This window comes from Bombina bombina, chromosome 1, assembly GCF_027579735.1.
Source record: "Bombina bombina isolate aBomBom1 chromosome 1, aBomBom1.pri, whole genome shotgun sequence".
Classification (NCBI taxonomy): domain Eukaryota; kingdom Metazoa; phylum Chordata; class Amphibia; order Anura; family Bombinatoridae; genus Bombina; species Bombina bombina.
The window spans coordinates 171631077-171775255 of record NC_069499.1 but is presented as its reverse complement, the minus strand read 5'-3'; the positions used below and the strand labels follow the sequence as shown (position 1 = coordinate 171775255).

The 144179-nt window shown below is 38.1% G+C and overlaps 1 protein-coding gene across 2 annotated transcripts; it reads left to right on the top strand.

Moving 5' to 3' along the window:
* Positions 1 to 57511: 57511 nt before the first annotated feature.
* LOC128636577 (WAP four-disulfide core domain protein 3-like) lies at positions 57512 to 115597 on the top strand. 2 transcript variants are annotated; one of them, XM_053689574.1, is made up of 9 exons: positions 57512 to 57634; positions 62404 to 62556; positions 71099 to 71251; positions 74191 to 74343; positions 81842 to 81994; positions 84635 to 84787; positions 93481 to 93633; positions 111769 to 111926; positions 115236 to 115597. In XM_053689574.1, exons 1-8 carry the CDS (start codon positions 57541 to 57543, stop codon positions 111921 to 111923), a joined length of 1167 nt encoding a protein of 388 aa, XP_053545549.1. In that variant the 5' UTR covers positions 57512 to 57540; the 3' UTR covers positions 111924 to 111926; positions 115236 to 115597. The 2 variants fall into 2 exon arrangements, with proteins under 2 accessions (XP_053545549.1, XP_053545555.1); XM_053689580.1 differs by lacking the exon at positions 111769 to 111926.
* The last annotated feature ends 28582 nt before the right edge of the window (positions 115598 to 144179 follow it).

Here is a 144179-nt window from a genome sequence, read left to right as displayed (position 1 = left end):
GATTTAACACATAGAGGCATAAGTATCAAGCTCCAATATATGTTCTATTATGTAAATCGAATTTCTACAATAACATTCGTTCTAATATTCGAATTTGAATATAAACACATTTGCCCATCCCTAATACACATTTAAGCACATAAATATACAGTATATATATATATACATATATATATAAGTGCATTGGAGCCCTTTGCAGATAAGTAGATGAAAACATGAAAAACATAATTTATGTAAGAACTTACCTGATAAATTCATTTCTTTCATATTAGCAAGAGTCCATGAGCTAGTGATGTATGGGAATATACATTCCTACCAAGAGGGGCAAAGTTTCCCAAACCTCAAAATGCCTATAAATACACCCCTCACCACACCCACAAATCAGTTTAACAAATAGCCAAGAAGTGGGGTGATAAGAAAAAAGTGTGAAAGCATAAAAAATAATGAATTGGAATAATTGTGCTTTATCCAAAAAAATCATAACCACCACAAAAAAAGGGTGGGCCTCATGGACTCTTGCTAATATGAAAGAAATTAATTTATCAGGTAAGTTCTTACATAAATTATGTTTTCTTTCATGTAATTAGCAAGAGTCCATGAGCTAGTGACGTATGGGATAATAAATACCCAAGATGTGGAACTTCCACGCAAGAGTCACTAGAGAGGGAGGGATAAAAATAAAGACAGCCAATTCCATTGAAAAAAAATCTACACCCCAAAATAAAGTTTAAATCTTATAATGAAAAAAACTGAAATTATAAGCAGAAGAATCAAACTGAAACAGCTGCCTGAAGTACTTTTCTACCAATAACTGCTTCAGAAGAAGAAAACACATCAAAATGGTAGAATTTAGTAAAAGTATGCAAAGAAGACCAAGTTGCTGCTTTGCAAATCTGATCATCCGAAGCTTCATTCCTAAACGCCCAGGAAGTAGAAACTGCTCTAGTAGAATGAGCTGTAATCCTTTGAGGCAGAGTTTTACCCGACTCGACATAAGCATGATGAATCAAGGACTTTAACCAAGACGCCAAAGAAATGGCAGAAGCCTTCTGACCTTTCCTGGAACCGGAAAAGATAACAAATAGACTAGAAGTCTTTCGGAAATCTTTAGTAGCTTCAACATAATATTTCAAAGCTCTAACTACATCCAAAGAATGCAACGATCTTTCCTTAGAATTCTTAGGATTAGGACACAATGAAGGAACCACAATTTCTCTACTAATGTTGTTAGAATTAACAACCTTAGGTAAAAATTTAAATGAAGTTCGCAACACCGCCTTATCCTGATGAAAAATCAGAAAAGGAGACTCACAAGAAAGAGCAGATAATTCAGAAACTCTTCTAGCAGAAGAGATGGCCAAAAGAAACAAAACTTTCCAAGAAAGTAATTTAATATCCAGAGAATGCATAGGTTCAAACGGAGGAGCTTGAAGAGCCCCCAGAACCACATTCAAACTCCAAGGAGGAGAAATTGACTTAATGACAGGTTTTATACGAACCAAAGTCTGTACAAAACAATGAATATCAGGAAGATTAGCAATCTTTCTGTGAAACAGCACAGAAAGAGCAGAAATTTGTCCTTTCAAAGAACTTGCAGACAAACCTTTATCCAGACCATCCTGAAGAAACTGTAAAATTCTAGGAATTCTAAAAGAATGCCAAGAAAAATGATGAGAAGAACACCAAGAAATGTAAGTCTTCCAGACTCGATAATATATCTTCCTAGACACAGATTTACGAGCCTGTAACATAGTATTAATTACGGAGTCAGAGAAACCTCTATGACTGAGAATCAAGCGTTCAATCTCCATACGTTCAAATTTAATGATTTGAGATCCTGATGGAAAAAAGGACCTTGCGATAGAAGGTCTGGTCTTAACGGAAGAGTCCACGGTTGGCAAGTAGCCATCCGAACAAGATCCGCATACCAAAACCTGTGAGGCCATGCTGGAGCCACCAGCAGTACAAACGAAAACGCTCCTTTAGAATCTTGGAGATCACTCTTGGAAGAAGAACTAGAGGCGGAAAGATATAGGCAGGATGATACTTCCAAGGAAGTGACAATGCATCCACTGCTTCCGCCTGAGGATCCCTGGATCTGGACAGATACCTGGGAAGCTTCTTTTTTAGATGAGAAGCCATCAGATCTATTTCTGGAAGACCCCAGATTTGAACCATCTGAAGAAATACCTCTGGGTGAAGAGACCATTCGCCCGGATGTAAGGTCTGGCGACTGAGATAATCTACTTCCCAATTGTCTATACCTGGGATGTGAACCGCAGAAATTAGACAGGAGCTGGATTCTGCCCATGCAAGTATTTGAGATACTTCTTTCATAGCCAGAGGACTGTGAGTCCCTCCTTGATGATTGACATATGCCACGGTTGTGACATTGTCCGTCTGAAAACAAATGAACGACTCTCTCTTCAGAAGAGGCCACGACTGAAGAGCTCTGAAAATCGCACGGAGTTCCAAAATGTTGATTGGTAATCTCGCCTCCTGAGATTCCCAAACCCCCTGCGCTGTCAGAGACCCCCATACAGCTCCCCAACCTGTCAGACTCGCATCTGTTGAGATCACAGTCCAGGTCGGAAGAACAAAAGAAGCCCCCTGAACTAAACGATGGTGGTCTGTCCAGAGAGTGTCGTACAATTGGTTTTAAAGATATTAACTGAGATATCTTCGTTTAATCCCTGCACCACTGGTTCAGCATACAGAGCTGAAGAGGTCGCATGTGAAAACGAGCAAAGGGGATTGCGTCCGATGCAGCAGTCATAAGACCTAGAATTTCCATGCATAAGGCTACCGAAGGGAATGATTGAGACTGAAGGTTTCGACAAGCTGAAACCAATTTCAGACGTCTCTTGTCCGTCAGAGACAAAGTCATGGACACTGAATCTATCTGGAAACCTAAAAAGGTTACCCTTGTCTGAGGAATCAATGAACTCTTTGGTAAATTGATCCTCCAACCATGTTCTTGAAGAAACGATACATGTCGATTCGTATGAGATTCTGCTAAATGTGAAGACTGAGCAAGTACCAAGATATCGTCCAAATAAGGAAATACCACAATACCCTGTTCTCTGATTACAGATAGAAGGGCACCGAGAACCTTTGTAAAAATCCTTGGAGCTGTTGCTAGGCCGAACGGCAGAGCCACAAACTGGTAATGCTTGTCTAGTAAAGAGAATCTCAGAAACTGAAAGTGATCTGGATGAATCGGAATATGCAGATATGCATCTTGTAAATCTATTGTGGACATATAATGCCCTTGCTGAACAAAAGGCAGAATAGTCCTTATAGTTACCATTTTGAATGTTGGTATCCTTACATGACGATTTAATATTTTTAAATAAAGAACTGGTCTGAAGGAATTCTCCTTCTTTGGTACAATGAATAGATTTGAGTAAAACCCCAGACCCTGTTCCAGAACTGGAACTGGCACAATTACTCCAGCCAACTCTAGATCTGAAACACATTTCAGAAATGCCTGAGCCTTCACTGGATTTATTGGAACGCGAGAAAGAAAAAATCTTCTTGCAGGAGGCCTTATCTTGAAACCTATTCTGTACCCTTGTGAAACAATGTTCTGAATCCAAAGACTGTGAATCGAATTGATCCAAATTTCTTTGAAAAATCGTAATCTGCCCCCTACCAGCTGAGCTGGCATGAGGGCCGCACCTTCATGTGGACTTGGGAGCTGGCTTTGGCTTTCTAAAAGGCTTGGATTTATTCCAGACTGGAGATGGTTTCCAAACAGAAACCGTTCCTTTAGGGGAAGGATCAGGCTTTTGTTCCTTATTCTGATGAAAGGAACGAAAACGATTAGCAGCCCTATATTTACCTTTGGATTTTTTATCCTGGGGTAAAAAAGTTCCTTTCCCCCCAGTAACAGTTGAAATAATAGAATCCCACTGTGAACCAAGCTATTTATTACCTTGGAAAGAAAGGGAAAGCAAAGTTGACTTAGAAGACATATCAGCATTACAAGTTTTAAGCCATAAAGCTCTTCTAGCTAAAATAGCTAAAGACATATACCTGACATCAACTCTAATGATATCAAAGATGGCATCACAAATAAAGTTATTAGCATGTTGAAGAAGTTTAACAATGCTATGAGTATTATGATCTGTCACTTGTTGTGCTAAAGCCTCCAACCAGAAAGTTGAAGCTGCAGCAACATCCGCCAAAGATATAGCAAGTCTAAGTCGATTACCTGCACATAAATAAGCTTTTCTTAGAAAGGATTAAATTTTCCTATCTAAAGGATTCTTAAAGGAAGTACTATCTGCCGTAGGAATAGTAGTACGTTTAGCAAGAGTAGAGATAGCCCCATCAACCTTAGGGATTTTGTCCCAAAACTCTAATCTGTCAGATGACACAGGATACAATTTCTTAAACATTTTAGAAGGAGTAAATGAATTGCCCAGATTATTCTATTCCCTAGAAATTACTTCAGAAATAGCATCAGGGATGGGAAAAACTTCCGGAATAACTATAGGAGGTTTAAAAACCGAATTTAAACGTTTAGATTTAGTATCAAGAGGACTAGATTCCTCTATTTCTAATGCAATTAAGACTTCTTTAAGCAAAGAACGAATAAATTCCATTTTAAATAAATATGAAGATTTATCAGTGTCAATATCTGAAACAGAATCCTCTGAACCAGAAAAATCATCATCAGAAACAGAATCAGAATGATGATGTTCATTTAAAAATTCATCTGAAATATGAGAAGTTTTAAAAGACCTTTTACGTTTAATGGAAGGAGAAATAACAGACATAGCCTTTCTAATAGATTTAGAAACAAAATCTCTTATATTAACAGGAACACCCTGAGTATTAGATGTTGATGGAACAGCAACAGGTAATGGAACATTACTAATGGAAATACTATCTGCATTAGCAAGTTTATCATGACATTCATCACAAACTACAGCCGGAGGAACAGTTACCACAAGTTTACAACAAATGCACTTAACTTTGGTAGATCCAGCATCAGGCAATGTTTTTCAGTCCTAACCAAGCCCCAAAGTTTTATGTGAATACCGTCAGCTACCTTCTCCAGCTTGATCCTGTTTGTGTAAAGGGTCTTTTCATATGCAAAAGAAGGGGGAGTGTCTTATTTGCCACTTGCAGTGACAGCTTCTAAGTAAGTTTTTAAACAGTTTTATACTGGATTTTAATATCAGTATCTGTGCATCTTATTCTTTATAGTAGTGTCTATTACATGCAGTTATATGAAAATGAGTGTATACTGTCCCTTTAAGTAAACCATGCCCTTTACAGACTATTATTACAAGTGCACTTGATATTAATAGTATTGACTTTATCTGATGTTTTCTAATGTAGTTTCAGAAACAAAGGCGGGTTCCTGCCCTCCTTTAAAACCCGGAAGTGCTGGAATATGCGTTAATAGGTGTGACCAGGACAGTGATTGCCAAGGAAATTCGAAATGTTGTAGTAATGGTTGTGGAAAAACTTGTGAAGCACCAAACTCTATTCCGCAAGGTAAAAGTTCATTTTTTTCTCTTTTGTGAGGTTTTTAAATTCAGTAATTTCAAGCTTTATAAACTGACTTATCTTGTGCTTTTAACATGACTTTGTATCCTGTTAAAGGACCACTCAATGCAGTAGAATTATATAATTAACAAGTACATAATAAAAATACAATGATTTAACACATAGAGGCATAAGTATCAAGCTCCAATATATGTTCTATTATGTAAATCGAATTTCTACAATAACATTCGTTCTAATATTCGAATTTGAATATAAACACATTTGCCCATCCCTAATACACATTTAAGCACATAAATATACAGTATATATATATATACATATATATATAAGTGCATTGGAGCCCTTTGCAGATAAGTAGATGAAAACATGAAAAACATAATTTATGTAAGAACTTACCTGATAAATTCATTTCTTTCATATTAGCAAGAGTCCATGAGCTAGTGATGTATGGGAATATACATTCCTACCAAGAGGGGCAAAGTTTCCCAAACCTCAAAATGCCTATAAATACACCCCTCACCACACCCACAAATCAGTTTAACAAATAGCCAAGAAGTGGGGTGATAAGAAAAAAGTGTGAAAGCATAAAAAATAATGAATTGGAATAATTGTGCTTTATCCAAAAAAATCATAACCACCACAAAAAAAGGGTGGGCCTCATGGACTCTTGCTAATATGAAAGAAATTAATTTATCAGGTAAGTTCTTACATAAATTATGTTTTCTTTCATGTAATTAGCAAGAGTCCATGAGCTAGTGACGTATGGGATAATAAATACCCAAGATGTGGAACTTCCACGCAAGAGTCACTAGAGAGGGAGGGATAAAAATAAAGACAGCCAATTCCATTGAAAAAAAATCTACACCCCAAAATAAAGTTTAAATCTTATAATGAAAAAAACTGAAATTATAAGCAGAAGAATCAAACTGAAACAGCTGCCTGAAGTACTTTTCTACCAATAACTGCTTCAGAAGAAGAAAACACATCAAAATGGTAGAATTTAGTAAAAGTATGCAAAGAAGACCAAGTTGCTGCTTTGCAAATCTGATCATCCGAAGCTTCATTCCTAAACGCCCAGGAAGTAGAAACTGCTCTAGTAGAATGAGCTGTAATCCTTTGAGGCAGAGTTTTACCCGACTCGACATAAGCATGATGAATCAAGGACTTTAACCAAGACGCCAAAGAAATGGCAGAAGCCTTCTGACCTTTCCTGGAACCGGAAAAGATAACAAATAGACTAGAAGTCTTTCGGAAATCTTTAGTAGCTTCAACATAATATTTCAAAGCTCTAACTACATCCAAAGAATGCAACGATCTTTCCTTAGAATTCTTAGGATTAGGACACAATGAAGGAACCACAATTTCTCTACTAATGTTGTTAGAATTAACAACCTTAGGTAAAAATTTAAATGAAGTTCGCAACACCGCCTTATCCTGATGAAAAATCAGAAAAGGAGACTCACAAGAAAGAGCAGATAATTCAGAAACTCTTCTAGCAGAAGAGATGGCCAAAAGAAACAAAACTTTCCAAGAAAGTAATTTAATATCCAGAGAATGCATAGGTTCAAACGGAGGAGCTTGAAGAGCCCCCAGAACCACATTCAAACTCCAAGGAGGAGAAATTGACTTAATGACAGGTTTTATACGAACCAAAGTCTGTACAAAACAATGAATATCAGGAAGATTAGCAATCTTTCTGTGAAACAGCACAGAAAGAGCAGAAATTTGTCCTTTCAAAGAACTTGCAGACAAACCTTTATCCAGACCATCCTGAAGAAACTGTAAAATTCTAGGAATTCTAAAAGAATGCCAAGAAAAATGATGAGAAGAACACCAAGAAATGTAAGTCTTCCAGACTCGATAATATATCTTCCTAGACACAGATTTACGAGCCTGTAACATAGTATTAATTACGGAGTCAGAGAAACCTCTATGACTGAGAATCAAGCGTTCAATCTCCATACGTTCAAATTTAATGATTTGAGATCCTGATGGAAAAAAGGACCTTGCGATAGAAGGTCTGGTCTTAACGGAAGAGTCCACGGTTGGCAAGTAGCCATCCGAACAAGATCCGCATACCAAAACCTGTGAGGCCATGCTGGAGCCACCAGCAGTACAAACGAAAACGCTCCTTTAGAATCTTGGAGATCACTCTTGGAAGAAGAACTAGAGGCGGAAAGATATAGGCAGGATGATACTTCCAAGGAAGTGACAATGCATCCACTGCTTCCGCCTGAGGATCCCTGGATCTGGACAGATACCTGGGAAGCTTCTTTTTTAGATGAGAAGCCATCAGATCTATTTCTGGAAGACCCCAGATTTGAACCATCTGAAGAAATACCTCTGGGTGAAGAGACCATTCGCCCGGATGTAAGGTCTGGCGACTGAGATAATCCACTTCCCAATTGTCTATACCTGGGATGTGAACCGCAGAAATTAGACAGGAGCTGGATTCTGCCCATGCAAGTATTTGAGATACTTCTTTCATAGCCAGAGGACTGTGAGTCCCTCCTTGATGATTGACATATGCCACGGTTGTGACATTGTCCGTCTGAAAACAAATGAACGACTCTCTCTTCAGAAGAGGCCACGACTGAAGAGCTCTGAAAATCGCACGGAGTTCCAAAATGTTGATTGGTAATCTCGCCTCCTGAGATTCCCAAACCCCCTGCGCTGTCAGAGACCCCCATACAGCTCCCCAACCTGTCAGACTCGCATCTGTTGAGATCACAGTCCAGGTCGGAAGAACAAAAGAAGCCCCCTGAACTAAACGATGGTGGTCTGTCCAGAGAGTGTCGTACAATTGGTTTTAAAGATATTAACTGAGATATCTTCGTTTAATCCCTGCACCACTGGTTCAGCATACAGAGCTGAAGAGGTCGCATGTGAAAACGAGCAAAGGGGATTGCGTCCGATGCAGCAGTCATAAGACCTAGAATTTCCATGCATAAGGCTACCGAAGGGAATGATTGAGACTGAAGGTTTCGACAAGCTGAAACCAATTTCAGACGTCTCTTGTCCGTCAGAGACAAAGTCATGGACACTGAATCTATCTGGAAACCTAAAAAGGTTACCCTTGTCTGAGGAATCAATGAACTCTTTGGTAAATTGATCCTCCAACCATGTTCTTGAAGAAACGATACATGTCGATTCGTATGAGATTCTGCTAAATGTGAAGACTGAGCAAGTACCAAGATATCGTCCAAATAAGGAAATACCACAATACCCTGTTCTCTGATTACAGATAGAAGGGCACCGAGAACCTTTGTAAAAATCCTTGGAGCTGTTGCTAGGCCGAACGGCAGAGCCACAAACTGGTAATGCTTGTCTAGAAAAGAGAATCTCAGAAACTGAAAGTGATCTGGATGAATCAGAATATGCAGATATGCATCTTGTAAATCTATTGTGGACATATAATGCCCTTGCTGAACAAAAGGCAGAATAGTCCTTATAGTTACCATTTTGAATGTTGGTATCCTTACATAACGATTCAATATTTTTAAATAAAGAACTGGTCTGAAGGAATTCTCCTTCTTTGGTACAATGAATAGATTTGAGTAAAACCCCAGACCCTGTTCCAGAACTGGAACTGGCACAATTACTCCAGCCAACTCTAGATCTGAAACACATTTCAGAAACGCCTGAGCCTTCACTGGATTTATTGGAACGCGATAAAGAAAAAATCTTCTTGCAGGAGGCCTTATCTTGAAACCTATTCTGTACCCTTGTGAAACAATGTTCTGAATCCAAAGACTGTGAATCGAATTGATCCAAATTTCTTTGAAAAATCGTAATCTGCCCCCTACCAGCTGAGCTGGCATGAGGGCCGCACCTTCATGTGGACTTGGGAGCTGGCTTTGGCTTTCTAAAAGGCTTGGATTTATTCCAGACTGGAGATGGTTTCCAAACAGAAACCGTTCCTTTAGGGGAAGGATCAGGCTTTTGTTCCTTATTCTGACGAAAGGAACGAAAACGATTAGCAGCCCTATATTTACCTTTGGATTTTTTATCCTGGGGTAAAAAAGTTCCTTTCCCCCCAGTAACAGTTGAAATAATAGAATCCCACTGTGAACCAAGCTATTTATTACCTTGGAAAGAAAGGGAAAGCAAAGTTGACCTAGAAGACATATCAGCATTCCAAGTTATAAGTCATAAAGCTCTTCTAGCTAAAATAGCTAAAGACATATACCTGACATCAACTCTAATGATATCAAAGATGGCATCACAAATAAAGTTATTAGCATGTTGAAGAAGTTTAACAATGCTATGAGTATTATGATCTGTCACTTGTTGTGCTAAAGTCTCCAACCAGAAAGTTGAAGCTGCAGCAACATCCGCCAAAGATATAGCAGGTCTAAGTAGATTACCTGAACATAAATAAGCTTTTCTTAGAAAGGATTCAATTTTCCTATCTAAAGGATTCTTAAAGGAAGTACTATCTGCCGTAGGAATAGTAGTACGTTTAGCAAGAGTAGAGATAGCCCCATCAACCTTAGGGATTTTGTCCCAAAACTCTAATCTGTCAGATGGCACAGGATACAATTTCTTAAACCTTTTAGAAGGAGTAAATGAATTGCCCAGATTATTCTATTGCCTAGAAATTACTTCAGAAATAGCATCAGGGACGGGAAAAACTTCCGGAATAACTATAGGAGGTTTAAAAACCGAATTTAAACGTTTAGATTTAGTATCACGAGGACTAGATTCCTCTATTTCTAATGCAATTAAGACTTCTTTAAGCAAAGAACAAATAAATTCCATTTTAAATAAATATGAAGATTTATCAGTGTCAATATCTGAAACAGAATCCTCTGAACCAGAAAAATCATCATCAGAAACAGAATCAGAATGATGATGTTCATTTAAAAATTCATCTGAAATATTAGAAGTTTTAAAAGACCTTTTACGTTTAATGGAAGGAGAAATAACAGACATAGCCTTTCTAATAGATTTAGAAACAAAATCTCTTATATTAACAGGAACACCCTGAGTATTAGATGTTGATGGAACAGCAACAGGTAATGGAACATTACTAATGGAAATACTATCTGCATTAGCAAGTTTATCATGACATTCATCACAAACTACAGCCGGAGGAACAGTTACCACAAGTTTACAACAAATGCACTTAACTTTGGTAGATCCAGCATCAGGCAATGATTTTCAGTCCTAACCAAGCCCCAAAGTTTTATGTGAATACCGTCAGCTACCTTCTCCAGCTTGATCCTGTTTGTGTAAAGGGTCTTTTCATATGCAAAAGAAGGGGGAGGGTGGGAGTGTCTTATTTGCCACTTGCAGTGACAGCTTCTAAGTAAGTTTTTAAACAGTTTTATACTGGATTTTAATATCAGTATCTGTGCATCTTATTCTTTATAGTAGTGTCTATTACATGCAGTTATATGAAAATGAGTGTATACTGTCCCTTTAAGTAAACCATGCCCTTTACAGACTATTATTACAAGTGCACTTGATATTAATAGTATTGACTTTATCTGATGTTTTCTAATGTAGTTTCAGAAACAAAGGCGGGTTCCTGCCCTCCTTTAAAACCCGGAAGTGCTGGAATATGCGTTAATAGGTGTGACCAGGACAGTGATTGCCAAGGAAATTTGAAATGTTGTAGTAATGGTTGTGGAAAAACTTGTGAAGCACCAAACTCTATTCCGCAAGGTAAAAGTTCTTTTTTTTTCTCTTTTGTGAGGTTTTTAAATTCAGTAATTTCAAGCTTTATAAACTGACTTATCTTGTGCTTTTAACATGACTTTGTATCCTGTTAAAGGACCACTCAATGCAGTAGAATTATATAATTAACAAGTACATAATAAAAATACAATGATTTAACACATAGGGGCATATGTATCAAGCTCCAATATATGTTCTATTATGTAAATCGAATTTCTACAATAACATTCGTTCTAATATTCGAATTTGAATATAAACACATTTGCCCATCCCTAATACACATTTAAGCACATAAATATACAGTATATATATATATATACATATATATAAGTGCATTGGAGTCCTTTGCAGTTAAGTAGATGAAAACATGAAAAACATAATTTATGTAAGAACTTACCTGATAAATTCATTTCTTTCATATTAGCAAGAGTCCATGAGCTAGTGATGTATGGGAATATACATTCCTACCAGGAGGGGCAAAGTTTCCCAAACCTCAAAATGCCTATAAATACACCCCTCACCACACCCACAAATCAGTTTAACAAATAGCCAAGAAGTGGGGTGATAAGAAAAAAGTGCGAAAGCATAAAAAATAAGGAATTGGAATAATTGTGCTTTATACAAAAAAATCATAACCACCACAAAAAAAGGGTGGGCCTCATGGACTCTTGCTAATATGAAAGAAATTAATTTATCAGGTAAGTTCTTACATAAATTATGTTTTCTTTCATGTAATTAGCAAGAGTCCATGAGCTAGTGACGTATGGGATAATAAATACCCAAGATGTGGAACTTCCATGCAAGAGTCACTAGAGAGGGAGGGATAAAAATAAAGACAGCCAATTCCGTTGAAAAAAAATGCACACCCCAAAATAAAGTTTAAATCTTATAATGAAAAAAACTGAAATTATAAGCAGAAGAATCAAACTGAAACAGCTGCCTGAAGTACTTTTCTACCAAAAACTGCTTCAGAAGAAGAAAACACATCAAAATGGTAGAATTTAGTAAAAGTATGCAAAGAAGACCAAGTTGCTGCTTTGCAAATCTGATCAACTGAAGCTTCATTCCTAAACGCCCAGGAAATAGAAACTGACCTAGTAGAATGAGCTGTAATCCTTTGAGGCAGAGTTTTACCCGACTCGACATAAGCATGATGAATCAAGGACTTTAACCAAGACGCCAAAGAAATGGCAGAAGCCTTCTGACCTTTCCTGGAACCGGAAAAGATAACAAATAGACTAGAAGTCTTTCGGAAATCTTTAGTAGCTTCAACATAATATTTCAAAGCTCTAACTACATCCAAAGAATGCAACAATCTTTCCTTAGAATTCTTAGGATTAGGACACAATGAAGGAACCACAATTTCTCTACTAATGTTGTTAGAATTAACAACCTTAGGTAAAAATTTAAATGAAGTTCGCAACACCGCCTTATCCTGATGAAAAATCAGAAAAGGAGACTCACAAGAAAGAGCAGATAATTCAGAAACTCTTCTAGCAGAAGAGATGGCCAAAAGAAACAAAACTTTCCAAGAAAGTAATTTAATATCCAGAGAATGCATAGGTTCAAACGGAGGAGCTTGAAGAGCCCCCAGAACCAAATTCAAACTCCAAGGAGGAGAAATTGACTTAATGACAGGTTTTATATGAACCAAAGCCTGTACAAAACAATGAATATAAGGAAGATTAGCAATCTTTCTGTGAAACAGCACAGAAAGAGCAGAAATTTGTCCTTTCAAAGAACTTGCAGACAAACCTTTATCCAGACCATCCTGAAGAAACTGTAAAATTCTAGGAATTCTAAAAGAATGCCAAGAAAAATGATGAGAAGAACACCAAGAAATGTAAGTCTTCCAGACTCGATAATATATCTTCCTAGACACAGATTTACGAGCCTGTAACATAGTATTAATTACGGAGTCAGAGAAACCTCTATGACTGAGAATCAAGCGTTCAATCTCCATACGTTCAAATTTAATGATTTGAGATCCTGATGGAAAAAAGACTTGCGATAGAAGGTCTGGTCTTAATGGAAGAGTCCACGGTTGGCAAGTAGCCATCCGAACAAGATCCGCATACCAAAACCTGTGAGGCCATGCTGGAGCCACCAGCAGTACAAACGAAAACGCTCCTTTAGAATCTTGGAGATCACTCTTGGAAGAAGAACTAGAGGCGGAAAGATATAGGCAGCATGATACTTCCAAGGAAGTGACAATGCATCCACTGCTTCCGCCTGAGGATCCCTGGATCTGGACAGATACCTGGGAAGCTTCTTGTTTAGATGAGAAGCCATCAGATCTATTTCTGGAAGACCCCAGATTTGAACCATCTGAAGAAATACCTCTGGGTGAAGAGACCATTCGCCCGGATGTAAGGTCTGGCGACTGAGATAATCCGCTTCCCAATTGTCTATACCTAGGATGTGAACCGCAGAAATTAGACAGGAAATTAGATGGGCTGGATTCTGCCCATGCAAGTATTCGAGATACTTCTTTCATAGCCAGAGGACTGTGAGTCCCTCCTTGATGATTGACATATGCCACGGTTGTGACATTGTCCGTCTGAAAACAAATGAACGACTCTCTCTTCAGAAGAGGCCACGACTGAAGAGCTCTGAAAATCACACGGAGTTCCAAAATGTTGATTGGTAATCTCGCCTCCTGAGATTCCCAAACCCCCTGCGCTGTCAGAGACCCCCATACAGCTCCCCAACCTGTCAGACTCGCATCTGTTGAGATCACAGTCCAGGTCGGAAGAACAAAAGAAGCCCTCTGAACTAAACGATGGTGGTCTGTCCAGAGAGTGTCGTACAATCGGTTTTAAAGATATTAACTGAGATATCTTCGTATAATCCCTGCACCACTGGTTCAGCATACAGAGCTGAAGAGGTCGCATGTGAAAACGAGCAAAGGGGATCTGCGTCCGATGCAGCAGTCATAAGACCTAGAATTTCCATGCATAAGGCTACCGAAGGGAATGATTGAGACTGAAGGTTTCGACAAGCTGAAACCAATTTCAGACGTCTCTTGTCCGTCAGAGACAAAGTCATGGACACTGAATCTATCTGGAAACCTAAAAAGGTTACCCTTGTCTGAGGAATCAATGAACTCTTTGGTAAATTGATCCTCCAACCATGTTCTTGAAGAAACGATACATGTCGATTCGTATGAGATTCTGCTAAATGTGAAGACTGAGCAAGTACCAAGATATCGTCCAAATAAGGAAATACCACAATACCCTGTTCTCTGATTACAGATAGAAGGGCACCGAGAACCTTTGTAAAAATCCTTGGAGCTGTTGCTAGGCCGAACGGCAGAGCCACAAACTGGTAATGCTTGTCTAGAAAAGAGAATCTCAGAAACTGAAAGTGATCTGGATGAATCAGAATATGCAGATATGCATCTTGTAAATCTATTGTGGACATATAATGCCCTTGCTGAACAAAAGGCAGAATAGTCCTTATAGTTACCATTTTGAATGTTGGTATCCTTACATAACGATTCAATATTTTTAAATAAAGAACTGGTCTGAAGGAATTCTCCTTCTTTGGTACAATGAATAGATTTGAGTAAAACCCCAGACCCTGTTCCAGAACTGGAACTGGCACAATTACTCCAGCCAACTCTAGATCTGAAACACATTTCAGAAACGCCTGAGCCTTCACTGGATTTATTGGAACGCGATAAAGAAAAAATCTTCTTGCAGGAGGCCTTATCTTGAAACCTATTCTGTACCCTTGTGAAACAATGTTCTGAATCCAAAGACTGTGAATCGAATTGATCCAAATTTCTTTGAAAAATCGTAATCTGCCCCCTACCAGCTGAGCTGGCATGAGGGCCGCACCTTCATGTGGACTTGGGAGCTGGCTTTGGCTTTCTAAAAGGCTTGGATTTATTCCAGACTGGAGATGGTTTCCAAACAGAAACCGTTCCTTTAGGGGAAGGATCAGGCTTTTGTTCCTTATTCTGACGAAAGGAACGAAAACGATTAGCAGCCCTATATTTACCTTTGGATTTTTTATCCTGGGGTAAAAAAGTTCCTTTCCCCCCAGTAACAGTTGAAATAATAGAATCCCACTGTGAACCAAGCTATTTATTACCTTGGAAAGAAAGGGAAAGCAAAGTTGACCTAGAAGACATATCAGCATTCCAAGTTATAAGTCATAAAGCTCTTCTAGCTAAAATAGCTAAAGACATATACCTGACATCAACTCTAATGATATCAAAGATGGCATCACAAATAAAGTTATTAGCATGTTGAAGAAGTTTAACAATGCTATGAGTATTATGATCTGTCACTTGTTGTGCTAAAGTCTCCAACCAGAAAGTTGAAGCTGCAGCAACATCCGCCAAAGATATAGCAGGTCTAAGTAGATTACCTGAACATAAATAAGCTTTTCTTAGAAAGGATTCAATTTTCCTATCTAAAGGATTCTTAAAGGAAGTACTATCTGCCGTAGGAATAGTAGTACGTTTAGCAAGAGTAGAGATAGCCCCATCAACCTTAGGGATTTTGTCCCAAAACTCTAATCTGTCAGATGGCACAGGATACAATTTCTTAAACCTTTTAGAAGGAGTAAATGAATTGCCCAGATTATTCTATTGCCTAGAAATTACTTCAGAAATAGCATCAGGGACGGGAAAAACTTCCGGAATAACTATAGGAGGTTTAAAAACCGAATTTAAACGTTTAGATTTAGTATCACGAGGACTAGATTCCTCTATTTCTAATGCAATTAAGACTTCTTTAAGCAAAGAACAAATAAATTCCATTTTAAATAAATATGAAGATTTATCAGTGTCAATATCTGAAACAGAATCCTCTGAACCAGAAAAATCATCATCAGAAACAGAATCAGAATGATGATGTTCATTTAAAAATTCATCTGAAATATTAGAAGTTTTAAAAGACCTTTTACGTTTAATGGAAGGAGAAATAACAGACATAGCCTTTCTAATAGATTTAGAAACAAAATCTCTTATATTAACAGGAACACCCTGAGTATTAGATGTTGATGGAACAGCAACAGGTAATGGAACATTACTAATGGAAATACTATCTGCATTAGCAAGTTTATCATGACATTCATCACAAACTACAGCCGGAGGAACAGTTACCACAAGTTTACAACAAATGCACTTAACTTTGGTAGATCCAGCATCAGGCAATGATTTTCAGTCCTAACCAAGCCCCAAAGTTTTATGTGAATACCGTCAGCTACCTTCTCCAGCTTGATCCTGTTTGTGTAAAGGGTCTTTTCATATGCAAAAGAAGGGGGAGGGTGGGAGTGTCTTATTTGCCACTTGCAGTGACAGCTTCTAAGTAAGTTTTTAAACAGTTTTATACTGGATTTTAATATCAGTATCTGTGCATCTTATTCTTTATAGTAGTGTCTATTACATGCAGTTATATGAAAATGAGTGTATACTGTCCCTTTAAGTAAACCATGCCCTTTACAGACTATTATTACAAGTGCACTTGATATTAATAGTATTGACTTTATCTGATGTTTTCTAATGTAGTTTCAGAAACAAAGGCGGGTTCCTGCCCTCCTTTAAAACCCGGAAGTGCTGGAATATGCGTTAATAGGTGTGACCAGGACAGTGATTGCCAAGGAAATTTGAAATGTTGTAGTAATGGTTGTGGAAAAACTTGTGAAGCACCAAACTCTATTCCGCAAGGTAAAAGTTCTTTTTTTTTTCTCTTTTGTGAGGTTTTTAAATTCAGTAATTTCAAGCTTTATAAACTGACTTATCTTGTGCTTTTAACATGACTTTGTATCCTGTTAAAGGACCACTCAATGCAGTAGAATTATATAATTAACAAGTACATAATAAAAATACAATGATTTAACACATAGGGGCATATGTATCAAGCTCCAATATATGTTCTATTATGTAAATCGAATTTCTACAATAACATTCGTTCTAATATTCGAATTTGAATATAAACACATTTGCCCATCCCTAATACACATTTAAGCACATAAATATACAGTATATATATATATATATATACATATATATAAGTGCATTGGAGTCCTTTGCAGTTAAGTAGATGAAAACATGAAAAACATAATTTATGTAAGAACTTACCTGATAAATTCATTTCTTTCATATTAGCAAGAGTCCATGAGCTAGTGATGTATGGGAATATACATTCCTACCAGGAGGGGCAAAGTTTCCCAAACCTCAAAATGCCTATAAATACACCCCTCACCACACCCACAAATCAGTTTAACAAATAGCCAAGAAGTGGGGTGATAAGAAAAAAGTGCGAAAGCATAAAAAATAAGGAATTGGAATAATTGTGCTTTATACAAAAAAATCATAACCACCACAAAAAAAGGGTGGGCCTCATGGACTCTTGCTAATATGAAAGAAATTAATTTATCAGGTAAGTTCTTACATAAATTATGTTTTCTTTCATGTAATTAGCAAGAGTCCATGAGCTAGTGACGTATGGGATAATAAATACCCAAGATGTGGAACTTCCATGCAAGAGTCACTAGAGAGGGAGGGATAAAAATAAAGACAGCCAATTCCGTTGAAAAAAATGCACACCCCAAAATAAAGTTTAAATCTTATAATGAAAAAAACTGAAATTATAAGCAGAAGAATCAAACTGAAACAGCTGCCTGAAGTACTTTTCTACCAAAAACTGCTTCAGAAGAAGAAAACACATCAAAATGGTAGAATTTAGTAAAAGTATGCAAAGAAGACCAAGTTGCTGCTTTGCAAATCTGATCAACTGAAGCTTCATTCCTAAACGCCCAGGAAATAGAAACTGACCTAGTAGAATGAGCTGTAATCCTTTGAGGCAGAGTTTTACCCGACTCGACATAAGCATGATGAATCAAGGACTTTAACCAAGACGCCAAAGAAATGGCAGAAGCCTTCTGACCTTTCCTGGAACCGGAAAAGATAACAAATAGACTAGAAGTCTTTCGGAAATCTTTAGTAGCTTCAACATAATATTTCAAAGCTCTAACTACATCCAAAGAATGCAACAATCTTTCCTTAGAATTCTTAGGATTAGGACACAATGAAGGAACCACAATTTCTCTACTAATGTTGTTAGAATTAACAACCTTAGGTAAAAATTTAAATGAAGTTCGCAACACCGCCTTATCCTGATGAAAAATCAGAAAAGGAGACTCACAAGAAAGAGCAGATAATTCAGAAACTCTTCTAGCAGAAGAGATGGCCAAAAGAAACAAAACTTTCCAAGAAAGTAATTTAATATCCAGAGAATGCATAGGTTCAAACGGAGGAGCTTGAAGAGCCCCCAGAACCAAATTCAAACTCCAAGGAGGAGAAATTGACTTAATGACAGGTTTTATATGAACCAAAGCCTGTACAAAACAATGAATATAAGGAAGATTAGCAATCTTTCTGTGAAACAGCACAGAAAGAGCAGAAATTTGTCCTTTCAAAGAACTTGCAGACAAACCTTTATCCAGACCATCCTGAAGAAACTGTAAAATTCTAGGAATTCTAAAAGAATGCCAAGAAAAATGATGAGAAGAACACCAAGAAATGTAAGTCTTCCAGACTCGATAATATATCTTCCTAGACACAGATTTACGAGCCTGTAACATAGTATTAATTACGGAGTCAGAGAAACCTCTATGACTGAGAATCAAGTGTTCAATCTCCATACGTTCAAATTTAATGATTTGAGATCCTGATGGGAAAAAATTGCGATAGAAGGTCTGGTCTTAATGGAAGAGTCCACGGTTGGCAAGTAGCCATCCGAACAAGATCCGCATACCAAAACCTGTGAGGCCATGCTGGAGCCACCAGCAGTACAAACGAAAACGCTCCTTTAGAATCTTGGAGATCACTCTTGGAAGAAGAACTAGAGGCGGAAAGATATAGGCAGCATGATACTTCCAAGGAAGTGACAATGCATCCACTGCTTCCGCCTGAGGATCCCTGGATCTGGACAGATACCTGGGAAGCTTCTTGTTTAGATGAGAAGCCATCAGATCTATTTCTGGAAGACCCCAGATTTGAACCATCTGAAGAAATACCTCTGGGTGAAGAGACCATTCGCCCGGATGTAAGGTCTGGCGACTGAGATAATCCGCTTCCCAATTGTCTATACCTAGGATGTGAACCGCAGAAATTAGACAGGAAATTAGATGGGCTGGATTCCGCCCATGCAAGTATTCGAGATACTTCTTTCATAGCCAGAGGACTGTGAGTCCCTCCTTGATGATTGACATATGCCACGGTTGTGACATTGTCCGTCTGAAAACAAATGAACGACTCTCTCTTCAGAAGAGGCCACGACTGAAGAGCTCTGAAAATCACACGGAGTTCCAAAATGTTGATTGGTAATCTCGCCTCCTGAGATTCCCAAACCCCCTGCGCTGTCAGAGACCCCCATACAGCTCCCCAACCTGTCAGACTCGCATCTGTTGAGATCACAGTCCAGGACGAAAGAACAAAAGAAGCCTCTGAACTAAACGATGGTGGTCTGTCCAGAGAGTGTCGTACAATCGGTTTTAAAGATATTAACTGAGATATCTTCGTATAATCCCTGCACCACTGGTTCAGCATACAGAGCTGAAGAGGTCGCATGTGAAAACGAGCAAAGGGGATCACGTCCGATGCAGCAGTCATAAGACCTAGAATTTCCATGCATAAGGCTACCGAAGGGAATGATTGAGACTGAAGATTTCGACAAGCTGAAACCAATTTCAGACGTCTCTTGTCCGTCAGAGACAAAGTCATGGACACTGAATCTATCTGGAAACCTAAAAAGGTTACCCTTGTCTGAGGAATCAATGAACTCTTTGGTAAATTGATCCTCCAACCATGTTCTTGAAGAAACGATACAAGTCGATTCGTATGAGATTCTGCTAAATGTGAAGACTGAGCAAGTACCAAGATATCGTCCAAATAAGGAAATACCACAATACCCTGTTCTCTGATTACAGATAGAAGGGCACCGAGAACCTTTGTAAAAATCCTTGGAGCTGTTGCTAGGCCGAACGGCAGAGCCACAAACTGGTAATGCTTGTCTAGAAAAGAGAATCTCAGAAACTGAAAGTGATCTGGATGAATCGGAATATGCAGATATGCATCTTGTAAATCTATTGTGGACATATAATGCCCTTGCTGAACAAAAGGCAGAATAGTCCTTATAGTTACCATTTTGAATGTTGGTATCCTTACATAACGATTCAATATTTTTAAATAAAGAACTGGTCTGAAGGAATTCTCCTTCTTTGGTACAATGAATAGATTTGAGTAAAACCCCAGACCCTGTTCCAGAACTGGAACTGGCACAATTACTCCAGCCAACTCTAGATCTGAAACACATTTCAGAAACGCCTGAGCCTTCACTGGATTTATTGGAACGCGAGAAAGAAAAAATCTTCTTGCAGGAGGCCTTATCTTGAAACCTATTCTGTACCCTTGTGAAACAATGTTCTGAATCCAAAGACTGTGAATCAAATTGATCCAAATTTCTTTGAAAAATCGTAATCTGCCCCCTACCAGCTGAGCTGGCATGAGGGCCGCACCTTCATGTGGACTTGGGAGCTGGCTTTGGCTTTCTAAAAGGCTTGGATTTATTCCAGACTGGAGATGGTTTCCAAACAGAAACCGTTCCTTTAGGGGAAGGATCAGGCTTTTGTTCCTTATTCTGACGAAAGGAACGAAAACGATTAGCAGCCCTATATTTACCTTTGGATTTTTAATCCTGGGGTAAAAAAGTTCCTTTCCCCCCAGTAACAGTTGAAATAATAGAATCCCACTGTGAACCAAGCTATTTATTACCTTGGAAAGAAAGGGAAAGCAAAGTTGACTTAAAAGACATATCAGCATTGCAAGTTTTAAGCCATAAAGCTCTTCTAGCTAAAATAGCTAAAGACATATACCTGACATCAACTCTAATGATATCAAAGATGGCATCACAAATAAAGTTATTAGCATGTTGAAGAAGTTTAACAATGCTATGAGTATTATGAAGCTGCAGCAACATCCGCCAAAGATATAGCAGGTCTAAGTAGATTACCTGAACATAAATAAGCTTTTCTTAGAAAGGATTCAATTTTCCTATCTAAAGGATTCTTAAAGGAAGTACTATCTGCCATAGGAATAGTAGTACGTTTAGCAAGAGTAGAGATAGCCCCATCAACCTTAGGGATTTTGTCCCAAAACTCTAATCTGTCAGATGGCACAGGATACAATTTCTTAAACCTTTTAGAAGGAGTAAATGAATTGCCCAGATTATTCTATTCCCTAGAAATTACTTCAGAAATAGCATCAGGGACGGGAAAAACTTCCGGAATAACTATAGGAGGTTTAAAAACCGAATTTAAACGTTTAGATTTAGTATCACGAGGACTAGATTCCTCTATTTCTAATGCAATTAAGACTTCTTTAAGCAAAGAACAAATAAATTCCATTTTAAATAAATATGAAGATTTATCAGTGTCAATATCTGAAACAGAATCCTCTGAACCAGAAAAATCATCATCAGAAACAGAATCAGAATGATGATGTTCATTTAAAAATTCATCTGAAATATTAGAAGTTTTAAAAGACCTTTTACGTTTAATGGAAGGAGAAATAACAGACATAGCCTTTCTAATAGATTTAGAAACAAAATCTCTTATATTAACAGGAACACCCTGAGTATTAGATGTTGATGGAACAGCAACAGGTAATGGAACATTACTAATGGAAATACTATCTGCATTAGCAAGTTTATCATGACATTCATCACAAACTACAGCCGGAGGAACAGTTACCACAAGTTTACAACAAATGCACTTAACTTTGGTAGATCCAGCATCAGGCAATGATTTTCAGTCCTAACCAAGCCCCAAAGTTTTATGTGAATACCGTCAGCTACCTTCTCCAGCTTGATCCTGTTTGTGTAAAGGGTCTTTTCATATGCAAAAGAAGGGGGAGGGTGGGAGTGTCTTATTTGCCACTTGCAGTGACAGCTTCTAAGTAAGTTTTTAAACAGTTTTATACTGGATTTTAATATCAGTATCTGTGCATCTTATTCTTTATAGTAGTGTCTATTACATGCAGTTATATGAAAATGAGTGTATACTGTCCCTTTAAGTAAACCATGCCCTTTACAGACTATTATTACAAGTGCACTTGATATTAATAGTATTGACTTTATCTGATGTTTTCTAATGTAGTTTCAGAAACAAAGGCGGGTTCCTGCCCTCCTTTAAAACCCGGAAGTGCTGGAATATGCGTTAATAGGTGTGACCAGGACAGTGATTGCCAAGGAAATTTGAAATGTTGTAGTAATGGTTGTGGAAAAACTTGTGAAGCACCAAACTCTATTCCGCAAGGTAAAAGTTCTTTTTTTTTTCTCTTTTGTGAGGTTTTTAAATTCAGTAATTTCAAGCTTTATAAACTGACTTATCTTGTGCTTTTAACATGACTTTGTATCCTGTTAAAGGACCACTCAATGCAGTAGAATTATATAATTAACAAGTACATAATAAAAATACAATGATTTAACACATAGGGGCATATGTATCAAGCTCCAATATATGTTCTATTATGTAAATCGAATTTCTACAATAACATTCGTTCTAATATTCGAATTTGAATATAAACACATTTGCCCATCCCTAATACACATTTAAGCACATAAATATACAGTATATATATATATATATATATACATATATATAAGTGCATTGGAGTCCTTTGCAGTTAAGTAGATGAAAACATGAAAAACATAATTTATGTAAGAACTTACCTGATAAATTCATTTCTTTCATATTAGCAAGAGTCCATGAGCTAGTGATGTATGGGAATATACATTCCTACCAGGAGGGGCAAAGTTTCCCAAACCTCAAAATGCCTATAAATACACCCCTCACCACACCCACAAATCAGTTTAACAAATAGCCAAGAAGTGGGGTGATAAGAAAAAAGTGCGAAAGCATAAAAAATAAGGAATTGGAATAATTGTGCTTTATACAAAAAAATCATAACCACCACAAAAAAAGGGTGGGCCTCATGGACTCTTGCTAATATGAAAGAAATTAATTTATCAGGTAAGTTCTTACATAAATTATGTTTTCTTTCATGTAATTAGCAAGAGTCCATGAGCTAGTGACGTATGGGATAATAAATACCCAAGATGTGGAACTTCCATGCAAGAGTCACTAGAGAGGGAGGGATAAAAATAAAGACAGCCAATTCCGTTGAAAAAAATGCACACCCCAAAATAAAGTTTAAATCTTATAATGAAAAAAACTGAAATTATAAGCAGAAGAATCAAACTGAAACAGCTGCCTGAAGTACTTTTCTACCAAAAACTGCTTCAGAAGAAGAAAACACATCAAAATGGTAGAATTTAGTAAAAGTATGCAAAGAAGACCAAGTTGCTGCTTTGCAAATCTGATCAACTGAAGCTTCATTCCTAAACGCCCAGGAAATAGAAACTGACCTAGTAGAATGAGCTGTAATCCTTTGAGGCAGAGTTTTACCCGACTCGACATAAGCATGATGAATCAAGGACTTTAACCAAGACGCCAAAGAAATGGCAGAAGCCTTCTGACCTTTCCTGGAACCGGAAAAGATAACAAATAGACTAGAAGTCTTTCGGAAATCTTTAGTAGCTTCAACATAATATTTCAAAGCTCTAACTACATCCAAAGAATGCAACAATCTTTCCTTAGAATTCTTAGGATTAGGACACAATGAAGGAACCACAATTTCTCTACTAATGTTGTTAGAATTAACAACCTTAGGTAAAAATTTAAATGAAGTTCGCAACACCGCCTTATCCTGATGAAAAATCAGAAAAGGAGACTCACAAGAAAGAGCAGATAATTCAGAAACTCTTCTAGCAGAAGAGATGGCCAAAAGAAACAAAACTTTCCAAGAAAGTAATTTAATATCCAGAGAATGCATAGGTTCAAACGGAGGAGCTTGAAGAGCCCCCAGAACCAAATTCAAACTCCAAGGAGGAGAAATTGACTTAATGACAGGTTTTATATGAACCAAAGCCTGTACAAAACAATGAATATAAGGAAGATTAGCAATCTTTCTGTGAAACAGCACAGAAAGAGCAGAAATTTGTCCTTTCAAAGAACTTGCAGACAAACCTTTATCCAGACCATCCTGAAGAAACTGTAAAATTCTAGGAATTCTAAAAGAATGCCAAGAAAAATGATGAGAAGAACACCAAGAAATGTAAGTCTTCCAGACTCGATAATATATCTTCCTAGACACAGATTTACGAGCCTGTAACATAGTATTAATTACGGAGTCAGAGAAACCTCTATGACTGAGAATCAAGTGTTCAATCTCCATACGTTCAAATTTAATGATTTGAGATCCTGATGGGAAAAAATTGCGATAGAAGGTCTGGTCTTAATGGAAGAGTCCACGGTTGGCAAGTAGCCATCCGAACAAGATCCGCATACCAAAACCTGTGAGGCCATGCTGGAGCCACCAGCAGTACAAACGAAAACGCTCCTTTAGAATCTTGGAGATCACTCTTGGAAGAAGAACTAGAGGCGGAAAGATATAGGCAGCATGATACTTCCAAGGAAGTGACAATGCATCCACTGCTTCCGCCTGAGGATCCCTGGATCTGGACAGATACCTGGGAAGCTTCTTGTTTAGATGAGAAGCCATCAGATCTATTTCTGGAAGACCCCAGATTTGAACCATCTGAAGAAATACCTCTGGGTGAAGAGACCATTCGCCCGGATGTAAGGTCTGGCGACTGAGATAATCCGCTTCCCAATTGTCTATACCTAGGATGTGAACCGCAGAAATTAGACAGGAAATTAGATGGGCTGGATTCCGCCCATGCAAGTATTCGAGATACTTCTTTCATAGCCAGAGGACTGTGAGTCCCTCCTTGATGATTGACATATGCCACGGTTGTGACATTGTCCGTCTGAAAACAAATGAACGACTCTCTCTTCAGAAGAGGCCACGACTGAAGAGCTCTGAAAATCACACGGAGTTCCAAAATGTTGATTGGTAATCTCGCCTCCTGAGATTCCCAAACCCCCTGCGCTGTCAGAGACCCCCATACAGCTCCCCAACCTGTCAGACTCGCATCTGTTGAGATCACAGTCCAGGACGAAAGAACAAAAGAAGCCTCTGAACTAAACGATGGTGGTCTGTCCAGAGAGTGTCGTACAATCGGTTTTAAAGATATTAACTGAGATATCTTCGTATAATCCCTGCACCACTGGTTCAGCATACAGAGCTGAAGAGGTCGCATGTGAAAACGAGCAAAGGGGATCACGTCCGATGCAGCAGTCATAAGACCTAGAATTTCCATGCATAAGGCTACCGAAGGGAATGATTGAGACTGAAGGTTTCGACAAGCTGAAACCAATTTCAGACGTCTCTTGTCCGTCAGAGACAAAGTCATGGACACTGAATCTATCTGGAAACCTAAAAAGGTTACCCTTGTCTGAGGAATCAATGAACTCTTTGGTAAATTGATCCTCCAACCATGTTCTTGAAGAAACGATACAAGTCGATTCGTATGAGATTCTGCTAAATGTGAAGACTGAGCAAGTACCAAGATATCGTCCAAATAAGGAAATACCACAATACCCTGTTCTCTGATTACAGATAGAAGGGCACCGAGAACCTTTGTAAAAATCCTTGGAGCTGTTGCTAGGCCGAACGGCAGAGCCACAAACTGGTAATGCTTGTCTAGAAAAGAGAATCTCAGAAACTGAAAGTGATCTGGATGAATCGGAATATGCAGATATGCATCTTGTAAATCTATTGTGGACATATAATGCCCTTGCTGAACAAAAGGCAGAATAGTCCTTATAGTTACCATTTTGAATGTTGGTATCCTTACATAACGATTCAATATTTTTAAATAAAGAACTGGTCTGAAGGAATTCTCCTTCTTTGGTACAATGAATAGATTTGAGTAAAACCCCAGACCCTGTTCCAGAACTGGAACTGGCACAATTACTCCAGCCAACTCTAGATCTGAAACACATTTCAGAAACGCCTGAGCCTTCACTGGATTTATTGGAACGCGAGAAAGAAAAAATCTTCTTGCAGGAGGCCTTATCTTGAAACCTATTCTGTACCCTTGTGAAACAATGTTCTGAATCCAAAGACTGTGAATCAAATTGATCCAAATTTCTTTGAAAAATCGTAATCTGCCCCCTACCAGCTGAGCTGGCATGAGGGCCGCACCTTCATGTGGACTTGGGAGCTGGCTTTGGCTTTCTAAAAGGCTTGGATTTATTCCAGACTGGAGATGGTTTCCAAACAGAAACCGTTCCTTTAGGGGAAGGATCAGGCTTTTGTTCCTTATTCTGACGAAAGGAACGAAAACGATTAGCAGCCCTATATTTACCTTTGGATTTTTTATCCTGGGGTAAAAAAGTTCCTTTCCCCCCAGTAACAGTTGAAATAATAGAATCCCACTGTGAACCAAGCAATGTATTACCTTGGAAAGAAAGGGAAAGCAAAGTTGACTTAGAAGACATATCAGCATTCCAAGTTTTAAGCCATAAAGCTCTTCTAGCTAAAATAGCTAAAGACATATACCTGGCATCAACTCTAATGATATCAAAGATGGCATCACAAATAAAGTTATTAGCATGTTGAAGAAGTTTAACAATGCTATGAGTATTATGAAGCTGCAGCAACATCCGCCAAAGATATAGCAGGTCTAAGTAGATTACCTGAACATAAATAAGCTTTTCTTAGAAAGGATTCAATTTTCCTATCTAAAGGATTCTTAAAGGAAGTACTATCTGCCGTAGGAATAGTAGTACGTTTAGCAAGAGTAGAGATAGCCCCATCAACCTTAGGGATTTTGTCCCAAAACTCTAATCTGTCAGATGGCACAGGATACAATTTCTTAAACCTTTTAGAAGGAGTAAATGAATTGCCCAGATTATTCTATTCCCTAGAAATTACTTCAGAAATAGCATCAGGGACGGGAAAAACTTCCGGAATAACTATAGGAGTTTTAAAAACCGAATTTAAACGTTTAGATTTAGTATCAAGAGGACTAGATTCCTCTATTTCTAATGCAATTAAGACTTCTTTAAGCAAAGAACAAATAAATTCCATTTTAAATAAATATGAAGATTTATCAGTGTCAATATCTGAAACAGAATCCTCTGAACCAGAAAAATCATCATCAGAAACAGAATCAGAATGATGATGTTCATTTAAAAATTCATCTGAAATATGAGAAGTTTTAAAAGACCTTTTACGTTTAATGGAAGGAGAAATAACAGACATAGCCTTTCTAATAGATTTAGAAACAAAATCTCTTATATTAACAGGAACACCCTGAGTATTAGATGTTGATGGAACAGCAACAGGTAATGGAACATTACTAATGGAAATACTATCTGCATTAGCAAGTTTATCATGACATTCATCACAAACTACAGCCGGAGGAACAGTTACCACAAGTTTACAACAAATGCACTTAACTTTGGTAGATCCAGCATCAGGCAATGATTTTCAGTCCTAACCAAGCCCCAAAGTTTTATGTGAATACCGTCAGCTACCTTCTCCAGCTTGATCCTGTTTGTGTAAAGGGTCTTTTCATATGCAAAAGAAGGGGGAGGGGGGGGGGAGTGTCTTATTTGCCACTTGCAGTGACAGCTTCTAAGTAAGTTTTTAAACAGTTTTATACTGGATTTTAATATCAGTATCTGTGCATCTTATTCTTTATAGTAGTGTCTATTACATGCAGTTATATGAAAATGAGTGTATACTGTCCCTTTAAGTAAACCATGCCCTTTACAGACTATTATTACAAGTGCACTTGATATTAATAGTATTGACTTTATCTGATGTTTTCTAATGTAGTTTCAGAAACAAAGGCGGGTTCCTGCCCTCCTTTAAAACCCGGAAGTGCTGGAATATGCGTTAATAGGTGTGACCAGGACAGTGATTGCCAAGGAAATTTGAAATGTTGTAGTAATGGTTGTGGAAAAACTTGTGAAGCACCAAACTCTATTCCGCAAGGTAAAAGTTCTTTTTTTTCTCTTTTGTGAGGTTTTTAAATTCAGTAATTTCAAGCTTTATAAACTGACTTATCTTGTGCTTTTAACATGACTTTGTATCCTGTTAAAGGACCACTCTATGCAGTAGAATTATATAATTAACAAGTACATAATAAAAATACAATGATTTAACACATAGGGGCATATGTATCAAGCTCCAATATATGTTCTATTATGTAAATCGAATTTCTACAATAACATTCGTTCTAATATTCGAATTTGAATATAAACACATTTGCCCATCCCTAATACACATTTAAGCACATAAATATACAGTATATATATATACATATATATATAAGTGCATTGGAGCCCTTTGCAGTTAAGTAGATGAAAACATGAAAAACATAATTTATGTAAGAACTTACCTGATAAATTCATTTCTTTCATATTAGCAAGAGTCCATGAGCTAGTGATGTATGGGAATATACATTCCTACCAGGAGGGGCAAAGTTTCCCAAACCTCAAAATGCCTATAAATACACCCCTCACCACACCCACAAATCAGTTTAACAAATAGCCAAGAAGTGGGGTGATAAGAAAAAAGTGTGAAAGCATAAAAAATAAGGAATTGGAATAATTGTGCTTTATACAAAAAAATCATAACCACAACAAAAAAAGGGTGGGCCTCATGGACTCTTGCTAATATGAAAGAAATTAATTTATCAGGTAAGTTCTTACATAAATTATGTTTTCTTTCATGTAATTAGCAAGAGTCCATGAGCTAGTGACGTATGGGATAATAAATACCCAAGATGTGGAACTTCCACGCAAGAGTCACTAGAGAGGGAGGGATAAAAATAAAGACAGCCAATTCCGTTGAAAAAAAATCCACACCCCAAAATAAAGTTTAAATCTTATAATGAAAAAAACTGAAATTATAAGCAGAAGAATCAAACTGAAACAGCTGCCTGAAGTACTTTTCTACCAAAAACTGCTTCAGAAGAAGAAAACACATCAAAATGGTAGAATTTAGTAAAAGTATGCAAAGAAGACCAAGTTGCTGCTTTGCAAATCTGATCAACCGAAGCTTCATTCCTAAACGCCCAGGAAGTAGAAACTGACCTAGTAGAATGAGCTGTAATCCTTTGAGGCAGAGTTTTACCCGACTCGACATAAGCATGATGAATCAAGGACTTTAACCAAGACGCCAAAGAAATGGCAGAAGCCTTCTGACCTTTCCTGGAACCGGAAAAGATAACAAATAGACTAGAAGTCTTTCAGAAATCTTTAGTAGCTTCAACATAATATTTCAAAGCTCTAACTACATCCAAAGAATGCAACGATCTTTCCTTAGAATTCTTAGGATTAGGACACAATGAAGGAACCACAATTTCTCTACTAATATTGTTAGAATTAACAACCTTAGGTAAAAATTTAAATGAAGTTCGCAACACCGCCTTATCCTGATGAAAAATCAGAAAAGGAGACTCACAAGAAAGAGCAGATAATTCAGAAACTCTTCTAGCAGAAGAGATGGCCAAAAGAAACAAAACTTTCCAAGAAAGTAATTTAATATCCAGAGAATGCATAGGTTCAAACGGAGGAGCTTGAAGAGCCCTTAGAACCAAATTCAAACTCCAAGGAGGAGAAATTGACTTAATGACAGGTTTTATACGAACCAAAGCCTGTACAAAACAATGAATATCAGGAAGATTAGCAATCTTTCTGTGAAACAGCACAGAAAGAGCAGAAATTTGTCCTTTCAAAGAACTTGCAGACAAACCTTTATCCAGACCATCCTGAAGAAACTGTAAAATTCTAGGAATTCTAAAAGAATGCCAAGAAAAATGATGAGAAGAACACCAAGAAATGTAAGTCTTCCAGACTCGATAATATATCTTCCTAGACACAGATTTACGAGCCTGTAACATAGTATTAATTACGGAGTCAGAGAAACCTCTATGACTGAGAATTAAGCGTTCAATCTCCATACGTTCAAATTTAATGATTTGAGATCCTGATGGAAAAAAGGACCTTGCGATAGAAGGTCTGGTCTTAACGGAAGAGTCCACGGTTGGCAAGTAGCCATCCGAACAAGATCCGCATACCAAAACCTGTGAGGCCATGCTGGAGCCACCAGCAGTACAAACGAAAACGCTCCTTTAGAATCTTGGAGATCACTCTTGGAAGAAGAACTATAGGCGGAAAGATATAGGCAGGATGATACTTCCAAGGAAGTGACAATGCATCCACTGCTTCCGCCTGAGGATCCCTGGATCTGGACAGATACCTGGGAAGCTTCTTGTTTAGATGAGAAGCCATCAGATCTATTTCTGGAAGACCCCAGATTTGAACCATCTGAAGAAATACCTCTGGGTGAAGAGACCATTCGCCCGGATGTAAGGTCTGGCGACTGAGATAATCCGCTTCCCAATTGTCTATACCTGGGATGTGAACCGCAGAAATTAGACAGGAGCTGGATTCCGCCCATGCAAGTATTCGAGATACTTCTTTCATAGCCAGAGGACTGTGAGTCCCTCCTTGATGATTGACATATGCGACGGTTGTGACATTGTCCGTCTGAAAACAAATGAATGACTCTCTCTTCAGAAGAGGCCACGACTGAAGAGCTCTGAAAATCGCATGGAGTTCCAAAATGTTGATTGGTAATCTCGCCTCCTGAGATTCCCAAACCCCCTGCGCTGTCAGAGACCCCCATACAGCTCCCCAACCTGTCAGACTCGCATCTGTTGAGATCACAGTCCAGGTCGGAAGAACAAAAGAAGCCCCCTGAACTAAACGATGGTGGTCTGTCCAGAGAGTGTCGTACAATCGGTTTTAAAGATATTAACTGAGATATCTTCGTATAATCCCTGCACCACTGGTTCAGCATACAGAGCTGAAAAGGTCGCATGTGAAAACGAGCAAAGGGGATCGCGTCCGATGCAGCAGTCATAAGACCTAGAATTTCCATGCATAAGGCTACCGAAGGGAATGATTGAGACTGAAGGTTTCGACAAGCTGAAACCAATTTCAGACGTCTCTTGTCCGTCAGAGACAAAGTCATGGACACTGAATCTATCTGGAAACCTAAAAAGGTTACCCTTGTCTGAGGAATCAATGAACTCTTTGGTAAATTGATCCTCCAACCACGTTCTTGAAGAAACGATACAAGTCGATTCGTATGAGATTCTGCTAAATGTGAAGACTGAGCAAGTACCAAGATATCGTCCAAATAAGGAAATACCACAATACCCTGTTCTCTGATTACAGATAGAAGGGCACCGAGAACCTTTGTAAAAATCCTTGGAGCTGTTGCTAGGCCGAACGGCAGAGCCACAAACTGGTAATGCTTGTCTAGAAAAGAGAATCTCAGAAACTGAAAGTGATCTGGATGAATCGGAATATGAAGATATGCATCTTGTAAATCTATTGTGGACATATAATGCCCTTGCTGAACAAAAGGCAGAATAGTCCTTATAGTTACCATATTGAATGTTGGTATCCTTACATAACGATTCAATATTTTTAAATAAAGAACTGGTCTGAAGGAATTCTCCTTCTTTGGTACAATGAATAGATTTGAGTAAAACCCCAGACTCTGTTCCAGAACTGGAACTGGCACAATTATTCCAGCCAACTCTAGATCTGAAACACATTTCAGAAACGCCTGAGCCTTCACTGGATTTATTGGAACGCGAGAAAGAAAAAATCTTCTTGCAGGAGGCCTTATCTTGAAACCTATTCTGTACCCTTGTGAAACAATGTTCTGAATCCAAAGACTGTGAATCGAATTGATCCAAATTTCTTTGAAAAATCGTAATCTGCCCCCTACCAGCTGAGCTGGAATGAGGGCCGCACCTTCATGTGGACTTGGGAGCTGGCTTTGGCTTTCTAAAAGGCTTGGATTTATTCCAGACTGGAGATGGTTTCCAAACAGAAACCGTTCCTTTAGGGGAAGGATCAGGCTTTTGTTCCTTATTCTGACGAAAGGAACGAAAACGATTAGCAGCCCTATATTTACCTTTGGATTTTTTATCCTGGGGTAAAAAAGTTCCTTTCCCCCCAGTAACAGTTGAAATAATAGAATCCCACTGTGAACCAAGCAATGTATTACCTTGGAAAGAAAGGGAAAGCAAAGTTGACTTAGAAGACATATCAGCATTCCAAGTTTTAAGCCATAAAGCTCTTCTAGCTAAAATAGCTAAAGACATATACCTGGCATCAACTCTAATGATATCAAAGATGGCATCACAAATAAAGTTATTAGCATGTTGAAGAAGTTTAACAATGCTATGAGTATTATGATCTGTCACTTGTTGTGCTAAAGCCTCCAACCAGAAAGTTGAAGCTGCAGCAACATCCGCCAAAGATATAGCAGGTCTAAGTAGATTACCTGAACATAAATAAGCTTTTCTTAGAAAGGATTCAATTTTCCTATCTAAAGGATTCTTAAAGGAAGTACTATCTGCCGTAGGAATAGTAGTACGTTTAGCAAGAGTAGAGATAGCCCCATCAACCTTAGGGATTTTGTCCCAAAACTCTAATCTGTCAGATGGCACAGGATACAATTTCTTAAACCTTTTAGAAGGAGTAAATGAATTGCCCAGATTATTCTATTCCCTAGAAATTACTTCAGAAATAGCATCAGGGACGGGAAAAACTTCCGGAATAACTATAGGAGGTTTAAAAACCGAATTTAAACGTTTAGATTTAGTATCAAGAGGACTAGATTCCTCTATTTCTAATGCAATTAAGACTTCTTTAAGCAAAGAACAAATAAATTCCATTTTAAATAAATATGAAGATTTATCAGTGTCAATATCTGAAACAGAATCCTCTGAACCAGAAAAATCATCATCAGAAACAGAATCAGAATGATGATGTTCATTTAAAAATTCATCTGAAATATGAGAAGTTTTAAAAGATCTTTTACGTTTACTGGAAGGAGAAATAACAGACATAGCCTTTCTAATAGATTTAGAAACAAAATCTCTTATATTAACAGGAACACCCTGAGTATTAGATGTTGATGGAACAGCAACAGGTAATGGAACATTACTAATGGAAATACTATCTGCATTAGCAAGTTTATCATGACATTCATCACAAACTACAGCCGGAGGAACAGTTACCACAAGTTTACAACAAATGCACTTAACTTTGGTAGATCCAGCATCAGGCAATGATTTTCAGTCCTAACCAAGCCCCAAAGTTTTATGTGAATACCATCAGCTACCTTCTCCAGCTTGCTCCTGTTTGTGTAAATGGTCTTTTCATATGCAAAAGAAGGGGGAGGGGGGAGTGTCTTATTTGCCACTTGCAGTGACAGCTTCTAAGTAAGTTTTTAAACAGTTTTATACTGGATTTTTATATCAGTATCTGTGCATCTTATTCTTTATAGTAGTGTCTATTACATGCAGTTATATGAAAATGAGTGTATACTGTCCCTTTAAGTAAACCATGCCCTTTACAGACTATTATTACAAGTGCACTTGATATTAATAGTATTGACTTTATCTGATGTTTTCTGATGTAGTTTCAGAAACAAAGGCGGGTTCCTGCCCTCCTTTAAAACCCGGAAGTGCTGGAATATGCGTTAATAGGTGTGACCAGGACAGTGATTGCCAAGGAAATTTGAAATGTTGTAGTAATGGTTGTGGAAAAACTTGTGAAGCACCAAACTCTATTCCGCAAGGTAAAAGTTCTTTTTTTTCTCTTTTGTGAGGTTTTTAAATTCAGTAATTTCAAGCTTTATAAACTAACTTATCTTGTGCTTTTAACATGACTTTGTATCCTGTTAAAGGACCACTCAATGCAGTAGAATTATATAATTAACAAGTACATAATAAAAATACAATGATTTAACACATAGGGGCATATGTATCAAGCTCCAATATATGTTCTATTATGTAAATCGAATTTCTACAATAACATTCGTTCTAATATTCGAATTCGAATATAAACACATTTGCCCATCCCTAATACACATTTAAGCACATAAATATACAGTATATATATATATATATATATATATAGACAACGATAAAGAACTTTGTTCCCAGGCGAGGTATTTAAAAGCACAAAAAGTCTTTATTCAATTCCACTTGTGGTAAAAGCATAAGGAGGTACCAAAACACATAAAAAGAATATTCACACGAAAGCATAGGCTAACATGTTTTGGCCTGATGCCGTAGTCGTAGCTGGAGTAATGCAAGCGTGTGAAGCATTTAAAGGGACATCTGTTCAGTGATAGGTCACATAAAAACCAATCATGAACCTTCATTTTAATTGTGTGTAATCAAACAATTAACCCGTTAGTTACCAGAAAGATACATAGAAAACATTGCACATCGTATTTACTTAGTTACAAGATGCATTCTTAAATTATAGACATTTTAGCCTGAAAGACAATTACATGAGTAATGTACATAAACTTTTAAACTTAAGTGCTATGTGATACAATGTAAATATGTATCAAATAAATTGAGTCAAAGGGAGCAATGCAAGGGAAGCAATACAATTGCTTATACATTTATATATGGTCAAACTGGGACAATTACGAGTCTATATAACTTGGTAAAATGGACAATATTCTGCATATGGAATGGAATATCACATGCATGGAAATGATAATAAAGAAATTGAAAAGGCTCAATTCCGTTTAGAGCTAAAATAAAACTTTTCCCTTATTAAAATATCCAATGCATATGTTAATATCCACCCTTAATCTCTATATGCAGCACAGTGTTCATACACACTGTTATTCTAGAAACTGATATTCATGGTTAAATGAGTGGGGATAAGCTGATAAATAAATGAAATGTAAATCAATACAAAACAACTCAAAACAACTCTTTCTTATTTAAGTTAGTATCAAAAAACAAACAATAATAATGTAAATGATAATGATAAATACTAGAATGGAGGGACGTAAGTGTAGATTTCAGCATAATAATAGTCATATGTGACTCTACGTGTATATACTGTGTGAAAATGAGTATAACACATTTTAGTATTTATATTTTAAAAATTTGTAGTTGTATTTGGTATTGACTGAAAGTGCGATCAGTCCAAAGGTGGACAAAGATATGATAAACCTGATCTATTTCCAATAGTTAATTAAGTCATATTCTGAGTTGAGGCCCTTGGGCACGCGTGTTTGCAATCTGAAGATCCAAAACATTTCACGTTTCCCCAAAGCCTCATCTCTATTACCGCCTCTTGGAGGGTGTTTAACCCATTCAATGGCTTGCCATCTTAATGTGTTATTATTTTTATTGTGTATGTTTTTGAAATGTTTCACCAAGGGTGTGGTTGCTTCACCAGTCTTAATAGAGGAAAGATGATTCCTCATCCTCGTATTGACATCTGTCGTGGTTAGACCCACGTATTGAAGGTTACATTGGATACAAGTTAGGATATAAATGACATAAGAGGATGTATAGTTGAGGCAAGACTCAATGCTAAACTCCTCTCCAGTCACTTTTGACTGAAATTTGTTTGAGAGGGTAGCAAATTCACACGGTCTACATCTGGACTTGCCACACCTGTACATCCCCCTATGCCTAAGCCAAGACCCACTTGGGGGATCAGCTGGACTGGGAAGTTCAGAGGGAGACAAGTAGTTCCCTATGGTCTTACTCTTTCTGTAGGAACAGCGTAAGCCTTGTTCCACACATTTAGTCAATTTGTTATCAGCTACTAGAAGTGCAAAATGTTTTTTCACTATTTTGCATATACTTCTATATTCTTCGCTGTATTCAGTTACAAAAGTAACCTGGTCACTGTGTGTGGACACAGATATTTTGTTTTTGGACTGTTGTAACAATGTCTGTCTATCAAGTCGGTCTACTTGTGTTTGTGCTCTCTCCAATACATGCTTAGGATAACCCCTTTGTTTTAATCTCTCTTTCATTTCAGTTCTTTGCTTTATATAAGTTTTTTCCTCGGTACAATTTCTTTTAATCCGTATAAGCTGTCCCTTAGCAACAGCAAAAGGTACATGCCTAGGGTGACAACTCTTGGCATGTAAAATTGTATTTCTGGTAATGGGTTTCCTATACAGATCACTGACTATCTGTCCATCACTTCTATGCATTAAAGTGAGATCTAAAAAATTGATACAGGTTTCATGTTTTTCAAATGTAAATTCAAGTCCCATCGAATTGTTGTTCAGACCTTGTACAAACAAATCCACAGATTCGGTTTCTCCCTGCCAAATAAATAGCAGGTCATCAATATAACGTCTGTAAAAGACGATGTTATTCTTGTAAGCATTTCTATCTCCATAGATGTGGGACAGCTCCCACCAACCCATAAAAAGGTTGGCGTAAGAGGGGGCAAATTTGGCCCCCATGGCTGTCCCACATCTCTGGAGATAGAAGCTGCCCTCGAATCTGAAAAAATTGTATGTCAAGAGAAAATATGCAACCCTCAATATAAAATCCACAAATTTTATAGAAAAGTTAGAATAACTTTTGAGGAAAAATGAGAGAGCCTGTATGCCTTGGTCATGTGGAATGGACGAGTAGAGGGCTGTAACATATGCATTGGATATTTTAATAAGGGAAAAGTTTTATTTTAGCTCTACACGGAATTGAGCCTTTTCAATTTATTTATTATCATTTCCATGCATGTGATATTCCATTCCATATGCAGAATATTGTCCATTTTACCAAGTTATATAGACTCGTAATTGTCCCAGTTTGACCATATATAAATGTATAAGCAATTGTATTGCTTCCCTTGCATTGCTCCCTTTGACTCGATTTATTTGATACATATTTACATTGTATCACATAGCACTTAAGTTTAAAAGTTTATGTACATTACTCATGTAATTGTCTTTCAGGCTAAAATGTCTATAATTTAAGAATGCATCTTGTAACTAAGTAAATACGATGTGCAATGTTTTCTATGTATCTTTCTGGTAACTAACGGGTTAATTGTTTGATTACACACAATTAAAATGAAGGTTCATGATTGGTTTTTATGTGACCTATCACTGAACAGATGTCCCTTTAAATGCTTCACACGCTTGCATTACTCCAGCTACGACTACGGCATCAGGCCGAAACATGTTAGCCTATGCTTTCGTGTGAATATTCTTTTTATGTGTTTTGGTACCTCCTTATGCTTTTACCACAAGTGGAATTGAATAAAGACTTTTTGTGCTTTTAAATACCTCGCCTGGGAACAAAGTTCTTTATCGTTGTCTAAATTTGCACCAGGATTCCCTAGTGCGAGGAGAAGCTCGCAGATTTAGCACCACCTGTTGACACGCTGGATTCAGCTATGCTGTTGCCTGGTTACGACAGCAACCAAGTCGATTGGCCGTGACAAGGTCACGTGAGAGGACACTCCTCCCGGCACCACGGCGGAACGCCGTATTCGAACAAGCAGAGAGCCAAAGGATTTCGGAGATCACGGTGGTTTTTCCAGACGCTGGAGGCACTAGGAGAGCGGTGAGTGGGCACAGCATATCGCTGTAATTGGGCACGGATTGCTCTAGGAGGTCCCACTAAGCACCGCTAGTGTCAGTAACACCGGGGATAGAGTCCGCCTCTGTTTGTTTGTTTGCATCATTGCTGTTTGATACTGCACTACCAAGTGAACTTTCACATATCACAGGAAGGAGATACATATCACGCTGAATCTTGCTTATAGTTTTACACCATTTTGTGCGGTTTATTGAACTTCTTCCCTTTGATTATTATTTCAGTGCTTCCTGGTAGCACTGCTTCAATTTAAGCTGCACCCTTTAGAGCTTCTATACAACAATACATGGAGAGTACCACTTCAGACTTTTATTCCTTGTTACCGGTCACTGAAAGGAGCAATGACTGTTTGGTTATGGACAGAGTCTTTTCAACTGATATAACTACATATTGTTTAGGGGATTTATTTGATGAAATTGAAAAATTGCTTGTGAAAGAACATAAACTTCAGTTTGATGTTTGGACACTTGATAAGTATATAAAATTGCAGATTATACCAAGAGGTTTGAGGATAAACAAATTTCCGACTTTTGAGGTTAAAGAAATAGACCTAGTGGAATCTTGGAATCTTATACTCACTGAGTGTTCTTTCAGGCTTATGCATTGGCTTATTTCTTACAAAACACAGCAGCTTGATACTATCAGAAATAAGATTGGCACACTACAACTTGAGCTTAATAACAGGAGGGATGACATTGATTTTTCCAAATTTGATGGGATATTAAGAAATACTCTATTAGAGTCTAAGAATCTTGTATTGAATTTGAAACATACAAAATATCTTAGAGATTCTGCAGATTATGAAAATAAAATAGTCTATAATTGGCATCACCAACAGAGTAATCAAAATAGGAGATTTAATCGAAGGGGGAGATCCAGGAGTAGGAGTAGAGGTAGGGGTGGCAGACAAGGGGCCTCCAATAAGGAGACAACACTTTCTGGTACTTCAGATAGTGAAGGAGAATTAGGTGAAGATATTGGTGCGTATAGCAGTGAGGATACACCTGCAACAACAAAAGGTATACTCAAAAACAAGATCCCTGAAAAACAGGTTACGATTCAGTTTCCCACACAAGATCAATACACCAATAGCCAAACAGTGAGACCGAAAGAGCAAACCACCAAGAAAGCACCCCCACATACAAACTCAGGGTCCAAATATATCAGTCACACTACTACTACACAAATTGTACCTACCACTACTAATACTAGTGTAGATCGACAAGTTTTTGAACAGGTTTTTTACAAACCAACAAAGAAAACAGGAATAGGCCAAGAGAAGCAAGAGAGATACCACGGAGGGGGAACAGGAACACAAAATACAAGTAAATAATGTTATTAATCTCTCTGCTTATAATCTATCAGAAACACAATTAAGGGTATTAAGTTATGGTTTAAACTTTGCGCCCACATGTAATTTCAATTTGTTTCACACCATGTTGGATATCAATAAACTGATACGTAACTTAACCCTTATAAAACATTTTAGTGATATTGAGCAGGGTTCTATAGGAATGACACAAAATGTGGTTACCTCTGGCATCACTCCACATCCAGTTTTGAATTTAAATTTCGAGGAGACATGTGATGTGATTGCCTTGGAGAACTTGGGGAGACAGGGAGATATTGTTGACGATAGAGATATAGTCAATAGCTTTAATGGCCTCAAGAATCCTTCTGAATTCTACCCTATTCAGAGTAGGGGGTCAATTCTTGAAACCTTCTACCATAGAGTAGAAGCAGATTTGACTAGACTTTCTGACACAATTCGATCAGGGAGTGTGGTTCAATCTAAGAGACAGAATCTCAGCAAAACCGAGAAACAAGCATTGTTAGAATTACGTGAAAACCAAGATATAGTTATTCGCTCAGCGGATAAGGGGGGGTCCGTAGTTGTTATGAGTAGAGACAAGTACATTGAAGAAGCCTATAGACAACTTCATAACACTAACAACTATGAACCCCTCACTCGAGATCCCACCAATTTATACCAAAGGGAATTAATGTCACTTTTGGATGATGGGTTGGAAGATGGGCACCTTGATCAATCTACCTATGACTATCTTTTGGTCCATAACCCAGTGGTGCCCATCTTCCACCACCTTCCAAAGGTGCACAAAACACTTACCAATGTAACAGGTCGCCCAATAGTGAGTGGGATAGGTTCCATGTTGGAACACCTATCCCAATGGCTTGATGCCATACTTAACCCCTTTGTCATATCTTTACAAAGTTATCTAAAAGACACCAAAGACTTGGTTAATTTAATTGAGACATTACATTGGGATACTAACAATGTTTGGGTCACAGTAGATGTTACAGCCCTCTACTCGTCCATTCCACATGACCAAGGCATACAGGCTCTCTCATTTTTCCTCAAAAGTTATTCTAACTTTTCTATACAATTTGTGGATTTTATATTGAGGGTTGCATATTTTCTCTTGACACACAATTTTTTCAGATTCGAGGGCAGCTTCTATCTCCAGAGATGTGGGACAGCCATGGGGGCCAAATTTGCCCCCTCTTGCGCCAACCTTTTTATGGGTTGGTGGGAGCTGTCCCACATCTATGGAGATAGAAATGCTTACAAGAATAACATCGTCTTTTACAGACATTATATTGATGACCTGCTATTTATTTGGCAGGGAGAAACCGAATCTGTGGATTTGTTTGTACAAGGTCTGAACAACAATTCGATGGGACTTGAATTTACATTTGAAAAACATGAAACCTGTATCAATTTTTTAGATCTCACTTTAATGCATAGAAGTGATGGACAGATAGTAAGTGATCTGTATAGGAAACCCATTACCAGAAATACAATTTTACATGCCAAGAGTTGTCACCCTAGGCATGTACCTTTTGCTGTTGCTAAGGGACAGCTTATACGGATTAAAAGAAATTGTACCGAGGAAAAAACTTATATAAAGCAAAGAACTGAAATGAAAGAGAGATTAAAACAAAGGGGTTATCCTAAGCATGTATTGGAGAGAGCACAAACACAAGTAGACCGACTTGATAGACAGACATTGTTACAACAGTCCAAAAACAAAATATCTGTGTCCACACACAGTGACCAGGTTACTTTTGTAACTGAATACAGCGAAGAATATAGAAGTATATGCAAAATAGTGAAAAAACATTTTGCACTTCTAGTAGCTGATAACAAATTGACTAAATGTGTGGAACAAGGCTTACGTTGTTCCTACAGAAAGAGTAAGACCATAGGGAACTACTTGTCTCCCTCTGAACTTCCCAGTCCAGCTGATCCCCCAAGTGGGTCTTGGCTTAGGCATAGGGGGATGTACAGGTGTGGCAAGTCCAGATGTAGACCGTGTGAATTTGCTACCCTCTCAAACAAATTTCAGTCAAAAGTGACTGGAGAGGAGTTTAGCATTGAGTCTTGCCTCAACTGTACATCCTCTTATGTCATTTATGTCCTAACTTGTATCCAATGTAACCTTCAATACGTGGGTCTCACCACGACAGATGTCAATACGAGGATAAGGAATCATCTTTCCTCTATTAAGACTGGTGAAGCAACCACACCCTTGGTGAAACATTTCAAAAACATACACAATAAAAATAATAACACATTAAGATGGCAAGCCATTGAATGGGTTAAACACCCTCCAAGAGGCGTTAATAGAGATGAGGCTTTGGGGAAACGCGAAATGTTTTGGATCTTCAGATTGCAAACACGCGTGCCCAAGGGCCTCAACTCAGAATATGACTTAATTAACTATTGGAAATAGATCAGGTTTATCATATCTTTGTCCACCTTTGGACTGATCACACTTTCAGTCAATACCAAATACAACTACAAATTTTTAAAATATAAATACTAAAATGTGTTATACTCATTTTCACACAGTATATACACGTAGAGTCACATATGACTATTATTATGCTGAAATCTACACTTACGTCCCTCCATTCTAGTATTTATCATTAACATTTACATTATTATTGTTTGTTTTTTGATACTAACTTAAATAAGAAAGAGTTGTTTTGAGTTGTTTTGTATTGATTTACATTTCATTTATTTATCAGCTTATCCCCACTCATTTAACCATGAATATCAGTTTCTAGAATAACAGTGTGTATGAACACTGTGCTGCATATAGAGATTAAGGGTGGATATTAACATATGCATTGGATATTTTAATAAGGGAAAAGTTTTATTTTAGCTCTACACGGAATTGAGCCTTTTCAATTTATTTATTATCATTTCCATGCATGTGATATTCCATTCCATATGCAGAATATTGTCCATTTTACCAACTTATATAGACTCGTAATTGTCCCAGTTTGACCATATATAAATGTATAAGCAATTGTATTGCTTCCCTTGCATTGCTCCCTTTGACTCGATTTATTTGATACATATTTACATTGTATCACATAGCACTTAAGTTTAAAAGTTTATGTACATTACTCATGTAATTGTCTTTCAGGCTAAAATGTCTATAATTTAAGAATGCATCTTGTAACTAAGTAAATACGATGTGCAATGTTTTCTATGTATCTTTCTGGTAACTAACGGGTTAATTGTTTGATTACACACAATTAAAATGAAGGTTCATGATTGGTTTTTATGTGACCTATCACTGAACAGATGTCCCTTTAAATGCTTCACACGCTTGCATTACTCCAGCTACGACTACGGCATCAGGCCGAAACATGTTAGCCTATGCTTTCGTGTGAATATTCTTTTTATGTGTTTTGGTACCTCCTTATGCTTTTACCACAAGTGGAATTGAATAAAGACTTTTTGTGCTTTTAAATACCTCGCCTGGGAACAAAGTTCTTTATCGTTGTCTAAATTTGCACCAGGATTCCCTAGTGCGAGGAGAAGCTCGCAGATTTAGCACCACCTGTTGACACGCTGGATTCAGCTATGCTGTTGCCTGGTTACGACAGCAACCAAGTCGATTGGCCGTGACAAGGTCACGTGAGAGGACACTCCTCCCGGCACCACGGCGGAACGCCGTATTCGAACAAGCAGAGAGCCAAAGGATTTCGGAGATCACGGTGGTTTTTCCAGACGCTGGAGGCACTAGGAGAGCGGTGAGTGGGCACAGCATATCGCTGTAATTGGGCACGGATTGCTCTAGGAGGTCCCACTAAGCACCGCTAGTGTCAGTAACACCGGGGATAGAGTCCGCCTCTGTTTGTTTGTTTGCATCATTGCTGTTTGATACTGCACTACCAAGTGAACTTTCACATATCACAGGAAGGAGATACATATCACGCTGAATCTTGCTTATAGTTTTACACCATTTTGTGCAGTTTATTGAACTTCTTCCCTTTGATTATATATATATATACATATATATATATAAGTGCATTGGAGCCCTTTGCAGTTAAGTAGATGAAAACATGAAAAACATAATTTATGTAAGAACTTACCTGATAAATTCATTTCTTTCATATTAGCAAGAGTCCATGAGCTAGTGATGTATGGGAATATACATTCCTACCAGGAGGGGAAAAGTTTCCCAAACCTCAAAATGCCTATAAATACACCCCTCACCACACCCACAAATCAGTTTAACAAATAGCCAAGAAGTGGGGTGATAAGAAAAAAGTGTGAAAGCATAAAAAATAATGAATTGGAATAATTGTGCTTTATACAAAAAAAATCATAACCACCACAAAAAAAGTGTGGGCCTCATGGACTCTTGCTAATATGAAAGAAATTAATTTATCAGGTAAGTTCTTACATAAATTATGTTTTCTTTCATGTAATTAGCAAGAGTCCATGAGCTAGTGACGTATGGGATAATAAATACCCAAGATGTGGAACTTCCACGCAAGAGTCACTAGAGAGGGAGGGATAAAAATAAAGACAGCCAAAATAAAGTTTAAATCTTATAATGAAAAAAACTGAAATTATAAGCAGAAGAATCAAACTGAAACAGCTGCCTGAAGTACTTTTCTACCAAAAACTGCTTCAGAAGAAGAAAACACATCAAAATGGTAGAATTTAGTAAAAGTATGCAAAGAAGACCAAGTTGCTGCTTTGCAAATCTGATCAACTGAAGCTTCATTCCTAAACGCCCAGGAAATAGAAACTGACCTAGTAGAATGAGCTGTAATCCTTTGAGGCAGAGTTTTACCCGACTCGACATAAGCATGATGAATCAAGGACTTTAACCAAGACGCCAAAGAAATGGCAGAAGCCTTCTGACCTTTCCTGGAACCGGAAAAGATAACAAATAGACTAGAAGTCTTTCGGAAATCTTTAGTAGCTTCAACATAATATTTCAAAGCTCTAACTACATCCAAAGAATGCAACGATCTTTCCTTAGAATTCTTAGGATTAGGACACAATGAAGGAACCACAATTTCTCTACTAATGTTGTTAGAATTAACAACCTTAGGTAAAAATTTAAATGAAGTTCGCAACACCACCTTATCCTGATGAAAAATCAGAAAAGGAGACTCACAAGAAAGAGCAGATAATTCAGAAACTCTTCTAGCAGAAGAGATGGCCAAAAGAAACAAAACTTTCCAAGAAAGTAATTTAATATCCAGAGAATGCATAGGTTCAAACGGAGGAGCTTGAAGAGCCCCCAGAACCAAATTCAAACTCCAAGGAGGAGAAATTGACTTAATGACAGGTTTTATACGAACCAAAGCCTGTACAAAACAATGAATATCAGGAAGATTAGCAATCTTTCTGTGAAACAGCACAGAAAGAGCAGAAATTTGTCCTTTCAAAGAACTTGCAGACAAACCTTTATCCAGACCATCCTGAAGAAACTGTAAAATTCTAGGAATTCTAAAAGAATGCCAAGAAAAATGATGAGAAGAACACCAAGAAATGTAAGTCTTCCAGACTTGATAATATATCTTCCTAGACACAGATTTACGAGCCTGTAACATAGTATTAATTACGGAGTCAGAGAAACCTCTATGACTGAGAATCAAGCGTTCAATCTTCATACGTTCAAATTTAGTGATTTGAGATCCTGATGGAAAAAAGGACCTTGCGATAGAAGGTCTGGTCTTAACGGAAGAGTCCACGGTTGGCAAGTAGCCATCCGAACAAGATCCACATACCAAAACCTGTGAGGCCATGCTGGAGCCACCAGCAGTACAAACGAAAACGCTCCTTTAGAATCTTGGAGATCACTCTTGGAAGAAGAACTAGAGGCGGAAAGATATAGGCAGGATGATACTTCCAAGGAAGTGACAATGCATCCACTGCTTCCGCCTGAGGATCCCTGGATCTGGACAGATACCTGGGAAGCTTCTTGTTTAGATGAGAAGCCATCAGATCTATTTCTGGAAGACCCCAGATTTGAACCATCTGAAGAAATACCTCTGGGTGAAGAGACCATTCGCCCGGATGTAAGGTCTGGCGACTGAGATAATCCGCTTCCCAATTGTCTATACCTGGGATGTGAACCGCAGAAATTAGACAGGAGCTGGATTCCGCCCATGCAAGTATTCGAGATACTTCTTTCATAGCCAGAGGACTGTGAGTCCCTCCTTGATGATTGACATATGCGACGGTTGTGACATTGTCTGTCTGAAAACAAATGAACGACTCTCTCTTCAGAAGAGGCCACGACTGAAGAGCTCTGAAAATCGCACGGAGTTCCAAAATGTTGATTGGTAATCTCGCCTCCTGAGATTCCCAAACCCTTGCGCTGTCAGAGACCCCCATACAGCTCCCCAACCTGTCAGACTCGCATCTGTTGAGATCAAAGTCCAGGTCGGAAGAACAAAATAAGCCCCCTGAACTAAACAATGGTGGTCTGTCCAGAGAGTGTCGTACAATCGGTATTAAAGATATTAACTGAGATATCTTCGTATAATCCCTACACCACTGGTTCAGCATACAGAGCTGAAGAGGTCGCATGTGAAAACGAGCAAAGGGGATCGCGTCCGATGCAGCAGTCATAAGACCTAGAATTTCCATGCATAAGGCTACCGAAGGGAATGATTGAGACTGAAGGTTTCGACAAGCTGAAACCAATTACAGACATCTCTTGTCCGTCAGAGACAAAGTCATGGACACTGAATCTATCTGGAAACCTAAAAAGGTTACCCTTGTCTGAGGAATCAATGAACTCTTTGGTAAATTGATCCTCCAACCATGTTCTTGAAGAAACGATACAAGTCGATTCGTATGAGATTCTGCTAAATGTGAAGACTGAGCAAGTACCAAGATATCGTCCAAATAAGGAAATACCACAATACCCTGTTCTCTGATTACAGATAGAAGGGCACCGAGAACCTTTGTAAAAATCCTTGGAGCTGTTGCTAGGCCGAACGGCAGAACCACAAACTGGTAATGCTTGTCTAGAAAAGAGAATCTCAGAAACTGAAAGTGATCTGGATGAATCGGAATATGCAGATATGCATCTTGTAAATCTATTGTGGACATATAATGCCCTTGCTGAACAAAAGGCAGAATAGTCCTTATAGTTACCATTTTGAATGTTGGTATCCTTACATAACGATTCAATATTTTTAAATAAAGAACTGGTCTGAAGGCATTCTCCTTCTTTGGTACAATGAATAGATTTGAATAAAACCCCAGACCCTGTTCCAGAACTGGAACTGGCACAATTACTCCAGCCAACTCTAGATCTGAAACACATTTCAGAAACGCCTGAGCCTTCACTGGATTTATTGGAACGCGAGAAAGAAAAAATCTTCTTGCAGGAGGCCTTATCTTGAAACCTATTCTGTACCCTTGTGAAACAATGTTCTGAATCCAAAGACTGTGAATCGAATTGATCCAAATTTCTTTGAGAAATCGTAATCTGCCCCCTACCAGCTGAGCTGGAATGAGGGCCGCACCTTCATGTGGACTTGGGAGCTGGCTTTGGCTTTCTAAAAGGCTTGGATTTATTCCAGACTGGAGATGGTTTCCAAACAGAAACTGTTCCTTTAGGGGAAGGATCAGGCTTTTGTTCCTTATTCTGACGAAAGGAACGAAAACGATTAGCAGCCCTATATTTACCTTTGGATTTTTTATCCTGGGGTAAAAAAGTTCCTTTCCCCCCAGTAACAGTTGAAATAATAGAATCCAACTGTGAACCAAGCAATTTATTACCTTGGAAAGAAAGGGAAAGCAAAGTTGACTTAGAAGACATATCAGCATTCCAAGTTTTAAGCCATAAAGCTCTTCTAGCTAAAATAGCTAAAGACATATACCTGACATCAACTCTAATGATATCAAAGATGGCATCACAAATAAAGTTATTAGCATGTTGAAGAATTTTAACAATGCTATGAGTATTATGATCTGTCACTTGTTGTGCTAAAGCCTCCAACCAGAAATTTGAAGCTGCAGCAACATCTGCCAAAGATATAGCAGGTCTAAGTAGATTACCTGAACATAAATAAGCTTTTCTTAGAAAGGATTACATTTTCCTATCTAAAGGATTCTTAAAGGAAGTACTATCTGCCGTAGGAATAGTAGTACGTTTAGCAAGAGTAGAGATAGCCCCATCAACCTTAGGGGTTTTGTCCCAAAACTCTAATCTGTCAGATGGCATAGGATACAATTTCTTAAACCTTTTAGAAGGAGTAAATGAATTGCCCAGATTATTCTATTCCCTAGAAATTCCTTCAGAAATAGCATCAGGGACAGGAAAAACTTCTGGAATAACTATAGGAGGTTTAAAAACCGAATTTAAACGATTAGATTTAGTATCAAGAGGACTAGATTCCTCTATTTCTAATGCAATTAAGACTTCTTTAAGCAAAGAACAAATAAATTCCATTTTAAATAAATATGAAGATTTATCAGTGTCAATATCTGAAACAGAATCCTCTGAACCAGAAAAATCATCATCAGAAACAGAATCAGAATGATGATGTTCATTTAAAAATTCATCTGAAATATGAGAAGTTTTAAAAGACCTTTTACGTTTACTGGAAGGAGAAATAACAGACATAGCCTTTCTAATAGATTTAGAAACAAAATCTCTTATATTAACAGGAACACCCTGAGTATTAGATGTTGATGGAACAGCAACAGGTAATGGAACATTACTAATGGAAATACTATCTGCATTAGCAAGTTTATCATGACATTCATCACAAACTACAGCCGGAGGAACAGTTACCACAAGTTTACAACAAATGCACTTAACTTTGGTAGATCCAGCATCAGGCAGCGTTTTTCCAGAAGTAGCTTCTGATCCAGGGTCAATCTGAGACATCTTGCAATATGTAATAGAAAAACAACATATAAAGAAAAATCTATCAAATTCCTTAAAGGGCCATAATACCCAAATGTTTAAACACTTGAAAGTGATGCAGCATAGCTGTAAAAAGCTGATTAGAAAATATCACCTGAACATCTCTATGTAAAAAAGAAAGATATTTTACCTCAAAAGTTCCTCAGTAGCCACCTCCCATTGTAAAGGATTTCTAAGCAGCATTTTAGTGTGTTTGTCCTGGGACATCTGAAGGGACTAGCATTGTGCACTCTCATATTATTTCACCACTCAGGTAAAGGAAGCTTACTATGAAATCTCATGAGAGTTAAGTCAAATCTCATGAGATCACAGTAAGAGTTCATGACCTCAGCACTGCTGATGCTGATTGGCTGCTGTTCATTTCTTCATTTTTTTTTATTTTTTTATCTGCAGCTGGGAGCAGCTGAGTATAACTTTTTACACAGAACTTACTCTGCTGAGCTGAGGAAATTGTGAGGTAAAATATCTTCCTTTTTTACATAGAGATGCTCAGGTGATATTTTCCTGTCAGCTTTTTACATTTATACTGCATCAGTTTCAAGTGATTTAGCATATGAGTATTATGTCCCTTTAAATGACAGTTTCAGGAATGGGAAAAAATGCCAATGAACAAGCTTCTAGCAACCAGAAGCAATAAACAATGAGACTCAAATAATGTGGAGACAATAATGACGCCCATATTTTTTAGCGCCAAAAAAGACTCCCACATTATTTGGCGCCTAAATGCTTTTGGCGCCAAGAATGACGCCACATCCGGTGACGCTGACATTTTTGGCGCAAAACGTCAAAAAAATGACGCAATCACAAACAACTTCCGGCGACAAGTATGACACCGGAAATGACAAAGAATTTTTTTGCGCCAAGAAAGTCCACGCCAAGAATGATGCAATAAAATGAAGCATTTTTAGCCCCCGCGAGCCTAACAGCCCACAGGAAAAAAAGTCAATTTTTAAGGTAAGAAAAAAATGAATTATTCATATGCATTATCCCAAATAATGAAACTGACTGTCTGAAAATAAGGAATATTGATCATCCTGAATCAAGGCAAATAAATGTTTAAACACATATATTTAGAACTTTATATAAAAGTGCCCAACCATAGCTTAGAGTGTCACAAAAAATAAGACTTACTTACCCCAGGACACTCATCTACATGTAGTAGAAAGCCAAACCAGTACTGAAATGAGAATCAGTAGAGGTAATGGTATATATAAGAGTATATCGTCGATCTGAAAAGGGAGGTAAGAGATGAATCTCTACGACCGATAACAGAGAACCTATGAAATAGATCCCGTAGAAGGAAACCATTGAATTCAAATAGGCAATACTCTCTTCACATCCCTCTGACATTCACTGCACACTGAGAGGAAAACCGGGCTCCAGCCTGCTGCGAAGCGCATATCAACATAGAATCTAGCACAAACTTACTTCACCACCTCCACGGGAGGCAAAGTTTGTAAAACTGATTTGTGGGTGTGGTGAGGGGTGTATTTATAGGCATTTTGAGGTTTGGGAAACTTTGCCCCTCCTGGTAGGAATGTATATCCCATACGTCACTAGCTCATGGACTCTTGCTAATTACATGAAAGAAAAGCATATTTATGCAATATTCATATTTAATAAAGTGTTATACTGTGTATTTTCTGTAAATATTTCATATTGCAATGTTCTGCACATATGGGAAAATGTTCTAAGTATTTTTAAATAGATATTCCTATAAATATCTGTATATATATATATATATATATATATATATATATATATATATATATACCTATATATAATCATGGATATATATATGAGAGTATATATATATATATATATATATATATATATATATATATATATATACAGAGAGAGAGAGAGAGAGAGAGAGAGAGAGACATAGACATTGTACCAAAATACCATCAGATATATATGTAGAAATATGTATTGATAAATAAATAGAACATTTTCTGGTATGTGAAGAACATTGAAATGTGAAATATACATGTTTTTATGTTGAGTTAGCACACATGAGAATATGCGATCGGGTTTGAGCTCCATTGACTTCTATGGGGGAATAGGTTATCACACATTCTCATGCGTTCAAGCAAAAACATTTTAATTTCAACTTGTAATTTGAGCACAACCAGACACGCACAAAAAAAAAAAAATACTTCTAGCGCAATAAGCATGCATGCGAAAGTGCTAAATAGTGCTTCTTTTGTAATCTGGCCCAAAATAGGACAAATGTATTTGAATGTGTACTAAGACATATGTATAGGTACAGTGATTGATAACTAAAATCTGGTGAAATGGAAGAAAAATTACTGAAAAATAGTAAACATCTATAGTAACAGTTGTGTCTATAATAGTGCTACCTGTTGCACAGGTACAACGAAGCCCCCAGTGCATAAGACATAGAAGAATACAGTAATTTGGAGCAGATTTTCGAGCTTTGATTAACCCTCCCACCCCTAAGCATGGCAATCAAAGGGTTAACACAGTAGTCTAGTATATAGACTCATAGCAGTCGCACACACCTATCCCCTGCTGTACCTCATATGACTCCCAATATTACATATACGTATACAGGCACTCACAAACTTGTATACCCTCATCTGATGTGCTGTAATGTAAAATAAAAAAAGTTTAAATACACTGATGCATAAAAGCCAAGGGCACCACCAAAGCCTGCGGTTTATACTCTCTGCTAAAGGAAGCACCTCCATCCCCCCACCTCATAGCCTTGTCTAGTTACTGAGATAGCTACAGAGATAATGCTCAAACAAGGATATTTCTTTCCTAAAAATATTTTTGCTTGCATGATTGAGTGTTAGCAACTTATCTGATATATATATATATATATATATATATATATATATATATATTTGTGCAAGTTCTCCTACTTAAGAAGATGAGAGAGGCCTGCAATTTTCATCATAGGTATACCTCCACTATGAGAGACAAAAAGTGGAAACAAATCCAGACAATCACATTGTCTGATTTGGAAAGAATTTATTTGCATATTATGGTGGAAAATAAGTATTTGGTCACCTACAAACAAGCAAGATTTCTGGCTCTCACAGACCTGTATCTTCTTCTTTAAGAGGCTCCTCTGTCCTCCACTCATTACCTGTATTAATGGCACCTGTTTGAACTTGTTATCAGTATAAAAGACACCTGTCCACAACCTCAAACAGTCACACTCCAAACTCCACTATGGTGAAGACCAAAGAGCTGTCGAAGGACACCAGAAACAAAATTGTAGACCTGCACCAGGCTGGGAAGACTGAATATGCTATAGGTAAGCAGCTTGGTGTGAAGAAATCAACTGTGGGAGCAATAATTAAAAAATGGAAGACATACAAGACCACTGATAATCTCCCTCTATCTGGGGCTCCATGCAAGATCTCACCCCGTGGGGTCAAAATGATCACAAGAACGGTGAGAAAACATCCCAGAACCACATGGGGGGACCTAGTGAATGACCTGCAGTGAGCTGGGACCAAAGTAACAAAGGCTACCATCAGTAACACACTACGCCGCCAGGGACTCAGATCCTGCAGTGCCAGACGTGTCCCCCTGCTTAAGCCAGTACATGTCCGGGCCCATCTGAAGTATGCTAGAGAGCATTTGGATGATCCAGAAGCGGATTGGGAAAATATCATATGGTCAGATGAAACCAAAGTAGAACTGTTTGGTAGAAACACAACTTGTCTTGTTTGGAGGAGAGAGAATGCTGAGTTGCAACCAAAGAACACCATGCCTACTGTGAAGCATGGGAGTGCAAGCCCAAAACATCACTGCTCTAGAGGAGATCTGCATGCAGGAATGGGCCAACATACCAGCAACAATGTGTGACAACCTTGTGAAGACTTACAGAAAATGTTTGACTTCTGTCATTGCCAACAAAGGATATATAAGAAAGTATTGAGATGAACTTTAGATATTGACCAAATACTTATTTTCCACCATAATACGCAAATAAATTATTTCCAAATCAAACAATGTGATTGTCTGGATTTGTTTCCACATGTTGTCTCTCATAGTTGAGGTATACCTATGATGAAAATTACAGGCCTCTCTCATCTTCTTAAGTGGGAGAACTTGCACAATTGGTGGCTGACTAAATACTTTTTTGCCCCACTGTACATATATATATAGTATGTGTATTTAATAGTTTGACATGATCACATTTTGTTCTTCTATATTTGTATTTGTTACTGGTCTCATACATGGGAAAATCAGAGGCAGTAACTGTAGAATAATGAGAAGCAAAAGCAGTTATTATCATAGCACTTTCTTTTCTTTATTTCCCTTCCCCCTTCATTACAGCATCATGTGCCACCTATAGGCTGCTTAGAGAACACCTTTTACAGAACTCATAGAAACTTCAAACAGAAAAGAATTGCGTGGTGTATATTTTTCTAATAATTTCCACAATCTAATTTCCAGTCCATTACACTCTCCCCTTCATCTTTTTGATGACTCCTGGCATCAATACTCAGTCAGTCTATCGTCTCTTAGTCAGTCATCTAACAAGTCCAGATAGGTATTGGTTGCCACCAAGGAACTGCTTTAACTACCTGGTAAGTCATTGTCCTGCCTGGGATCATGTAAATTTGCACTGTGTTAATCTGACTTTGTCTGTAAATTGGCTGACCTAAGGTGTCATACTTCAACATTTCTTTAGGCTTTGCATGTCTGTTTGATCTACTCACAGAATCTGGTTCTTCTCCATCACTGTTCTCCAGTTGCATTGCTTGTCTTACAGATAATACTTGACTTGGCATAGGCAATTCTTGTGGTTCTAGCCTAACCATTTCCTCTTCCTGAATTTGGTAGTAAGCCTCTATCCTGTCTTCCTGTTCATACACTGGTTCTAATGTTGTTGTTGTAGGATTTAACTCTTTTGCAGAAGGTCTTAATGAAGGTATATGTTCAGTTTGAGACATTTGTTGAGGTGCAAGATGGTCATTATTTACTGTAGTCGCTGGTAAGTAAGGATAGTACCATTCTTCCTCATCCAAGCATATATCGGTCTCTGTGTCTTTTCTCTTACTCATTTTTTTTTTTTTTTACTGCCACTTTTGGAATACGTTCTTCAACAGGTAAGTCATTCACTGGTAGTAAAAGATTTCTGTGCAATACTCGAATATCTTTTTAACAGTTTCAGGTTGGATCTTATAAACAGGACCATCTTTGATCCTTTCCACCACTCTGTGCACTGATTTTTCCCAGTATGGCCGAAGTTTACACGGAACTTCTCTCTCAGAGAGATTTCGTACTAACACCCGATCACCAGGTTGAAGAGGCACTCCTTTTACCTTCCTATCGTAGTACTTCTTTACTTTAGCAGATGATTTTTGGCTATTTTCGGATGCAATTTTGTAAGCTTCTGGATGCCCACTTCTGAGCAAATGTCCAATGACTTTGTGTCTTGCTTTCTTATTTTAGGTTAAGCATCAGATAAATTGGTAACCAGGGAGATCTTCCATACAGTAAACAGAATGGAGAGTATTCAGTGGCTTCATGTCTGTTACAATTATATGCATGAACCAGATGTTGAAGATGTTCTTTCCAGTCAGACTTTTTCTCTTCCTCCAGAGTGTGAAGCATCTGCAACAATATATGGTTCAGTCTTTGAACTGGATTACCCTGTGGGTGGTATGGGGTAGTCCTTAAATGAGAAATCCCTGCCAATTGTTGCAGTGTCTGAAACAGATTATTCTCGAATTCTCGTCCTTGATCATGATGTAGTTTCTCCGGATATCAAAAACGTGGTATGAAATCCTGAAAGATCTTCTCTGCCGCCATTTTCCCTGATTTATTCTTTGTTGGGTACGCTTGTGCAAAGCATGTAAAATGATCTACAAAGACGAGTATGTATTTGTACCCTCCTTTGCTCCAAGTGAAGATAATCAAAGGACACTAACTCAAAAAGTGAACTTGTGGTGATTGAACCCATAGGTGCTCATTTAGAAATGTTTTGACACTTCTGTTTGATACAGTTACACTTCTTGAGCACATATTCATCAATTTCCTTCTGCTTAAATGGCCAGTAAATTCGGTCATGTGCTAAATGGGTTACCTTTTTAGTGCCAATGTGACCATGTTATCATGAAGATTTTTACAAACGAATGGCTTCAACTTTTCTGGTAGGACTAGCTGTTTCAGATTCCCTGTGTGCCGGTACAGAATTCCTTCTTCAACTATTAGCTTGTTCCACTCATGTATCAGACACCTGGTTTCTCTGGTCATGCTTTTCTTTTCCATGTTGTTTGGGGTCCAGTTGCCTTTCTTAAGCTTGACCACTTCCTTAATACTGATATCATCTTTTTATAAAGCTCTTACATCCTCCTTAGTCTTTTGGGATACTCTCTGCCCTCTCAGTATTTCTTTTTCCACCTCACTTGCTGAGCAGAGAGTCAGTGAAGCCACCCATGGTATCTCTTCTTCCAAAATAGCTTTGCTACCTTGCCACGTAGCTGAAACAAGCTCAGATTGCACAGCATCAGTGTTATCTCTCAGGTGATCTATGAGCTTCATAGGATATCATGAAAGTGTATCTGCATCTGAATTCTGTTTACCTGGCCTGTATTTTATATCAAAGGTGAAATCAGTCAACTTGACGACCCAGTGATGACCCACATCATTTAATCTGGTGGTACTCAAGACATATGCCAGTGGATTGTTGTCTGTGTACACCGTAAATGTTGGAGGGTAGTACAGGTAATCTCTAAATTAGTCACAGTTTGCCCATTTAAGAGCTAACAACTCAAGTTTGCCAGAATGTAGGTGGTAGTTGCATTTTGCTAGAGTCAATGTTTGAGAGCCAAATCCAATAACATGATGTTTTCCACCTTGTTGTTGATAAAGTGCAGCACCTAGGCCTTCATTGGATGCATCAGTGTGCAACACAAAGGGTAAGTCGAAATCAGGGTATGCCAGGATCGGTGGATTGGTAAGCATATCAACAAAACTCGATACAACAGTTTGGTGTCTGGGTGTCCACTGGATCAGTGTTTTGGATGGCATTTGGGCTTTATTCCCACTTTTTGTCTTCTGTCTGCCTAGATTATTTTTGGTGGTTTTAGCCACAGACTCTTCCTCAGGGTTCTGCAAGAGTTCAAAAAGTGGCTAAGCAAGTCGAGAGAAATCTTGAATGAACTACCTGTAGAAGCTCAGAAACCCTAACAAAGATCTGACTTCTCCAACTGTTTTTGGTTCTTTCTTTTTCAGTTGTAATACAGCTTCAAGATCTTTCAGGTAAATTATAATGCCTTCTCCTGAAACCATCCGACCAAGGTATCAAATCTGCTGTTTGAAAAGTTCAAATTTCTTTGGTGGGAGTTTGATGCCATACTCACACATTCGACAAAGCATTTGCCTAAGATCATCAATATGCTCATGAAAAGTTTTGGCGTACCAGCAGTTCTTGTGAATTGCTGGTGAAATGCCGCCCCCTGCAGATTTGCGGCCAATCAGCTTCTATCAGGGCGTGTCAATCAACCCGATCGTAATCAATCGGGTTGATTTCTGTCTGCGGCCTCAGAGCAGGCAGATAAGTTATGGAGCAGTGGTCTTTAGACCGCTGCTTCATAACTTCTGTTTCCGGTGAGCCTGAAGGGCCATATGGATTTGATGAATTGGCCCCATAGAGTCCCCAAGAAGTGCTAAAAGCAGTCATATGTCTTGACCCCTCATCCACAAAGCCTTGATGATAAGCACTACCCTGGTCTAGGATCGAGAACTATGTAAATCCTTGTAGACTATCCAACAAATCTTGTATTTTTGGTAGTGGGTGTCTGTCTGTAATAGTCTCTCAAATTAACTTCCGAAAGTCAACACATAGCCGTAAGCTACTGTCCTTCTTTCGGACACAAACAACTGGTGATGAGTAAGCAGAGGAAGATTTCTTTATCCAACCTTGGTCAAGGAGGTTTTGGACATATTCTTTCACTCCTTGTATAGGGGTTTTGGAATTGAATTATAGCATTTCTGAACGGGAGAGTCATCTTTCAAATTTATCTACAATTTCATATCTGGGATGCATCCTAAACCTCCATCATCTTGAGCAAAGACATCTGATTCGTCATATAGCATTTGTCTGATAATCTACTGTTCTTGTGTTTATAGTTGTTCTAAATTGACAGATGGGTGCCATTTAAGGTTTTTGTTAATAGGTAACTGACTCCGTCTATCCACTGAGTTGATTTACATGAACCAAACTTTCATTCTGGTTATTTCCTTTTCCAATGCCATCAATTCGGATGAAGGGTAAGACTTCAGATAATGGAGTAATGGTAGCCAACACTGTTCTTGGAGGAAGGTAAATGTTATGTTGAGTGTGATTCAGGACAGGGATCTTCACAACTTTAGAGACACCACTTGGCACATCTACCACCGTAAGAAACAGTTCAAGGCCATCTTAGACTGGACATTCTGGAAGTGGTTCAAATGGCATGACTCCTCCTTCAGACCATGTTCTAATTCTGCATTTTATTTTGCAAAGCTCACCTCTGCCAATCTTGAGTACTTTCTTCCCCACTTTGACCACACAAATGTCAGACATTTCTTCTGAATCTGATTGACAACATTGACAATGTTGTTAGCTATTCTCTGTCTTACTTTCATAGCTTCACTACAGAATATTCAGGTCCTGAGTACTATTTGACTGGTCACTGTTTTCTCTGATCAATTCTTCAATAACGTTAAACCCAAGAAGTGGATTATCAATGCAACAGTTCCTCACCAGCATTGGCACATGAATGGCAAAGTTTCCATGTCCCTTACTTTTGAGTTCAATAAGTACTTCAATCCATCCAATAAATAGAATGTCATAGCCATTGGCAGCAATGATGTGTAGCTTGCTGTCAGAAAGTAGATCTTTTATAGGCTTTATGGAAACATCCAGAAGAAACTTTCCTAGCCATGTCTCTCCTACCATGCTGACTTGAGTTCCTGTGTCCAACAGAATTTCAACAAGAACACCATTCATCCAACATGACAGCATACATTTTCTGCCAATCAGTTGTGCTATTTGTTGTTTTGATGACTTACTTTTTGTTAGAATTTAATTTTTTGAACTGTGACTAGACACACAATTAACCTTTGCATGGGACAGATTATTTGAAGTGTTCACTGGTTGTCCAACCCTTGTTCTCTTGTTTAAGCAGCTTGATAAATATGGGCCTGTGCGTATGATTTCAGATTCAGAGAATTGCTCTTTCAAACCCTCATCAATTTGTCTACATACACTGTTGTAACTCATGTCTGAACCACAAACTGAAATGACACCACCATGCATTTTGAATTTTCTGCGTGGCAATAAAGCAGCAACATCAGTTAGTCTAACCATCCCAGATACCTGTTCTGTCATTGAGGACCCACTGCTTGCCTCTTTGTTACTGTTTGCAATGTCCATGACTGGTGTACTCTCCTTGTTGGTTTTCAGTTCATCAATTTTGTCTTTGATGATAAGTAAACAAGACATACCTTTATCTTCTAAACTTTTCAGCTGATCAATTATTATGTAGTGCACTTGATATTAATAGTATTGACTTTATCTGATGTTTTCTAATATATTTTCAGAAACAAAGGCGGGTTCCTGCCCTCCTTTAAAACCCGGAAGCGCTGGAATATGCGTTAATATGTGTGACCAGGACAGTAAATGTGAAGGAAATTTGAAATGTTGTAGTAATGGTTGTGGAAAAACCTGTCAAGCACCAAATTCTATTCCGAAAGGTAAAAGTTTTTCACAAGTTCTTTTTCCTTTTCTTTTGTGAGGTTTTTAAATTCAGAGTCATTTCAAGCTTTATAAAACTGGCTTATCTTGTGCTATTAACATGACTTTGTACCCTGTTAAAGGACATAATTAACTAATACATAATAAAAATACAATGATTTAAAGGGCCATTAAACCCACCAAATAACGTTATTTAATTCTGCACATATTGCAGAATTATATAACATTAGGTTAGCGCCATGTTTCTAAATCAAAGTATTTTCCTACAAAAATCTATTTTACAGACTGCCGCTTATGGCTCTACTGAGCGGGTCTGTTTTTTTCTAAGCGCATCGGGCACTCTGTCTAGTCACAGTTGACCCGATTGCGCCATTAAAATGAATGTGCTGGGGAATCTGTTGGCGCTCTACAAATAACCGATAATAATAATAATAATGTAGCTCGCTCCCGCTACCAGACTAGAGCGGGAGCAAGCTACATTCATTTTAATGGCGCGATCAGGCTGGATGTGACTAGACAGCGTGCCCAATACTCTTAGAAAAAAAACAGACCAGTTCAGTAGAGCCAGGAGCAGTTGTCCGTAAAATACATTTTTGTAGGAAGATATCTGTGACATACTTTGATTTAAAAACATGGCGCTAACCTAATGTTAGCTTGATAATTCGGCCCCTAACTCAAATAAGCAGTACATTTTTTCGGAAAAATATATTTTTATTCCCATTTTCTGGCCCCTTGTATCAGCCAATTACAGACTAATATATGTATACTCTGTGAGCTTGTGCACATGCTTAAGGGTCAATTTATTATTGTGCGGATGGACATGATACAATATAGCGTTTCATGTCCGCCGTATATTGATAAATGCCGACAGCATACGCTGTCGGCATTTATCAATGCATCAGCAGTTTTTGTGAACTGCTGGTGCAATACCGCCCCTTGCAGATTTGCGGCCAATCAGCCGCTAGCAGGGGGTGTCAATCAATCCAATGGTATTCGATTTGGCTGATTGCTGTCCACCACCTCAGAGGTCTTAGGACCGCTGCTTTTTAACTTCTGCTTCAGGTGGAACTGAAGTGGAGTGGGTCGGAAGCAGCATCCGCTGCTTCATAAATCGACCCCTTAGGGGCCTATCTATCAAGCTTCATATGGAGCTTGAAGCCCCCTGTTTCTGGCGAGCCTTCAGGCCCACTGCTCTATAACCTGTCCGCCTGCTCTGAATACGATCGGGTTGATTGACACCCCCCTGCTAGCGGCTGATTGGCCGCAAATCTGCAGGTGGCAGCGTTGCACCAGCAGTTTACAAGAGCTGCTGGTGCAATGCTGAATGCGGAGAGCGTATTGCTCTCCGCCTTTATGGAGGTCTGTCGGAAATGATCCGCAATGTTGGATCATGTCCGACAGGCCTTTCATAAATAGGCCCCTTAGTGTGATCTTGTTCCCTAGAAAGTGTATATAGAAAAAGACCATGCAAAATTTGTTAATGGAAGTAAATTGGAATGTTTCTTAATTCTGTTGCTTGAACTGAATCTTTTTACTTGAGTGTTCTTTTAATTCCTTTAACCCCTTAATGACAACTGACGTACCAGGTACGTCCTGCAAAACCTGACAGTTAGTGACAATGGACGTACCTGGTACGTCAGTTGTCTAAGAGAGTGCTGGAAGCGATCGCAATCGCTTCCAGCAGCTCTCAGGGTATTGCAGTGATGCCTCGATATTGAGGCATCCTGCAATACCCTTTGAAAAGCATCCGATGCAGAGAGAGCCACTCTGTGGCCCTCTCTGCACCGGTAGCGATGGTGCCGTTTGTTGGTGGGTGCTTACAGGGGAGGCGGGTGGGCGGCCCATCGCTCCCCGGCATCCGGTTCCTGCAAGTGCTTTGTGCACGCCGGATGCTGGGAGCGTGCGGAGGGGGGCCTGCGGGGGCGTGCGCGCGTGCATGTGTGTGTATATGCGCGCGCGCGGAGCAACCACTGACACCAATGAAGAGAGAGGGGGGCAGAAAACGTTTTTTTTTTTTTTTAAATAATAGGATCTGCTAGGGTAGGGGGATGGGGTTATTGGGGGGGGGGGGCAGCTACACTACAGAAAAAGCTATGTTTAACAAAAAAAAAACTAAAAAATAAAAACCTTTCTTTTTTGGGGAAAACTGGGTACTGGCAGACAGCTGCCAGTACCCAAGATGGTGGCAAATAGGTAGGTTGGGAGGGTTAGAGAGCTGTTTGGGGGGGATCAGAGAGGTTGGGGGCTAAGGCAGGGGTCCATCACAGATTAATAATAAAAAAATAAAAAAAAATAATAAAAAACACCTTTTATTTTAGTACTGGCAGACTTTCTGCCAGTACTTAAGATGGCAGGGACAATTGTGGGGTGGGGGAGGGAAGAGAGCTGTTTGGGAGGGATCAGCGGGTGGGATGTGTCAGGTGGGAGGCTGATCTCTACACTAAAGCTAAAATTAACCCTGCAAGCTCTCTACAAGCTACCTAATTAACCCCTTAACTGCTGGGCATAATACAAGTGTGGTGCGCAGCAGCATTTAGTGGCCTCCTAATTGCCAAAAAGCAACGCTAAAGCCATATATGTCTGCTATTTCTGAACAAAAGAGATCCCAGAGAAGCATTTACAACCATTTGTGACATAATTGCACAAGCTGTTTGTAAATAATTTCAGTGAGAAACCTAAAGTTTGTGAAAAATTTAACTTTTTTTTTATTTGCTCGCATTTGGCGGTGAAATGGTGGCATGAAATGTACCAAAATGGGCCTAGATCAATACTTTGGGTTGTCTACTACACTAAAGCTAAAATTAACCCTTCAAGGTCTCTACAAGCTCCCTAATTAACCCCTTCACTACTGGGCATAATACACGTGTGGTGCACAGCGGCATTTAGTGGCCTTCTAATTACCAAAAAGCAATGCCAAAGCCATATAAGTCTGGTATTTCTGAACAAAGAGGATCCCAGAGAAGCATTTACAACCATTTATGCCATAATTGCACAAACTGTTTGTAAATAATTTCAGTGAGAAACCTACAGTTTGTGACAAAATTTGTGAAAAAGTGAACGATTTTTTTATTTGCTCGCATTTGGCAGTGAAATGGTGGCATGAAATATACCAAAATGGGCCTAGATCAATACTTTGGGATGTCTTCTAAAAAAAATATATACACATGTCAAGGGATATTCAGGGATTCCTGACAGATATTAGTGTTCCAATGTAACTAGCGCTAATTTTGAAAAAAAGTGGTTTGGAAATAGCAAAGTGCTACTTGTATTTATTGCCCTATAACTTGCAAAAAAAGCAAAGAACATGTAAACATTGGGTATTTCTAAACTCAGGACAAAATTTAGAAACTATTTAGCATGGGTGTTTTTTGGTGGTCATAGATGTATAACAAATTTTTGGGGTCAAAGTTAGAAAAAGTGTGTTTTTTTCATTTTTTTCCTCATATTTTATAATTTTTTTTATAGTAAATTATAAGATATGATGGAAATAATGTTATCTTTAGAAAGTCCATTTAATGGCGAGAAAAACGGTATATAATATGTGTGGGTACAGTAAATGAGTAAGAGGAAAATTACAGCTAAACACAAACACTGCAGAAATGTAAAAATAGCCATTGTCATTAAGGGTAAGAAAATTGAAAAATGGTCCGGTCATTAAGGGGTTAAATATTAAGACAATTCAACTGTGCTATTACAATCTATAAAAAAAAAACACATTTTGAGCACATTTGCATTGTCTTTTCACCTTTTCTTTTTCAACAGCCTTGATTTTCAATGAATATGAGTTTCTTTTAAACCATATACCTTGTTATTTGTGTTTTCTCATTGCTAAAGTTTTTGAGGATGCGCAATATAAAAAAATTCAGTAACTGACAGAGGAGGACGGGTCTAGGGACCAGGATGGCAACTGCCAAGACCCTGTGTATAGAGTGGCTCATAGGTTCTCCTTTACTAAGCTCTACTGTTTAGAAAACAATCATATGTATATAAACATTAATATTCCACTATAATGAGTTTATTTAGCAAATTAGTATTGGATTCTGTAACAATTTACACAAAATGTGTCATCATAAATGTTGTAATCTTATCTCTACCGCTTTACACATAATACCTGATTGCCTTAAAGGGACAGGAAACCCCAACATTTCTTTCATGATTCATATAGAACATACAATTTCAAACAAATTTCCATTTCACTTCTATTATCAAATTTGCTTCATGTTCTTGTTATCCATTGCTGGAGGAACAAAAGAGATCTAGCTGAACACATCTAGTTAGCCAATCACAAGAGACAAGTGTCTGCAGGCACCAATCAGCAGCTAGCTCCCACTAGTGTAGGATATGTACATATTCTTTGTCAAAAAGGGTCACCAAGAGAATAAAGCACATTTGAAAATTGAAACAAATTTAAAAGTATCTTAAAATTATATGCTCTATCTGAATCATGCAAGATTAATTTTGACTTTCCTATCCCTTTAAGTAAACAATGTATTTTATAAACCACTAGTGTTCAAGCCCGTGTACATGGGCCAAAATGTGTAAGCATCTCGTGCATTTCAGGGCCAGGTATCTTTGTCCCGTCTCACGCAGTCTCTACTGCGCAAGGGGCGTTTCTTGCGCAGTCTCAGGAATGTTTGTCTCGCACAGTCTCTACTGTGCATGACTGCGTCGGACAAACATACCTGGCCTTTTATTATATAGGATTATTACCACTACACTTGACATTAAAAGTATTGACTTTATCTGATGTTTTCTAATATATTTTCAGAAACAAAGCCGGGTACCTGCCCTCCTGTAAAACCCGGAAGCTCTGGCATATGCGTTAATAGTTGTGACCAGGACAGTAATTGTGAAGGAAATTTGAAATGTTGTAGTAATGGTTGTGGAACAACTTGTCAAGCACCAAATTCTATTCCGAAAGGTAAAAGTTCTTCACCAGTTTTTTGTTTTTTTTTGTGATGTTTTTAAATCATTTCAAGCTTTTAAAAAAAAAATTACTTATCTTGTGATTTTTACGTGACTTTGTATCCTGTTAATTTCTTTAAATTTTTAGATGATTCAACTGTGGTATCACAATCTATCAGAAAACACATTTTCATATATGTATTTTGAACTTTTCTTTTTCAACAGATTAGATTTTTAATGAATTTGTGCTTCTTTCAAACCACGGGCGCGATCCGATATAGATTGCAGTTTGCGGCGCAAGCGAAGGAACCCCCGCCGCCCGTAGTTTCAGCTTGCAACTCGAGCTATCTTATATACGGTGCCGTCAGATGCTAAAGTGCCGTAAGTCTGACAAACCAGCGATGTCCAGAAATCTGCGTAAGTACAAATTTCTGGAGTCGCAAGTGACTTACGGCACTTTAGAAACTGCTGGCGCCTACAAAACCTGACTAAGTTATAAAATCACCCGTACTTTCTAACACGCCTCCCAAACATAGCCCAACACGTATACCCCTCTATCCGCTATCCCCCCTTACTCTCCTAATAATAAAAAATTTATTAACCCCTAAACCGCCGCTCCCGGACCCCGCCGCACCTAATAAAGTTATTAACCCCTAAACCGCCGCTCCCGGACCCCGCAGCCACCTACATTAACTACCCCCTAATGTGAGCTCCTACCCCGCCGCCAGCTACATTAACTACCCCCTAATGTGAGCCCCTTACACCGCCGCCACCTACATTACCTACCCCCTAATGTGAGCTCCTAACCCGCCGCCAGCTACATTAACTACCCCCTAATGTGAGCTCCTATCCCGCCGCCAGCTACATTAGCTACCTCCTAATGTGAGCTCCTACCCCGCCGCCAGCTATATTAAAATTATTAACCCCTAATTTAATCCCCCTACACCACCACCAGCTATATTAAATGAATTAACCCCTAAAATACTAAACTATCCCTACCACTAAACCTAAGTCTAACCCTACAAATAGCCCTGAAAAGGGCTTTTTGCGTGGCATTACCCCAAAGTAAACAGCTCTATTGCCAGCCCTTAAAAGGGCTGTTAGGGAGGGCAGATTAGGGGTTAATACTATTTATTATAGGGTTAGTGAGGCGGATTAGGGGTTAATAACTTTATTATAATAGCGGTGCGGTCCGCTCGGCAGATTAGGGGTTAATAAGTGTAGGCAGGTGGAGGCGACGTTGTGGGGGGCAGATTAGGGGTTAATAAATATAATATAGGGGTCGGCGATGTTAGGGCAGCAGATTAGGGGTACATAGGGATAATGTAAGTAGCGGCGGTTTACGGAGCGGCAGATTAGGGGTTAAAAATAATATACAGGGGTCAGCGATAGCGGGGGATAGTGTAAGGTTAGGGGTGTTTAGACTCGGGGTACATGTTAGAGTGTTAGGTGCAGACGTAGGAAGTGTTTCCCCATAGCAAACAATGGGGCTGCGTTAGGAGCTGAACGCGGCTTTTTTGCAGGTGTTAGGTTTTTTTTCAGCTCAAATAGCCCCATTGTTTTCTATGGGGGAATCGTGCACGAGCACGTTTTTGAGGCTGGCCGCGTCCGTAAGCAACTCTGGTATCGAGAGTTGCAGTGGCGTTAAATATGCCTCTACGCTCCTTTTTTGGAGCCTAACGCAGCCATTCTGTGGACTCTCAATACCAGAGTTATTTTAAAGGTGCGGCCAGAAAAAAGCCAGCGTTAGCTACGCGGGTCGTTACCGACAAAACTCTAAATCTAGCCGTTAGGGTTTATTTTATAGGTAAGTAGAGCGGCAAAGAAGAAGTCTTCCATCCGGGCGATATCTTCATCCAAGCGGCAAAGAAGAGGTCCTCCATCGGGGCTAAGTTTTCTTCCAAGCGGCATCTTCAATCTTCTTTCTTCAGCCCTCCGACGCGGAATATCCATCAGTCCCGACGACTGAACGATGAATGAAGTTTCCTTTAAATGACGTCATCCAAGATGCCCTTCCTCGAATACCGATTTGCTGATAGGATTCTATCAGCCAATCGGAATTAAGGTAAGAAAATCTGATTGGCTGATTGAATCAGCCAATCAGATTCAAGTTCAATCCGATTGGCTGATCCAATCAGATTCAATCTGAATCGGAACAGCCAATAGAATGCAAGCTCAATCTGATTGGCTGATTGGATCAGCCAATCGGATTGAACTTGAATCTGATTGGCTGATTCAATCAGCCAATCAGATTTTCTTACCTTAATTCCGATTGGCTGATAGAATCCTATCAGCCAATCGGAATTCGAGGGACGCCATCTTGGATGACATCATTTAAAAGAAACTTCATTCGTCGTTCAGTCGTCGGGCCTGATGGATGTTCCGCGTCGGAGGGCTGAAGAAAGAAGATTGAAGATGCCGCTTAAAAGAAAACTTCGCCCCGATGGAGGACCTCTTCTTTGCCGCTTGGATGAAGACATTGCCGGATGGAAGACTTCTTCTTTGCCACTTGGATTACGACATCGCCGGATGGAAGACTTCTTCTTTGCCGCTTGGATGAAGACATTGCCCGGATTGGATGAAGAGTTCGGCCCGGCTGGGTGAAGACGACTCAAGGTAGGGAGATCTTCTGGGGCTTAGTGTTAGGTTTATTTAAGGGGGGTTTGGGTGGGTTTAGAGTAGGGGTATGTGGGTGGTGGGTTGTAAAGTTGGGGGGTGGTATTGTGGGGTTTTTTACAGGCAAAAGAGCTGATTTCTTTGGGGCATGCCCCGCAAAAAGCCCTTTTGAAGGGCTGGTAAGGTAATAGAGCTGTTAACTTTTTTAATTTATATTAGGGTAGGGACATTTTTTTATTTTGGGGGGCTTTTTTATTTTATTAGGGGGCTTAGAGTAGGTGTAATTAGGTTAAAATTCTTGTAATCTTTTTTATTTTTTGTAATTTAGTACTTGTTTGTTTTTGTAATTGAGTTTAGTTTATTTCATTGTATTTTAGTTTAGATATTTGTAGTTTATTTAATTTATTGATAGTGTAGGTGTATTTGTAATTTAGGTTAGGATTTATTTTACAGGTAAATTGGTAATTATTTTAACAAGGTAGCTATTAAATATTTATTAACTATTTAATAGCTATTGTACCTAGTTAAAATAAATACCAAGTTACCTGTAAAATAAATATAAACCCTAAAATAGCTACAATGTAATTATTAATTACATTGTAGCTATCTTATGGTTTATTTTATAGGTAAGTATTTAGATTTAAATAGGAATATTTTAATTAATAATATTAATATTAATTAGATTTATTTTAATAAGAATTTAGTTAGGGGTGTTAGAGTTAGATAGGGTTATTATACTTAATATATATATATATAATATAATAACGATATTAACTATATTAACCCTAATATAATTAGGGTTAATATAGTTAATATATATATAATATAATAACGATATTAACTATATTAACCCTAATTATATTAGGGTTAATATAGTTAATATATATATAATATAATAACGATATGAACTATATTAATCGTAATATAAATTAGTGTTAATATAGTTAATATAGCTGGTGGTGGTGTAGGGGGATTAGATTAGGGGTTAATCTATTTAATATAGGTGGCGGCGGTGTAGGGGGATTAGATTAGGGGGTAATAAATTTATTATAGGTGGCGACGGTGTAGGGGGATGTAGATTAGATGCAAAAGAGCTGATTACTTTGTGACAATGCCCCACAAAAAGCCCTTTTAAGGGCTGGTAAAAGAGCTGATTACTTTGGGGAAATGCCCCACAAAAAGCCCTTTTAAGGGCTGGCAATAGAGCTGTTACTTTGGGGCAATGTCACGCAAAAGGCCCTTTTAAGGGCTGGTAATAGAGGTGATTACTTTAGGGGGATTAGATTAGGGGTTAATGTATTTAATATAGCTGGCGGCGGTGTAGGGGGATTAAATTAGGGGTTAATAATTATAATATAGCTGGCGGCGGTGTAGGGGGATTAGATTAGAGGTTAATAATTTTAATATAGCTGGCGGCGGGGTAGGAGCTCACATTAGGGGGTATGTAATGTAGATGCCGGTGGTGTAAGGGGCTCACATTAGGGGGTATGTAATGTAGGTGGCGACGGTGTAGATGGATCACATTAGGGGGTTATACATTTAATGTAGGTGGCGGCGGGGTCCGGGAGTGGCGGTTTAGGGGTTAAATACTTTATTAGGGATTGCGGCGGGGGATCGCGGTTGACAGGTAGATAGACATTGCGCATGCGTTAGGTGTTTGGTTTATTTAGTAGTTTGCGGTTGACAGGTAGATAGACATTGCGCATGCGCTAGGTGTTAGGTTTTATTTGGCAGGTAGTTTAGGGAGTAACGGGGCTCCAATACATAGTGTAAGGCTTACTACGGCTGCATTTTGTGGCGAGGTGAAAATTGAGTAAGATTTCTCCATTTTCGCCATGTAAGTCCTTACGCTGTATATTGGATACCAAACTGCGCGGGTTTGGTATACCTGTCTATGGCCCAGAAAACTACGGGCAAAGGCAGAAATATACGAGCGTAACTTCTATGTTACGCCGTAAATAGGATACCAAACTCGCGCAAAATTCGGGCGACGCTGCATATCGGATCGGGCCCCATATTTCTTATTTTTTTTTTCATTGTTAAAGTTTTTGACAGGGTAGGACAGGTCTGGGGACCAGGATGGCAACTGCCCAGACCCTGTGTATAGCATAGTGTCTCATAGGTTCTCCTTTACTAAGCTCTACTGTTTACAAAACAATCATATGTATTTAAACATTAATATTCCACTATAATGAGTTTCTTTAAAAAAATAATAATGGATTCTGTAACAATTTACACAAAATGTGTCATCATAAATGTTGTAATCTTATCTCTACCGCTTTACACATAATACCTGATTGCCTTAAAGGGACAGGAAACCCCAACATTTTCTTTCATGATTCATATAGAACATACAATTTCAAACACATTTCCATTTCACTTCTATTATCAAATTTGCTTCATGTTCTTGTGTTTATGTGTCATCATAAATGTTGTAATCTTATCGCTAGCGCTGTACACAATATGTTTTACCTAGTTGTGTACTGAGGCAAATACAAATCAGCCTGTACAGCTGAATACATTTGCCAAGTGTATTTGAGTGTGTACTAAAACATATCTTTGCAGTTAAGTAGATGAAAACATTAAAAAGCATATTTATGCAATAGTCAAATTTAATAAAGTGTTATACTGTGTAATTATGTATTTTCTGCAAACATTTCATATTGCAATGTTCTGCACATATAGGAACATGTATTTTTAAATAGATATGACTATAAATATCTGTATATATCTATACCTATATATAATCATGGATATATATATATATATATATATATATATATATATATATATATATATATATATATATATATAGTATATATATATATATATATATATATATATTTATATATATATATATATATAATTATATATATATACTTTTTTTATATATATATATATATATATATATATATATATATATATATATATATATAGAGAGAGAGAGAAAGAGAGAGAGAGAGAGAGAGAGAGAGAGAGACAGAGAGAGAGAGAGAGAGAGAGACAGACAGAGAGACAGAGAGAGAGAGAGAGAGAGAGAGAGACAGAGAGACAGAGAGAGAGAGACAGAGAGACAGAGAGAGAGAGAGAGAGAGAGAGAGAGAGAGAGAGAGAGAAAGAGAGAGAGATATTTATATAGGTATAGATATGTATTGTACCAAAATACCATCAGATATATATGTAGAAATATGTATTGATAAGTAAATAGAACATATTCTGCTATGTGAAGAACACTGAAATGGGAAATATACATGTTTTTATGTTGAGTTAGCACACTTGAGAATATGCGATCGGGTTTGAGCTCCAGTGACTTCTATGGGGGAATAGGTTATCACGCATGCTCACGCGTTCAAGTAAAAACGTTTTAATTTCAACTTGTAATATGAGCACTACCAGACACGCGCAAAAAAAAATCCTTCTAGCTCAATAAGCGTGCAAGCGAAATTACTAAATAGTGCTCCTCTTGTAATCTGGCCTAAAATAGGACAAGGGTATTTGAATGTGTACTAAGACATATGTTTATGTACAGTGATTGATAACTAAAAACTGGTGAAATGGAAGAAAAATAATTGATAAATAGTAAATATCATTCGGATAGATTACAAGTTTTGCGTTATAAGCGGCTCGATAATAACTTGCAAGTTATTGTCACCGCTTACCTCCCTATAGCGCTGCTATTACAGGTTTGCAAAAACCCGGCGTTAGCAAGCAATATGTCAGCGTAAAGCTCCATTTAGCTCCATACTGCACTCAAATACCAGCGCTGCTTTGAGCTGTGTCTACCTGAAGGGTGCACTATTTCCTCATAGACATCAATGGGAAGAGACAGCTAAAAAAAAGTCTAACACCTGCAATAAAGGAGCGTAAAGATCCCCATTGATTCCTATGGGGAAAGAAAAGTTATGTTTACACCTAACACCCTAACATGAACGCCGAGTCTAAACACCCCTAATCTGCTGCCCCCAACGTCACCGCCACTATACTAAAGTTATTAACCCCTAAACCTAAGTCTAACCCTAACCCTAACACCCCCTAACTTAAATATAATTAAAATAAATCTAAATACAAATTACTATCATTAACTAAATAATTCCTATTTAAAACTAAATACTTAACTATAAAATAAACTCTAAGATAGATAGAATATAACTAATAGTTACATTGTAGCTAGCTTAGGTTTTATTTTTATTTCTCAGCTAAGTTTGTATTTATTTTAACTAGGTAGACTAGTTAGTAGATAGTTATTAATTATTTACTAGCTACCTAGTTAAAATAAATACAAATTTACCTGTGAAATAAAACGTAACCTGTCTTACACTAACACCTAACCTTACACTACAATTAAATAAATTAAATTAATTAAATACAATTAACTAAATTACAAAAACAAACAAACACTAAATTACACAAAATAAAAAACAAATGATCAAATATTTAAACTAATTGCACCTAATCTAATAGCCCTATAAAAATAATAATTAAAAAAAAAAAAAAAAAACCTAGCCTAAACTAAACTGCCAATAGCCCTTAAAGGGTTTTGCGGGGCATTGCCCCAAATAAATCAGCTTTTTTACCTGTAAATTTTTTTAAAACCAACCCCCCAACAGTTAAACCCACCACCCACACAACCAACCCCCGCCCAAATAAAATCCTATCTAAAAAACCTAAGCTCCCCATTGCCCTGAAAACGGCATTTGGATGGGCATTGCCCTTAAAAGGGCATTTAGCTCTTTTTCAGCCCAAACCCTAAGCTATAAATAAAACCCAAACAATAAACCCTTAAAAAACCTAACACTAACCCCCGAAGATCCACTTACAGTTTTTGAATACCAATATTGCATATACGTATACAGGCACTCACACAGTTGTATAAGCTCATCTGATGTGCTGTAATGTAAAAAAAAAAAAGGTTTAAATACACTGATGCATAAAAGTCAAGGGCAGCACCAAAGCCTGCGGTTTATACTCTCTACTAAAGGAAGCACCTCATAGCCTTGTCTAGTTACTGAGATAGTTACAGAGATAATGCTCAAACTAGGATGTTTCTTTCCTAAAAATATTTTTGTTTGCATGATTAAGAAGGTGTGTTTGTGTTTTAATGGAGCTCTGGCAATGTCCCTATTGACCATGAGCAATAGATACTGCAGTATCAATTCTATAGAAATATATAGATTTCATGATGATTTTAATATCAACTTAAGCACCCTAAGGGGTAGTGTCGAGCGGACATGAGTCAAAATAGCAAATCATGTCCGCTTGACATCACTAAATGCAGACAGCATACGCTGTCCGCATTTGTCATTGCACAAGCATTTCTGGTGAAATTCTTGTGCAATGCCGCCCCTTGCTCACTGGAGGCCAGTTGGCCGCTACCAAGGACTGTCAATCATCCTAATCGTATCAGATCAGTATGGTTTCAATCCGCCACCTAAATGATGCTGGTGGACAGGTTAAAGAGTCGCGGTCTTATGACTGCTGCTTCTTAACTTCCATTTAGGGCAAGCCTGAAACGAAGCGCATCCGAAGATGAAGCCCGAAATATATATAAATGTATATAATTTTTGGGCATGATTACATTTTGTTCTTCTATATTTGTATTCATGGTCGTAAAATTAGGGCATTGGGATCAGAGCTCTATGATTGAGGATGTAATTTAAATTAGTTTAGTCTTTTAAACATTCATTTAATATATATTAATCTATACAAAGATCCCAGGAATTCCTCCAAATCTGCACATTTAAAAGTCAATAATCTATTATTACAATGTATTTTAAGGGTGCGTGAATATTCTAATTCTGGTCTCTCTGCACATAATTATATTACACTCGCAGACAAAGTACCGGATTGCCTTAAGTAAACCATGTTTTTTATAGACTATTATTACCACTACACTTGATATTAATAGTATTGACTTTCTCTGATGTTTTCTATTGTATTTTCAGAAACAAAGACGGGTTCCTGCCCTCCTTTAAAACCCGGAAGCGCTGGCTTATGCATTAATAGGTGTGACCAGGACAGTGATTGTCAAGGAACTTTGAAATGTTGTAGTAATGGTTGTGGAAAAACTTGTCAAGCACCAAACTCTATTCCGCCCGGTAAGACATATCTATAGATACAGTGGTTTATAACTAAAAAAGGAGAACTGTAAGAAAAATAACAGAAAAGTAATAAAAACATCTATAGTAACAGGTGTACTTAGAGTGTATTTTAGTCTTACACATATCAATTCTATGGTGTTACCTGTTGCACGGACACAAAGAAGCTCCAAGTGCACAAGACTTACTGGTACACACACACAGTACTTAGGAGCAGGTATCAATGTTTGCTGAACCCTCCCAATACATAGCATGGCAATCAAAGGGTTAACTCGGTAGTCTAGTATACAGCTTTATAGCAGTGACACACACGTATCCTCTGCTGCACCTCATGTAACTCCCAATAATAATTAGAGGTATACAGGCACTCACACCGTTATATACACTCATCTGATGTGCTGTAATATAAAAAAAGGCTTAAAGGGACACTGAAATAAAAATAAACTTTCATGATTTAGAGAATGCAATTCTAAACAACTTAAATTTACTTCTATTAACAAAATGTCCACAGACTTTTTTGATTTACAGTTTTTGAGTCACAAGCTACTACTGAACATATGTAAGATATCATAGAATATACGTATATGCATTTGTGATTGGCTTTTGGTTGTCACATAATACGGGGGAGTGGAAATAGACATAACTTTTAAATTTGACCGCTAGCTAGCAGGGGATGTCAATCAATTTGATCGTATTCGATCGGGTTGATTTCTGTCCGCGGCCTCAGAGCAGGTGGACAAGTTATGGAGCAGCGGTCTTTAGTCCGCTACTTCATAACTTCTCGGAAACAGGGGCATCAAGCTCCATACGGAGCTTGATAAATCGGCCCCTATGTGCTAATGCATTGTCTTTTTATCATGTATATGTTGATTATGCAAATCTACTGTATTTACTGATCCTTTAAATACACTAATGCATAAATCCAAGAGCACCATCAAAGTCTGTAGATTATACTCTCTCTGCTCGAAGGAAACACCTCCATCCACCAACTTCATAGCGTTGTCCCTATCGACCATGAGCAAAAGACGCACAATATAAGCCTATGTTTTAAGGACTTAGGATAGGATTTTTACTAACACTAACATTTTTACTAACACTAACATACATATACTACAGAGATGTTCTTTTACTGGTGGTGGAACAGCAGTCAGAAGTTGTATTTTGCTCACAGATTCTCTCCATGTTACATTACAAGAAAGTCTAAGAACCTTCAGAGGGGGCATAGGGATGGTAAAATAGCCCCCATGTCCATCACTAGAAAGGAGGGGTCTCATACACCTCCAATGAAATCAGAGGGGGACATAAGGACTACAGCCCTGTCTCCCACTACTAGATATACCTGTTTTCTAATAGTGCAAGTGAGCACAGTTTTAATGGTAATCACCTGTATGCTAGAAGTACAATTGACTTCCTTGTTTGAAAGAGGGGAATCTTCCTTTTTCAGATTTTTTTTTTTCAATGGTAATTACCTGGATATTACAGGGGCATGAGAATCTTTATTTAAAGGGCAGTCCCCTCTATTGAATGGGTATTTTGTCCTGTAAGGGGTCTGGGGGTTGAGATAAAGTTTATTAAAGCCTCCCCTCAACCACAGACCTGCTGTTAGGGAAATTCCTGCATTAGCAGTGATTTCCCTGCCCCTTATGACATCACCAGACACGCCTCCTGTTAAATCACCTGGCTTTGAAGCAAGAGCCAGTGAGAGGAAATATATATCAGTCTCCTTTCCCCTGCTGCAGTGCAGGGGTCCCTAATACATTATGCATGATAAACTTTGTGTGAAGGATGACAATGTATCACCCTCCTCACTCTTGTGGCTAAACCAGCTAATAAAGAAATTGAAAGAAGTGTGTTGAATAGATTTGAAGTAAAATGTTTAAAAACAGAATATAAAGACCAGTCAGCTGCATTCAAATATTGTTGAAGATGAGCATATTTGTAAATTATCTTAGAGCCTGTGTAACCATGGAGTGAGCTGAAAATATCATTACCAGTTTACTTCATAACCCCTTTAATCCACCTTCCAATAGTGGTGGAAGTTATAGGAGAAGAGATGGATGATTATAAGATTATAACATTTGTTAAGAAGAAAAAGGGCTACGAGGAGAAGTTCTGACTTTGTATTCTTTAAAATTTGACAACATAGAGGTCCAGCATGCAAATAGTGATAAAAATGGATGAATATAAGACTGAACCTCTACAGGATAAAAAGAAGGTAACATCTTCCAGGGAAAAATAAAATCTAAAGCTCTAAAATCAGAGCCTCTAAAAAAGGGAATAAGACATAAGAGTATAGCTATTCTGGTAATTGTTAAAGGTAAAGCAAATTATTTGAGGCCATCATTTTGAAAGAAAAAAAAAAGGTCAACATTCCAAAAGGAGTTATAATTTGGTACTGAAGGATGTTTAAGTTTAATGACTTTCATAACTCAGAAGACTAATTGGCAGCAACCCACAGGGGAATTATTTACTAAGTTGTTAGCATGGAGCCCATAATCAAGCCCCTAATGGGAAAAACAGTTAACATTACATGTAACTTTACCAGCAAAAAACTTTACAAAAATGTATCTTCTTTGGCATGATCACATGTGGTTCTATATTAGTTTTCATGATAGGGCATTGGGATCAGAGCTCTGTGATTGTGAATGGGATCTATATCAGTTGTGTCCATGAAGCATACATATAATATTAACCTATACATGAAACATCTCAGGAATTCCTCCAAATCTGCACATTGAAGACAAGATAATCAACTATTACAATGTACTTAAGGGTGTGTGTGTATTCTAGTTCTATTCTCTCTGCACATAATTATATTAAACTTGCACACAAAGTACCTGATTGCCTTAAGTAAACCATGCCCTTTACAGACTATTATTACAAGTGCACTTGATATTAATAGTATTGACTTTATCTGATGTTTTCTAATGTATTTTCAGAAACAAAGGCGGGTTCCTGCCCTCCTTTAAAACCCGGAAGTGCTGGAATATGCGTTAATAGGTGTGACCAGGACAGTGATTGCCAAGGAAATTTGAAATGTTGTAGTAATGGTTGTGGAAAAACTTGTGAAGCACCAAACTCTATTCCGCAAGGTAAAAGTTCTTTTTTTTTCTTTTGTGAGGTGTTAAATTCAGTAATTTCAAGCTTTATAAACTGACTTATCGTGTGCTTTTAACTTTGTATCCTGTTAAAGGACCACTCAATGCAGTAGAATTACATAATTAACAAGTACATAATAAAATACAATGATTTAACACATAGGGGCATATGTATCAAGCTCAGAATGGAGCTTGATGCCCCGTGTTTCTGGCGAGCCTGATGACTCCTGGCATCAAAACTCAGTCAGTCTATCGTCTCTTAGTCAGTCATCTAACAAGTCCAGATAGGTATTGGTTGCCATCAAGGAATTGCATTAACTACCTGGTAAGTCATTGTCCTGCCTGGGATCATGTAAATTTGCACTGTGTTAATCTGACTTTGTCTGTAAATTGGCTGACCTAAGGTGTCATACATCAACATTTCTTTAGGCTTTGCATGTCTGTTTGATCTACTCACAGAATCTGGTTCTTCTCCATCACTGTTCTCCAGTTGCATTGCTTGTCTTACAGATAATACTTGACTTGGCATAGGCAATTCTTGTGGTTCTAGCCTAACCATTTCCTCTTCCTGAATTTGGTAGTAAGCCTCTATCCTGTCTTCCTGTTCATACACTGGTTCTAATGTTGTTGTTGTAGGATTGAACTCTTTTGCAGAAGGTCTTAATGAAGGTATATGTTCAGTTTGAGACTTTTGTTGAGGTGCAAGATGGTCATTATTTACTGTAGTCGCTGGTAAGTAAGGATAGTACCATTCTTCCTCATCCAATCATATATCTGTCTCTGTGTCTTTTCTCTTACCCATTTTTTTTTTTTACTGGCACTTTTGGAATACGTTCTTCAACAGGTAAGTCATTCACTGGTAGTAAAAGATTTCTGTGCAATACTCGAATATCTTTTTACCAGTTTCAGGTGGGATCTTATACACAGGACCATCTTTGATCCTTTCCACCACTCTGTGCACTGATTTTTCCCAGTATGGTCAAAGTTTACCCGGAACTTCTCTCTCAGAGAGATTTCGTACTAACACCCGATCACCAGGTTGAAGAGGTACTCCTTTCACCTTCCTATCGTAGTACTTCTTTACTTTAGCAGATGATTTTTGGCTATTTTCGGATGCAATTTTGTAAGCTTCTGGATGCCCACTTCTGAGCAAATGTCCGATGACTTTGTGTCTTGTTTCTGACCAGGGAGATCTTCCATACAGTAGAAAGAATGGAGAGTATTCAGTGGCTTCATGTCTGGTACAATTATATGCATGAACCAGATGTTGAAGATGTTCTTTCCAGTCAGACTTTTTCTCTTCCTCCAGAGTGTGAAGCATCTGCAACAAGGTATGGTTCAGTCTTTCACCTGGATTACCCTATGGGTGGTATGGGGTAGTCCTTGAATGAGAAATCCCTGCCATTTGTTGCAGTGTCTGGAACAGATTATTCTCAAATTCTCGTCCTTGATCATGATGTAGTTTCTCCGGATACCAAAAACGTGGTATGAAATCCTGAAAGATCTTCTCTGCCGCCATTTTCCCTGATTTATTCTTTGTTGGGTACGCTTGTGCAAAGCATGTAAAATGATCTACAAGGACGAGTATGTATTTGTACCCTCCTTTGCTCCAAATGAAGATAATCAAAGGAAACTAACTCAAAGAGTGAACTTGTGGTGATTGAACCCATAGGTGCTCTTTCAGAAATGTTTTGACACTTCTGTTTGATACAGTTACACTTCTTGAGCACATATTCGTCAATTTCCTTCTGCTTAAATGGCCAGTAAATTCGGTCATGTGCTAAATGGGTTACCTTTTTAGTGCCAATGTGACCCATGTTATCATGAAGATTTTTAAAAAACAAATGGCTTCAACTTTTCTGGTAGGACTAGCTGTTTCAGATTCCCTGTGTGCCGGTACAGAATTCCATCTTCAACTATTAGCTTGTTCCACTCATGTATCAGACACCTGGTTTCTCTGGTCATGCTTTTCTTTTCCTTGTTGTTTGGGGTCCAGTTGCCTTTCTTAAGCTTGACCACTTCCTTAATACTGATATCATCTTTTTATAAAGCTCTTACATCCTCCTTAGTCTTTTGGAATAACATCTGCCCTCTCAGTATTTCTTTTTCCACCTCACTTGCTGAGCAGAGAGTCAGTGAAGCCACCCATGGTATCTCTTCTTCCAAAATAGCTTTGCTACTTTGCCACATAGCTGACACAAGCTCAGATTGCACAGCATCAGTGTTATCTCTCAGGTGATCTATGAGCTTCATAGGATATCGTGAAAATGTATCTGAATTCTGTTTATTTGGCCTGTATTTTATATCAAAGGTGAAATCAGTCAACTTGACGACCCAGTGATGACCCACATCATTTAATGTGGTGGTACTCAAGACATATGCCAGTGGATTGTTGTCTGTGTACACCGTAAATGTTGGAGGGTAGTACAGGTAATCTCTAAATTAGTCACAGTTTGCCCACTTGAGAGCTAACAACTCAAGTTTGCCATAATGTAGGTGGTAGTTGCATTTTGCTAGAGTCAATGTTCAAAAGCCAAATCCAATAACATGAAGTTTTCCACCTTTTTGTTGATAAAGTGCAGCACCTAGGCCTTCATTGGATGCATCAGTGTGCAACACAAAGGGTAAGTCGAAATCAGGGTATGCCAGGATCGGTGGATTGGTAAGCATATCAACAAAACTTGATACAACAGTTTGGTGTCTGGGTGTCCACTGGATCAGTGTTTTGGATGGCATTTGTGCTTTATTCCCACTTTTTGTCTTCTGTCTGCCTCGATTATTTTTGGTGATTTAAGCCACAGACTCTTCCTCAGGGTTCTGCAAGAGTTCAAAAAGTGGCTTAGCAAGTCGAGATAAATCTTGAATGAAGGACCTGTAGAAGCTCAGAAACCCTAACAAAGATCTGAGTTCTCCAACTGTTTTTGGTTCTTTCTTTTTCAGTTGTAATACAGCTTCAAGATCTTTCAGGTAAATTATAATGCCTTCTCCTGAAACCATCCGACCAAGGTATCGAATCTGCTGTTTGAAAAGTTCAAATTTCTTTGGTGGGAGTTTGATGCCATACTCACACATTCGACAAAGCATTTGCCTAAGATCATCAATATGCTCATGAAAAGTTTTGGAGTACCAGCAGTTCTTGTGAATTGCTGGTGCAATGCCGCTCCCTGAAGATTTGCAGCCAATCAGCTGCTATCAGGGCGTGTCAATCAACCCGATCGTAATCAATCTGGTTGATTTCTGTCTGCGGCCTCAGACCAGGCGGATAAGTTATGGAGCAGTGGTCTTTAGACCGCTGCTTCATAACTTCTGTTTCTGGTGAGCCTGAAGGGCCATATGGGCTTGATGAATTAGCCCCATAGAGTCCCCAAAAAGTGCTGAAAGCAGTCATATGTCTTGACCCCTCATCCACAAAGCCTTGATGAATGATAAGCACTACCCTGGTCCAGGATCGAGAACTATGTAAATCCTTGTAGACTATCCAAAAAATCTTGTATTTTTGGTAGTGGGTGTCTGTCTGTAATAGTCTTTCAAATTAACTTCCGAAAGTCAACACATAGCCGTAAGCTACTGTCCTTCTTTCGGACACAAACAACTGGTGATGAGTAAGCAGAGTAAGATTTCTTTATCCAACCTTGGTCAAGGTGGTTTTGGACATACTCTTTCACTCCTTGTATAGGGGTTTTGGAATTGAATTATAGCATTTCTGAACGGGAGAGTCATCTTTCAAATTTATCTTCAATTTCATATCTGGGATGCATCCTAAACCTCCATCATCTTGAGCAAAGACATCTGATTCGTCATATAGCATTTGTCTGATAATCTACTGTTCTTATGTTTATAGATGTTCTAAATTGACAGATGGGTGCCATTTAAGGTTTTTGTTAATAGATAACTGACTCCGGCTATCCACTGAGTTGATTTACATGAAGCAAACTTTCATTCTGGTTATTTCCTTTTCCAATGCCATCAATTGGGATGAAGGGTAGGACTTCAGATAATGGAGTAATGGTAGCCAACACTGTTCTTGGAGGAAGGTAAATGTTATGTTGAGTTTGATTCAGGACAGGGATCTTCACGACTTTATAGACACCACTTGGCACATCTACCACTGTAAGAAACAGTTCAAGGCCATCTTAGACTGGACATTCTGGAAGTGGTTTAAAATGGCATGACTCCTCCTTCAGACCATGTTCTAATTCTGCATTTTATTTTACAAAGCTCACCTCTGCTAATCTTGAGTCCTTTCTTCCCCACTTTGACCACACAACTGTCAGACATTTCTTCTTAATCTGTTACTTGATTGACAACATTGACAATGTTGTTAGGTATTCTCTGTCTTACTTTCATAGCTTCACTCAGCAGAATAGTCAGGTCCTGAGTACTATTTGACTGGTCACTGTTTTCTCTGATCAATTCTTCAATAACGTTAAACCCAAGAAGTGGATTATCAATGCAACAGTTGCTCACCAGCATTGGCACATGAATGGCAAAGTTTCCATGTCCCTTACTTTTGAGTTCAAGAAGTACTTCAATCCATCCAATAAATGGAATGACAGAGCCATTGGCAGCAATGATGTGTAGCTTGCTGTCAGAAAGTAGATCTTCTATAGGCTTTATGGAAACATCCAGAAGAAACTTTCCTAGCCATGTCTCTCCTACCACGCTGACTTGAGTTCCTGTGTCCAACAGAATTTCAACAAGAACACCATTCATCCAACATGACAGCATACATTTTCTGCCAATCAGTTGTGCTATTTGTTGTTTTGATTACTTACTTTTTGTTAGAATTTAATTTTTTGAACTGTGTACTCGATCGGGTTGATTTCCGGCGATTCCTGTCCGCCTGCTCAGAGCAGGCGGACAGGGTTATGGAGTGGACAATTATGATAGTTGCTTTTGGAGGAGCAACTAACAAATATACCCTAAGTACTGGTGTAAAATATTAACGGCTAAGAAAACACTATAAACTGTGGTTTTACCTCAGAAAAAACCACCTGTAACTAAAAGGATAGTTATTAGAACATGGAGATATTTGTATAGTTTGTAGTGCGACTGGAGTAGCTCTGATCAGATATACTCAGTCTAAATCTTGCCTAGTATTATGACTGTTACATGAAACTATGTTAAAAAATTGTTAAAGATATAAGTAACTAGAAGTGTAATAATTTCATTTAGTAATATAAAAGACAGATATCTGATTTAAGTAAATAATATATAGGATTTTATTCAGAGTAACTATATATAGACATACATTCAATAGGATCATTAAAAAATAAAACTGGCCTAATTTGAACCGGATCCGGTATTAAAATAATTAAAAATCAGTGATAAATATATTTTTTCTAAAATAAATATTGCGTTCCTGGAAATATATGTGATATTATCTAGCTTTATTTACTAGCTTTATTATCTTAGAAACTAAAGCGCAAATGAGACTTATAGTTGATATAAGACATATAATGTATATATTATGTATACTTATACAATACAAATGGAATAGAAAAGTATGCGAAAGCGCATTGGCCCGGGGCTTATTGCTTAAAATTAAATGGTACCTTAAAAAGTAGAAAAAATGTAAAAATGTAAAAAATGATCAAGTTCGTGTACTATACCGGTATAGTTCTTCTTTGAATCTTGTCTGTCGAGGCAAACTTATTAATCCTAGAAACCCACCAGGGGGTCTCCTGAAATGGTATCCAAAGTATAAGTGTAGCAACAGTTGTAGCAACAGTTTGTTACTTTAGTTGTTACTTTAGTTGTAATCCTTTTGTTAAAAACGTGAAGGTAACGATCTTGTGTATCTTTTGTTGGAGGACCCACCAGGGGGTCTTGCACGATCCTTCAAGTGTATTTTATTGTACAAAATACAATATTCTCCTTTGTCTTGCTAATTTCTTAGTTAGATGTTGTCCAACTTTGTTCTCTAATCTCCTTTGTTGAGCGGTTAGTTGGAGAAGTTTCCACAAGTGTCAAACGGTGGAGTGTTTTGGACTTTCGATTATTTTGGATCTTTTTATATGTCCGTTAGCAGAACAAAGAGCAAGAGGGGTACCAGAGGATTCACACTTTAATGGAGATCTGACTTGTTCTTAGCTTTCTCCTTGTTAGCGGTCCTCTTTCTTTGTACCTTTCGTAATTTGTGTCCCGGTTGCAGTTCTATGTCCTTATCTATAGTATAGAGCTGCTGGATATATACTTGTTTAGATGAACAAGCTGGAAAGAAGGAAGCTGAATCAAAAGGATTACAACTAAAGTAACAACTAAAGTAACAAACGGTTGCTACAACTGTTGCTACACTTATACTTTGGATACCATTTCAGGAGACCCCCTGGTGGGTTTCTAGGATTAATAAGTTTGCCTCGACAGACAAGATTCAAAGAAGAACTATACCGGTATAGTACACGAACTTGATCATTTTTTAAATTTTTACATTTTTTCTACTTTTTAAGGTACCATTTAATTTTAAGCAATAAGCCTCGGGCCAATGCGCTTTCGCATACTTTTCTATTCCATTTGTATTGTATAAGTATACATAATATATACATTATATGTCTTATATCAACTATAAGTCTCATTTGCGCTTTAGTTTCTAAGATAATAAAGCTAGTAAATAAAGCTAGATAATATCACATATATTTCCAGGAACGCAATATTTATTTTAGAAAAAATATATTTATCACTGATTTTTAATTATTTTAATACCGGATCCGTTTCAAATTAGGCCAGTTCTATTTTTTAATGATCCTATTGAATGTATGTCTATATATAGTTACTCTGAATAAAATCCTATATATTATTTACTTAAATCAGATATCTGTCTTTTATATTACTAAATGAAATTATTACACTTCTAGTTACTTATATCTTTAACAATTTTTTAACATAGTTTCATGTAACAGTCATAATACTAGGCAAGATTTAGACTGAGTATATCTGATCAGAGCTACTCCAGTCGCACTACAAACTATACAAATATCTCCATGGACAGGGTTATGGAGCAGCGGTCTTTAGACCGCTGCTTCATAACTTGTGTTTCTGGCGAGTCTGAAGACTCGCCAGAAACACGGCCCTTCGGAGCTTGATAAATATGGGCCTGTGCGTATGATTTCAGATTCAGAGAATTGCTCTTTCAAACCCTCATCAATTTGTCTACATACACTGTTATAACTCATGTCTGAACCACAATCTGAAATTACACCACCATGCATTTTGAATTTTCTGCGTGGCAATAAAGCAGCAACATCAGTTAGTCTAACCATCCCAGATACCTGTTCTGTCATTGAGGACCCACTGCTTGCCTTTTTGTTACTGTTCGCAAAGTCCATGACTGGTGTACTCTCCTTTTTAGTTTTCAGTTCATCAATTTTGACTTTGATGATAAGTAAACAAGACATACCTTTATCTTCTAAACTTTTCAGCTGATTAATTATTATGTAGTGCACTTGATATTAATAGTATTGACTTTATCTGATGTTTTCTAATATATTTTCAGAAACAAAGGCGGGTTCCTGCCCTCCTATAAAACACGGAAGCGCTGGAATATGTGTTAATATGTGTGACCAGGACAGTAAATGTGAAGGAAATTTGAAATGTTGTAGTAATGGTTGTGGAAAAACTTGTCAAGCACCAAACTCTATTCCGAAAGGTAAAAGTTTTCACAAGTTCTTTTTCCTTTTCTTTTGTGAGGTTTTTAAATTCAGAGTCATTTCAAGCTTTATAAAACTGGCTTATCTTGTGCTATTAACATGACTTTGTACCCTGTTAAAGGACATAATTAACTAATACATAATAAAAATACAATGATTTAAAGGGCCAGTAAACACACCAAATAACGTTATATAATTCTGCACATATTGCAGAATTATATAACATTAGGTTAGCGCCATGTTTCTAAATCAAAGTATGTCACAGATATTTTCCTACAAAAATCTATTTTACAGACTTATGGCTCTACTGAGCGGGTCTGTTTTTTTCTAAGCACATCGGGCACTCTGTCTAGTCACAGCTGACCCGATTGCGCCATTAAAATGAATGTGCTGGGGAATCTGTTGGCGCTCTACAAATAACCAATAATAATATTAATAATGTAGCTCGCTTCCGCTACCAGACTAGAGCGCGATCGTGCTACATTCATTTTAATGGCGCGATCAGGCTGGATGTGACTAGACAGCGTGCCCAATACGCTTAGAAAAAAACAGACCCGTTCAGTAGAGCCAGGAGCAGCTGTCCGTAAAATACATTTTTGTAGGAAAATATCTGTGACATACTTTGATTTAAAAACATGGTGCTAACCTAATGTTAGCTTGATAATTCGGCCCCTAACTCAAATAAGCAGTACATTTTTTCGGAAAAATATATTTTTATTCCCATTTTCTGGCCCCTTGTATCAGCCAATTACAGACTAATATATGTATACTCTGTGAGCTTGTGCACATGCTTAGGGGTCAATTTATTATTGTGCGGATGGACATGATACAATATAGCGTTTCATGTCCGCCGTATATCGGCAATTATCAATGCACCAGCAGTTCTTGTGAACTTCTGGTGCAATACCGCTCCCTGCAGATTTGCGGCCAATCAGCCGCTAGCAGGGGGTGTCAATCAATCCAATGGTATTCGATTGGGCTGATTGCTGTCCGCCACCTCAGAGGTCTTAGGACCGCTGCTTTTTAACTTCTGCTTCAGGTGGAACTGAAGTGGAGTGGGTCGGAAGCAGCATCCGCTGCTCCATAAATCGACCCCTTAGGGGCCTATCTATCAAGCTCCATATGGAGCTTGAAGCCCCGTGTTTCTGGCGAACCTTCAGGCCCGCTGCTCCATAACCTGTCCGCCTGCTCTGAATACGATCGGGTTGATTGACACCCCCCTGCTAGCGGCTGATTGGCCGCAAATCTGCAGGTGGCGGCGTTGCACCAGCAGTTCACAAGAGCTGCTGGTGCAATGCTGAATGCGGAGAGCGTATTGTTCTCCGCCTTTAGCGAGGTCTGTAGGACATGATCCGCAATGTCCGATCATGTCCGACAGGCCTTTCATAAATAGGCCCTTAGTGTGATCTTGTTCCCTAGAAAGTGTGTATAGAAAAAGACCATGCAAAATTTGTTAATGGAAGTGAATTAGAATGTTTCTTAATTCTGTTGCTTGATCTGAATCTTTTTACTTGAGTGTTCTTTTAATTCCTTTAAATATTAAGACAATTCAACTGTGCTATTACAATCTATAAAAAAACAAACAAATTTTGAGCACATTTGCATTGTCTTTTGACCTTTTCTTTTTCAACAGCCTTGATTTTCAATGAATATGAGTTTCATTTAAACCATATACCTTGTTATTTGTGTTTTCTCATTGCTAAAGTTTTTGAGGATGCCTAATATAAAAAAATTCAGTAACTGACAGAGGAGGACGGGTCTAGGGACCAGGATTCCAACTGCCAAGACCCTGTGTATAGAGTGGCTCATAGGTTCTCCTTTACTGAGCTCTACTGTTTAGAAAACAATCATATGTATATAAACATTAATATTCCACTATAATGAGTTTATTTAGCAAATTAGTATTGGATTCTGTAACAATTTACACAAAATGTGTCATCATAAATGTTGTTATCTTATCTCTACCGCTTTACACATAATACCTGATTGCCTTAAAGGGACAGGAAACCCCAACATTTATTTCATGATTCATATAGAACATACAATTTCAAACAAATTTCCATTTCACTTCTATTATCAAATTTGCTTCATGTTCTTGTTATCCATTGCTGGAGGAACAAAAGAGATCTAGCTGAACACATCTAGTTAGCCAATCACAAGAGACAAGTGTCTGCAGGCACCAATCAGCAGCTAGCTCCCACTAGTGTAGGATATGTACATATTCTTTGTCAAAAAGGGTCACCAAGAGAATAAAGCACATTTGAAAATAGAAACAAATTTAAAAGTATCTTAAAATTATATGCTCTATCTGAATCATGCAAGAGTAATTTTGACTTTCCTATCCCTTTAAGTAAACAATGTATTTTATAAACCCCTAGTGTTCAAGCCCCTGTACACGGGCCAAAATGTGTAAGCATCTTGTGCATTTCAGGGCCAGGTATCTTGGTCCCGTCTCACGCAGTCTCTACTGCGCAAGGGGCGTTTCTTGCGAAGTCTCAGGAATGTTTGTCTCGCACAGTCTCTACTGTGCATGACTGCGTCGGACAAACATACCTGGCCTTTTATTATATAGGATTATTACCACTACACTTGACATTAAAAGTATTGACTTTATCTGATGTTTTCTAATATATTTTCAGAAACAAAGGCGGGTACCTGCCCTCCTGTAAAACCCGGAAGCGCTGGGTTATGCGTTAATAGTTGTGACCAGGACAGTAATTGTGAAGGAAATTTGAAATGTTGTAGTAATGGTTGTGGAACAACTTGTCAAGCACCAAATTCTATTCCGAAAGGTAAAAGTTTTTCACCAGTTTTTTGTTTTTTTATGATGTTTTTAAATCATTTCAAGCTTTTAAAAAAAAAATTACTTATCTTGTGATTTTTACGTGACTTTGTATCCTGTTAATTTCTTTAAATTTTTAGATGATTCAACTGTGGTATCACAATCTATCAGAAAACACATTTTCATATATGTATTTTGAACTTTTCTTTTTCAACAGATTAGATTTTTAATGAATTTGTGCTTCTTTCAAACCACGGGCGCGATCCGATATAGATTGTAGTTTGCGGCGCAAGCGAGGGAACCCCCGCCGCCTGTAGTTTCAGCTTGCAACTCGAGCTATCTTATATACGGCGCCGTCAGATGCTAAAGTGCCGTAAGTCTGACAAACCAGCGATGTCCAGAAATCTGCGTAAGTACAAATTTCTGGAGTCACCAGTGACTTACGGCACTTTAGAAACTGCTGGCGCCTACAAAACCTGACTAAGTTATAAAATCACCATACTGTCTAACACGCCTCCCAAACATAGCCCGACACGTATACCCCTCTATCCGCTATCCCCCCTCACTCTCCTAATAATAAAAAATGTATTAACCCCTAAACCGCCGCTCCCGGACCCCACCGCACCTAATAAAGTTATTAACCCCTAAACCGCCGCTCCCGGACCCTGCCGCCACCTACATTAACTACCCCCTAATGTGAGCTCCTACCCCGCCGCCAGCTACATTAACTACCCCCTAACACCGCCGCCACCTACATTACCTACCCCCTAATGTGAGCTCCTAACCCGCCGCCAGCTACATTAACTACCGCCTAATGTGAGCTCCTACCCCGCCGCCAGCTACATTAACTACCCCCTAATGTGAGCTCCTACCCCGCCGCCAGCTACATTAACTACCCCCTAATGTGAGCCCCTACACCGCCGCCAGCTATATTAAAATTATTAACCCCTAATTTAATCCCCCTACACCGCAACCAGCTATATTAAATTAATTAACCCCTAAAATACTAAACTATCACTACCACTAAACCTAAGTCTAACCCTACAAATAGCCCTGAAAAGGGCTTTTTGCGTGGCATTACCCCACAGTAAACAGCTCTATTGCCATCCCTTAAAAGGGCTTTTTGCGGGGCTTTGCCCCAAAGTAACCAGCTCTTTTACCAGCCCATAAAAGGGCTTTTGGCGGGGCATTGTCACAAAGAAATCAGCTCTTTTGCCTATAATCTAAATCCCCCTATACCGCCGCCACCTATATTAAATAGATTAACCCCTAATCTGACCCCCCTACACCACCACCACCTATATCAACTATATTAACCCTAATTATATTAAGGTTAATATAGTTAATATAGTTATTATATTATATATATTAACTATATTAACCCTAATTATATTAGGGTTAATATAGTTAATATCGTTATTATATTATATATATATTAAGTATAATAACCCTATCTAACTCTAACACCCCTAACTAAATTCTTATTAAAATAAATCTAATTAATATTAATATTATTCATTAAAATATTCCTATTTAAATCTAAATACTTACCTATAAAATAAACCCTAAGATAGCTACAATGTAATTAATAATTACATTGTAGCTATTTTAGGGTTTATATTTATTTTACAGGTAACTTGGTATTTATTTTAACTAGGTACAATAGCTATTAAATAGTTAATAACTATTTAATAGCTACCTTGTTAAAATAATTACCAATTTACCTGTAAAATAAATCCTAACCTAAGTTACAAATACACCTACACTATCAATAAATTAAATAAACTACAAATATCTAAACTAAAATACAATGAAATAAACTAAACTCAATTACAAAAAACAAACAAACACTAAATTACAAAAAATAAAAAAGATTACAAGAATTTTAAGCTAATTACACCTACTCTAAGCCCCCTAATAAAATAAAAAAGCCCCCCAAAATAAAAAAATGTCCCTACCCTAATATAAATTAAAAAAGTTAACAGCTCTATTACCTTACCAGCCCTTAAAAGGGCTTTTTGCGGGGCATGCCCCAAAGAAATCAGCTCTTTTGCCTGTAAAAAAACCCACAATACCACCCCCCAACTTTACAACCCACCACCCACATACCCCTACTCTAATCCCACCCAAACCCCCCTTAAATAAACCTAACACTAAGCCCCAGAAGATCTCCCTACCTTGAGTCGTCTTCACCCAGCCGGGCCGAACTCTTCATCCAATCCGGGCGATGTCTTCATCCAAGCGGCAAAGAAGAAGTCTTCCATCCGGCGATGTCGTAATCAAAGTGGCAAAGAAGAAGTCTTCCATCCGGCGATGTCTTCATCCAAGCGGCAAAGAAGAGGTCCTCCATCGGGGCGAAGTTTTCATTCAAGCGGCATCTTCAATCTTCTTTCTTCAGCCCTCCGACGCGGAACATCCATCAGGCCCGACGAATGAACGACGAATGAAGTTTCTTTTAAATGACGTCATCCAAGATGGCGTCCTTCGAATTCCGATTGGCTGATAGGATACTATCAGCCAATCGGAATTAAGGTAAGAAAATCTGATTGGCTGATTGAATCAGCCAATCAGATTCAAGTTCAATCCGATTGGCTGATCCAATCAGCCAATCAGATTGAGCTTGCATTCTATTGGCTGTTCCGATCAGTCAATATAATGCAAGCTCAATCTGATTGGCTGATTGGATCAGCCAATCGGATTGAACTTGAATCTGATTGGCTGATTCAATCAGCCAATCAGATTTTCTTACCTTAATTCCGATTGGTTGATAGAATCCTATACCTAATTAAAGGAAACTTCATTCGTTGTCCAGTCGTCGGGACTGATGGATGTTCCGCGTCGGAGGGCTGAAGAAAGAAGATTGAAGATGCCGCTTGGAAGAAAACTTCACCCCGATGGAGGACCTTTTCTTTGCCGCTTGGATGAAGATATCGCCCGGATGGAAGATTTCTTCTTTGCCGCTTGGATGAAGACATCGCCGGATGGAAGACTTCTTCTTTGCCGCTTGGATGAAGACATCGCCCGGATTGGATGAAGAGTTTGGCCCGGCTGGGTGAAGACGACTCAAGGTAGGGAGATCTTCTGGGGCTTAGTGTTAGGTTTATTTAAGGGGGGGTTTGTGTGGGTTTAGAGTAGGGGTATGTGGGTGGTGGGTTGTAATGTTGGGGGGTGGTATTGTGGTTTTTTTACAGGCAAAAGAGCTGATTTCTATGGGGCATGCCCCGCAAAAAGCCCTTTTAAGGGCTGGTAAGGTAATAGAGCTGTTAACTTTTTTAATTTAGATTAGGGTAGGAACATTTTTTTATTTTGGGGGGGCTTTGTTATTTTATTTGGGGGCTTAGAGTAGGTGTAATTAGCTTAAAATTCTTCTAATCTTTTTTTATTTTTTGTAATTTAGTGTTTGTTTTTTTTGTAATTGAGTTTAGTTTATTTCATTGTATTTTAGTTTAGATATTTGTAGTTTATTTAATGTATTGATAGTGTAGGTGTATTTGTAACTTAGGTTAGGATTTATTTTACAGGTAAATTGGTAATTATTTTAACAAGGTAGCTATTAAATAGTTATTAACTATTTAATAGCTATTGTACCTAGTTAAAATAAATACCAAGTTACCTGTAAAATAAATATAAACCCTAAAATAGCTACAATGTAATTATTAATTATATTGTAGCTATCTTAGGGTTTATTTTATAGGTAAGTATTTAGATTTAAATAGGAATATTTTAATGAATAATATTAATATTAATTAGATTTATTTTAATAAGAATTTAGTTAAGGGTGTTAGAGTTAGATAGGGTTATTATACTTAATATATATATATATATATATATATATATATATATATATATATATATATATATATATATATAATATAATAACGATATTAACTATATTAACCCTAATATAATTAGGGTTAATATAGTTAATATATATATAATATAATAACGATATTAACTATATTAACCCTAATTATATTAGGGTTAATATAGTTAATATATATATAATATAATAACGATATAAACTATATTAATCGTAATATAAATTAGTGTTAATATAGTTAATATAGCTGGTGGTGGTGTAGGGGGATTAGATTAGGGGTTAATCTATTTAATATAGGTGGCGGCGGTGTAGGGGGATTAGATTAGGGGGTAATACATTTATTATAGGTGGCGGCGGTGTAGGGGGATTTAGATTAGATGCAAAAAAGATGATTACTTTGTGACAAAAAGCCCTTTTAAGGGCTGGTAAAAGAGCTGATTACTTTGGGGAAATGCCCCACAAAAAGCCCTTTTAAGGGCTGGCAATAGAGCTGTTACTTTGGGGCAATGTCACGCAAAAGGCCCTTTTAAGGGCTGGTAATAGAGGTGATTACTTTAGGGGGATTAGATTAGGGGTTAATGTATTTAATATAGCTGGCGGCGGTGTAGGGGGATTAAATTAGGGGTTAATAATTTTAATATAGCTGGCGGCGGTGTAGGGGGATTAGATTAGAGGTTAATAATTTTAATATAGCTGGCGGCGGGGTAGGAGCTCACATTAGGGGGTATGTAATGTAGATGGCGGTGGTGTAAGGGGCTCACATTAGAGGGTATGTAATGTAGGTGGCGACGGTGTAGGTGGATCACATTAGGGGGTTATACATTTAATGTAGGTTGCGGCGGGGTCCGGGAGCGGCGGTTTAGGGGTTAAATACTTTATTAGGGATTGCGGCGGGGGATCGCGGTTGACAGGTAGATAGACATTGCGCATGCGTTAGGTGTTAGGTTTTATTTGGCAGGTAGTTTAGGGAGTTACGGGGCTCCAATACATAGTGTAAGGCTTACTACGGCTGCATTTTGTGGCAAGGGGAAAATTGAGTAAGATTTCTCCATTTTCGCCACGTAAGTCCTTACGCTGTATATTGGATACCAAACTGCGCGGGTTTGGTATACCTGTCTATGGCCCAGAAAACTACGGGCGAAGGCAGAAATATACGAGCGTAACTTCTATGTTACGCCGTATATAGGATACCAAACCAGCGCAAAATTCGGGCGTCGCCGGCTTTTGCGGGCGACGCTGCATATCGGATCATATTTCTTATTTTTTTTTTCATTGTTAAAGTTTTTGACAGGGTAGGACGGGTCTGGGGACCAGGATGGCAATTGCCCAGACCCTGTGTATAGCATAGTGGCTCATAGGTTCTCCTTTACTAATCTCTACTGTTTACAAAACAATCATATGTATTTAAACATTAATATTCCACTATAATGAGTTTCTTTAAAAAAATAGTAATGGGTTCTGTAACAATTTACACAAAATGTGTCATCATAAATGTTGTAATCTTATCGCTACCGCTTTACACATAATACCTGATTGCCTTAAAGGGACAGGAAACCCCAACATTTTCTTTCATGATTCATATAGAACATACAATTTCAAACACATTTCCATTTCACTTCTATTATCAAATTTGCTTCATGTTCTTGTGTTTATGTGTCATCATAAATGTTGTAATCTTATCGCTAGCGCTGTACACAATATGTTTTACCTAGTTGTGTACTGAGGCAAATACAAATCAGCCTGTACAGCTGAATACATTTGCCAAGTGTATTTGAATGTGTACTAAAACATATCTTTGCAGTTAAGTAGATGAAAACATTAAAAAGCATATTTATGCAATAGTCAAATTTAATAAAGTGTTATACTGTGTAATTATGTATTTTCTGCAAACATTTCATATTGCAATGTTCTGCACATATAGGAAAATGTATTTTAAAATAGATATAACTATAAATATCTGTATATATCTCTATACCTATATATAATCATGTATATATATACAGTATATAGAGAGAGAGAGAGAGAGAGAGAGAGAGAGATATTTATATAGGTATAGATATGTATTGTACCAAAATACCATCAGATATATGTAGAAATATGTATTGATAAAAAAATAGAACATATTCTGCTATGTGAAGAACACTGAAATGGGAAATATACATGCTTTTATGTTGAGTTAGCACACTTGAGAATATGCAATCGGATTTGAGCTCCATTGACTTCTATGGGGGAATAGGTTATCATGCATGCTCACGCGTTCAAGCAAAAACGTTTTAATTTCAACTTGTAATATGAGCACTACCAGACACGCGCAAAAAAAAATCCTTTTAGCTCAATAAGCATGCAAGCGAAATTACTAAATAGTGCTCCTCTTTTAATCTGGCCTAAAATAGGACAAGGGTATTTGAATGTGTACTAAGACATATGTATATGTACAGTGATTGATAACTAAAAACTGGTGAAATGGAAGAAAAATAATTGATAAATAGTAAATATCATTCGGATAGATTACAAGTTTTGCGTTATAAGAGGCTCGATAATGACTTGCAAGTTATTGTCACAGCTTACCTCCCTATAGCTCTGCTATTACAGGTTTGCAAAAACCCGGCGTTAGCAGGCAATATGTCAGCGTAAAGCTCCATTTAGCTCCATACTGCACTCAAATACCAGCGCTGCTTTGAGCTGTGTCTACCTGAAGGGTGCACTATTTCCTCATAGACATCAATGGGGAGAGACGGCTAAAAAAAAGCCTAACACCTGCAATAAAGGAGCGTAAAGCTCCATAACGCAGCCCCATTGATTCCTATGGGGAAAGAAAAGTTATGTTTACACCTAACACCCTAACATGAACGCCGAGTCTAAACACCCCTAATCTGCTGCCCCCAACGTCACCGCCACTATACTAAAGTTATTAACCCCTAAACCTAAGTCTAACCCTAACACCCCCTAACTTAAATATTATTAAAATAAATCTAAATACAAATTACTATCATTAACTAAATAATTCCTATTTAAAACTAAATACTTACCTATAAAATAAACCCTAAGCTAGCTACAATATATCTAATAGTTACATTGTAGCTAGCTTAGGTTTTATTTTTATTTCTCAGCTAGGTTTGTATTTATTTTAACTAGGCAGACTCGTTAGTAAATAGTTATTAATTATTTACTAGCTACCTAGTTAAAATAAATACAAATTTACCTGTGAAATAAAACGTAACCTGTCTTACACTAACACCTAACCTTACACTACAATTAAATAAATTAAATTAATTAAATACAATAAACTAAATTACAAAAACAAACAAACACTAAATTACACAAAATAAAAAACAAATTATCAAATATTTAAACTAATTGCACCTAATCTAATAGCCCTATCAAAATAAAAGAAAAAAAAAGAAAAAAAAAAACCTAGCCTAAACTAAACTGCCAATAGCCCTTAAAGGATTTTGCGGGGCATTGCCCCAAATAAATCAACTTTTTTACCTGTAATTTTTTTTACAACCAACCTCCCAACAGTTAAACCCACCACCCACACAACCAACCCCCCCCCCCAAATAAAATCCTATCTAAAAAACCTAAGCTCCCCATTGCCCTGAAAAGGGCATTTGGATGGGCATTGCCCTTAAAAGGGCATTTAGCTCTTTTTCAGCCCAAACCCTAAGCTATAAATAAAACCCACCCAATAAACCCTTAAAAAACCTAACACTAACCCCCCAAGATCCACTTACAGTTTTTGAAGACCAATATTGCATATACGTATACAGGCACTCACACAGTTGTATAACCTCATCTGATGTGCTGTAATGTAAACAAAAAAAAGGTTTCAATACACTGATGCATAAAAGTCAAGGGCACCACCAAAGCCTGCGGTTTATACTCTCTGCTAAAGGAAGCACCTCCACCCCCCCACCTCATAGCCTTGTCTAGTTACCGAGATAGCTACAGAGATAATGCTCAAACTAGGATGTTTCTTTCCTAAAAATATTTTTGTTTGCATGATTTAGAAGGTGTGTTTGTGTTTTAATGGAGCTCTGGGAATGTCCCTATTGACCATGAGCAATAGATACTGCAGTATCAATTCTATAGAAATATATAGATTTCATGATGATTTTAATATCAACTTAAGCACCCTAAGGGGTAGATTTATTAAGTGTCGAGCAGACATGATTCAAAATAGCAAATCATGTCCGCTCGACATCACTAAATGCAGACAGCATACGCTGTCCGCATTTGTCATTGCACAAGCATTTCTGGTGAAATTCTTGTGCAATGCCGCCCCTTTCTCACTGGAGGCCAGTTGGCCGCTACCAAGGACTGTCAATCATCCTAATCGTATCAGATCAGTATGGTTTCAATCCGCCACCTAAATGATGCTGGTGGACAGGTTAAAGAGTTGCGGTCTTATGACTGCTGCTTCTTAACTTCCATTTAGGGCAAGCCTGAAACGAAGCGCATCCGAAGATGGAGCCCGAAATATATATAAATGTATATAATTTTTGGGCATGATTACATTTTGTTCTTCTATATTTGTATTCATGGTCGTAAAATTAGGGCATTGGGATCAGAGCTCTGTGATTGAGGATGTAATTTAAATTAGTTTAGTCTATTAAACATTCATATAATATATATTAATCTATGCAAAGATCTCAGGAATTCCTCCAAATCTGCACATTTAAAACACAATAATCTATTATTACAATGTATTTTAAGGGTGCGTGAATATTCTAGTTCTGTTCTCTCTGCACATAATTATATTACACTTGCAGACAAAGTACCGGATTGCCTTAAGTAAACCATGTTTTTTATAGACTATTATTACCACTACACTTGATATTAATAGTATTTACTTTATCTGATGTTTTCTATTGTATTTTCAGAAACAAAGACGGGTTCCTGCCCTCCTTTAAAACCCGGAAGCGCTGGCTTATGCATTAATAGGTGTGACCAGGACAGTGATTGTCAAGGAACTTTGAAATGTTGTAGTAATGGTTGTGGAAAAACTTGTCAAGCACCAAACTCTATTCCGCCCGGTAAGACATATCTATAGATACAGTGATTTATAACTAAAAAGGAGAACTGTAAGAAAAATGATAAAAACATCTATAGTAACAGGTGTCCTTAGAGTGTATTTTAGTCTTACACATATCAATTCTATGGTGTTACCTGTTGCACAGACACAAAGAAGCTCCAAGTGCACAAGACTTACTGGTACACACACACAGTACTTAGGAGCTGGTATCAATGTTTCCTGAACCCTCCCAATCCATAGCATGGCAATCAAAGGGTTAACTCAGTAGTCTAGTATACAGCTTTATAGCAGTGACACACACGTATCCTCTACTGCACCTCATGTAACTCCCTATAATAATTAGAGGTATACAGGCACTCACACCGTTATATACACTCATCTGATGTGCTGTAATATAAAAAAAAGGCTTAAAGGGACACTGAAATAAAAAATAAACTTTTATGATTTAGAGAATGCAATTTTAAACAACTTTTAAATTTACTTCTATTAACAAAATGTCCACAGACTTTTTTGATTTACAGTTTTTTAGTCACAAGCTACTACTGAACATATGTATGATATCATAGAATATACGTATATGCATTTGTGATTGGCTTTTGGTTGTCACATAATACGGGGGCGTGAAAATAGACATAACTTTTAAATTTGACCGCTAGCTAGCAGGGGATGTCAATCAACTTGATCGTATTCGATCGGGTTGTTTTCTGTCCGCGGCCTCAGAGCAGGTGGACAAGTTATGGAGCAGCGGTCTTTAGTCCGCTACTTCATAACTTCTCAGAAACAGGAGCATCAAGCTCCATACGGAGCTTGATAAATCGGCCCCTATGTGCTATTGCATTGTCTTTTTATCATGTATATGTTGATTATGCAAATCTACTGTATTTACTGATCCTTTAAATACACTAATGCATAAAAGCCAAGAGCACCATCAAAGTCTGTAGATTATACTGTCTCTGCTCGAAGGAAACACCTCCATCCACCAACTTCATAGCCTTGTCCCTATCGACCATGAGCAATAGACACACAATATAAGCCTATTTCTTAAGGAATTAGGATAGAATTTTTACTAAAACAACTTAGCTTTTTACCTAACACTAACATACTTATACTACAGAGATGTTCTTTTACTGTTTAATTTACCACCTCTTTTGTTATCAGCAAGTCACTGGTGGTGGAACAGCAGTCAGAAGTTGTATTTTGCTCACAGATTCTCTCCATGTTTTACAGGCAGCAGTAAAGAACATTCTTTATGTATTATTAGAGAGATTGGGGGGCTCCCAGCAATAGCAACTATCAGATTGAAGCAAGGACAAACAATTAGAAACAGGGAATTCCTTTACAAGAAAGTCTAAGAACCTTCAGAGGGGGCATAGGGATGGTAAAATAGCCCCCATGTCCATCACTAGAAAGGAGGGGTCTCATACACCTCCAATGAAATCAGAGGGGGACATAAGGACTACAGCCCTGTCTCCCACTACTAGATATACCTGTTTCTAATAGTGCAAGTGAGCACAGTTTTAATGGTAATCACCTGTATGCTAGAAGTACAATTGACTTCCTTGTTTGAAAGAGGGGAATCTTCCTTTTTGAGATTTTTTTTTCCAATGGTAATTACCTGGATATTACAGGGGCATGAGAATCTTTATTTAAAAGGCAGTCCCCTCTATTGAATGGGTATTTTGTCCTGTAAGGGGTCTGGGGGTTGAGATAAAGTATATTAAAGCCTCCCCTAAACCACAGACCTGCTGTTGGGGAAATTCCTGCATTAGCAGTGATTTCCCTGCCCCTTATGACATCACCAGACACGCCTCCTGTTAAATCACCTGGCTTTGAAGCAAGAGCCAGTGAGAGGAAATATATATCAGTCTCCTTTCCCCTGCTGCAGTGCAGGGGTCCCTAATACATTATGCATGATAAACTTTGTGTGAAGGATGACAATGTATCACCCTCCTCACTCTTGTGGCTAAACCAGCTAATAATGAAAGTTTAAAGAAGTGTGTTGAATAGATTTGAAGTAAAATGTTTAAAAATCAGAATATAAAGACCAGTCAGCTGCATTCAAATATTGTTGAAGATGAGCATATTTGTAAATTATCTTAGAGCCTGTGTAACCATGGAGTGAGCTGAAAGTTTCATTACCAGTTTACTTCATAACCCCTTTAATCCACCTTCCAATAGTGGTGGAAGTTATAGGAGAAGAGATGGATGATTATAAGATTATAACATTTGTTAAGAAGAAAAAGGTCTACAAGAAGAAGTTCTGACTTTGTATTCTTTAAAATTTGACAACATAGAGGTCCAGCATGCAAATAGTGATAAAAATGGATGAAGATAAGACTGAACCTCTACAGGATAAAAAGAAGGTAACATCTTCCAGGGAAAATTAAAATCTAAAGCTCTAAAATCAGAGCCTCTAAAAAAGGGAATAAGACATAAGAGTATAGCTATTCTGGTAATTGTTTAAGGTAAAGCAAATTATTTGAGGCCATAATTTTGAAAGAAAAAAAAGGTCAACATTCCAAAAGGAGTTATAATTTGGTACTGAAGGATGTTTAAGTTTAATGACTTTCATAATTCAGAAGACTAATTGACAGCAACCAACAGGGGAATTATTTACTAAGTTGTTAGATAGAAACTTTAATAGATCTATATACTAGCTCTGACACAAACAAAAAATAAGATAATTAATAATGTGATTGATGAAATTGGATCTAGGTTCCTTTTGGGATCCAGGTTCCTTTTAAGCCAGCTAGATCATCTGAACAATGTGAAAATTAAGCATTTATGATCCAGGACTTTTGCATGAGGTTATTAGCTCCCTCAGAATAGCCTTTGAGAGACCGAACTCCCTGAAAATATCCAAGCATCTAGCCAAAGGTATCCTTGAAGGATAATGTTGTGACAGCTGTTTTCAGGGTCTGTTAATAGCTATGGGAGGTGAAGAAGAATAATTGGGCTTTTGGGGGACATCTCTAGGAGGGAGGGATGCCATGGCTAAACTACAGAAATAGTCCTCAAAATTTTTGAAAAAGGAAGGAAAGCATAAGCTCTATGACAGGAGAAGAATGGGAACTAGATATGGTTTATTGAAAATGTGTGTTCATGATGAGGAGTTCATCTAATAAATTATTAAATTAATCACTCAACAGGTCCCCAAAAAAGTTAGAAATTTGATGTATTCCTGAGCAATACCTTTAGCCTTTGTCAAATCTAACCAATTCAGACAATGATTTTGTCTGAGGAGGTGAATGTTTTCCATTTTGAAGTGATGGCATACAACAAGGATTTTAGATGTCTAGTCAAAATTTATCATTTTCCTTTTTGATTAAAAATAGATTGATCAGATACAGAATCAAACACCTAGATTTAGAGTTCTGCGTTAGCCGTCAAAAGCAGCGTTAAGGGCTCCTAACGCTGCTTTTGCCCGCCCGCTGGTATTAAGAGTAAGGCAGGTACAGGTCTACCGCTCACCTCCCTACCACAATTCCAGGCTACCGAAGATCCCCTTACGCCAATTGCGTATCCTATCTTTTCAATGGGATCTGCCTAACGCTGGTATTTGGAGTCTTGGGAGAAGTGAGCTGTAGACCCTCTACCGACAAGACTCCAACCGCAAAATAAGTCAGTAGTTAAGAGCTTTATGGGCTAACGAGTGAATATAAAGCTCTTAACTACTGTGCTATAAAGTACACTAATACCCATAAACTATCTATGTACCCCTAAACCGAGGCCCCCCCACATCGCCGCCACTCTAATACATTTTTTTAACCCCTAATCTGCCGACCGGACATCGCCGCCACCTACGTTATACTTATGAACCCCTAATCGGCTGCCCCTAACATCGCCGACCCCTATATTATATTTATTAACCCCTAATCTGCCCCCCCAGCGTCGCCACTACCTTACCTACACTTATTAACCCCTAATCTCCCGCCCGCACCATCGCCGCTACTATAATAAAGTTATTAACCCCTAAACATAACTCTAACCCTAACCCTAACACCCCCCTAACATAAATATAATTTATATTAAACGAAATAATATTCCTAAAATTAACTAAATTATTCCTATTTAAAACTAAATACTTACCTATAAAATAAACCCTAATATAGCTACAATATAACTAATAATTACATTGCAGCTATTTTAGGATTTATATTTATTTAACAGGCAACTTTGTATTTATTTTAACTAGGTACAATAGCTATTAAATAGTTAATAACTATTTAATAGCTACCTAGTTAAAATAAATACAAAATTGCATGTAAAATAAATCCTAACCTAAGTTACAATTACACTATCATTAAATTAATTAAATAAATTACCTACAATTAAATACAATTAAATAAACTATTCTATAATACAAAAAAACAAACACTAAATTACAAAAAATAAAAAAGAATTTCAAGCAGTTTAAACTAATTACACCTAATCTAAGCACCCTAATAAAATAAAAAAGCCCCCCAAAATAAAAAAATCCCTACCCTATTCTAAAATACAAAAGTAATCAGCTCTTTTACCAGCCCTTAAAAAGGGCTTTTTGCGGTGCCTTGCCCCAAAGTAATCAGCTCTTTTGCCTGAAAATAAAAATACAATACCCCCCCAACATTACAACCCACCACCCACATACCCCTACTCTAACCCACCCAAACCACACTTAAAAAAAAACTATCACTAACCCCCTGAAGATCTCCCTAGCTTGAGTCGTTTTCACTCAGCCGAGCCAAAGTCTTCATCCAATCCGGGCGATGAGGTCCTCCATCCGGTAGAAGTCTTGATCCAAGCGGCAAAGAAGAGGTCCTCCATCCGGGCGAAGTCTTGATCCAAGCAGCAAAGAAGAGGTCTTCCATCCGGGCGATGTCTTCTTCCAAGAGGCATCTTCTATCTTCTTTCTTCCTCATCCATCTTCATCCCGCCAAAGCGGAACATCCTTCTTCCCCGACGGACTCCAGGGGTTGAGATCTGGAGACTGGCTAGGCCTTGAAATGCTTCTTACAAAGCCACTCCTTCATTGCCCGGATGGTGTGTTTGGGATCATTGTCATGCTGAAAGTCCCAGCCACGTTTCATCTTCAATGCCCTTGCTGATGGAAGGAGGTTTGCACTCAAAATCTCATGATACATGGCCCCATTCATTCTTTCATGTACCCGGATCAGTCTTCCTGTTCCCTTTGCAGAGAAACAGTCCCAAAGCATGATGTTGCCAACCCCATGCTTCATAGTAGGTATGGTGTTCTTTGGTTGCAACTCAGCATTCTCTCTCCTCCAAACACGACGAGTTGTGTTTCTACCAAACAGTTCTACTTTGATTTCATCTGACCATATGACAGTCTCCCAATCCACTTCTGGATCATCCAAATGCTCTCTAGCATACTTTAGATGGGCCCAGACATGTACTGGCTTGAGCAGGGGGACACGTCTGCCACTGAAGGATCTGAGTCCCTGGCGGCGTACTGTGTTACTGATGGTAGCCTTTGTTACATTGGTCCCAGCTCTCTGCAGGACATTTACTAGGTCCTCAGTGTGGTTCTGGGATGTTTTCTCACCATTCTTGTGATCATTTTGACCCCACGGGTGAGATCTTGCGTGGAGCCTCAGATCGAGGGAGATTATCAGTGGTCTTGTATGTCTTCCATTTTCTAATTATTGCTCCCACAGTTGATTTCTTCACACCTAGCTGGTGCAGGTCTACCCAGCCTGGTGCAGGTCTACAATTTTGTTTCTGGTGTCCTTCGACAGCTCTTTGGTCTTCACCATAGTGGAGTTTGGAGTGTGACTGTTTGAGGTTGTGGACAGGTGTCTTTTATACTGATAACAAGTTCAAACAGGTGCCATTAATACAGGTAATGAGTGGAGGACAGAGGAGCCTCTTAAAGAAGAAGATACAGGTCTGTGAGAGCCAGAAATCTTGCTTGTTTGTAGGTGACCAAATACTTATTTTCCACCATAATATGCAAATAAATTCTTTCCAAATCTTTCCAAATCAGACAATGTGATTGTCTGGATTTGTTTCCACATTTGTTTCCACATTTTGTCTCTCATAGTTGAGGTACCTATGATTAAAATTACAGGCCTCGCTCATCTTCTTAAAGGGACAGTATACACATTTTCATATAACTGCATGTAATAGACCCTACTATAAAGAATAAGATGCACAGATACTGATATAAAAATCCAGTATAAAACTGTTTAAAAACTTACTTAGAATCTGCCAGTTTAGCTCTGTTGAAAAGGTAGCTGGAAAGCCCACTGCAAGTGGGAAATAAGACACTCCCCCCTCCCCCTTCTTTTGCATATGAAAAGACCCTTTACACAAACAGGAGCAAGCTGGAGAAGGTAGCTGACGGTATTCACATAAAACTTTGGGGCTTGGTTAGGAGTCTGAAAATCGGAGCAATGTTATTTAAAAAATAAGCAAAACTAAAGATTTTTTTTAAAAAAACAACTTTATGGGCTATATAAATAGATCATCTACAAAACATTTATGCAAAGAAAAAATGAGTGTATAATGTCCCTTTAAGTGGGAGAACTTGCACAATTGGTGGCTGACTAAATACTTTTTTGCCCCACTGTAGCTAATAAAAAATCAGACTGGGAGTGTGCCTAGCAGTGTAGGCAGTCCCTCATGATCCGATCCTGGCCTTGAAATCATGTGATCACATCGACGATTGTATAATTTCATTTTTCCACCAAGTGTTTACATCGTTCCTATTCAAGCACTTGCACCCCCGGCATGAGGGTTTAAATTCATTAGACCATATTCTTGTTGCACTTTTGCTTGAATATAACTATGTATTAGCCTCTGCAAAAGGTTAAAATCTGTATTTAAAGGGACAGTCTATTCAAAACGTTTCTACCCTTTAATTTATTCCTAATGATCCACTTTACCTGCTGGAGTGTATTAAATTGTTTACAAATATTTTCATTACCCTTATATAAGCATTTGAAATAGTTTATTTAGCCTGTTGTATCCCCACCTATCTTGAAAGTTTTTGGCCTTAATGCCAAGCTGTGTAAACACAGCCAGCAGAAGTTACACTCCCAATGGGTTATAGAAGAGATAAGGTAATAAAATGTTAATTTTTAATTGTTCTCCCCAAGTATTGGTCTTTGGTTAACGGACAGATATAAGATAAAGAAGCATGCATATGTACACAATGTGATAAAGTAATGAGATCAGATCATACTTACAAGCTCAACCCATTTTATTAGGTTGTGGCTTCAAAACACAAAATCAGCTCATTCATATCTATACTATAATCACGTTTGTAGCGCGTCCGTCGCCGTCGTCAGTTGTGCACGCATCCAAAGAGGAATGTTGGCTGCGCGTGCAGCCAAAAGAATCCACCTGGATGCAATGAAGCTGCATCCAGGTGGATTCTGAAAATGGCAGGGTGGTGAAAGAATCCACCCCTGCCATTTTTGGAATCCCCCTGGATGCAGCGTATTCAAACAAAGGGACATTATACACTCATTTTTTCTTTGCATAAATGTTTTGTAGATGATCTATTTATAAAGCCCATAAAGTTTTTTTTTTAAATAAATCTATAGTTTTACTTATTTTTAAATAACATTGCTCTGATTTTCAGACTCCTAACCAAGCCCCAAAGTTTTATGTGAATACCGTCAGCTACCTTCTCCAGCTTGCTCCTGTTTGTGTAAAGGGTCTTTTCATATGCAAAAGAAGGGGGAGGGGGGGGAGTGTCTTATTTGCCACTTGCAGTGGGCTTTCCAGCTACCTTTTCAACAGAGCCAAACTGACAGCTTCTAAGTAAGTTTTTAAACTGTTTTATACTGGATTTTTATATCAGTATCTGTGCATCTTATTCTTTATAGTAGTGTCTATTACATGCAGTTATATGAAAATGAGTGTATACTGTCCCTTTAAGGAAAAAAACATGCAACCACCCGTACAAAATATTAACAAAAAAACACGTAGTCACCCGCACACAATAAAAAAAAACCTAACCGCCAGCACAAAGTATAACAACAAAAAAAACCTAAGCACTGCAAGAAATATTAACAAACACCTAAACCGCCAACCCCCATATCCCAAAATAATAAAGTAATTAACCCCTAATCCGCAAATTAAACAATGCAAATAACATAGTTAACCTATTAACCCCTAAACCGCCAAACCCCCTCATCGCAATAAACCTAATTAACCTATTAACCCTTAAACTGCCAAACCCCCACATCGCAATAAACCTAATTAACCTATTAACCCCTAAACCGCCAACCCCCCACATCGCAATAAACCTAATTAACCTATTAACTCCAAAACCGCCAACCCCCCATCGCAATAAACCTAATAATAACCTACAATTAAAATTAAAAATCCTAAAATTAATTTAAAAATAAAACTTAAGATTAAATTATAAAAAATAAAAAAGTCTAAAATTACAGAAAAAAATAAAAAAAATGATCAAAAATAGAAATAAATTAAACCTAATCTAATACCCCTGTGAAAATAAACAGCTCTTTTACATAAAAAAAATACTAAGTCCCCCCTAACAGTAAAACATAACCCAACCAACCAACAAACCCCGCAAAATAAAAAAAACTAACACTAAAAAAACCTAAGCTACCCATTGCCCCTAAAGGGGCATTTGTATGGGCATTGCCCTTAAAAGGGCAATTAGCTCTTTTGCTGCCCATTAAAATAAAAAAAGCCCTAATCTAAAAAAACACTAACACTAAACTATAAATAGCCCTTAAAAGGGCCTTTTGTAGGGCATTGCCCTAAGTTAAACAACTCTTTTACCTAAACAAAAAACTACCAGTTACCCCCATCACTAAAACCCCCATCCAACCAACCCCCAAAAATAAAAAAAACTAAGTCTAAAAAAACTAAGCTACCCATTGCCCCTAAAGGGCAATCAGCTCTTATTGCAGAGTGGAGATGAACGTGGAGCAAGACCGGCCATCGCGGAGCAGGTTCCTCTTCATGCGGTCGCCGCCGTACACTGAAGATTGAATGCAAGTTACCCCATTTATATTGGGGTCCCTTGCATTTCTATTGGCTGACATTTTGGAATCATGATGAGAGCTAAATAAATCATATTGGCTGATTTGATTTGCATTCAATATTTAGTATGTGGGGGAACCTCCAAGACAGTCCTGCTCTGCAACAGCCGGTCCTGCTCCGTGATCGCCGGAAGAAGACCTTCGCCCCCGGACTTCAGGAACTGTGAGTACCTATTTCTGGGTTTTTGTTTTTTTAGATTAAATTTTTTTTTTTTTTATGGGCGCAAAAGAGCTGTTTGTAAAAGGGGCAATGGGTAGCTTAAACTTAGGTTTATTTATTTTGGAGGGTTCGTTGGGTGGGGGGGTTACTGTTAGGGGTAATTGGTAATTTTTTAAGGTAAAAGAGCTGTTTAACTTAGGACAATGCCCTACAAAAAGGCCCTTTTAAGGGATATTGGTAGTTTAGTTTAGATTAGGGGGTGTTTTAATTTTGGGAGGGGGGTTATTTTAATAGGGGTATTAATTAGATTAGGTTTAATTTTTTTTTATATATATATATATATATATAAATTTGTTTATTATTTTCAGTAATTTTCAATAAACTGCCCTCTGGGCAGGCTTATTGCCTAGTACACAAATAAACCTTAAAAAGCAAATTCTCATACATTTTATACTCTGCAGCTTGTAACAAAAAATAAATCTAAATACATTAATTGATTAATAAATTTTCATGCCATTAAAGAGACACTAAACACCTTATAGTTACAAGTCATTTCTGTTTTCTTACTATAGAATGTAGCTTTTATTTAATAAAAAACAACTACACTAGGCAGTTTTGGGGCTTTTGGTGGGAGTGGGGTGTTAGAAAAAAAACGACACTGAAAAGTGCCTTAACATTGCGGTCTATGGGAACTGTATGTTCCCTGTAAATATATATGTATATGATATAAGCTTATGTGTTAATATGTGTATATACACATATTAACACATAAATATATATGTATATAGACCTATACATATATATTCAAAAACACGCCACCATCGTCTCTGACGGGATCAGAACGAGACTCCTATAGAAGCCTCTCGTGAGCGCAATGCTTCCCAGGAATGTGAACGTGAGCTTGCATTCGCATTGCTGTTAACTTGTAATACCAGCGCACATTATCCTGCACTGGTATTACACAGTGGAGTGCAAATATTGCTTCTGTGAAAACGATATTTAATGCTCCACCTGTAATCTGGCCCTTTATCAGGATACAGTAAGGGTATGGTAAGTGATTTAAAGGGGGGGATGTTTCTTTGATTGAGTGAGCAAAAATGTAAATTATTTTTTACATAGAAATGCTGCTAAATTTTCTGCCTTTTATGCACATCAAACATTGTTGCTAAAATAACATATAATCCATGTTGTATTGGGGAAAAAAAAAATCATCTCCCATTCCATACATTTTAACTAGAAAGAGTTTTGTTACATAGAAAACTGATCTCCACTGCTATCATTAATGGCAAAACATCTGTAATCATTATGCACATAGAAAGTTGTTCCTTTGTTTAACCCCTTAATGACTGAGGACGTGCAGGGTACGTCCTCAGAAAAAAGGCAGTTAACGCCTGAGAACGTACCCTGCACGTCCTTGGTGTGGAAAGCAGCTGGAAGCGATCCTGCTCGCTTCCAGCTGCTTTCCGGTTATTGCAGTGATGCCTCGATATGGAGGCATCCTGCAATAACCTTCTACGGCCATCCGATGCAGAGAGAGCCACTCTGTGGCCTTCTCTGCACCGGACATCGATGGCCGGTATCGTTGGTGGGTGGGAGCCGGTGTGGGAGGTGGGTGGCGGCCATCGATGGCCCTGGTCATGTGGAGGGGGGCGGGATCGTGGGCGGGGGAGTCCGCGGGCGTGCGCGTGCACGGGGAGGGAGCGGGTGGGAACCGCTACACTACAGAAAAATGTGTCCTAAAACAAAATAAAAGTGGGACCTAGAATGTAAAAAAAAATCCTTAGGAGTCATTTAGGTGGTGGGGGTTGGTCCGTGGGGGACCGTGGGGTGCCCTGCAAAAAAAATAAAAAAAAATAAAAAAATAAACATTTGTTTGTGTGCAAACTGGGTACTGGCAGACAGCTGCCAGTACCCAAGATGGCCTCCAATAAGGCAGAGGGGGAGGCTTAGAGAGCTGTTTTGGGGGGATCAGGGAGGTTGGGGGCTAAGGGGGGATCCTAAACACAGCATATGTAAATATGCTTTTTTTTTTCTTTTAGAAAAAAACAAAAAAAAACTTTTATTTTAGTACTGGCAGACTTTCTGCCAGTACTTAAGATGGCGGGGACAATTGTGGGGTGGGGGAGGGAAGGGAGCTGTTTGGGAGGCATCAGGGGGTGGGATGTGTCAGGTGGGAGGCTGATATCTACACTAAAGCTAAAATTAACCCTGCAAGCTCCCTACAAACTACCTAATTAACCCCTTCACTGCTAGCCATAATACACGTGTGATGCGCAGCAGCATTTAGCGACTTTCTAATTACCAAAAAGCAACGCCAAAGTCATATATGTCTGCTATTTCTGAACAAAGGACATCCCAGAGAAGCATTTACAACCATTTGTGCCATAATTGCACAAGCTGTTTGTAAATAATTTCAGTGAGAAACCTAAAATTGTGAAAAAATTAACGTTTTTTTTATTTGATCGCATTTGGCGGTGAAATGGTGGCATGAAATATACCAAAATGGGCCTAGATCAATACTTGGGGTTGTCTACTACACTACACTAAAGCTAAAATTAACCCTAGAAGCTCCCTACATGCTCCCTAATTAACCCCTTCACTGCTGGGCATAATACACATATTGTGCGCAGTGGTATTTAGCAGCCTTCTAATTACCAAAAAGCAAAGCCAAAGCCATATATCTCTGCTATTTCTGAACAAAGGGGATCCCAGAGAAGCATTTACAACCATTTATGCTATAATTACATAAGTTGTTTGTAAATAATTTCAGTGAGAAACCTAAAGTTTGTGAAAAAATTTGTGAAAAAGTGAACAATTTTCTTTATTTGATCGCATTTGGCGGTGAAATGGTGGCATGAAATATACCAAAATGGGCCTAGATCAATACTTTGGGATGTCTTCTAAAAAAAAATATATACATGTCAATGGATATTCAGGGATTCCTGAAAGATATCAGTGTTCCAATGTAACTAGCGCTAATTTTGAAAAAAAGTGGTTTTGAAATAGCAAAGTGCTACTTGTATTTATGGCCCTATAACTTGCAAAAAAAGCAAAGAACATGTAAACATTGGGTATTTCTAAACTCAGGACAAAATTTAGAAACTATTTAGCATGGGTGTTTTTTGGTGGTTGTAGATGTGTAACAGATTTTGGGGGTCAAATTTAGAAAAAGTGTGTTTTTTTCCATTTTTTCCTCATATTTTATAATGTTTTTTATAGTAAATTATAAGATATGATGAAAATAATGGTATCTTTAGAAAGTCCATTTAATGGTGAGAAAAACTGTATATAATGTGTGTGGGTACAGTAAATGAGCAAGAGGAAAATTACAGCTAAACACAAACACCGCAAAAATGTAAAAATAGCCTTGGTCCCAAACGGACAGAAAATGGAAAAGTGCTGCGGTCATTAAGGGGTTAAAATAAAATTCTTTAAATGATTGGGATGCTTATTTGTGATGTCCGTATAAGATGTATTAAATAATGTAGGGATTTCTCTAGTGCCGCACATTGAAATCAATAGAATCTACTGTATATCTATAATCTCATTTTATTACAATGTGTGTTGAGTTCTAGTTCTGCTGTTTATGCACATGATAAAAATATTCCTGAATACAAAGTATCTGATTATCTTAAAGGGACGTGAAACCCACATTTTTATTTTCCTGATTCAGATATAGCTTACAATTTTAAACAACTTTCCAATTTATTTTTATCATCAAAGAGCAGCAACTCAGTACCGGGAGCTAGCTGATCTCATCAGGTAAGCCAATGACAATAGGCATATATGTGCCCCACCAATTAGCAGCTAGCTCTAATTTGTTCATTGCTGCTCCTACCTAAGTATGCTTTTCAACAAAGGATACCATAAGAACAAAACAAATCAGATAATAGAAGTAAATTGGAAAGGTGTTTAAAACGGCATGCTCTATATTAAAGGGACACTGAACCCAAATTTGAAAAAGAATGCATCTAAGCTATTTTTTTGGTTCAAACCATGGAAAGCACTTGTTTATTTGTGGGTGAATTTATCCACCAATCAGCAAGCCAACCCAGTCTGTTCACCAAAAATGGGCCGGTGTCTTAAATTAAGTTGTCTACCATAGGAATGCGCGACTACGTCACTTCCGGTGACGTGTAATCAGCTGCTGGAGGTTTGTGGCACTCACTGCGCATGCGGTAGAGGCCCAACCTCCTACAAACAGCTGATACAGAGATAACAGATATTGCATTAGCTAATTGGTAGACAACTTATTTTAAAACACCAGTGTCTGTTGTCTACGCTGCCGTTTGGGGCCATTGCCTTGTTTGTATGCTTAGGCCTAGATTTAGAGTTTGGCGTTAGCCGTGAAAACCAGCGTTAGAGGCTCCTAACGCTGGTTTTAGGCTACCTCCGGTATTTGGAGTCACTCAAAAAAGGGTCTAACGCTCACTTTTCAGCCGCGACTTTTCCATACCGCAGATCCCCTTACGTAAATTGCGTATCCTATCTTTTCAATGGGATTTTTCTAACTCCGGTATTTAGAGTCGTGTCTGAAGTGAGCGTTAGACATCTAACGACAAAACTCCAGCTGCAGGAAAAAAGTCAGTAGTTAAGAGCTTTCTGGGCTAACGCCGGTTTATAAAGCTCTTAACTACTGTACTCTAAAGTACACTAACACCCATAAACTACCTATGTACCCCTAAACCGAGGTCCCCCCACATTGCCGCAACTCGATTAATTTTTTTTAACCCCTAATCTGCCGACCGCCAACTACGTTATCCTTATGTACCCCTAATCTGCTGCCCCTAACACCGCCGACCCCTATATTATATTTATTAACCCCTAATCTGCCCCCCACAATGTCGCCGCCAGCTACCTACACTTATTAACCCCTAATCTGCCGACCGCAAAGCGCCGCCACCTACGTTATCCTTATGTACCCCTAATCTGCTGCCCCTAACACCGCCGACCCCTATATTATATTTATTAACCCCTAATCTGCCCCCCTCAACGTCGCCTCCACCTGCCTACACTTATTAACCCCTAATCTGCCGAGCGGACCGCACCGCTACTATAATAAAGTTATTAACCCCTAATCTGCCTCACTAACCCTATAATAAATAGTATTAACCCCTAATCTGCCCTCCCTAACATCGCCGACACCTAACTTCAATTATTAACCCCTAATCTGCCGACTGGAGTTCACCGCTATTCTAATAAATGTATTAACCCCTAAAGCTAAGTCTAACCCTAACACTAACACCCCCCTAAGTTAAATATAATTTACATCTAGCGAAATTAATTATCTCTTATTAAATAAATTATTCCTATTTAAAGCTAAATACTTACCTGTAAAATAAATCCTAATATAGCTACAATATAAATTATAATTATATTATAGCTATTTTAGGATTAATATTTATTTTACAGGTAACTTTGTATTTATTTTAACCATGTACAATAGCTATTAAATAGTTAAGAACTATTTAATAGTTACCTAGTTAAAATAATTACAAAATTACCTGTAAAATAAATCCTAACCTAAGTTACAATTAAACCTAACACTATACTATCATTAAATTAATTAAATAAAATACCTACAATTACCTACAATTAAACCTAACACTACACTATCAATAAATAAATTAAATACAATTCCTACAAATAACTACAATGAAATAAACTAACTAAAGTACAAAAAATAAAAAAGAACTAAGTTACAAAAAATAAAAAAATATTTACAAACATAAGAAAAATATTACAACAATTTTAAACTAATTACACCTACTCTAAGCCCCCTAATAAAATAACAAAGACCCCCAAAATAAAAAATGCCCTACCCTATTCTAAATTACTAAAGTTCAAAGCTCTTTTACCTTACCAGCCCTGAACAGGGCCCTTTGCGGGGCATGCCCCAAGAAGTTCAGCTCTTTTGCCTGTAAAAAAAAACATACAATACACCCCCCCAACATTACAACCCACCACCCACATACCCCTAATCTAACCCAAACCCCCCTTAAATAAACCTAACACTAAGCCCCTGAAGATCATCCTACCTTGTCTTCACCTCACCAGGTATCACCGATCCGTCCTGGCTCCAAAATCTTCATCCAACCCAAGCGGGGGCTGGCAATCCATCATCTGGTGGCTGAAGATCGGATCAGCCAATAGAATGCAAGCTCAATCTGATTGGCTGATTGGATCAGCCAATCGGATTGAACTTGATTCTGATTGGCTGATTCCATCAGCCAATCAGAATATTCCTACCTTAATTCCGATTGGCTGATAGAATCCTATCAGCCAATCGGAATTCGAGGGACGCCATCTTGGATGACGTCATTTAAAGGAACCGTCATTCGTCGTTCAGTCGTTGGCCAGGATGGATGTTCCGCGTCGGAGGTCTTCAGGATCCTGCCGCTCCGCTCCGGATGGATGACCATAGAAGATCCCGCTTGGATGAAGACTTCAATCGGATGGAAGACCTCTTCTGCCCCGTTTGGATAAAGACTTCATCCGGATCATGGACCTCTTCAGCCCCCCGCTTGGGCTTGGATCAGGACATCGGAGGAGCTCTTCTGGATCGATCGGTGAACCTGGTATGGTGAAGATAAGGTAGGAAGATCTTCAGGGGCTTAGTGTTAGGTTTATTTAAGGGGGGTTTGGGTTAGATTAGGGGTATGTGGGTGGTGGGTTGTAATGTTGGGGGGGGGTATTGTATGTTTTTTTTTACAGGCAAAAGAGCTGAACTTCTTGGGGCATGCCCCGCAAAGGGCCCTGTTCAGGGCTGGTAAGGTAAAAGAGCTTTGAACTTTAGTAATCTAGAATAGGGTAGGGCATTTTTTTTATTTTGGGGGTCTTTGTTATTTTATTAGGGGGCTTAGAGTAGGTGTAATTAGTTTAAAATTGTTGTAATATTTTTCTTATGTTTGTAAATATTTTTTTATTTTTTGTAACTTAGTTCTTTTTTATTTTTTGTACTTTAGATAGTTTATTTCATTGTAGTTATTTGTAGGTATTGTATTTAATTTATTTATTGATAGTGTAGTGTTAGGTTTAATTGTAACTTAGGTTAGGATTTATTTTACAGGTAATTTTGTAATTATTTTAACTATTTTAGCTATTAAATAGTTCTTAACTATTTAATAGCTATTGTACCTGGTTAAAATAAATACAAAGTTACCTGTAAAATAAATATTAATCCTAAAATAGCTATAATATAATTATAATTTATATTGTAGCTATATTAGGATTTATTTTACAGGTATTTAGCTTTAAATAGGAATAATTTATTTAATAAGAGTTAATTAATTCCGTTAGATTAAAATTATATTTAATTTAGGGGGGTGTTAGTGTTAGGGTTAGACTTAGCTTTAGGGGTTAATACATTTATTAGAATAGCGGTGAGCTCCAGTCGGCAGATTAGGGGTTAATAATTGAAGTTAGGTGTCGGCGATGTTAGGGAGGGCAGATTAGGGGTTAATACTATTTATTATAGGGTTAGTGAGGCGGATTAGGGGTTAATAACTTTATTATAGTAGCGCTCAGGTCCGGTCGGCAGATTAGGGGTTAATAAGTGTAGGCAGGTGGAGGCGACATTGTGGGGGGCAGATTAGGGGTTAATAAATATAATATAGGGGTCGGCGATGTTAGGGCAGCAGATTAGGGGTACATAGGGATAATGTAAGTAGCGGCGGTTTACGGAGCGGCAGATTAGGGGTTAATAAGTGTAAGGCTAGGGGTGTTTAGACTCGGGGTACATGTTAGAGTGTTAGGTGCAGACGTAGGAAGTGTTTCCGCATAGCAAACAATGGGGCTGCGTTAGGAGCTGAACGCGGCTTTTTTGCAGGTGTTAGGTTTTTTTTCAGCTCAAACAGCCCCATTGTTTTCTATGGGGGAATCGTGCACGAGCACGTTTTTGAGGCTGGCCGCTTGCGTAAGCAACTCTGGTATCGAGAGTTGAAGCTGCGTTAAATATGCTCTACGCTCCTTTTTTGGAGCCTAACGCAGCCTTTATGTGGACTCTCAATACCAGAGTTATTTTTATGGTGCGGCCAGAAAAAAGCCGGCGTTAGCTACGCGGGTCGTTACCGACAAAACTCCAAATCTAGGCCCTAGTTTGCTTTCCTTATGTAGTGTGGACACAGATATAGTGAGCTCTAACGGCGATAAGTTCATGTAAATCTGTAGTCTGGAATCAAATTTTGGAAACAAAAAATAAGCCTGTGGGTTGCAGTGCACAAGATGTGAGGTTGCAATCTATTCTGTTCTTATGACCAAGGTAGATGTAAGGCTTGGGTAAACATGAGGCTGTTGTTTATTGCCTCCACGTCAGTGATAGTTGTGAGGTTGCGGTTTGTTAATTTATTGTTACTTAATTCAGGGTGAGCGGACAGCCAAGGGGTTAATGCAACCTTCTTGAGATCATCATCAGTGCATTCCCTGCGAACTTCGAGCATCTCATAGTGACACTTCATAGCTAAAACCTGATAGTGCATTCCCTGTGAACACTGAGCATCTCATAGTGACACTTCATAGCTAAAACCCGATGTCATGCATCCGTCTGTCATCAGCTGTTTTAAGAAGGTTGGGCCTCTAGCGCATGCGCAGTGAGCGCTACAAACCTCAAGCAGCTGATTCAAGTCACCGGAAGTGACGCTGTAGTCACATTCCTACGCGGTAGATGGATTACTTTAGAACACCGGCATCTAAACTTACATTCTTGCATTTCAAATAAAGATACCAAGAGAATGAAGAAAATGTGATAATAGGAGTAAATTAGAAAGTTGCTTAAAATTGCATGCTCTATCTGAATCGCGAAAGAAAAAATTTGGGTTCAGTGTCCCTTTAGTCATGAAAGACAAAATCTAGCTTTCATATCCTTTTAAGTAAAGTAACCTTTTATAACCATATTTCTATTATTTATTACACCTTCACTTGATATAACAGCATTGATTTTATGTATTTTCAGGCAAAAAGTCAGGTCTCTGCCCCAGCATAAAACCCGGATCCGTTGGCATATGCGCTATGATGTGCTCTTATGACAGCCAATGTAAACGAGAGCTGAAATGTTGTCGTAATGCTTGTGGTGGGACAAATTGTGTACCGCCTATATTCGTTTCCTGAAAGGTAAAAATATAAGCAGAAATATAATTATCCCATTGTCTCTCAAAGTTTGTTAAATTCCAATCCATCAGTAAGTTCTTTACGTTACTTTTTGTAGTTTTTTTCCCCAATTCAAGCCTTTCAAAACTTTTGAAGACTGTTTTTAAAGTTACTTTGTATGTTGTTAATAGATTTAGGGCGCGATACGATATAGATCGCAGTTTGCGGCGCAAGCGAGGGAACCGGCGTCGCCCGCAGTTTCAGCTCGCAACTCGAGCTATCCCATATATGTCGCCGTCAGATGCTAACGTGCCGTAAGTCTGACAAACCAGCGATGTCCAGAAATCTGCGCAAGTACAAATTTCTGGCGTCGCCAGTGACTTGCGGCACGTTAGAATCTGCCGGCGCCTATAAAACCTGACTAAAGTCTAAAACACCCGCACTGTCTAACACGCCTCCCTAACATAGCCCGACAAGTCTAACACGCCTCCCTAACATAGCCCGACACGTCTAACCCTCTATCCGTTATCCCCCCTCACTAGCCTAACAATAAAAAAGCTATTAACCCCTAAACCGCCGCTCCCGGACCCCGCCGCCAGCTATATTATATCTATAACCCCCTAAAGTGAGCCCCTAACACCGCCGCCATCTATATTAAAATTATTAACCCCTAATGTAAGCCCCTTACACCGCCGCCATCTCTATTAAAATGATTAACCCCTAATTTAATCTACCTACCCCGCCGCCAGCTATATTATCTATATTAACCCTAAGTATATTATAGTTAATATAGGTATTACATTATATATATTAACTATATTAACCCTAATTATATTAGGGTTAATATAGTTAATATAGTTACTATAGTATTTATATTAACTATATTAACTCTATCTAACCCTAACTAAATTTATATTAAATTAATCTAATTCATTTATAAACTAAAATATTCCTATTTAAATCTAAATACTTACCTATAAAATAAACCCTAAGATAGCTACAATATAATTAATAATTACATTGTAGCTATGTTAGGGTTAATATTTATTTTACAGGTAAATTGTTAATTATTTTAACTAGGTATAATAGATATTAAATAGTTATTAACTATTTAATATCTACCTAGTTAAAATAATTACCCAATTACCTGTAAAATAAATCCTAACCTAAGTTACAAATACACCTACACTATCAATAAATTAAATAAACTACAAACATCTATCTAAAAATACAATTAAATTAACTAAACTAAATCACAAAAAAAAAAACACTAAATTACCAAAAATAAAAAAAAGATTACAAGATTTTTAAGCTAATTACACCTATTCTAAGCCCCCTAATAAAATAATAAACCCCCAAAATAAAAAAAATTCCCTGCCCTATTCTAAATTAAACAAATTTCAAAGCTCTTTACCTTACCAGCCCTTAAAAGGGCCTTTTGTGGGGCATGCCCCAAAGAATTCAGCTCTTTTGCATACAAATACAATCCCCCCCCCCCATTACAACCCACCACCCACATACCCCTATTCTAAAACCACCCAAACCCCCCTTAAAAAAGCCTAACACTACCCCCCTGAAGATCTCCCTACCTTGTCTTCACCACACCGGGCCGAACTCCTGATCCGATCCGGGCGATGTCTTCCTCCAAGCGGCAAAGAAGAATTCTTCCTCTGGCGACGTCTTCCTCCAAGCGGCAGCAAAGTCTTCATTCTTCCGGCGGCATCTTCAATCTTCTTTCTTCGCTCCGCCGCCGCGGAGCATCCATCCCGGCCGACTGCTGTACTACGAATGAGGTACCTTTAAATGACGTCATCCAAGATGGCGTCCGCCGAATTCCGATTGGCTGATAGGATTCTATCAGCCAATCGGAATTAAGTTAGAAAAATCTGATTGGCTGATTGAATCAGCCAATCAGATTCAAGTTCAATCCGATTGGCTGATCCGAACAGCCAATCAGATTGAGCTCGCATTCTATTGGCTGATCGGAACAGCCAATAGAATGCGAGCTCAATCTGATTGGAACTTCTGAACCCTTAAGAATCACTTTCTCATCTTGCAATTTGGGACTATTACCACTACTATCTGCATCAGTATCCTTCAATTTGGGACTATTACCATTATTATCTTTATCTTTATGTTTCCCTTTGATTAAAGATATAATTTCACTCAATATTGCCATATTTAATGTTTATTAATTCAAAATATAATAATATATATTTTTGGTGGGCACACTAACTGGCGCTGAATTCCTTCCAGTACTCTTTTTTCCAATATATATATATATATATATATATATATATATATATATATATATATATATATATATACACACACAAAGATAATTAATAACATTTTATAATAGAAGTAAAATGGAACGTTTGTTTAAAAATGTACATTCTATCTGAATCCTGAAATAAAAAATTTGGTTTTCATGTCGCTTTAAATATAACAAATCACAAATCTTTGATTTTTAAATCTGTCACAGTATATTAGCACAACATCTTATAATCAACATTTTTCTTAAATAAAATTGAAAACATCTTAGATTTTTCTTGTTTGTAGTACTTAAGACAGACCTAGAGAGACAAAGAGGAAAGATGAAAAGGGAGAAAAATCAAAAACATTCATATAATTATATGTAATCTTTAGTCTTCACTCTTAAAGAAAAAAAAGTGTCTAATTAGTTTCTGCAGTCAAAAATTCCTGTTTATATTCTATAATAGAGAAATATTCTTCCAATCTTATGATAGACAGGCAGTCAGTTGATGCCCTTTAGGGGCCGATTTACTAATGTCCGCCGCACATCGATAAATGCCGAAAGCATAAACTGTCTGCATTTATCATTGCACAAGCATTTCTAGTGAAATGAGTGTGCAATGCCGCTCCCTACACATTCGCGGTCAATCAGCCGCTAGCAGGAGTATCAATTAACCCGATCATATCCGATCGGGCTTACTGCTGTCCGCCCCCTCAGAGGTGGCAGACGAGTTAAGGAGCAGCGATCTTACGAGTGTTGCTTCTTAACTCCTGTTTCCGGCAAGCCTGAAGGCTCGCGCGGAAACCGATACATACGGGGCTTGATAAATCAGCCCCATAATCTTCATTAATCAGATTTCCACAAATTTGTAACAATATCTTATTTTTATTCAAAATATTATCTGAAAAATCTTGAAATATATAATTTGTGCTTTTCATATAAGTGATAATAATAATATATTTGAAAGTCTCTGTTATTGAAAATTTTTTGCAGTATCTTCACTTTGTCTTAAAAATGTAGTAAATAAAGAATCACTTTCCTTATAAATCTAATTCCATCTATCATTTCTCTTTCAGGGCTGGATCTACAAATTCTTTCAATGAGAAAACATTGGTAAAGATGTAACTAAAAAGAGTTAAAGAATCTCTACTGCAGAAAATTAAAGTTTTTTAGGCAAACCTGTTTATGTCCTGTCTTTGTGAACAGTTCTCTAAATCTTTCACTTTTTGCCACTTTTTTATTCAATTTCTCTACTAAACTAGCTTCAGTAAGACATTCAGCTTGTGCTGGTCTGTGTTCATAGTGCTTTATATGCTTAGACGACATTACAATATCACTATGAAAATGATAACATTTATACATACACAGTTTATCCAAGTGTTTAACTTCTGAATTATTCTTTTTATTTTACAAAGATATAATAAATTCTTCTAAACCATTTTCAGTAGCCATCTTTATTTCTGTTTTAACATTTTTTCACTATGTTTCTACTTCTCCCAAAACAAAAAAAAAAAGTTTTTTCACTCTATTAAAACATTACACATTTAAAAATATATGTCCAAGTGATGCTTTATCAAAAGTGCACTCTTACCATATCATATTCCACCATTATCATCTGCTTATCTTTTCTCTTCTTTTCTCTCCTTTCCCTTCCTACCGATGTTCCTTCCTTTTTTGAACAAATTTTGAGCTATATTACAAGTGTAGCGCAGGACGCGATAAGCAATATTGCTGGACTGTGCTAACATTCGAGCGCAACATGAAATTATTTATTTATTTATAAAATATTTTACCAGGAAGGATACATTGAGATTTCTCTCGTTTTCAAGTATGTCCTGGGTCCACAAAACATTGCATTGTTACAATAGGGTACAATAAAATACAAAAACAATAATAGTACATAATATATGCAAAATTTAACATAGAACAGGTAGGAAATATATAATCAACCATGACAGGTGCATTCTGTTTTGAGATATGTAGAGAGGGATCTCTTAAAGGATTTTAGGCTTGGGGAAGGTTTGAAAGTGTGCGGGAGGTCGCTCCATAATTGTGGTGCTCTGTAGGAAAAGGAGGATCGAGCTGCTTTCTTTTTGTATGGAGGCAAGCTAAATAATGTGCTGATATTAGGTCGGAGGTAATTACAAGTCCATGGTAAATCCCATTTACCAAAGAAGGGTTAGCGCAGCTGATATCTCTCTAGCGCAACCTATACTTTCAATGGATAAAAAGCACTGATATTACAAGTTTAAAGTTATACGGCTAGATTTGGAGTTTTGCGTTAGAAGGGGTGCGTTAGCTACGCGTGCTTTTTTTCCCCCGCACCTTTTAAATACGGCTGGTATTTAGAGTTCACAGAATGGCTGCATTAGGCTCCAAAAAGGGAGCGTAGAGCATAATTTACCGCCACTGCAACTCTAAATACCAGCGGTGCTTACGGACACGGCCAGCTTCAAAAACGTGCTCGTGCACGATTCCCCCATAGGAAACAATGGGGCCATTTGAGCTGAAAAAAAACCTAACACCTGCAAAAAAGCAGCGTTCAGCTCCTAACGCAACCCCATTGTTTCCTATGGGAAAACACTTCCTATGTCTACACCTAACACCCTAACATGAACCCCGAGTCTAAACACCCCTAACCTTACACTTATTAACCCCTAATCTGCCACCCCCGCTATCGCTGATCCCTGCATTATACTATTAACGCCTAATCTGCCGCTCCGTACACCGCCGCAACCTACGTTATCCCTATGTACCCCTAATCTGTAACCCCTATATTATATTTATTAACCCCTAATCTGCCGCCCCCAACATCGCCGCCACCTACCTACAATTATTAACCCCTAATCTGCCGACCGGACCTCACCGCTTCTATAATAAATGTATTAACCCCTAATCCGCCTCACTCCCGCCTCAATAACCCTATAATAAATAGTATTAACCCCTAATCTGTCCTCCCTAACATCGCCGACACCTAACTTCAAGTATTAACCCCTAATCTGCCGACCGGACCTCGCCGCTACTCTAATAACTGTATTAACCCCTAAAGCTAAGTCTAACCCTAACACTAACACCCCCCTAAGTTAAATATAATTTAAATCTAACAAAATAAATTATTTCTTATTAAATAAATTATTCCTATTTAAAGCTAAATACTTACCTGTAAAATAAACCCTAATATAGCTACAATATAACAAATAATTATATTGTAGCTATTTTAGCATTTATATTTATTTTACAGGCAACTTTGTATTTATTTTAACCAGGTACAATAGCTATTAAATAGTTAATAACTGTTTAATAGCTACCTAGTTAAAATAATTACAAAATTACCTGTAAAATAAATCCTAACCTAAGTTACAATTAAACACTACGCTATCAATAAATTAATTAAATAAAATACCTACAATTATCTAAAATTAAACCTAACACTACACTATCAATAAATTAATTAAATACAATACCTACAAATAAATACAATTAAATAAACTAACTAAAGTACAAAAAATAAAAAAAAAACTAAGTTACAAAAAAAAATAATTTTTTTTTACAAACATTATAAAAATATTACAACAATTTTAAGCTAATTACACCTACTCTAAGCCCCCTAATAAAATAACAAAGCCCCCCAAAATAAACAAATGCCCTACCCTATTCTAAAATAAAAATTGAAAAGCTCTTTTACCTTACCAGCCCTTAAAAGGGCCTTTTGCAGGGCATCCCCCAAAGAAAACAGCTCTTTTGCCTGTAAAAAAAAACATACAATACCCCCCCAACATTACAACCCACCACCCACATACCCCTAATCTAACCCAAACCCCCCTTAAATAAACCTAACACTAAGCCCCTGAAGATCTCCCTACATTGTCTTCACCACGCCGGGTATCACCAATCTGTCCACAAGAGGCTCCAAAGTCTTCATCCAAGCCCAATCGGGGGCTGAAGAGGTCCATCATCTGGCTGAAGAGGTCCATCATCCGGCTGAAGTCTTGATCCAAGCGGGGGCTGAAGAGATCCATCATCCGGCTGAAGTCTTGATCCAAGCGGGGGCTGAAGAGATCCATCATCTGGCTGAAGTCTTGATCCTAGCGGGGGTGAAGAGATCCATCATCCGGCTGAAGTCTTCTATCAAGCGGCATCTTCAATCTTCTTTCTTCCGGATCCATCTTCATCCCGCCGACGCGGAATATCCATCCTGGCCGACGACTTCCCGACGAATGACGGTTCCTTTAAGGGACGTCATCCAAGATGGCGTCCCTTGAATTCCCATTGGCTGATAGGATTCTATCAGCCAATCGGAATTAAGGTAGGAAAAATCTGATTGGCTGATGGAATCAGCCAATCAGATTCAAGTTCAATCCAATTGGCTGATTGGATCAGCCAATCAGATTGAGCTTGCATTCTATTGGCTGATTGGAACAGCCAATAGAATGCGAGCTCAATCTGATTGGCTGATTGGATCAGCCAATCGGATTGAACTTGAATCTGATTGGCTGATTCCATCAGCCAATCAGATTTTTCCTACCTTAATTCCGATTGGCTGATAGAATCCTATCAGCCAATCGGAATTCGAGGGACGCCATCTTGGATGACGTCCCTTAAAGGAACCGTCATTCGTCGGGAAGTCGTCGGCCAGGATGGATGTTCCGCGTCGGCGGGATGAAGATGGATCCGGAAGAAAGAAGATTGAAGATGCCGCTTGATAGAAGACTTCAGCCGGATGATGGATCTTTTCAGCCCCCACTTGGATCAAGACTTCAGCCGGATGATGGATCTCTTCAGCCCCCGCTTGGATCAAGACTTTAGCCGGATGATGGATCTCTTCAGCCCCCGCTTGGATCAAGACTTCAGCCGGATGATGGACCTCTTCAGCCAGATGATGGACCTCTTCAGCCCCTCTTGGGCTTGGATGAAGACTTCAGAGCCTCTTGTGGATGGATCGGTGATACCCGGCGTGTTGAAGACAAGGTAGGGAGATCTACAGGGGCTTAGAGTTAGGTTTATTTAAGGGGGGTTTGGGTTAGATTAGGGGTATGTGGGTGGTGGGTTGTAATGTTGGGGGGGTATTGTATGTTTTTTTTACAGGCAAAAGAGCTGTTTTCTTTGGGGGATGCCCTGCAAAAGGCCCTTTTAAGGGCTGGTGAGGTAAAAGAGCTTTTCAATTTTTATTTTAGAATAGGGTAGGGCATTTTTTTATTTTGGGGGTCTTTGTTATTTTATTAGGGGGCTTAGAGTAGGTGTAATTAGCTTAAAATTGTTGTAATATTTTTATAATGTTTGTAAATTATTTTTTTATTTTTTGTAACTTAGTTCTTTTTTTATTTTTTGTACTTTAGTTAGTTTATTTAATTGTATTTATTTGTAGGTATTTTATTTAATTAATTTATTGATAGTGTAGTGTTAGTGTTAGGTTTAATTGTAACTTAGGTTAGGATTTTTTTTACAGGTAATTTTGTAATTATTTTAACTAGGTAGCTATTAAATAGTTATTAACTATTTAATAGCTATTGTACCTGGTTAAAATAAATACAAAGTTGCCTGTAAAATAAATATAAATGCTAAAATAGCTACAATATAATTATTCGTTATATTGTAGCTATATTAGGGTTTGTTTTACAGGTAAGTATTTAGCTTTAAATAGGAATAATTTATTTAATAAGAAATAATTTATTTCGTTAGATTTAAATTATATTTAACTTAGGGGGGTGTTAGTGTTAGGGTTAGACTTAGCTTTAGGGGTTAATACAGTTATTAGAGTAGCGGTGAGGTCCGGTCGGCAGATTAGGGGTTAATAATTGTAGGTAGGTGGCGGCGACGTTGGGGGCGGCAGATTAGGGGTTAATAAATATAATATAGGTGTCGGCGGTGTTAGGGGCCGCAGATTAGGGGTACATAGGGATAATGTAGGTTGCGGCGGTGTGCGGTCGGCAGATTAGGGGCTAAAAAATTTTATTAGAGTGGCGGCGATGTGGGGGGCCTTGGTTTAGGGGTACATAGGTAGTTTATGGGTGTTAGTGTACTTAAGAGCACAGTAGTTAAGAGCTTTATGAACCGGCGTTAGCCCAGAAAGCTCTTAACTCCTGGCTTTTCTCTGTGGCTGGAGTTTTGTCGTTAGAGTTCTAACGCTCACTTCAGCCAAGACTCTAAATACCGGCGTTAGAAAGATCCCATTGAAAAGACAGGATACGCAAATGGCGTAGGGGGATCTGCGGTATGGAAAAGTCGCGGCTGGAAAGTGAGCTTTAGACCCTTACCTACACGACTCTAAATACCAGCGGTAGCCCAAAACCAGCGTTAGTAGCACCTAACGCTGGTTTTGACGGCTAACGCAAAACTCTAAATCTAGGCGATAGGTAGTGATGTCGCAAACCTAAAAATTTGCGTTCGCGAACGCAGACACGAACTTCCGCAACTGTTCGCAAACGGGCAAACCGGGCGAACCGCCATAGACTTCAATAGGCAGGAGAATTTTAAAACCCACAGGGACTCTTTCTGGCCACAATAGTGATGGAAAAGTTGTTTCAAGGGTACTAACACCTGGACTGTGGCATGCCGGAGGGGGATCCATGGCAAAACTCCCATGGAAAATTACATAGCTGATGCAGAGTCTGTTTTTAAGCCATAAAGGGCATAAATCACCTAACATTGCTAAATTGTTTGGAATAACGTGCTTTAAAACATCAGGTATGATGATGTATCGATCAGGTAGTGTAAGGGTTACGCCCGCTTCACAGTGACAGACCAAACTCCCTGTTTAAAGGGACAGTCTACACCAGAATTTTTATTGTTTTAAAAGATAGATAATCCCTTTATTACCCATTTCCCAGTTTTGCATAACTAACACATTTATAATAATATACTTTTAACCTCTGTGATTATCTTGTATCTAAGCCTCTGCAAACAGCCCCTTTTTTCAGTTCTTTTGACAGACTTGCAGTCTAGCCAATCAGTGCCTGCTCCCAGATAACTTCTCATGCACGAGCACAGTGTTATCTATATGAAATACGTGAACTAACACCCTCTAGTGGTGAAAAACTGTTAAAATGCAATCTGAAAGAGGTGGGCTTCAAGGTCTAAGAAATTAGCATATGAACCTCCTAGGTTAAGCTTTCAACTAAGAATACCAAGAGAACAAAGCAAAATTGGTGATAAAAGTAAATTGGAAAATTGTTTAAAATTACATGCTCTATCTGAAACATGAAAGTTTATTTTGGCCTAGACTGTCCCTTTAACGCACCGCAAACAACCGCAAACAACCGCAAACAGTCCATTTGCACAACCGCAAACTCCCCATTTGCACAAGGTTGGATACCAAGCTAGCCATGTCCCGTTCCTTGTCCTCACTGATGTCATTGAAGGTCTCTTCCTCCACCCAGCCATGCACAACACCAAGGGTCCCCGAAAGGTGACAACAAGCCCCCTGGGACGCCTGCTGTGTTTGGTCTTCCACCTCCACAAAGCCACCTTCCTCCTCTGACTCCTCTTCTTCAGACTCCTCTCTCTGCGTTGGGCAAGTGGGCACAGTATACGCTGTGAGCCTGGCACACACGCTGGCAGGCAGGCAACTGCAATTATATTACACAAGCAGACTGATGTTTCACAGTCAAAAAAGTTTTTTTTTTTTAATTTACACTACTGTTACACCAGATATGAGTGGTGGCACTGGGCAAGTGGTCACAGTATACGCTGTGAGCCTGGCACACACGCTGGCAGGCAGGCAACTGCAATTAGATTACACTAGCAGACTGATGTTTCACAGTCAAAAAAGTTTTTTTTTTAAATTTACACTACTGTTACAACAGATATGAGTGGTAGCACTGGGCCTGGCACACACGCTGGCAGGCAGGCAACTGCAATTAGATTACACTAGCAGACTGATGTTTCACAGTCAAAAAAGTTTTTTTTTTTAAATTTACACTACTATTACAACAGATATGAGTGGTGGCACTGGGCAAGTGGGCCTGGCACACACACTGGCAGGCAGGCAACTGAAATTAGATTACACAAGCAGACTGATGTTTCACAGTCAAAAAAGTTTTTTTTTTTAAATTTACACTACTGTTACACCAGATTTGAGTGGTGGCACTGGGCAAGTGGGCCTGGCACACACGCTGGCAGGCAGGCAACTGCAATTAGATTACACTAGCAGACTGATGTTTCACAGTCAAAAAAGTTTTTTTTTTTTAAATTTACACTACTGTTACAACAGATATGAGTGGTGGCACTGGGCAAGTGGGCCTGGCACACATGCTGGCAGGCAGGCAACTGCAATTAGATTACACAATCAGACTGATGTTTCACAGTCAAAAAAGTTTTTCTTTTTTTAATTTACACTACTGTTACACCAGATATGAGTGGTAGCACTGGGCAAGTGGGCACAGTATACGCTGTGAGCCTGGCACACACGCTGGCAGGCAGGCAGGCAACTGCAATTAGATTACACTAGCAGACTGATGTTTCACAGTCAAAACAGTTTTTTTTTTTTTAAATTTACACTACTGTTACAACAGATATGAGTGGTGGCACTGGGCAAGTGGGAACAGTATACGCTGTGAGCCTGACACACACGCTGGCAGGCAGGCAACTGCAATTAGATTACACAGGGAAAAAAAAAAACAGACTGATATTCTAGCCCTAAAAAGGGCTTTTTGGGGGCTGTCCTTACAGCAGAGATCAGATGAGTCCTTCAAGACTGTAGTGGACACTGAATACACTAGCCTAGCTATCAATTTCCCTATTAAATCAGCAGCAGCTACACTGTCCCTCCTCTCACTAAGAAAGCAGCTTCCGAATGAATCTAAAATGGCTGCTGTCCAGGAGCTGGGAGGGTCTGGGAGGGAGGGTCTGCTGCTGATTGGCTGGAATGTGTCTGCAGACTGTGAGATACAGGGTCAAAGTTTACTCAATGATGACGACTAAGAGGCGGATCGAACATCGCATATGTTCTCCTGCCGTTGCGAGCGCGAACAAGCTATGTTCACCGGGAACTTTTCGCCGGCGAACAATTCGGGACATCACTAGTTATAGGTTGCGCTCAATCGAAATACGAAGCATGCGCTAGAATATTTAGCTCAACTTGAAACCTGAAGTAAAATGTAAGGGTTAAAAAAAAATCACAAAACAAATAAAAAAAAATTAAATAAAACAACTCATATATACTCTATATTATATACACTTTTTAATAAAAAAAGAATAGCATTTTAATATTGATAAAAAAGCTTTTAAAATGTTTAAAAAAGATATGTTATATGTGAAAGTGTTTGTATATGTGTGTGTATGTGTATACATGTGTAAATATGTATGTGCACACATACATATAAACACATATATACACATATATGCACTTTTGAGCCATTCCCAATCAAATATGGTGAAACATGCAATCTATTTTATTTAAATTTAATTTGTTTTATTTTGGTTTTAATAGAAATACTCGAAATTCCTTATGTTTATGTTTTTATTTACAAGATATAAATATATATATCTACACACACACATATACAATCCAAGCCGGACAGATAGCTCAGCATGCTAAGGCACTGTGGCTGAGCTCTGTAGCAACCCAAGGGTTGCAGGTTTGATCCCCAGCGAGGTCCTCTCAGCCTTTCATTCTTCCAAGGTTGATAAAATGAGCAGTGCCTTGAGACCCTTAAGGGTGATTAGCTGCACTTTACAAGTACCCAATACATACATCTCTCTCTCTAAATGGGTTCTAATGGGCCTAAAGCAGTCACATGATCAGGTGCAGGCAAATGATGTAATTATGCAGATCTAGGTAAAAGATTATCAGAGCACAGGAAAATATCTAAATTCAGTATGACAAATGGACGTAGCAAAAGAACAGAGAGACCAAAGTTCAATACCAGGCAAGGACAGCTCTTCACAGTATTTCTCCTTTTGACCTAGTTCAGATGGAGACTTGAAGTTGAAAGCTCTAAATAATTGAGAAGCAGGATTTTTTTCAACTGGTTCCCATGATCTCTCTTCAGGCCCATAACCCTGCAAATGGGCCATACATTGCAATTAGAAAAGTCTTGTGTCCAAAACAATTCCCACAACATATTTATCAGTATTATTATCAATTTGTTCAGGAACTGGAGGAGGTAAAAATTTTCATGGAAAGATTTAAGTTATACAGAATTAAAAACAGGATGTATTTTAATTTTGCCAGTGAATTTTAAGCGGAAGGTAACGATTAATTTGCTCAGTTATTTCATAGTTTTGACTTTTTAAGATGGAACATGAAGCTTGAGATTCTTTGTAGAGAGTCAAACTTTATCTGCAAAATTATACATTTGGTAATCTTTCCAATATGCAGTTTTCATATAGTATTGCTGAGATTTGCTAAGGGTTTACTTTAAAAGTTCTTGAGAGTTATGCAAAGCTGTAAGTCTTCTTCTGCTGTAGATGTAGCACACATGGTAGGTTGATTAACAATGAATGTGGGGTGAGAACCATAGAATGGAGTCGGAGAAGTAGAATTGTGTGTGTAAGCAAATTCAGCAGTAGGTAGAAAGTCAAACCAGTCACCCTGCAGATAATTTGTGAAACATCATAAATATTGTTCAGCTTCTCCATTAGTTTGTGGGTGGAAGGCAATAACAGCAATAAAATGAAACATCTTGGTTAAACGGTCAACTACAGCCAATATTGTAGCTACACAATAAAATCCATAGAAATTGAGCCACAGGTATGAGTAGGGACAGGAAGAGATTGTAAATGACCTATAGGGTGAGAAGGAGGAGTCTTGTTTTTGGCATAGGTGTCACATGACAAAACATATTTCTGAATAGACATTCTGTTTGGACTAATCATTCATTCTGAAATTTTAAACCCTTTCAGGTTCGTCTGGCTTAGACATTTTATTTGATTCTGGTAAATTTCATTAACAAACATTTGTTTGCTTTTAAAAACAATAGTAAACATCTTACCTTAACTATTTAACTCCTACACTATTTAACTCCTAAACAGCTACAAACCCCATCACAGTAAACTCCCTATTCTATTAACCACATCACAATATTACCCCCTACACTATTAACTGTAGGGGGTTATATTATGATTGGGGTTGTGGTGGTTTATGGGTTAATAGAGTAGGGGGTTTATATTGTGATGGGTTTTGGTGGTTTAGAGGTTAAATAATGTAGGGGTTTTGTGATGGAGGTTGTGGTGGTTAAGGAGTTCAAAGTGTAAGTGTTTTATTGCAATGGGGGTTGTAGTGGTTTAGGGTTTAATAGCATAGGGGTGTGTAGGGGGTGTATTGTGATGGGAGTTGTGATGTTTTATGGGGTAAGTAGTGTAGGGGGTTTATTGCAATGGGGTTGTGTTGGTTAATAGGGTTAGGGGGATATATTTTGCGATTGGAGTTGTGGTTGTTTAGGGATTAATAGAGTATTATATTGTAATAGGGGTTGTGTGATGGTTTAGGGGTTAATATAGTGCAGGATGTTATTACAATGGGGTTGTGGTGGTTTAGGGGTTATATAGCATATGACTGTGTAGATCTTAATATTGTGGGTGGGTTCATTAAAAGATAAATGAATAAAGAATGTATTAACAAATTTAATTAATACATTAATTTGTTATTCTTCTAATTTGTGCAGGCAGACATTTGTTCATGCGGTACTGAATGCACAAATTAGGCAATATTCGGATTAATACAGATTGCACATGTCTATTTCTGAACATTCTCCTGATGCTTAGGCCAGCAAAAAGACTGAGACAACAGCTCTTAAGTCTTTCTTATACCTTGGTGACCTGCCAGTTTAAATCATGGCATAATCTTAAATGAACACTGATGTCAAAAATTAAACTTTCATGATTCAGATAGAGCACTCAATTCCAAACAATTCTCCTATTCACTTTCATTATGAACATGTACACACTCTATTTATATGCACACTTTTTTGGGTTCCAGCTTCTACTGAGCATGTGCAAGAGATCACAGTATATGTATATGAATTTTGTGATTGGCCGTTGGCCGTCACATGATGCATTAATCAATTAATTAATGGAACCATAAGTAAACCATCTGGATAAATTATTTAGCCAAAGAACTGGTTCCTTGTTTTGTTTTTTTATTCACATTTTTCTAATTTGATGTAAAGTTATTTTTTTGGTAAAGTTGCTCAAGAACCATGCAAACCTGCTTCTTGTGATTTTCCATGTTTTCAGGGAAGATGAATATGCCCTCTAGATAAGCTACATCAAACTGGTTCTAGAAATCATGCAGACTATCATTTTTCCACTCGTTACCAAGTCTAATTTGGACTAGATTATAATCTCCTCCTAGATCAAGTCTGATGAATATCTTGGCTGAAACAAAGTCTCTCTAAAAGTTCAGGAAATAGAGGAAATGGATAATGTTTTATTGTAATTTTATTAAGCTTTTTGTAATCTATACAAGGTCTCAGACAGCAATCTTTCTTTATTACAAATAATATGGGTGCTTTTTCTATGAAGGTGGACGATTAAATAAACTGCTTAAAGGGACAGTCAACCCAAAAAGCTTCATAAGTCCATCCTATAAAGTTCCAAACGCTTAATATTTTCCACTATAGCCCATATGTGTCACATTAATATTTTAGAAGTAATACTACTTACTTTTTCCGCCTCTACCTGTTTAAAATGTCCCCTTGCCCCCTCCCCTATTTCGTCACAAGGATCTTCATGGTATTCAAGTTCTCAGTTATTTCTTGGCGGTACGTGCTCTTGTGTTTTGCGCATGAGCAATGGGTCAATAAGAATGTACAATGCAGTCTCATTACTTGATAAAATCTAAAAGTGGTCTTCAAAAATGAAATCTCTAAGCAGATTGGTTCCAAGAAGTTTCTGCAATTCACTGTCGGAACTCAGCAGCATAAACTTAAGTGAAGTGGCCTCAGCTGTAGCAAAAAATTGGGCTCATCGAAAACCAGTCACATAGTATTAGCAAATGTATTCAGATTTCACAAAGATGGGTGATTAGAATCAAGCAGTGGAGAAGCCCAGGGTAGTAATCAATTAAACAATAAGGATATAATAAATGCAACCTTGGTTCTCTCATCAGAAAATGAAAACCACCATGATCGAGAAATTTTCTGAACTTGTGACAGTCTCCTTTAAACTTCTTTGGTGACGGTTTTTGGAAATCTTGAGGACAATCGACACTTGCAGAAACCTTTCCTATTTTGCAGCTGAAAATGTTCACACAATTGTAATCTCTTATTTATCAATGTGATATGCACCTAAAAAACTCTTGAAATTCATCTGTAAAATGCTACCAGTTGCATTGCACTTGCTACACGCTTTTGTGCGCCTGCAAAAAAGGTTAAATTACCCTTTCTTCTGTCAGATTATCTACTGTGCACCTTGCTTAATCGCCTAGTAACGCATTTATTATTTTTTGGTGCCCAAGGCACACATAAAATTATCCTCCTAATGCAAGCAAATCAGTTCTTTATAACTACTGTGGAGAACTGCATAAGAAGTAATTCCTCTGAGAGCTTCCGTGGTGTGCACAACTATAAGGAACATGGAATAATTTTGTTTTTAGCTGGAATTTCAATTTAAAATATTTTAATTATTAATTTTTACGGCCATTATGCGAGTGGAATGCTAACTTTTACACTCAATCGATAAGGGGTTTATGATGGGAATTTGTGTGCGTCTGAAGTAGCACATGCATTACAAGTTGAAAGTAAACCCGTTCATTCAAGTGCACTTGAATTTAATGCGGGTCTGGTTATATATGTATATGTAATATTTCTATAAGTGCCTTAAGAATACTAAAGTTTCATGTGTGCTAACCCGACCACGTTAAAATCTAAATTGAGAAACGCAATGTGCAAAAGAAAATAATGTACTTTTTATTGTTAAATATATATATATATATATATGTGGCCCTGTTCATGTAAAATAAATATCTATACCTATATATCTATAGGAATAGATATGCAGGTATAGGTATATATAGGCATATATATAGAAATATGTATTTAAAGTGCCATAAAACATGTTGAGATCTGTGCATATTCTGAAAGGACTAATTAAGTAAAAAATAGTTTGCATAAAAAAATTGTTTAAAAATTGCTGGCAAGTATTTTAAAACAATTTTCAAAAATAAGCAAAAAGACTTACATAGCTGTGCTCTCTGGAGTAGACCGATCCACCCCCCTCCCCCCCATCAGTGTTTAACATCAGAAACACAGGCATTGTATTTTAGTATACAGCAGCGTATTTGCTTCTAGGCATGCTCCAGCAGATAATGACTGTTAAATTCTTGCATTCTACCATATCAGTTGTGGATATATATGCAGCCATAAAAGGAATTGTGTGGGGGGAATTAGAGCTGTACAATTCGGACACTTAAAAGAAAGTGTTAATGACGAGGCACTGCAGTATAAATTTGCAGGTGAAGTAATTAAAGTACATATTATATTTTGTCTCTATCCCAACTTGTTTTATGTCCCTTTAAGAATAAAAAGGACATTATCCTGTAAGTGAAGAACATTGGTATGTGAAGTATGTACAGTAAATATACAGTAAAACACAGGCATACATGAATAAATATGTGCGCACACACACACACATATATATATATATATATATATATATATATACAGTATATATATAAATATATATATATATATATATATATATATATATATACTGTATATATACAGTATATATATATATATATATATATATATATATATACATACACACATAAATATGCATATTTAGACATGTATATGTATGTATCTCTATGTTAAATTCTTTTGCAGCTTTTTTTTTCTAACACCTGAGACCTCATATCTTTGGGCCCTTATAACTTGTTTATGCAATATTTTTTTATATAATTTTTATCAGACAGTGTTATTATGAGTCTAACTGTACTATGAAATGTATTTTTGATGTTTTTTTTGTGACACTTTTTATTCTAGCGTAACAGTTAACGAAAGCTCTGAGGTTGCACTAACCCGACGCACGTTAAATTCAATTGCGCTCGAGCAAACAAGTTTACTTTCAACTTGTAAAACGAGTGTTACTTCCGATGTGTGCAAACACCCGCGATAAACCCCTTATCGCATGTGCATGACAGTTAGCACTGCACTGATAATCTAGTCCTAAAACATTTCTTTTTGCTTGTTCCCTGAATTGTCTTTCAATTTTATTTGGTCCATACATGTTGTATAATTAAAATGTATGTCTATTTCTAGTTCAATTATTAATATTAATTATCTTCCTTTCCAATATGTTTCTTTAGCTATTATTTTATATTTTAGCCCCTTTCTAAAAATTATAGCAACTCACTCTCTTTATTTAAATTGGAGTATACAGATTATTCTATCCAATTAGAACCTAACCTATTATTAATCTCTTTATCTAAATGTGTTTCATGTAAAATGTTTATATCTTTTAGTTGCATTTTTTTAATTGATAAGCTAAGACACCCAATATTCAAAGTCAATATATTATGTCCTCTCCCCAATAGTCTAATAATGATCTAATACAATATATTTTTGTGAAGATAGAAGAAGAGACCTGTGAGGTTTTGAAAGTTAATGGAATAAAAAAAACAAAACAAAAAACAGCCATATAGTAGAGTACACACAAAATCATAAATATGTATAGCAAAAGTACATGTGCATGCAGTCCCAGCCAAAATAGACACACAAAACTAACTAAAGTAGGACACCACTAAGTATAAAATATTGCTTTATTGAGAAGATAAAAAAAACACACGGCTAGATTTAGAGTTTGGCGTTAGCCGTCAAAACCAGCATTAGAGGCTCCTAACGCTGGTTTTGGGCTACCGCTGGTATTTAGAGTCAGTCAGGAAAGGGTCTAACGCTCACTTTGCAGTCGCGACTTTTCCATACCGCAGATCCCCTTACGTCAATTGCGTATCCTATCTTTTCAATGGGATCTTTCTAACGCTGGTATTTAGAGTCGTGGCTGAAGTGAGCGTTAGAAATCTAACGACAAAACTCCAGCCGCAGAAAAAAGTCAGTAGTTAAGAGCTTTCTGGGCTAACGCCGGTTTATAAAGCTCTTAACTACTGTGCTCTAAAGTACACTAACACCCATAAACTACCTATGTACCCCTAAACCGAGGCCCCCCCACATCGCCGCCACTCTATTAAAAAATTTTGACCCCTAATCTGCCGACCGCACACTGCCGCCACCTACGTTATCCCTATGTACCCCTAATCTGCTGCCCCTAATACCGCCGACACCTACATAATATTTATTAACCCCTAATCTGCCGCCCCCGCTATCGCTGACCCCTGCATATTTTTTTAACCCCTAATCTGCCGCTACGTACACCGCCGCAACCTACATTATACCTATGTACCCCTAATCTGCTGCCCCTAACACCGCCGACCCCTATATTATATTTATTAACCCCTAATCTGCCGCCCCCAACGTCGCCTCCACCTACCTACAATTATTAACCCCTAATCTGCCGACCGGACCACACCGCTACTATAATAAATGTATTAACCCCTAAAGCTAAGTCTAAACCTAACACTAATACCCCCCTAACTTAAATATAATTTAAATCTAACGAAATAAATTAACTCTTATTAAATAAATTATTCCTATTTAAAGCGAAATACTTACCTGTAAAATAAACCCTAATATAGCTACAATATAAATTATAATTATATTGTAGCTATTTTAGGATTAATATTTATTTTACAGGCAACTTTGTAATTATTTTAACTAGTTAAAATAATTACAAAATTACCTGTAAAATAAATCCTAACCTAAGTTACAATTAAACCTAACACTACACTATCAATAAATTAATTAAATACAATACCTACAAATAAATACAATTAAATAAACTAACTAAAGAACAAAAAAATAAAAAATAACTAAGTTACAAAAAATAAAAAAATATTTACAAACATTAGAAAAATATTACAACAATTTTAAACTAATTACACCTACTCTAAGCCCCCTAATAAAATAACAAAGACCCCCAAAATAAAAAAATGCCCTACCCTATTCTAAAATTAAAATAGAAAAGCTCTTACCTTACCAGCCCTGAAAAGGGCCCTTTGCGGGGCATGCCCCACAGAATTCAGCTCTTTTGCCTGTAAAAAGAAAACATACAATACCCCCTCCCCAACATTACAACCCACCACCCACATACCCCTAATCTAACCCAAACCCCCCTTAAATAAACCTAACACTAAGCCCCTGAAGATCTCCCTACCTTGTCTTCACCACACCGGGTTCACCGATCGGTCCTGAGGAGCCTCAGAAGTCTTCATCCAAGCCCAAGCGGGGGGATGAAGATGTCCATGATCCGGCTGAAGTCTTGATCCAAGCGGGAGCTGAAGAGGTCCATGATCCGACTGAAGTCTTCATCCAAGCGGGAGCTGAAGAGGTCCATGATCGGGCTGAAGTCTTCTATCAAGCGGCATCTTCAATCTTCTTTCTTCCGGATCCATGGTCATCCCGCCGACGTGGAACATCCATCTTCACCGACGACTTCCCGATGAATGACAGTTCCTTTAAGGGACGTCATCCAAGATGGCGTCTCTCGAATTCCGATTGGCTGATAGGATTCTATCAGCCAATCGGAATTAAGGTAGGAAAATTCTGATTGGCTGATGGAATCAGCCAATCAGATTCAAGTTCAATCTGATTGGCTGTTCCAATCAGCCAATAGAATGCGAGCTCAATCTGATTGGCTGATCGGATCAGCCAATCAGATTGAACTTGAATCTGATTGGCTGATTCCATCAGCCAATCAGAATTTTCCGACCTTAATTCCGATTGAGCTCGCATTCTATTGGCTGATCGGAACAGCCAATCGGAGTGAACTTGAATCTGATTGGCTGATTCCATCAGCCAATCAGAATTTTCCTACCTTAATTCCGATTGGCTGATAGAATCCTATCAGCCAATCGGAATTCGTGGGACGCCATCTTGGATGACGTCCCTTAAAGGAACCGTCATTCGTCGGTGAAGATGGATGTTCCGCGTCGGCGGGATGACCATGGATCCGGAAGAAAGAAGATTGAAGATGCCGCTTGATAGAAGACTTCAGCCCGATCATGGACCTCTTCAGCTCCCGCTTGGATGAAGACTTCAGTCGGATCATGGACCTCTTCAGCTCCCGCTTGGATCAAGACTTCAGCCGGATCATGGACATCTTCAGCCCCCCGCTTGGGCTTGGATGAAGACTTCGGAGGCTCCACAGGACCGATCGGTGAACCCGGTGTGGTGAAGACAAGGTAGGGAGATCTTCAGGGGCTTAGTGTTAGGTTTATTTAAGGGGGGTTTGGGTTATATTAGGGGTATGTGGGTGGTGGGTTGTAATGTTTGGGGGGGGTATTGTATGGTTTTTTTTTACAGGCAAAAGAGCTGAATTCTTTGGGGCATGCCCTGCAAAGGGCCCTTTTCAGGGCTGGTAAGGTAAAAGAGCTTTTCTATTTTAATTTTAGAATAGGGTAGGGCATTTTTTTATTTTGGGGGTCTTTGTTATTTTATTAGGGGGCTTAGAGTAGGTGTAATTAGTTTAAAATTGTTGTAATATTTTTCTAATGTTTGTAAATATTTTTTTATTTTTTTGTAACTTAGTTCTTTTTTATTTTTTGTACTTTAGTTAGTTTATTTAATTGTATTTATTTGTAGGTATTGTATCTAATTAATTTATTGATAGTGTAGTGTTAGGTTTAATTGTAGATAATTGTAGGTATTTTATTTAATTAATTCATTGATAGTGTAGTGTTAGGTTTAATTGTAACTTAGGTTAGGATTTATTTTACAGGTAATTTTGTAACTATTTTAACTAGGTAACTATTAAATAGTTATTAACTATTTAATAGCTATTGTACCTGGTTAAAATAATTACAAAGTTGCCTGTAAAATAAATATTAATCCTAAAATAGCTACAATATAATTATAATTTATATTGTAGCTATATTAGGGTTTATTTTACATGTAAGTATTTAGATTTAAATAGGAATAATTTATTTAATAAGATTTATTTTATTTTGTTAGATTTAAATTATATTTAAGTTAGGGGGGTGTTAGGGTTAGGGTTAGACTTAGCTTTAGGGGTTAATACATTTATTATAGTAGCGGTGTGGTCCGGTCGGCAGATTAGGGGTTAATAATTGTAGGTAGGTGGAGGCGACGTTGGGGGCGGCAGATTAGGGGTTAATAAATATAATATAGGGGTCGGCGGTGTTAGGGGCAGCAGATTAGGGGTACATAGGTATAATGTAGGTTGCGGCGGTGTACGGAGCGGCAGATTAGGGGTTAATAATAATTTGCAGGGGTCAGCGATAGCGGGGGCGGCAGATTAGGGCTTAATAAGTGTAAGGTTAGGGGTGTTTAGACTCGGGGTACATGTTAGGGTGTTAGGTGCAGACATAGGAAGTGTTTCCCCATAGGAAACAATGGGGCTGCGTTAGGAGCTGAACGCTGCTTTTTTGCAGGTGTTAGGTTTTTTTTCAGCTCAAACTGCCCCATTGTTTCCTATAGGGATATCGTGCATGAGCACGTTTTTGAAGCTGGCCGCGTCCGTAAGCAACGCTGGTATTTAGAGTTGCAGTGGCGGTAAATTATGCTCTACGCTCCTTTTTTGGAGCCTAACGCACTGAAAACCCAGCCATTCTGTGAACTCTAAATACCAGCAGTATTTAAAAGGTGCGGCCAAAAAAAAACCAGCGTTAGCTACGCGGGTCGTTACCGACAAAACTCTAAATCTATCCGACAGAGTCTACTATCACCTTAAAAATATTATATCCCATATAAAAGCTAAACAGATGTCATGAAGAAACAAATTACAGAGATATACCCCCACATTCTAGCATGTCCCTAAGCCGGCTATCAAGGAGTCACAAAAAAGACCGGGCACTTAAATGTTAAATAACACGCTCCGGTTTGGTTATAAGTATAGGGAGTATCTCCCAAATGTTCACAGAAAGGCTCCGGGCACACCATGTAGCAGTCCACTCAGGGTTCTCTGTAGCTAGTAAGCAAGTGTCCTGCTACTTAACTGCAAGACTGAACCCCCACAGCTTACAACTTGTACTGTCCTTATGAACAGCGCCTATCCCGGCCTTCAATTCTTACCGGACTTTCTTTCAGAGAGGTAAGGTGGTTCTTCACTTGCCAGTAGCATCCATACAGAGGCTTACCTAGTTATCCATTACTACTAATTAGCAGCAATAGTGTACATCTTCATACTTCCAGCATTATGGGTTTCGCCCCTCCCCCTCAAGGGCTGGAATAGAGGCTTCGTCAGATGTGAATAAAAAAAAAACTTGATTTAATTAATCCATTAAAAGGTATCACAATCTACTAAAGGAGTATAGATCGAAGAAAACTGGGCAATCTTGGGGAAAAAAAGAGGTGAAGGGAAAAAAATCCTTAGTCCATGGGTTCACACTGGTATTATTTATAGTCTTGAGGAGTGTTTCAGATGTTCATTTTTCATCTCTCATACCCTCATGAATGCATAAAGTCTTGTACTGTATAATTATGAAAAAATTACCTAGGTTATGGATTTTCAAGCATAATTTTGCTGGGTAAAAAAAAATATGTATGTATCGTCAATCCTCTAGCTGTCTACCTGCACTGCACCCCCCACCTTATTGTCCTTCCCTCCATAATTTACTCACCCCTGGAGGGTATAAGTCATTGCTTGGTGTGCAGCTGCAATTAGCAGCCCTTTAATGGCCAAAAAATATGGCAAAGTCATGCATGTCTGTTATTTCTGAACAAAGGGGACTCCAGAGAAGCTTTTACAACCATTTGTCTTATGAGTGCAGTGGTTGTATGTAAATAATTTCAGTGTGAAACACAAATACCAAGACTACAAGTTGTGCTCTATATCCGGTAAATAACGCAAAAAAATTAGCGGTATCGCAATCTCCATATCGCTGCCATTACAAGTTACTGAAAAACCTTCTTTTGTTGAGCGATAAGCTCCATAACGCACAAAACCCAAGGCCTGACTTGACGTACTTGTGCACGTTTTCCCCCATAGACATCAATGGAGAGAAAAAAACTAACACCTGTGATTGCAGAATGGAGATCACCGTAATGCAATCCCCATTGATGTCTATAGGGAAAATAAAGTTACTTAAAACTTAACACCTTAACTTAAACCCCTAGTCCAAATATCCCTAATCCGCAACCCCCAACATCACCGACACTAATTAAAGTGCCCTCTGACATCGCCGACACTAAATAAAAATATTAACCCCTAAACCGCCGCCTCCCACATTGCTACAACTATAATAGTTATTAACCCCTAAAACGCCGCCCCCACATCGCTATTACAATAATAAAGTTATTAACCCCTAAACTGCTGCCCCCCACATCGCTACTACTATAATAAAACTATTAACCCCTAAACCGCCGCCCCCCACATCACAAAACACTAAATTAAACTATTAACCCCAAAAACTAACTTAAAATAAATAAAAAATTTACCTGTGAAATTAAAAAAACTAAGATTAAACTATAAATTTAGCTAACATTACTATATTAAAAAAATAAATGAAAAATAAAAGTTTACATATAAGTTACAAATTTAAAAAATCCTAACACTAGAAAAAAAATTAAAAAAAAACCTAACATTACAAAAAAAAACACTAAAATTAAAAAATAAATGAAATTATCAAAAATAATAAAAATTAAACCTAAATTAATAGCCCTAAAAAAACAAAAAAGCCCCCCCAAAATAAAACCCCCCCTAACGTAACAATAAACTACCAATAGCCCTTAAAATGGCCTTTTGTAGGGAATTGCCCTAAGTTAAACAGCTCTTCTACCTACAAAAATTACAAATTCCTCCCTAAAAATAAAGCCACCGCACCCACCCAACTGCCGAAAATAAAAAACCTAAGTCTTAAAAACCTAAGCTACCCATTGCCCATTAAGATAACCTGAGGCGGTCTAAAAACACAGGAGTTCCTAAGACTTCTCACCAGTACCCTAACATGTTTTGCAGTAACCTGTTTTATCTAAGACTAAGGAGACAGTATTAGCTTCATATGATATTGCAGTAGAGAGGGTATGCTGTGACCGTATTAATGTTTACTTGATACTCATAATAGACACAATCAGTATTTATTGAGTAAATGTAATTAAGTCATACAATTTGATTGTTTACATAACTATTATCCTTCTTAGGGGAGCCTCCCCTATACACCCCAGCATACAGTATAGAGGTTAATGTAACTCCTGATAATAAGACCACAAAAGTGTGTAAAAACAGGTGTATAGAACCAGGTAAAGTGCATACTATTATTAGTACATCCTCCAATACACATGAGGTGTAAACCGACTCATAATACATTTCTATAAATCAAGGTTGGCAAATTATTTCTCACGTTAAAATATATTCTACTGCCTCTAAGTACCTGAGAGTGTTTTTAGATTTTCTATCCTATTTTATATAACTTAATAAAAGTTAAATTTTAACAACTATATTCCCCCTCATTTCACATATGTGTTGTAAGTTGTTTGTTCCTTTTCCAGTTTTTGGAAGCTGCCAGATAAAGTAGAAACCTTAGAGTGCTATTAGTGTACTGGCGGGAGTTGGGCAAGTATGTAAAGACCAGCGTATGAAGTACGTGGTCTAATCTGCAAATTAAAATAGTGTATCTGGCCTGTGGGTCTTTGAAAATTTGTATCTGTTCGTAGGCAACTCTATTGTGTAGTAGTATAGCCGTGCCTCTGGCCTTCTTAATGAAGGTGGAAATTTCAAGAACCCTATAAGAGCGGGAGTGGAAACATTGGGGGGAGTCCATCTGCCAATGGGTCTCCTGCAGGGCCGGATTGGGCAGCCGGGATACCGGGAAAAATTTCGGTGGGCTGCCGGCAGGCAGCTCAGCTGGGGCCGGGCTGACCTGGCTGCTGCTGCTGATGAGCGCAGCAATTAGCATTAGGGCACTCAGACGGCTAGTAGTTGACTTCAAGGGCTGCGCCTGCAAGCAATGCTTGCAATTTGCATATATTGCATTGGTGTGGTGCAGGGCACAGGCAGCCGCCACCGGTAAATACTGAAGATTATTTTTAATTTTTATGCTATTGCGGCAGTGCCATTCAGTCAATGCTCAGCTCTGCTCTGCATGCCCCACAGTGAGTGCACTGCCCAGGCTCCAAGTCCCAGGCAGCAATTAGCCAATCTATTCTGGCTGACTGTGTATATGTGATGCATGCTGCCCTGCCGCTGGGCCAGCATCACATACATACACATTCAGAATAGATTTGCTGGTACTGCTGCTAGAGTATAGTTGCTCTAAGTGCTCGTGTATTGCTTAGAGGCGGAGCTTAGTTAGTAGTGTCACTGGGTGAGGCCAGGGAATTCAGGGGTGGGCCCGGCCCGGCTAGAGCATCACTTTAGTCCTCACTTGTGGGGTAGGACGCCCCAGAGAGCCGTTTACGGGATGCGCTGAACCAGCGTGGCAACCAAATATTACGCCAGAGCTGAGCTGTTTATTTACCACAGCAAAAAGGTATGTGGTAATGTGACTATACACTACTATCATTATTGTAGCTATAAAAATACTGCAGCAACATCGCCATCATCGCCAGGGTTAGAATGTGGCTATAGCAATGTTACTGTCAATGTAATAGTTCTGGAACCATTGAAACCTGTAAACCCTAACCTCAGTCCACTCCCTAACCACAAACCACAAACTGTTCCCTAACCCTTGTCCCTATAATCCATAACCCTTACCTGAGGTTATTTACTGGACACAACATTTCTGCAGAGAGATATCATAGGCAGCACAGTTTCTGCATTCAGATCTTAGCCAGCAAGATTCAAGCTAAAATATTGTGGGTGGTGATCTTATGCCCATAACATAGTAACTGGATATCATTAGATTTTTGGAATGGATTGTATGAAGTGGGACTTTTAAATAATGCAAGTGGTTCAGTCGTGGGTATTTGAGCCAGTTGCTGCAAATTGTAAGCACCTCCTACACCCCTTGTTCCTGGCAAGTAGATAGGACAATAACTTTGTCAGAAAGAGGCAGGATCTGGTTAAAGTGATCCAACCTCTTATCATTCTCTAAGCTTAGTGTGTCATATAATACTACTTATCTATGAAGACAAAACACATGAACCATGTAATAAAATCAACATCCAGCCATCTCTTCATTTGGAGTTTAATTCTGGAGTTAGTGACTGCCCTGACTTTTTCCTTTCTGCAGATTACAGGGCTGCTTTTATATATATATATATATATATATATATATATATATATATATATATATATATATATATATATATATATATATATAGCACCCAAGGCTAATGTGGATTGAGGTCTGGAGTGCACTTTGCTTCATACTTATATATATATATATATATATATTTATTGTGTGTGTATATGTATATGTGTGTATATATAAATATATATATATATATATATATATATATATATACAGGTAGCCCTCAGTTTACGCCAGGGTTAGGTTCCAGAAGGAATGGTTGTAAATCAAAACCGGTGTAAATTGAAACCCAGTTTATAATTTAAGTCAATGGGGAGTGAGGGAGTTAGGTTCCAGGCCCCTCTCAAAATTGTCATAAGTAACACCTAATACATTATTTTTAAAGCATTACAAACCTAATAAAATAATAACACAACACAGACTTTACTTGCATTTTTTGCAAACAGTTCTTTCTATGCATTCCAATCTGGACTGATTTATAGACAGGAAAATATTGTTCCTTTGAAAGCTGCTCGATAGCTCAGGTCTAGCTAGCTACACTAATTAATTTCAGCCTGCTTGTGTGCTTGGCTTGCATATCTTTGCTGCAACACAAGCGGACAGCTCCACCTACTGACTATTTTAATCAATGCACTGCTTCTCAATGCTTTTCAATAGCAGTCACATGACTGAAAAAAAAGGTTGTTATTCCGAAACGGTGCTTCTAGTAAAAGGACACTTTAAATGCCACTTTACGGCTTGTATAGCGTGTAGCCATACAAATGTGACTAATCGCTTTCAGTCTAAAGTCACACAAAGAGTTTTTCTTCTATCTAACTGTACAAACTGTAGAACCACGTATGTCATATATGTAGCAGAGTGCACAGAGTGCAACAAACAGTATGTGGGTTGTACGACCCGCGAAGTGAGATTCAGGATCAGAGAGCATCTAAATAACATTGAAAAGGATATAGATGTCTCTGATCTGGTTCATCACTTCATTACGGTTCACAATAAAGCAGTGAAAACATTTAAATGGCAAGTGATAGAACAGATAAGAAATACTCCACGAGGGGGAGACAGAACTGCCAAACTCTTACACAGGGAGGCATTCTGGATCTTCACCCTGCGGACAAGACGTCCGCAGGGTTTCAATGCTACAGGAGACATAATTAATCATTGGCAATTCTGAATGAGAGTGCTACAAAGTCACTATTCCTAATTTTTATCTCGACTTAATAATAGGGTTTGTCCATAGGTCTAAGTAAATAACACTTTATATAATACAGATTCCTATCCTTTTTATACATCATAGTTTAGGGTTTCCTTAGTAACACATAGTAGTGCGTGAACACTAGGATATATAGTATAAGATTGCCCAATATGATACCAAAGGTTGATCCCATGAGGATTTAAATTGGGCTACATACAGAATTATTAGTGTCTTTTAAGGATGATTATTTTCCCATGTTTAAACTAATGATGTTAATATTGTGACAGAAGGGAACAAAATGCAATTATTTTGATGTGTTTATATTTTCTATTGCTTGAGATAGACATCATTTAACATTAATTTTGTTTTCTTTAGCTTAATAGTAATGAACCCAATAAGCATTTTAGTATTTGAAGGATGTGTTACTTTAACTAATGGACAGCTTGTAATTACATAGTTTAACCAAGTCATTTATGTTCTTTTGGTGTATGCACTTTTGACATGTCGGCAATAGTTTATATTCCCAGACACAGCTGATGACCCTCGTTAGTAATTTATTGGCTATTTAAGGGTTAAGGCCGGGTGTAGCCGCATGGTCTATGATTAAGGCATTTTTCAAGCCGAAACGCGTAAGACCGGCTACGGCTTAATCTGGAGGACTCAACATTTTATATGGATGTGGTGTGTTTTTTTGTACCTGGAGTTGCATTAAAGAAGTTGTTGGTTTCAAGACGGCTCGCTGGACTGTTTCTTTTCTATGCCAGATGATTTCCTATGTTCCGGCTGGAGCTAGTCTTGGAGGAGTGCGGTCAGTGAATATCGCGCACAGCGTCTGACGTCATCACAGGAGGACACGGGCAGGAGGCACGCTATGCACCACGAACGGAGATCGGAGCCGCGTTTGGTGGCGTCCCTGTGGAGATAGGGATACAGCCGATCCGGAGACTGGGCGGATGAAGACTTCAAAGGACGGACATGAAATAACGGACTTTGTGAAGGTGAGACCGCTGTCTTTACAGCCGCATTAATACATTGTCCGTATTGCTGAATTGGTCCGTATTGCCTGAGTAAGTGTCGCCCAAAGTAGAACCACAGTGGTGCTAGTGATGCATAAGTGCCCAGGATAAGGTCCTAGAGTAATTTCTGTGAGAGAGGATATTAAGGCTTGGAGCCCTCGAGCAGTGGATTGCTGCATTTTCTAAGTTTGATTCTAAATTGTGTTATTTATTCCCTGCGTGGGATCAGCCAGATTATCCTGAGAACTTTTTCGCACACCTGACTTACTTGGTTTAAGGGATTGAATATTGTCTCTTTGACCCAGGTACATACACATCGACATCATGAGTTTTTTCTCACAACTATCATTAACGGACATTGACAAGTGCAGACTTACACTAGAGGATACTTTCATTAGACAACATGAGACTCTTGATATCAGTGACATTTTTCTACAGATGGAGAAAGTCCTTAAGAAGGAATACCGCATCTGGTGGGACAAGAGATCGCTTGAAAAGTATTTATTGCTTGAACTGATACCCAGGGGACTCAGATTAAACAAATTTCCTACTTTTCAAGTGGATGATTATGAAATAGTGAACGAATGGAATGGGGCACTCACAGATTGTTCAAAGGTTTTGATGGGTATTATTATCAGAATTAAAGATAAACAGCTCATTAAAGTTAGAGAGGAATTGGAGGTCATACAATCACAGCTCAATGAGTACATTGAGCACCCTAATTATGATGATCTAGACAAAATGTTGAAAGAGAGTGTCGATTTGTTTAGAACAGAATTAGATAATTTCAAGCTTAGAAAGTTTCATTGTGATAATGAGGATTACATGAATAATAGGGTATATGATTGGCAGACTTCTAAAAGGAAGAATAGACCAAAGAAGAAAGGGTCTAACTACACTAATAAAATTAAAACTGTAAGCACAGATAAGAGAGTTACCTTTTCTGATTCTGATGCTAGTGATCTGGAATCCAATCTTTATTCAGCTAGGAGTGGTTCGAGTGACCAGTCAGAAGAGGAAACAACTAGAGAGATAGTCAAGCACAAATCTAAGACACAAAAAACTATAACTGAACAGACTCAACCTAGGTTTGAGCCCATTTCCACAAGGAACAGTAGTCAGAGAGACACACCACAAGCAGATACCACAGTGAGATGCAGGGAGTTTCTCAGTAATCAGGATGGTGACTTTCCAGTACTTAATGTTCCTAACAAGTCATGTCTTAAACCACACAATACTAGCCAGCACCCTTTAGGACAGGTGGGGATGGAAACAGAGGGAGGAGGAGGAAGAGGAAGAGGCGCAGGAAGAGCACAAAACGGCAGAAGAGGAAGGGGCCGTTACAACAAGTACAAAATATAAAAATTGTGAATCTCTCTGAAACCGTACTCAGTGAGGATGAAATTTCTCTTCTGGGCATGGGTTTAGGGTTTGTCCCCAGTGTTCCCTTTGATCTCTTTGAAACAATTATGGATGTTAATCGTTTAGTGAGAGACCTCACATTAAAAAAGTTTTTTTTGAGCAGGGGGAACACTGGAGATGAACAAACCCCTTCTATATATTCACAAGATTTATACACAGGTATACCCCCTATTATGGACACAATTGATTTTAAGGAAGCGTGTGATTTCCAGCTCCTACAGGATCTCTTCTTTGAGTCAGGGGATTACAATTCCTTTGTAAAAACTGAACACATTGGTTACAAACCACGTTCAGTCTTCTATCCTACCAAAGAAAGAGGCCCTTTCCTTGAGGCCTTTCATAAGTTGGTAGAGGATGATCTTATACTTTTGTCCCGATACCACAGAGCTGCCCCCCCGAATCTGACACAACAGCAGAAACTAGCTCTGGATACTCTTAAAGAGAAAGATGAAATAGTCATCAGACAGGCAGATAAAGGGGGGGGGGCAGCATTGTGGTACTTGACAAGGTTAAATATATTCAGGAGGCTGAAAGACAAATTTTTGATACAGCAGTATATCAAACTCTCTCTAGGGATCCCACCCCGACCTTTAAATTGCAGTTGTTGGATCTTTTAGATGATGGTTTGCAGGAGGGTCTCATAGACCAGGATACTTTCGAATACCTGAATGTTAAGACACCGTCTATCCCAATTTTTCATCACCTCCCCAAGGTGCATAAATCCTTAGAGGAGGTGAGGGGAAGGCCCATTGTTTCAGGTATTGGGTCCTTATTCGAGAGAATTTCTTCTTGGGTTGAGTCCCTCCTGCAACCTCTAGTACTGCAATTGCCCTCTTATCTGAGGGATACCACCCATCTATTGAACAGTCTGGAACAGGTTGCTTGGGATATAGACTGTTCGTGGATCACGGTGGATGTGGTGGGTCTCTATTCGTGTATTCCACACGAATTCGGCCTAGAATCCATCAAGTTTTCTCTCAATATGTACAGTAACTATGATGATAACTTAAAGGCATATATATTAAGAGTGCTACAATTTCTCCTAAGACATAATTATTTTAAATTTGAAGACCAGTTTTTTCTCCAAAGACGTGGGACCGCGATGGGTGCCAAATCTGCCCCAGCCTATGCGAATCTTTTCATGGGCTGGTGGGAAAGGTCCCACGTCTTTGGAGAACTTAACACGTTTAGAAGCAAGATTAAATCTTATAAGAGGTATATAGACGACTTGCTCTTCGTGTGGACTGGGTCTAAAGATGAGGCAGCGGCATTTCACACATATTTAAATTCAAATAGTGTGAATCTGCAATTCACATTCTCTTGGGAGAAGTTGTCTGTACCATACTTGGATGTCGTTCTAACTGGCGACATTATCAACCAAAAAGTGATAACATCCTTATATAGGAAGCCTATTACATCTAACACAATTTTGCACGCCAGATCCAGTCATCCGAGACATACTGGGTTTGGGGTGTCAAAAGGACAGATGATAAGACTGAAGAGGAATTGCTCCCTGGATTCAGATTTCCAGAAGGAAGCAAATATCCTCAGGACACAACTACTGGAAAGAGGTTATCATCCAAAAATTGTAAATAGGGCGTATGTGGAAGTTAACAGAATGGAGCGATCCAGTATGCTACAAAAGAAAGGTATAAACCACAGTGATACTTTTGATTCAAACAAACCTATCTTCACCACTACTTTTAGCCCGCAGTTTAGAGAAATATGTGACATTATAGCAAAACATTTCTCAGTGTTAACGGGTGATGAAGGTTTAAAGTGTTTTGTAGAGGAAGGCTGCAATTTTGTCCCCAAAAGAGGACGAACAATAGGTAATATCCTAGCCCCGAGTATGCTTAGGAAATCAAGCACGAGTGGGAGCAGCTGGCTTCTAGTAAAAGGACACTTTAAATGCCACTTTACGGCTTGTATAGCGTGTAGCCATACAAATGTGACTAATCGCTTTCAGTCTAAAGTCACACAAAGAGTTTTTTTTTCTTCTATCTAACTGTACAAACTGTAGAACCACGTATGTCATATATGTAGCAGAGTGCACAGAGTGCAACAAACAGTATGTGGGTTGTACGACCCGCGAAGTGAGATTCAGGATCAGAGAGCATCTAAATAACATTGAAAAGGATATAGATGTCTCTGATCTGGTTCATCACTTCATTACGGTTCACAATAA

Coding starts and splice junctions, on each gene's coding strand:
- LOC128636577 (XM_053689574.1), top strand. CDS start 57,541: ATGTGTGACCAGGACAGTAAATGTGAAGGAAATTTGAAATGTTGTAGT. Junction 81,995..84,634: donor ACCAAACTCTATTCCGAAAG/GTAAAAGTTTTC, acceptor ATATATTTTCAG/AAACAAAGGCGGGTACCTGC. Junction 84,788..93,480: donor ACCAAATTCTATTCCGAAAG/GTAAAAGTTTTT, acceptor TTGTATTTTCAG/AAACAAAGACGGGTTCCTGC.